The sequence below is a fragment of the Desmodus rotundus genome, chromosome 6, assembly GCF_022682495.2.
Source record: "Desmodus rotundus isolate HL8 chromosome 6, HLdesRot8A.1, whole genome shotgun sequence".
Classification (NCBI taxonomy): Eukaryota; Metazoa; Chordata; class Mammalia; order Chiroptera; family Phyllostomidae; genus Desmodus; species Desmodus rotundus.
The window spans coordinates 119,183,299-119,323,013 of NC_071392.1; the positions used below are offsets into that span (position 1 = coordinate 119,183,299).

The window sequence follows — 139,715 nt, forward strand, 5'->3', positions numbered from 1 at the left end:
AGGTTGTCTTTTTTTTTTTCTTGGTTCAGGCTGAGGTCAGGGTTGTTTATTTGAATTCTGGCAGTAACCCTGGGAATTCATTTAGGTGCCGAGAAAGACTGCACTCCAAAGCATGCAAGACAGCAGACGTGAGCCCAAAGGAAGACACCAGGTCCTTGTCTCAGACACAACAAGCACCTGGTGACTTTTGAGGGGTGGGGGGTCATGCATTGTTTGTCCCCTAATGTGGACATTATTTAATCAGTGTAGCACAGGGAGATCAGGTAGAAAGCAAAGATGCAGACTTCTAGCAGACTTTTATCATCTCTCTCTGGTATGCAGCCATTCTCCTATGAAACCTTACCCTCTCCTCCAGGTGTTGGCAGAGAGCTGAGAATGGGGTTCAGCACTCTGAACACCCCTGGCAGCCCCTTCCCAATGTCAGCAAAGGGGAAGGTTGGGCTGTGATGTTGTCACTACAGAGGCCTTAACTGATCCCACCCGGAGCTCTGGCACTGGGGTGGCCCTTCCGAGTTGTCTTGAATTGATGCAATCAGTCTTTGGACACAGGCTACCCCTGGGAAGAGCATGGAGTCTTGGTAAGGAGAGCCACCAGAGGCCAACAGTCCTGGTAGCTGAGGGGATGAGTGTCTTGGTCCTGAAGAGGGGATCCTGGCAAGGCACCAGAGCATCCGTTTCAGGCTGCATTACTGCCCCCCACTCCTGGTTTCCCTAAGGCACCGATTCCCCCCGCCCCCTGCATCATCCTCATCTTTGGTAACCTTCAGCCTTCCCTGGAAATAGGAAGCATTGCTTTTGCACTACAGATACTAGAGTTTCTTTCTTGGGCATTATGGGCTGAACCTTTAAGGCAAAAACACTGACTTAAAAACTCTTAATTAAGAAGTTCATATATGAATATTCTGTATGAGTCTGGTATGAGGTCTGGTGATTATGTCAACCTGTGTGTCCCTAAGAAATAGTTGTGTTAGACCAGCTGCACTGAAAAGCCATCTTTGTAATGTCTGTGGGTCCCACTTTTGCAGCCACCATAGACACCCGCAGGTTTGTTGCCAGAGTCCCCAACCTCACGCATCTTTTTAACCCACTGCTTCAGATCCCGGCATGCCCCACCAGCGGGAGGAAGTTGTAGAGCAGGCAGGGAATGGGAGAGACCCCTTTGCTAGTGTGAATGCTTAAGGGGGAAACTGGGAGCAGGAAGCTGAAAAACAGGGGGAAGAAGGTGATGGTGAGGAAGAGGTTGGAGATGAAGGTGAGGAGTTTGAGGCAGCTATGGGCAAAAAGGATGATGAATTTTTCCATTGATGAGGATGTTTGGGCAGCAGAAAAAGAAAAGTCAAGCATGAGAGAGAGAGAGAGGGAGAGAGAGAGGAAGAGGAGAGAAAGAGAGAGGGAGGGAGAGAGAAAGGCCACTTTGACCTATTTACCTATTCACCTTCCACTTGCCTCTCAGAATCCAAATGTAGTCACCTTGGATTAGATTCCCTCCTACCTGCCTAATGTGGGCAGGGCCACCCACAGTTGACACACACTCTCCACCACCCAGCCAAAACTGCAAGGTCAATTTGCAACAGGGGAAGTAAAAAGAACTAAAAATTTCAAGGCTCTGCTCTTTTTCCTTAAAAGTACTTTGAAAAATATTGAGGTTTGGGTGTATTTTTTACACTTTATGTTTTTGTTAGTCTTGCTTAATGATCTTGGATGATCAAACATGACTTCAGAGCACTCTCTGTCCAACTTGACATGTAATGTGATTTTTTAAAAGATTTTATTTATTTATTTTTAGAGAGAGGGGAAGGGAGGGAGAAAGAGAGAGAGAAGAACATCGATGTGTGAGAGAAACATGATTGACTGTGTCTTGCACACCCTCAACCAGAGACCTGACCCGCAATGCAGGCATGTGCCCTGCCTGGGAATCGAACCGGCAACCTTTGGGTTTGCAGGCCAGTGCTCAATCCACTGAGCCACACCAGACAGAGCAACAACAACAAAAATCTTAATTCTGAACCTTCATTAACTTTGTGTGTGTGTTTATGTGTGTATGATGTGGGGACCCAGTGGGAACCCCAGAGTTAGCATAAAGATTATTTTAAGCTGAAGACATTTGAGATTCAATAGATACAGAAAACAATAGCCTCCCCAATCTTCCCTTATCTGACCAATAGCAGTAACTTCTGAGAAATGAGGCTGCCATAAATTCCTCAGGATGGGTGATGTTGGGGCCCTGAGGAAGACAGAAAGATAGACGAACATTGTGGCAAACTTGTCTCTTGAAAACCCACTGGTCTTTTTAAAAGAAACCTATTTGCTCTTCCCACAGAAGCCTCCTCCTCTTCCCTTTTCCCTCTCCAAGTTAGGTATGTACACCTTTAACTTTAACTATAAACCTTTTCTCCTATAATCTGATTATTTATTTATTTGTTTGACCTGTTTGGTGTGAAACCATCCCTTCTAACAATTAGCTGGAATTTTAGTTTGCTGAATTGTTCTAACAGCAACAATAAAAAGCTGGAATAATGAATAATAATTATAATATAATTCTACGCACCAGGCATCATTCTAGGTCTCTTACAGATATTGATTCCGAAGAACGAGGGAAGAAAACAAGGGGAAGCCAGTAGAGCTAAGCTGACTTAAGATGGAGTCTGCACAGTCAAGCTGACAAAACCAGTTCAAACCAGATGGGCTGAAGCACAAGGAGGAGATGTTTACTTTAGCACAAGGACGTAAACTTTTGAACTTTGTAGTTGTGCATCAATATTGGAAGATATATATACATATAAATTCTAAGATATCGGTTTGAAGAACATAGGAATGAATGTTCACGTATCCAGACCACCTGACATTTATTATTCAGATCGCCCAGCATCCATTATGTGGACAACTGGACATCTAGAAGATTACCATCCTGGACCAATCCAGAGGCTAAGACTGCAGGGCTGATGCATCTCAAGAATATTCTTTTTACTATAAGAACTGTCAACTTTTCTCTTTTCATTGGAGCACTCCGGGTGTTATCAGGTAGTGTTTCAGATTTGCAAATCCTAAGACCTTGAATAAAACTTTGCCACTTTAAATTTTAGTGAAGCCTCCTGATTCATTTATGCTCAGTCGACAATTCATTCATCCTCACAACTCCATGATGTATACAGATGCAAAAATGGAGTCATAGAGAGGTAAGTCAACTCACCCAAGGTCACCCAACCAGGAGGCATCTGTATGGCCAGTTGAGAAATCATGACGTTCTCTAGAAGCATCTCAGAAGTAGCCCCAGTGATATCAGAGAGCCCTGGATTCCGAAACTCAAGAAGCCTTTTTTCTTTTCATTGTGATCTTCCCAAATCACAGACTGACAATACTGTCTGTAGTCTGGGTTTTAAAAAACATTTTCTAACTCTGGGTTTAAGGAAAAAACACGCATCCTCTTCCTCCTTTCAATTCTAGGTTAATCCCTTGCTCTGTAAGATTTTCTCACTTTCGGATGTCTTCATTCCATTGTTTTGTTCTCCTGTCTTTGTTTCTTTGTTATGCCTTTATTTCTTGTTCTAAGACAGTTTTAGATAGCATTTTTTTACCTGTTTTGAGCGTGGTTTGCTGGTGAAGGCAGGCTGCCTGGAGTGGGCCAGGACACAGCCGTAATGCCATGTGGTTGCTGGAGTTGCACTATTTTGCACAGGTTGTAAACTGAAGTGCATAAAGGTGTGGGTATTGCTACACTTTTCTTCAGCACCTTCAAGGAAGCACAAGAAATAAATCTGTTGAGTTGTGCTGCAATGACTAAGCATGTAGGGAGTGAAGTCATCAGAGTGGGCTGGCTATGGAGAGGCCCCGGGAAGAGGAGTAGCAGGTGTTAAGGCTCAGGTAGGGCAAGGCTCAGGTTTCACAGCTTTACCCACATTGACATTCGATCACTGAGTTCACTCAGGCTCTGCGCTGGGCATTCAACTACAAGCTGGAATGATTCAACAATGATAAAGCAGGAACTTTATTTACTCAGGTATGAATGTACAAAGTCAGCTGACTTGTCATTCTGGTCACTAAGCACTAAGTGTCTTCTTTGTATCTGGAAGCACCTGGGATTTGGAGAAACGAAAATTAATAAAGTGGGGGCTTTATAGCCAAACAAAGAAGACAGCTAAAGTAACAGGTAGGAAGCTGATGCAATAATCCACATGAGAAATGTTAAGAGTCTGAATCTTTTACAAGACCTGAGAAGATTTGAAGTTAAATAAGCCTTTGTTCCCTTTTTGACTGTTGATAATCTGTACCAGAAGTCTTGGCTAAGTCACTGTGGGTGAGTGGATCGCCTTCACAAGACAGAGTGAAAAGGCAAAGGGAGGGAGATATTGTCCCAACACTGTTGAGGAAGCTCTGGGGAACTGGGGAGAATTCTACCCCCTTATGTGGCTGAGCTACAAGAGTAACTCACTCCTTTCTTTATAGCAGTTACTTCCAGTCAGGTGATATTTTCCTGGAATCAACTCAGTAAGTTGAAAAAAGGAAATAAGCAGTTATTTTTAACTACAGCACATGTAAATTTGGGGGGCACAGGCATCTGTGGTGCATTGGTTGGGTTGTAGTTGCGTTTCCTGAAGACAGGAGTCTCTTCAGCTTTTCCTCCAGATGCTGTAGGTATCCTTTTGACAGTCTGCCCCATTGATGGAGCAGATAAATCAGTAGGCCTGCTGTGAGCAAACCATTACTGTATTTGATTCCGTATGAGCAAAAGAACTCAAGTCATTCAAGGTTAGCTTAAAAATAGAACACCCCAGTAATGTGATCAGCATGGAACAAAGACTCTGCATCAGAGAGGGGGGGACAGAGAGAAAAAGATACCTCTGGCTGGCAATCCTGCAGAGACTTCCAGGAATAAGCAGGCAGCAGGCTCAGAATGCCACTGATGTCTGGTGTCAGCTCTGCCCAAAGGGCCAGCATGGCCTTGTGACTTCTCTCCAGCATTCCACAGTCATCCCGTTTGCGATTTGTTTATGGAATTAGTGGAGGTGACAACAAATAATGTTTTCAGCTGCTTGAATGTCATGGTCCTCCTCTCTTCTAGAGACATATGGGTATACTATCTTTTATGAAGCCTAGCAAATTAGCTGTGGACCCAATGCAGAAATAAAAATACAGCAACACTGTAGCAGAATGCATGGCTCTTCGCTGTCTCTAATTCCATCTTTTCTGAGAGTACACAGGGATAACTTAGGTTAGCTCACAAACGTAGCTACTAGGTAGTGTGTACTACTCCCCACTAGCTCCACCTTCATTGTGGCTTCCTGGACTTTAATCTTTTCCAAAGCTTTTGATGCTTTGAAACTACTGCTGCTTCTGCTGCTGCTGCTATTGTTACAATGGCTAACACTAAGATCAAGTGATACCTGGACTACATTATACTCAAGGGAATTTCCTTCCTGCCCCAGCTAGGCCAAAGAAACTACAACCTTTGAGGTTGCTGGTGCATCCATGCCCTTGGCAAAGAATTGATGTATGAGCCAAGATTGCCAGTGAAGCAGGAAAACTCCTCCCACCCTTACCTTTGTCTCACAGTCTACTGTACTTATTAAAATTTACAAATGAAAATCAGGAGACCCTCTGTTCTACCTATGAGGCTGCCAAAATCAAGACGTCTGATAAACTGTGTCAGAAAGGTCACAGAAAAACAGATATTGCAGGTGGAATGTAAATTGATATAATCCTTTGGGAGAATAACTTAGTCATATCTATCACAACTTACAATGCCAATACGATTCGATGGAACAAATTTATCCCTAGCTGGTTCTTCAACATGAACAAGATGGCATGTGTATGAGCATAGTCCATACAGGAGTGTCGTTTGTAAGATGCGAAACAAAAGAGTAGCAGACACTGTGGGAACTTATCAGATTCCCTTTGCTCACCTCTGAGTTCACCTACAGGCAAGGTGAACTTCTGTCTTCACTGACACAACTTCTCACCTCCAGCCTCCTGCAATTCCCTCGAGGGCGAAACCCTCAACCATTGAGAAGATAAGATGGTGTGTAACTTAGTCTGCTTGGGCTGTCATAACAAAACACCACAGACTGTGTAGCTTAAAAAAACCAAACAAACAGAAATAAGTTTTCTCGCAGCTCTGGATGCTGAAGTCCAAGATCAAAGTTCTAAACAATTCAGTTTCTGATTAGGGCGCTCTTTCTGACTTGCACATAGCTGCCTTTTTGATATTTCCCCACATGGCCTTTTCTCAGCAGCCTGCACAGAGAAGGAGGGCAAGAGTGCGAGAGCAAGCTCTGATATCTTTGCTTATAATGACACTAATCAAATCAGGGCCCTGCCCTCATGACCTCATTTAACTTTAATTACTTCCTTAAAGGTCCCATCTTCAAATACAGCCACACTCAGGGTTACGGCTTCAGCATATGAATTGGGGGGTGGAGGTGGGGGAGGGCACACAGATATTTAGTCCATAACAGTGAATAAGCCCCCAGCTTCCCCACCCCTCAGAGTGATGTTTCTGAGGCATGTTCTACACAATTTTTCAGAGGGTACCCAGTGGGATTGAGCCCAAGTTGCCCTAAATTGTAACTTGCTCGTCAATTTATTTTATCATGGCTTTTCTCCCTCCCTTCTTGCTGAGCTTCCCGGAGCCACCTCCCAAATTAATGACCTGCACCCAAGACTTTGTTTCAGGGTCTGCTTTAGGAGAACTCAGACTGAAACAGTATTTTGAATAATCAGTTTTTGGAATCTAAAGAGGCAGTTGTTATGTTCTGGTTCCTGGTTGGTGCCAATTCACACTGCAGCATGGGGTAGACTGGAGTTGGGGAGACCCTGGCAATGGGTCTGCCCTGGAGAAAAGGTGAGGCAACGAAGAGAGGACAGACCCGCATCCACAATACCAGCCGTCCCAGAGGGAACACCACCTTCACCGAGCACATCAGAGACAACAAGCAGGACTCCAGGTCCTGTGGACCCAAAGTATACACACAGAGGGGCTGAATACAGTTACTAAACAGCCTCTGAAACAAGGCAGAGTTTGAAATTTCGAAGTATGTTCTCCCTGGCAAATTCCTGTTGGAAAGTTAGTTTTTGAGAGTTACAACTGAGGCTATTTTAATTTTTATCACCATTGATTACTTGTCCTCTTCTTAAAGTTTGTAAAAAGATTTTATTTATTTATTTATTTTCAGAGAGAGGGGAAGGGAGAGAGAAAGAGAGGGAGAGAAACATCAATGTGAGAGAGAAACATCAGTTGGCTGCCTCTTGTGCACCCCCAACCAGGGACCTGGCCTGCAGCCCAGGCATGTGCCCAGACTGGGAATTGAACCAGTGACCTTTTGGATCACAGGCCCATGCTCAATCCACTGAGTCACACCAGCCAGGGCTTAAATTTTATATAAATGAAATAATTCTGTATGTCATCATTTCGTGACTGGCTTCTTTTGCTAATGTGATACTTGTAAGATTTATCCATGTTGTTCCAGATATACTGACCATATATTAAGTAGCCTACTAAAAACAATACAAAATTGATTACAAAGGCACATCCTAGATGATTTTTTCCTTTCAGTTCTTACATCAAAAAAAAAAAAAGAAATGTAAGTAATTCAGATAGGATATACCATGTAAGAAAATGCAATTTTCCACATATTTAGCATCATCAGAAACTCACATTTTCATGGGAAATGAATGCAGGCACAGCTCCTCAAGTCTCCTCCCCAGGTGTTCTGATCCCTCTCTCAGGGAGAGAAAGAATTTCTGTGTCAGTGACTCCACAAACTGTAAAACCTGTTTCTATGTTACCTTTATGTTTCAATTTCTCAGATTCTTCTCACCTCTTATAATCATGGATAACTGTCTGTATTAATACTATCACCTTTGGAAAATTCTCACAGTGTGTGTGTGTCTGGCCCTCTGGGGTGAGAAGCAGTTCAGCATTACCTGTTGATTAAATCTGCTATAGGCTTCTATCCTGGCAATCAATCTTGCCATTCAGAAATTTCTATCCTTCAGTCATAAAGAAGCTTCCAGAAAACTAAAAAAACTCCTGCACAGCAAGGAAATCATCAATAAAATTCAAAGGCAACCTATCAAATGGGAGAAAATATTTGCAAATCATATATTTGATAAGGGGTTAATATCCAAAAAGTATAAAAAACTAATACAACTGAATAACAACAGCAGCAAAAAAACCAAACAAACAATCTGATTAAAAAATGGGCAGAGGATCTGAATAGCGTTATCCCAAAGAAGACTTACGGATGGCCAACAGATACATAAAAAAGGTGCTGAACATCACTAATCAGGGATGCAAATCAAAACCATGATGGGATACCACCTCGCAGCTCGTAGAATGGCTGTTATAAATAAGACAAGCAATAACAAATGTTAATGAGGATATGGAGAAAGGGAACCCTCATGCACTTGCTGTGGGATTGTAAATCGGTACAGCCACTACAAACAACAGTATTGAGGTTCTTCAAAAAAATTAAAATTAGAACTTCCATGATCCAGCAATTTCACATCGAGGTATTTATCCAAAGGAAATGAAAACACTAACTCAAAAATGTATTTGTACCCCCATGTTCATTGCAGCATCATTTACAATAGTTAAGACATAGAAACAACCTAAGTGTCCATCAATGGAAGAATGGATGTAAAAAAATATGATAAACACACACCCACACAGGAGAATATTATTTAGTCATAAAAAGAAGGAAATCCTGCCATTTTCAACAACATGAATGGAACTTGAGGGCATTATGCTCAGTGAAATAGGTCAGACAGAGAAAGAGAAATACCCTATGATATCACTTATAGGTGGAAACTGCCCGCCCTCTCCCCGCCCCCAAAGAACTCATAGATGCAGAGAGGCTGGTTCATAAAAGGACATGCAGTTTCGGCCTTGTTTGCTGAAACATTCACTCTTAGAGCCCTGGGCTACCATGTAAGAAGTCTGACAATTCCGGCCCCAGCTCTTAAGGCATCACCAGCCTTCAAGTCTCCCCAAGCAAGACTCCAGACATCATAGAACAGAAACAAATTATTTCTGCTCCACCTCAAATCCTGACCTATTTGCAAAACAGAATAAAATGGTTGTTTCAAACTGCTAAATTTTGAGATAATTTTTCCTACCATAATTGCTAAAGCAAGATATGACACGTAGTTAGAGAAATTAGCTATTTTTTCTTGTCTTTCTTAAATTACTCTGAATAACGTATCAAGATGCCAGAGAAAGCATCTGGTAATGTTGGGGATCTACAAGGACAACACATTTGAAAGTAAGTATAACAAATATTACATCATTTATATGCTGCAGACTGAGGCAGGGGAGCAGGGGCCAGACAGACAGTCATCCCTGGCAAAGCTGCAGCAGATTTTGTTCCAACAGTCAGGTGCCCTTTTCAGAACTAGTCAAAGGGTTAGGAAAGGATGGGTCATTCTGTGCCAACTGTCACAACTCAGCAGGGAACCGGTCCCTATTGTTTGCCAGCTTCAGTAGCGTGATGCACTTGGGTAAAAGAAGGACCACGTGTTGCTTAATCCTGGGACACGGAGTGCTGAGATGCAATAGTGGGTGGTTAAGGAAAGGAAGGGGGATTGACTGTAGGGTTCAATTCAAGATGGAGTAACACCATAAACTATTCATTATTCAAAGGCACGTGGTGCAGTCAGCTTACTTAGGGTTGTTGTTGGTATTCAAGATGATCAGAACCAATGCATAAGACAAGGCAACAGATCTTTATAGATGTCAAGTGTTCCTTGAAGTAAAGCATAAGGCAGTCTTGTAATTTCCAGAGTGTTTCCCAGAAAGTAGCTGATGATGCCTGCTATTGGGGTTACTAAGGAGAAGTTCATAGACTATTCGCAAAGATGTGGGCAGGTTAAGGAAAACCAAATGGATGGTGCAGTGAAATGAAGCTAGCAAGAGTAGGAAGCCACTCATACCCCTAGGCCTGAAGGGTCCACAGGCAGTAGCAGTTACAGTTATAGAGGGCGGCAGCCTCATGGTATGACTTATGAATTCCAGCAGAAGGATGCAGCACATCTCCAGCAACCAGCAGAGAGGACTGCAGGAAAATACATTCTTCAGCCTTACTCTCCTTCTGCCATCACCCTTCTTGGCTAAATCCAAAGGGAGGCCAGAAGGAAGGGGTCCACTGAAGCAGTCCACAAAGGCCAGCCTTCTAGGGCACAGAACAGAATGAAGAAATGTCAAGACTGGACTTGGAGGGGCAAATGGCAGATACCCAGTACACCATGTATCTGCATATCCAATTTAGAATAACACTCTGAGGCTGGAGCAGAAGGAGAGCTGGTAAGGGGTAGGCATGGGCTTCTAGTCCTGGCTTCTCTCCCACTGTGGAACCAATGTTATGGGCTAGAAACCAGGAGTAATCAGCTAGGATAACACACACAAGATTGGGAAATCTATGGCTTTTTAGACTCCCAATAGACTAGGCTATGGCAACACAATCAGTGTCACATTCTATTCATTCATTTATTCATTCATTCAGGGTTTCTTAAACCTAGCACTATTGACATTTTGGGCCAGATAATTCTTTGTTGTGAAGGGCCGTCTTATGCATTGTAGGATGTTGAGTAGCGCTCTTGGCCTCTACCTTCAAGATGATAGTAGCAACACCCCATCCACTCGTGACAACCAAAAATGTCTCCAGATTTCCAGACTGGTCCAACTGTCCTCTGGGGGTAAAATCTCCTCTGGTTAAGAACCACTGTATTCATTTATTTAAGAAGTATTTAAGGAGCATTCATCATGTGCAGATACTATGCCTTGGGGCATATGAAACACTGTGTGCCAATGGGATATGGTATTTACTTTCTCAAACTTCCTAGTCTAGTGACAAAAGCCAACATTAAGCATGTAATTATACAAATAACTCACTTTTGGGGGAAAATTATATTTAACAGAAGATCTGAATGGCCTTTTGAAGCAACTGCCAGTGCTAGAATAACACCCATTGGCAAGGAAATACCAGGCTATCAAGAGAATTGTTTTTATTGTTTACTTTAACATTTTTTAAGGTTTAAATTTTCTTATTCTTTTAATCTCCAAATATGACACACCTAGAAACTGAAAGTTATACTTGTAGGTTAAAATGAATGTATTTTCTTTGCCACTCTTATCATGAAGAAGTTGAGCCTCATGCTGTGTCCTATAAACTGGAATGACCTTGTGTCTGGCTTGACCAATAGAATGCAGAGGAAGTAATATGGTGTGGCTTCCAAGCCTGGGTCATAAGGACATTTAATGTCTGAGAACAAGTCAGGGGAGCCTTGAGCCACCATATAAGCTATTGTACTAGAAAGAGAGAAACTATGGACAGGCCCTGGGTGATAAGCTGCCTTGTGGAGATAAAGGCCATGTGGAGGGGTCCTGAGATGCCAGACATGTTACTAAAGAAGCCATTTTGGATGTTCCAGCTAATGGAGCCTTCAGATGACTCCTCCTAGTCACCATCTGACTACAGTAACATGAGAGTCCCCAAATGAAACCAGCAGAAGAACTACTCAGCTTATACAAGTCAATGAACAGATCCATGAGATGTAATAAAATGGTTGTTTTCAGCAGCTAATTTTGGGATGATTTGTTTTATAACAATAGATAACCAAAATAGATAATGTCCAACTGAACATAAGGATGGAAATAATTATTGATCTGTTTATTGCATAAATAATAGTTATGTATGCAAATAAATAGGATATATTAATCAACATTCTTTTGGGAGCTAGTGATAGAAATGTAACTCAAACTGCTTAGAGAAAAGGTGGACATTTTTGGCTCATGAAACCCTAGGAAGAGTTAACTCACCCAACTGTGGGAGTAGCAGGGATGAGGTTTAAGTATTTAAATGCTACATAGGCACTTTCTTTCTATCTTTCATTTCTACTTTCTTCTCTGTGCTGACTTCATTCCAGTTAACTACAGATTAGCTTGTCTACTTAGTAGGAAACATGGCTATGAACAAATCCCCAATTTTACATCTTGCAAATTCTACTATTGGAAGGAGACTAGGACTTCTTTTTCTCAGCTACAGTTTGAAAAATCCCAGGAATGGAATCTAATTGGCAGAGCTTGTGTCAATCACTACCCCTAAGCCAATGAACAGTAACTAAATGAGGAAAGGGCTGGAAGGAGGAAAGGAGAATCATTTAAGAAAAAGTGGATTCCCAAATAGCCATGTGCATAGATAAGGATGGGCATCAGTTAAATTTTGTGATATTATAAACCATCCCAAACAGAAACCATTTCATTTGCTCACAATTCTGCTGGTAAAATGGGTATTTTGTCTGCCTGGTCTGCTAAATTGGGCTGGATGATCAAGAATGGTCTCACTCAATGCCTGATGGTTGGTAGGCTGATTGGTTTGGGGTCTGGGGGAAACAGGAGACAGTTCACTCACACGTCTGGCACTTGGTTTGATATCAACTGGGGTGACAGTATGACTTGGCCACATATCCTTCATCATCCAGCAGGCTAGCCTGCGCTTGTTCTCATCATGGCAGAAGAGATTTCATCACCATAGGTAACCCCCAACACAATGTATTTTTCAAGCTGTTTACATCCCATTTGTTAATGTCCCATTGTACAGAGCAAGTTACATAGCCCAGCTCAGATTCAAGTTACCAAAAAAATTAACTCCATCTCTTGATGGGAGAAGCTGCAATACATTGAAATCATGCCACCCCCCAATTTATCACCATGTGTATTTGTAGGGTAAGGAGGATAGTGACGTGATGGTGGAGATTTTCAAGAGAAATGCTATAGACATGCCAACTAACATTGACAATGTAAGTGAAGTGAATTTCTTATAATTATCTTGAACCTCCCCCTTGGCCTTTACAACCACGAAGATGATGGTATGTAAAGTTAGAGAGCTATGATGGGATGGTACAATGCATGTTAGTAAGTAGTTAGGCCCTCCCAGTGTGCCTCAGATGATTGCAAGAAGTTAGCCATTTCCCACCCTCTGCATATTTCTGGTGTAAACATTGACCCAGGTTTTGTTTTAGAAGCCTTGGCAGCTTCTGAAAACCAAATGTTTCACTGGAAAATGTTGTGCAAACCATATCCTGCTATTAGTCATAAACATATCTTTTCCAAGTATGGGTTCTCTAGAACAATATGTCCTAATGCTCTTTGGGTCAAAATTAACAACAAAAGATTAGAATTATTGCTTTTAATTGCCCATTAATGGATATGTGAGTCTAGAATGTGCCAGCAATTTGCCCTCTTAGAATTTTTGTTTTGGGTAATTTTTTTTTTAATTAAAGAAGGATAGAAACAATAGCATCACTGTATAATGGCTAAACGCACAGAGAGAGTTGAGGGTTCAAATCCCGACTTTCCCACTCACTGTGACCTTGAACAAGGTACTTAACCTGTCTGTTCCTCAGTTTCTTTGCCTTTCAAATGGGGATGTAAAGCAGTATCTACCCCTAATAACACTTACAAGGACTAAGTGAGTTCATAATTCTGACGTTCTGCCCCCTGCTTTGGATAGAACCAATGAGACCCAATCTGAAGCATTGTTAGAGATGTCAGTGTGTTATGGGAGTTTATTTCTGTCCCTAGTCATCAAACAAGCCGTCACCTTTTTCCCTGCTGATTAATAGCAGCAGCAGCAGCAGCTCAGGTAGTGAAACAATACTCAATTTATTTGTGAACTGCTGTCTGCCGTATAAGGCTGGGGGAAGGGGTAAACAGTATGAATATTGTGGTTTAGAGAAGGTCAGAGGATTTCAACCGTCTATGCTTTCTCAGTTTCCTCTTTCCATTAGTCATGCTTTTAAATAAAGTCAAGTATTGATAAAGTGTTATGAAAATCACGGCCTGTATCTATGCATCCACACATGTAAGCCAGCCTTGGTTTTCTTGAACTATCCATCAGAAACCAGTGACATTCAAAAGAATAAGTAGCTGACATTTTAAAAGATAAGTATCTGATATAATTATTCAGAGGTATTATAAAATAAGTCAATCCTCTATTTCTTATTTTTTTATTAAAAAAACTGAATTTATTGGGGAGACATTGGTTAACAAAATCATACAGGTTTTATTTATTTATTTTATTTTTTAATTTTTGTAAAAATTTTTATTGTTATTCAATTACACTTATATGCCTTTTCTCCCCATCCCTCCACCCCAGGTTTTAAGTGTACAACTCAACAAAATATCATCTGAACACTGCATCATGAGATCATTGCCTGAAGTCAAGTCTCTTTCTGTCCCCATTTACCCCACTTTGTCCACTTCCACCTCTCCCCACCACCCTTTCCCTCTGGCTATCATGATACTGATTTTTTTTTTTTTTTGCTTAATCCCTTCACCTTTTTTCACTCAGCCTCCCAACTACCCACCTCTGACAGCTGTCAGTTTATTCTATGTATCTAGCCTTCTGTTTCTATTTTGTTTGTTAAATTATTTTGTTCATTAGATTCCACATACAAGTGAGATCATACAGTAGATGCCTTTCTCTGACTGGCTTATTTCACTTTGCATAATGTTCTTCATGCCCATCCATGCAGTCACAAAAGGTAAAATTTTCGTCTTCTTCTTTTTTTTAGATTTTATTTATTTACTTTTAGAAAGAGGGGAGGGAGGGAGAAAGAGAGGGAGAGAACCAGCAATGTGCAAGAGCTACATGGATTGGTTGCCTCTCACACTCCTCCAACCAGGGACCTGGCCTGCAACCCAGGCATGTGCCCCGACTGGGAATCAAACCAGCAACTTGTTGGTTCACAGGCTGGCACTCAATCCACTGAGCCACACCAGCCAGGGCAGATTCTTTCATTTTATGGCCAAGTATTATTCCATTCTGTAAATGTACCATAGCTTTTTTATTCACTAATCTACTGATGGGCACTTGGGCTATTTCCAGATCTTGGCTATTGTAAATAATGTTGCAGTGAACACAGGGGTGCATATATTGTTTTGAATTAGTGTTTCATACTTCCTATTCTTTAAATGACTATACAGAGGAATGAGCAAATCCCTTGGCGCCAGCACTGGATACTTAATTAAATCACACAGGCTTTATTTTTATGTTATTAAATAATCTGTCTGCCCCCCTCTCAGTGCCCATCTCAACCATCATCTCTACTCATTGTTCCTCCAGCTCACACAAATAGTTGAATGAGATAATGAACAATATCCTCCATATTACTAACCACACAAAACACTTTTTCAGGAAACAATTATTCCCTGAACTCAGAGTCTACAGTCATTTTTGAAGTGTGGGCAGAGTTGAAGGTGGATTTAACCTAAAAAAATAGATCAGAAAACAATCTCAGAAAAGGGGTCCATTTTAACTGATCTATCATCACCAATATTCTAAGGATGGCAAAAACTCAGAGAAGTAAGGTTTTATGGGGTTTGGGTTTTTTCTGTTTTTTTGTTTTTGTATTGAATGAGTATTATCATTTGCAACCTCTCTGTCAACCTTGTTCATCTGGTTCTGCCCCTATCCTCCCACTCCAACACCCCCCAGAAAGGGGTTTTCCTTTTGCTTTGTTTCTTCATTGACCACATTTTAAGATTTTTATTTATTTACCTTCAGAGAAAGAAGCAGGGAGGAAGAAAGAGAAGGAGAGCCCTGTGCGATTCCCTCCTGCTCGTCTGTTCTGCGGAACAGAAGTTGTGTATCTCCCTCCACCTTCTCTCTCACCTAAGTGCTACCACCCCATGGAAGATTCCATGGACATGGATATGAGCCCTCTGAGGCCCCAGAACTACCTTTTCTGTTGTGAACTCAAAGCCGACAAAAATTATTTTAAGGTGGATAATGATGAAAATGAGCACCTATTATCTTTACGAACAGTCAGTTTAGGGGATGGTGCAAAGGATGGGCTGCACATTGTTGAAGCAGAGGCAATGAATTACGAAGGCAGTCCGATTAAAGTAACACTGGCAACTTTGAAAATGTCCGTACAGCCAAGGGTTTCCCTTGGTGGCTTTGAAATAACACCACCTGTGGTCTCGCAGTTGAAGTGTGGTTCAGGGCCCGTGCATATTAGCAGACAGCACTTAGTAGTGGTGGAGGAAGACGCAGAGTCAGAAGACGAAGACGAGGAGGATGTGAAAACTCCTAAGTATGTCTGGGAAATGTTCCGTCCCTGGAAGCGGAAGCAAGTTTCCACAGAAAAAAGTAAAACTTGATGCTGATGAAGATGATGAAAATGACGATGAGCACAATGATGATGATGAAGATGATGATGATGATGATTTTGAGGATGAGGACGCTGAAGAAAAAGCTCCAGTAAAGATATCTATATGAGATACTCCAGCCAAAAATGCACAGAAATCAAACCAGAATGGGAAAGACTCAAAACCATCAACACCAAGATCAAAAGGTTAAGAATCCTTCAAAAAACAGGAAAAAAACTCCTAAAACACTTAAAGGACCTAGTTCTGTAGAAGACATTAAAGCAAAAACTCAAGCAAGTATAGAAAAAGGTGGTTCACTTCCCAAAGTGGAAGCCAAGTTCATCACGTATGTGAAGAATTGCTTCTGGATGACTGACCAGGAGGCTATTCAAGATCTGTAGCAGTGGAGGAAGTCTCTTTAAGAAAATAGTTTAAACAGTTTGTTAAAATTTTCCATCTTGTTTCATTTCTGTTACAGTTGATATCTGGCTGTCCTTTTTATAATGGAGAGTGAGACTTTCCCTACCATGTCTGATAAATGTTGTCCAGGTTCCATTGCCAAGAATGTGTAGTCCAAAATGCTTGTTTAGTTTTTAAAGATGGAACTCCACCCTTTGCTTGGTTTTAAGTATGTATGGAATGTTATGATAGGACATAGTAGTAGTGGTGGTCAGACAGATGGAAATGGTCGGGAGACAGAAATACACATGTGAAATAAACTCAGTATTCTAATAAAGTAAAAAAAAAAAGAAAGAGAAGGAGAGAAACATTGGTATGTGAGAGATACATTGATCAGCTGCCTCTCTCATGCCCCCAACTGGGGATGTGGCCAGCAACCTAGGCATGTGCCATGACTGGGAATTGAATGGGTGATCCCTTGGTTTACAGGCCAGCATTCAATCCACTGAATCACACCAGCCAGGGCTTGATCACATTTTACAAAAACAAATTTTAAGAAAAAACTAAGTCTATCCTTTTTTAAAATTTCAAATAGTTTAAATAACAGTGAATATGTATTGGTTTTTAGAAGTATCTTTTTAAATGGGACTTGCTTCCAGGTTCTATGAGGTTTCATTAAATCTTCAGATCATTGAGCTCTGGCCACATGAATTGATTAGAAAAGATGAATTATATTGGAGGAGAAAGGAAAGACCAGCTCTGGGTTGGATTCATGGGGTTGAGACAGTCTGAAGAAACAAGCTGGGGGGAAATAGTGAGATTTGGACATCTTGTGTTTACTGGCAAGAATGCTGTGTCCTTCCACATTTACATTGACCTGAGGGTCCCAGTTACTAGTGTAGCAACACAGACTGTGCCAAGCTCAGTCACATAAAACAACAACCATTTTATTATTATCATTACAGACCCTGTGGGTCAGGAATTTAGAAAGGGCACTGTAAAGATATCTTGTTTCTGCTCCACAATGCCTAGGGCCTCATTTGGAAGACTGAAAGAGCAAGGAGTGACTTGACAACTTGGGGTTGACATGATCTGAAGTTGCTTACTCACAGGTCTGACAGAGCTTGCTGGCTGTCGGCTGGAACACCAACACATGGCCTCTTCACCACTCTGCTTGGGCTTCTCACAGCAAGGTGGCTGGGTTCAAACAGTGAGTATCCCAAGAGAACCTGGAGAAAGGGGCCACAAGCCAAGAAATGCAAGCAGCTCCTTCAAGCTGATTAAGGCCAAGGAAACAGATTCTTCCCTAGAGCTTTCAGAAAGAATACAATCCTGCTGACCCATTTCAAGTTGCTGACATCCAAAACTATAAAAAATATAAATTTCTGTTGTTTCAAGCCACTGAGTTTGTGGTAATTTGTTACAGCAGTAACAAGAAACTAATACAAACAACTTATTTTTGTTGTTGTTGCTTCAGAAAATACATAAGGCTTTCAGTGAAAGCTGGTTGGAGAAGGATTTACAAATATTTATGGATTCTAATTGGATCAATGTGACAGGAGTTTAAATAAAGCCTGGACAGTGACTTCCAAAACAATACGTAAAACTATGGAGAAGCTACCGGTCAGGATGGCGGCACGGGTAAACATGGTATTTGTAACTTCCCATAACCACATCAAAATTACAACTAAACTACAGAACAACTACCATTCAGAAAGGCCTTAAATATAGCTGAATGGAAGTCCTACAACTAGGGATTTAAAGAAGAAACCACACGAGACTGGTAGGAGGGGCAAAGCCACACAGAACAGGCTGGTCCCACACCTACCTGTGGCAGATAAAAATCTAAAGGGATATCTTGGCTGCAGAGGCTCCCCGCTGAGGAGCAAGGGGTCCTAGCTCCAAACCAGGCCCCCTAGCCAATCCCAGGATTTCAGTGCTTGGAATAGAAGTCCCCATAACTTCTAGATATAAAAACCAGCAGGGATTGTGGCTGAGGGAGACAGAAGGCTTCTGGAGTCCCAGGCAGTCCCTCTTCAGGGGCCCTCACATAGACTTACTTGGGTATTCCCTCTGAGCTCAGATTTACTCCCTCTGAGGGGAAGCAGCTCAAAAAGCACCAGAGGCAGGAAGGAGCTAAATGGTCTGGCATTAGGGTGAGAGCTGGGGGTGGGGCAGCTTTCTCCCAGACAGAAGTGTTGGTAGAGGCCATTGTTTCTTTCCTGAGACACCCCTGCCCCCCGCTCCCGCCAACCCCAACACACACACATGCAAAGCCAGCAGGCAGGTACTATATATGAATCTCCATCAACATGGCTAATATTGTTAACTCCACCTTGGTGATTCCCTGAGACCTTGCCCCGCCCAATTTGTAGCCCCTCCCAAGCTGTTTCCAGTGGCTTTTCCATGCAAATGGCCTGTCTTGACTCATGCTTTAGCCTTTCCTAAAATCTCTCAAGCAAGCAGCATCTGGCCTCACTACATCCTCTAAGTGGCCCTAGGCCCAGCACTAGCAACAGTCAGCTTTGGTTCCCAGATTGGCCTCATCTTGGAACCTCAAAGCCCAGCACAAGTATCAGCTATCTGCAGATCACTTTGTAACTCATCATGCGTAGTCTCTTGCAGAACACAGGTGGTGGCTGATTTTGGCCTGTACCTCCCAGGAGTTCTCAGAGCCAGTGCACCCAGTGGGCAACTTCAGACCATGTTGAAGCCCCACCAGTCACTTCCACTAGCTACACACTCAAGGGGTGGACTCAGCAGGCACCAGAGACCTGCTGAAGTAAGTACTGCTTTAGGGGTGAGTCCCTGCACAGCTGATTCTCTATGGTAGTTGGTGGTTGAAGCCAGTCCTTGCAGCTGATTGTCTTGCAGTAAATCTCTCCTACTGATTTGTCAGCAGGAATCAAGGCTCAACAACAAGAGAGTGTACACAGCCCACACGCGGGGCAGGGAGGCTGTGCCACTGAACCCTACAGAACATTCACTACACAAGGCCACTCTACCAAGACCTGGAGACATAGCAATTCTACCTAATCCACAGAAACAAACATAGGCACACAGCCAAAATGAGGAGACAAAGAAATATATCCCAAATGAAAGAACAGAATAAAACTCCAGAAAAACAAGTAAACAAAATGTAGTCAAGCCATCTACCAGATGGAGAGTTCAAAACACTGGTTATAAGAATGCTCCATAAACTTAGAGGAAGAGTAGATGAACTTAAAGAGAATTTCAACAGCATAAAAAAGGACATGGAAACTATAAAAATGAACAAGTCAGAAATGAAGGATACACTAACTGAAATGAAAAACACATTACAGGGAATCAACAATAGAGTAGATGAAACCAAGAATCAAAACAGCAATTTGGAATATAAGGAAGAACAACAAGAATAAAAAAAATGAGGATAAGTGTAAAGAGCCTTTGGGGACAATTTCAAGCATGACAACATTCACATGATGAGGGTGCTGGGCAGGGAAGAGAGAGACCCAGACATTGAAAGCATATTTGAAAAAATAATGACAGAAAACTTCCTTAACTTAGTGAAGGAAATAGACATACAAGTCCAATAAGCACAGAGAGTCCCAAACAAGATGAACCCAAAGAGGCCAACACCAAAACACATCATAATTAAAATGCAGAAGGTTAAAGACAAGGAGAGAATTTTTAAAAGCAGCAAGAGAATAACAGTTAGTTACGTGCAAGGGAGCTCCCATAAGACTGTTGGCTGATTTCTCAAAAGAAACTTTGCAGGCCAGAAGAGATAGGCAAGAAATATTCAAATTGATGAAAAAGCAAGGACCTCAGATCAAGATTACTCTACCCAGCAAAGTTACCATTTAGAATCAAAAGGCATATAAAGAGCTTCCCATACAAGGTGGTGGGGTTGACTAGGGGATTTAAGACAGACTGGGGGAGAGATGGGTCATACCTATGTGACGGGAAATGTAGAAATAATTTTTCTGGTGTTCTTTCAGCTCCCTTCACTTGAGGTGAATTTCTGGGGAAGAGAGACTGTGATCATTGATGCACTTAGGGTAGTTATAACGTCCACTTTACAGATCTAATCTGTATGTGTTAGAAAGATTTTGACTTATTTCTTGAATACTTCTTTTCTTTTCATCATTTTTTAAAATTGATTTCATAGAGAGAGAGAAAGGGTGGAGAGAGAGAGTGGGAGAGAGAGAAACATCAATTTGTGGTTCCACTTATTTATGCATTCATTGGTTGATTTTTGTATGTGCCCTGACCAGAGATTGAACCTGCAACCTCAGCCTATCAGAATGATGCTCTAACTAAACTACCAACCAGGGCCAGCCAGGGCTGGTCAGGGCTCTTTCATCACTGTTTACAAGCTTGTAATTTGCAGATTTTCTTATGGGGTTTGTTTCATTTTTAAAAGGAAAGGAAGGGATCAACTGCCCTATTGTATTGTATATATTGTATATAAAAGTGTATTTAAAAAGAAAAAAGCTAAAGGAGCTCATCACCATCAAACCAGTATTACATGAAATGTTAAAATGTCTTCTTTAAGAAGAAGAAGAAAAAAAAGTATATGAACAACAAAATGACAATAAACACATATCTATCAACAATTGAATCTAAACAACAAAGTAAACAAAAAAAGCAGAACAAAAATACACTCATAGATACAGAGAACATTTTGACAGTTGTCAGATGTGATGGGGTTGGGAGAATGGATGAAAAAAGTGAAGGGACTAAGGAGTACACATTGGTTGTTACAGAATAGTCACGGGGATGTAAAGTACAGCATAGGGAATATAGTCAATATTATTCCAATAACTATACACAGTGTTAGATGAGTACAAGATTTATCAGGATGATCATTTAGTAACTTACACAATGTCTAATCACTAGGTTATACACATGAAGCTGATATAATATTGTATGTCAGCTGAAATTGAAAAATAAAAAATGATCTAAATAAAACTTTTTTTAAATAAGGAAAGAAACTATGGAAAGAACAACATCTGAGGTCACTGTTCTAAAGTCAAATGTCCTTCTGCTTAGGATCTAACTACTCACATGGAGTATAACACAAACATATTGCATTTGAGAGTTGAACTGTTTAAGTTCGTTATGATAGGCTTGGATCATATTTATGTCAATCAAAATATGCTTAATATTTGTCCAGGATTTATTGACATTTCTGACCCCAGGCTGTATGAAATAGTGATGAATGCCACATGTCGCTAGATTATTCAAATCTCATGTGTAATACTGTTGGGCATGCCTAAATGCTGTAATTACTTATAACTAAAAAAATGGAATAGTTTATTTTCTCATATCTGCATTAGTGTTTGTAAATAACAATTCTCTTGAGAAATGTCTGAATCAAGTCTTCATTTACCCCTTCAGATTGACTTCCTGCCCTTCTGCTCTGTGCCCTAGGAGGCTGAGCTGATGTGGCTTTTTCAATAGGTTCCAGAAGCTTCCTGGCCTTCTGGCTTGAGAGTGTGGCAGAGAGCCCCAGCAGGTGAACGAAGGGAGTAATAAAAGTGAAGTGGGATCTATGTCCTTCCAGCTTCTTCCCAAATAAGCTAGTACTTGAATCCTTGATTCAGGGTCTGCTTCTGGGAGAATCCAAGCATGGTATTTGTGAACTGCTACCATCTTCAGGTTGGTCCTCCAGTCTTGCTGGTATTAGCCATAGCTGCCTGGACCCAAGCTGCACCCATCAGATTCTCTTTCTCTGGAATCTTGTATTGGGGCAGAGAAGATGTTGACCAGGGTGGTCATAGTATATCAGTTGTGTAGAAGAAGCACAGAAAGCCAATCTGCAGGATGGGGAGGGAGGGTAGGGACTGAGGCAGGGGATACACATACATAGGCAGAGGGAAGGAGGATGGGCCAGAGAATCGGAAAAGAAAGATGACTTCCCATTCCAGGCTCCCTCCCTTCCTAAAGCCCTCCTACATCCAGCTCCTGGTCTGCGAGTTATGTCAATATAGGTATAATATAAGTATACATTCTCCCTTATTTATAGAGCTAACTCAAGTAAGTTCTCTTTTTATATATTTTTATTGTATATTTTTCCATTACCATTTATCCCCCTTATACCCACCTCCCCCCATAATTACCCCACTGTTGTCCATGTCCATGAGTCCTTTTCCTTTTTGCTTGATCCCTCTACTGCCTAACCCAACCATCCTGCTCTCCATCTATGAGTTTGTCTCTATTTTTCTTGTTAGTTTAGTTTGCTCACTAGATTCCACACATGAGTGAAATCATATGGTATTTGTTTTTCTCCGGCTTATTTCACTTAGCATAATGTTCTCTCAAGTAACTTCTATAACATACTATTAAAGAGTCAATTAATCCAGAAAGCATTATAAAATTACACTCACACTCTCAGTGAACCAGAAAGTTCCGTGCCACTACACTCCCTGTGAGAATTTCCTCCTCACAGTCCTGAAAACACCGTGGTGACTAATTTCCCCACAGGTGAATGAGCAAGTCTTCAACTGCCCTCCGGTATTCAGAAAACCTGGCTGAAGACTTGGCTGCCACACAGATCAATGTGTTTGTGGTCCAAGATAACCTGAAATGGAACAATTTATTCCCTAATTACTCTAGCTGTTGTAGTGCAAGCTCACCAAGCTGCCCCAGATTGGCAGCAGGAGGGAGTCGGAAGAAGTCAAATATGCATGAGCAGGAACAGACTGTGACACCAATTCTGCAAGCTCCACAACTCCTACTTGCTGCCTGCCAGCATTCTGAATTCTCATATTCCCTGTCTCTGCTGTTGGGCCACCCTAATGTGTGGGTGGTCATAGGCAGCTTCTCATGTGATGCTGTTACTGGGGAGCAGCAGTACCCTGACCAAAAGCATCCCCTTTCTACCAGCCTGTTTTAATTCATAAAATTCTCATTATAGAGTTGTGCTTTTGGTTAAGACATAATTTCCAGAATGTCACTGCTAAAGCACAGATGTACTACAAAAGTACAGAAAAAAGACTGGAAACATAGTCATTACTGATTGGCTTCTCCTATTGTTCTGTGTCTGAACAAGCCCCCCAGGCGGTTCTGATATAGACTAATGTTTGAGAACCACTAAATGAAGGAATGAAGGAACCTCTCATTATGATGCGAGGCAAATGCTCTGAAGAAAAAGAACTCTACCAATGCTATTCAAAGGCTAGTTTTGCCCACTATTGTTAGCACCAGAATCATGAGACACCTTGTTAGAAATACACATTCCTGGGTCCCACCTAGACCTACTGAATCATGGGGAGGAATTAAGGGCCAGATCAAGAAACCATCAGAGTCCATTCTAAGTAATTAAAACTTCCCTTGATAGGAAATTGAGGATCTCTGAATGACTCAAAGTTAGACAATAAACAGAATTAGGTCAGAGAAAAGATTAGATTATAGAAATTATATTTTAACAAAAAGCATAACTCAATAATGAGAATTTTAAATTGAAGTAGGCTGTAGAAGGAGGATCCTTTTCATCAGGGTACTGCCGCTCCCCAATAACAAAGGCAGCAGGAATAGAATGAAGGAAGTGCAGGTGAGAAAACCTCAGGAGAAACGGTGTATAGGATGTGATGACTGATTGGATTAGAGAGTAAATGTGTGTCAGAAATTCTTTTGACTGAAGTAACCAAAAAAATCACAATTTAGAATGGCTTAAAAAAAGGACTTATTTTTTTCTTTGATAACAAGAAATCTAGACTGAAACAACTGCTACCTTTGTTTGGTTCAGTGATTCAACAATATCAGGGTTGGTGTTTCTGTGATTCTCTTGGCCTTTACTTAAAATTTGTTACCTCATGCTCACAGGTTAGCTGCTGTCTATCCAGACATCTTGTCAGTGTTCATGGCAGAAGGAAAAAACAAGAAAGACAGGGCCTGTTCCTTTTAATAAGAAATCAGAAGACTTTTCAAGACAACTCATAGACTTCTACTTATTGGCTAGAACTGTGTTGCATGACTACTTATAAAGTAGTGTGAGAAAGTGTTTGTCACCAACATCTCCATAGTAGAAAAAGAGGTTGGGAATTGGTATGAAGCCCTCCAACTTACAGTATCTGCAAGGGAGGAAGGAGCAGACTAGAATGATTCTGGCTTGAGTGTGGAGGTGACACTGGCACCATTCCCTAAGATAGGAAGGAAATGAGAAGAAATGAGTATGGAAAGGAAAGAACATTGGGGTAGATTGTCTGCTTGCAATAATACCATCCATTGTTGTATATATGACTCTTTGCTGTGTGATTCTGCTGTTCCTACCATCAAGAAATAGAATTTATTTCTCCACCCTTTGAATTGGACTTGGCTGTGTAATTTCCTTTGGTCAATGAGACATTAGCAAAAATGACCTAAGCAGAGCCCTGAAACACACTTGCACACTGAGGCTTGCTCTTGTTTGGCCACAGTTGGAACACTGAGACAATGATATGCGTAAGTCTGGCGAGCTATATAAAGGAGAATGGTAGTGCCCCAGCCAAGAGCCAGCACCACCCATCAGATATGAGTGAGTGAGGCGATATTAAACCATTGAGCACCAGATGAGCTAGCAGGTGACTGTAGCTGCATGCGTGAACTCTAGTGAGATCCGCAGAGCTGCTTAGTTGAGTTCAGCCCAAATTGCTTGTCACAGAATTGTGAGCAAATCAATATCCTGATGGAAACGTCCAGGAGGTAACGGAACTTTTTGATCTGAAGCTAGAGATTGAGATTTGGGAGTTATTAGCACAAAAGGAGTATTTGAAGTTGTGAAAAGGGACCAGATCGCCTTGGGACAACTTCAGGTACACTGGTGAGAGGCTGAAAATAAAATGGAAAAGGAATAGGCATACTGCTCATAAGAGGCCATAAGAGGAATTTCCAGAAGAAAGAGAGTATCAACAGAGTCATGTGTTAAGGAAGTGTTAGGAAAGATGAAGATGAAAAAGAGAACATTGGATTTGGCAATTAGTAGGTCATGAGGGATCTCCACCAGATGGTTTCAGTAGACAATAGGGGCCAGAAGTCAGGTTGCAATAGGATTGTCATGGGTTGCAGAGTAAGTGGGAGGTAGGGAAGTAAATCATTTTACCTAGAAGTTAGGGCTGTGTAGGCAAATAGAGAGAGGGGAGTGGTAGCCTACTGACAAGGGGGGCTGAAACTTATTTTTTTCTTTTAGATAGGGGAAGCTTGAAATGTTTAGAAAGTGTTGGGATAGAGAAGATAGAGAAGTCATAATAATCATTGGGTCTTGGTTCCTCAGAAGCAGGATTTATCTTAACCAGGGGAAAGGGGACAATAAAAAAACCCCAAAAATAAAAGAAAAACAAACAATAACAACAAAAAACCCCAAGAAGATAGGTGTTTGGCTGGGGAGATGATGGAAAAAAGCTGTAGATATGGGGATGAGAAGTTGAGGTACCCCTGCTTGAAAGTGTCCGTTTCCTATAGGGTGTCAGAGGTCAGGGAGACAGGAGGACAGTGGCTATAGAAGAGTGATGAAGGTTTGGAACAGCCTGCACAGGAATGGAGGACGGAGCTGCCCACGCACCAGGGCAGATTAACTGGGGTGCTGAGGTCCACCTGAGGTTTGATAATCACTCATTTTTCCACTACCTGTGCAGTTGTGTAGTGCTCAGCCGTCTGTGTGTAGAGACTAGAAATGTAAAGACTGGCTCAACCCACAGACTTTCTCCAAATTTCATTCCCTATGACACACACTCCTGTTCAATTCTAAGTGGTAGGACAAAAATGGTTATTTGACCCCCATTATTCATTCTCCCTAACTTTTAAATTTCATTTCTTGATTTTTTTTGAGAAAGAATGAGAGAGAAACATCAATTTGTTGTTCCAGTTATTTATGCATTCACCGGTTACTTCTTGTATGTGCCCTGACTGGAGATCAAACCCATGACCTTGGTGTATTAGGACAATATGCTAATCAACCGAGCTACGCTGCTAGGGCCCATTCTCCCTAACTTTTAACTGGACATGTGTCTTCCCTAAGCAAAGATTACATTTCCAAGCTTCCCTCGCAGTTAGATATGGCAATGTGACTAAGTTCTGACAAATGAAATATGAGTGCCAGTGAATATCCTTGTAACACTGAGTGTGACCATCTTTTTCTCTTCCTGTTTCTTACTGACTGGAATGCAGATACAATAGCTTAAGCCCCAGCAACTCTTACGGATCATGAGGGAAAAGCCACATGTATAAATGTCAAAGCAACAAGATAAAAGGTATTTTGGTCCCAGATGATCAGAGAGCCAATATATCAACACTAGACCAGCTGCCTCTGGACTTTATTTGCATAAAGAAAAATCTTCTATCATGTTTAAGTAAATTGTCTGTTATAGATAACTGAAGCTAATTCTAAATTTTCTGTGTTCACTGACATTTTAGAGAGCCTCACTTGCATTGATATTCTGTCAATTCCAGATGCCTATGTCTTCCTTAAGCCTGTTGAAGCATCCTCTAACCTCTTTTTGAATACCTGCATCATGGTTTGACCTGACATCAGTTCTCCTTGTTTAAATCTCTGACTGAAGGCTTATCATATTTGGGGCACTTCTGCTTATATTATACTTCTGATTAAATTGCTGTAAAAAGGTTCTGGTCAAGATGCAGCACAGGTAAACACAGTTGGCCTCCTCACACAACCACATCAAAATTACAACTAAACTGTGGAACAACTATCATTCAGAACCACCAGAAATCAAGCTGAAAGGAAGTTCTACAACTGTGGAATTAAAGAAGAAACCACATTGAGACTACTAGGAAGGGCAGAGATGTGGAATGGGCTGGTCCCATACCCATGTGTGGTGGATAAAAATTGGGATATCTCAGGAGCAAGGGGTCCCAGCCTGCCACCAGGCCCTCTACCTAGGGTTCTAGTGCCAGGAAATAAGTCTCTATAACTTCTGGCTATAAAAACCAGTGGGGATTGAGGCTGTGAAAGACAGAAACTTCTGGGGTCCCAGGCAATGATATATATATATCTATTAACAATTGAATCTAAAAAACAAACAAAAAGCAGAACAGAAAGAGAATCATAGATACAGAGAATGTTTTGGTGGTTGCCAGATGGGGAGGGGTCAAGGGGATGGGCAAAAAGGCAGAAGGGATTAAGAAGTGCAAATTGGTAGTTATAGAATAGTCATGGGGCCCTGGCTGGTGTGGCTCAGTGGATTGAGTGCCAGCCTGTGAACCAAAGGGTCACTAGATGGATTCCCAGTCAGGGCACATGCCTGGGTTGCAGGCCAGATCCTCAGTTGGGCACTCAAGAGTCAAGCACACATTGATGTTTCTCTGCCTCTCTTTCTCTTTCCCTTTCCCTCTCTCTAAAAATAAATAAACAAAATCTTTGGGGAAAAAAAAAGAATAGTCATGGGGATGTAAAATACAGCATAAGGAATAGAGTAGGCAAAGAACTTATATGCATGACCCATGGACATGGACAATGATGTGAGGATTGCCTGAAGGAATTGGGGGAGCTGGGTGGAAGATGGCAAAGAGGGAAAATTTGGGAACAACTATAATAGTACCAACAATAAAATATAATTTAAAATATTTTTTAAATGCAGTAAAAATCTCCTCAATTTTCCCTCGACTACTTTTAGTATTTTATTATTTTCACAGTGCTGTTAGTAACCATATCATCATATGTTACACATTTATGAATTCATTTATTTGACATTGATAAAACACCTTCTATGTGCTTTGAAATGATGGGCACCGTGGAGACACAGAAATCAGTAAAGCATAGGGTATTCCATAAAGAATTTGACAACCCTGTGAAAGAGGAATATGAAAGCAACTAAGATCCTGAAAATAGAAGTGAGACATCCATATTTTGCATACTTGGGGCAAATATACAATATTTAAAATCTTTTTCTGAATTCATCACTGTAGTTTACATGGCTGGAATTAGAACGAGAATTTCCTGATTCTCAATATTCTAGTCAGGATATCAGATTCCGTATTTGGCTGCCATCCTATGTTTCATAATCACATCTTCTTGAAAAACAAAATCTTATTTATTTGAAAATTTAAAGTGAAAATTTAAAGTGAAAATTTAAAGTTTTAGAAAATTAGGACTTTGAAAGAAGAAGGAGGTGGTTTAAGTTTATTCATTTATTTACCAGGCCCAGAGGTACATGTTGGGATAAATGGAAACAAGTAACTGATGTGGTCCTCTCCTCATGTATATTAAAAATAAATCTCCCCCTCTGGCCAGGAGGCTCAACTGGATAAAGCATTGTACCAATACTCCAAGGTTGTGGGTTTGATCCCCCGTCAGAATACATATAAGAATCAACCCCTGAATGCATTCATGAGTAGGACAAAAAATTGATGTTTCTCTCTCTCTCTTTCTCATCAACAAATAAAAAAAAATTTTAAAGTATTTTCTTCAAAAAATAAAACAAAAAATAAAAATAAATTTGCCATGTAAATGCTAAGTAAAATGCTAACTAAGATTTAAAATTATCCAAGGAGAGGTACATGGTACCCAGAGAAGATATATTGGGAGCATTTTTACTCATTAGAGAGAGAATGGTGAGACTGGGCTAGGGAAGGGAGGCAGAATGTGGCCTAGTAAATGGGGGGCTCCTCAATAGGGGTGAGTACCAGGGTCACTGAAAGTCGGTTTGGTCAGTGGATCTCAGAGAACAAATGGAAAGGAGTATGATGTTAGAAGAAATGGGGGAGCCCTGACTGGTGTGACTTAGTGGGTTGGGCATCATCCCACAAATCAAAAGGTTGCTGGTTCGATTCCCAGTCAGGGCACATGGCTGGGTTGCAGGCCAGGTCCCCATCTGAGGGTGTGCAAGAGGCGATCGGTGTTCCTCTCACACATCAATGTTTCTTTCCCTCACATTCTCCCTCCATAAATAAATAAAATAAAAAATCTTTTTAAAAAAATGACAGGGGAGGTAAGTAGGGGCTAGACCATGATACTATTTTGGCTTACCTTCAGAGTAATGGAAAGCAAGTGAAGTGGTTTGATTTCAAATAGATTCCTCTGGCTCCTGAGTGAAGAGGGGAAACAAAAGGAGAGGTAAGAGTGGGAAGCACGGAGACCAGTTTGGTGGCTACAGCAGGAATTCAGCTATGAGGCAAGGATTAGGGTGTGCTGTAAGGAGAATGACTGATGGCGGTAGTTTTTAGGAGGACTTGGCAATGGTTCAGATGTGGGATGTGGGGAAAGAGATGTCAATGATGACACTTGGGTTTCTGGGTTTCTTCACCTGATGGATGGCGACATTATTTAGTGATATAAGAACACAAACCAGATTTGGGAATGAGAGTAACATATAATGGGTCTTTCTAGAGTTCAGTTTTGACCGTGCTGACTTGAGATGCTTTTGAAATATCCAAGTGAAAATGTCATAAAAGGCATTAAAAACTTGGATCTAGATTCACTTAGAAGTTAGTGGGACAGAAGTGGCTGTGAATGATCTGTCAGTTGTTTAGAACTGAAGCTGTAGGCAGGAATGAGATCACCTAGAGGGAGTGAGGAGAGATGGATAAATAGTGAGCCTTAGAATCACCAATACTGAATGTCTGGGTAGGGTAGCATGAGTCTGTCTGCATAGGAAACTGGCTAGACTTGCTAAGGAAGAAGAAAGAAATCCAGAAAATGGTAGAAACCAGAAAGCCAATCGGGAGAGCATTTCAAAAAAAAGTGTTCAATAACACTCTTTTTGTCAAAACCTACTGAGGGAAGCCATATATGTGGACTGACCCCATGGAATTCAGTGCCATGGCAATGACTTGAACTCAGAATGTTATGATGGAATAATCAGGGTGAAAGCCAGATTGAAGGAAATTGAAGAGTAAATGGTAAGATCATGGAAGCAGAGTATGGAAAACTCTTTGTGAAAAGTTTGTGTAGGAGAGGGGGGAGTGACAGTAAATGCTAGAGAAACATGTAGAATTCCAATGAAAAGTGTTTTTTTAATTGCAGACACATTAATAGAAAGAGGAAACAGGAAGCCCATAAATACATTCAAATACACATGGGAATTTAGAATATAATATAGGTGACATCTCAAATCTCTGGGGCTAAGACTTTAAAAAAATTATTTATTGATTGATTGATTTGAGAGAGAGAGAGAGAGAGAGAGATCAACTTGTTTTTCTAACTTATTTATGCATTATAATGGGGAGATGAAACCGACAACCTCGGCATCCAGGGGACGATGCTCTAACCAACTGAACTACACTGCCAAAGCTTTTCTAAAGATTGATTTTAGAGAGAGAGAGGAGCAGAGAAAGAGAGAGAGATTTATTGTTCCACTTATTTATGCATTCACTAGTTGATTCTATTTTATTGATTAATTTTATTTTATTTAAATTATATTTTATTGTTTATGCTATTACAGTTGTCCCAGATTTTCCCCCTTTGCCCCCCCTCTACCAAGCCCCCACCACTCCCTCAGGCAATCTCCACATCATTGTCCATGTCCTTGAGTCATGTGTACACATTCTTTGGCTACTCTATTCTCTATGCTGTACTTTACATCCCTATGACTATTCTGTAACTACCATCTTGCACTTCTTTTTTAAAATTTATTTTTAGAGAACGGGGAATAAGGAAAGAGAAATAGAGAAACATGAATTGGTTACCCTCTCACACACCCCCAACTAGGGACCTGGCCCACAACCCAGGTATGTACTATGACTGGGAATTGAACCTGAAACCTTTCAGTCTGCAGGCCAGTGCTTAATCTACTGAGCCACACCAAACACTGCCAATTTGTACTTCTTAACCCCTTCACCTTTTTCACCCATTTCCCTGAACCCTTTCTCTCTGGCAACCATCAAAATACTCTCTGTATCTATGATTCTGTTTTTGTTCTGCATGTTTGTTTATTTTGTTTTTTAGATGAAATTGACAAATATGTAAGTACTGCCATTTTATTTTTCATATTTTTGATCATTTGCTTAAAGAAGACCCTTTAACATTTCATATAATACTGGTTTGGTGATGGTGAGTTCCTTTAGCATTTCCTTGTCTGGGAAGCACTTTATTAGTCTTTTGATTTGAAATGATAGCTTTGCTGGGTAGAGCAATCTTAGTTGTAGGTCCTTGCTTTTCATCACTTTGAATATTTTTTGCCAATCCTTTCTAGCCTGCAAAGTTTCTTTTGAGAAATCAGCTGACAGTTTTATGGGAGCCCTCTTATAGGTAAATAACTGCTTTTCTCTTGCTGCTTTTAAGATTCTCTCTTTGTCTTTTACCTTTGGTATTTTAATTATGATGTGTCTCGGTGTGGGCCTCTTTGGGTTCATTTTGTTTCAGACTCTCTGCACTTCCTTGACTTGTATGTCTATTTCCTTCACTGAGTTAGGGAAGTTTTCTGATATTATTTTTTCAAATAGGTTTCCTATTTCTTGCTTTCTCTCTTCTCCTGGAACTCCCATGATGTGGACGTTGATATGCTTGAAGTAGTCCCAGAGGCTGCTAACACTATTCCCACTTTTTTTTTTATTCTTTTTTCTTTTTGTTGTTCTAATTGATTGTTTTTTGCTTCCTTATATTCCCAGTCATTGATTTGATTCTCAGCTTCATCCACTCTACTGTTGTTCCCTGGAAATTGTACTTTATTTCAATTGGTGTATCTTTCATTTCTGACTGGATTCTTTTATCTTTTGAGGTCCTCACTAAGTTCCTTGAGCATCTTTATAGCCAGTGTTTTGAACTCTGCATCTAGTAGATTGCTTATCTACATTTTGTTTCATTCTTCTTCTGGAGTTTTGTTCTGTTCTTTCATTTGGACCATGTCTCTTTGTTTCCTCATTTTGGCAGCCTCCCTGTGCTTGTTTATATGCCTTAGGTAGAGCTGATATGATTCCTTGTCTTGGTAGCATGGCATAATGTAGTAGGTGTCCTGTAGGTTCCAGTGGGATCGCCTCTCTAAATACCCACACTGAGCACTCCAGGTGTGCCCACTATGTGGGCTGTGTATACCCTACTGTTGTCATTGAGCCTTGATTGCTGTTGGCATGTCCACTGTTAACCACCAACTGTATTCTGTCCAGGTTTACACGGCATAACCTATAAAGCATTCTGCAGATATCTGCTACTTGTGCTGGGCTTGGCTTGGACCAAGCTGTGAACCAAGGCTGGCTGATGCTAGTGTTGGGCCTGGGTCTACTTGGTGAGAGGTAAAGTGTTCACTGAAGCCAGATGCTGCTTGTTTGAGAGGATTTAGGAAAATCTGAAGCCTGGGCCAAGACAAGCCATTCATGTGGAAAATCCCTGGAAACAGCTTGGGTGGGTCTGAAAGTTGGGTGGGGCAGGACCTACAAGATTACCTGGGTGAGGCAAACAATGTGAGCCAGGTTGATGGAGTCTCAGATATGGTACCCACCTGCTGGTTTGTGGTTCTGTTGGGGGACGGCTCAGAAAAGTAACAATGGCGTCTGCCAGCACTTCTGTCTGGGAGAAAGCTGTGCCTCAACTCTCGCCCTGATGCCAGACAATTCAGTTCCTCCCCTTATGTCTCTGCTGCCTTTCAATGTGCTGCCCCCATACTGGAGCTCAGAGGGAGTGAATTCAAATAAGTCTGTGCGTGGGCTTTTTAAGAGGAACTGCCTGAGGCTTCAGCAGATTCTGTCTTCCACAGCTTCAATCCCTGCTGGGTTTTACAGCCAGAAATCATGGGGACATCTTCCTGGCACTGGAACCCTGGGCTGGGGAATGTAGTATGGGGCTGGGACCCCTCTCTCCTGAGATATCCCTCCTGATTTTTATCTCCCACACATGGGTGTAGGACCAGCCCATTCTGCATCTCCACCCCTCCTATGGGTCTCAATGTGGTTTCTTCTTTAATGTTGGTGTCTTCTTTAGTTTTATAATTGTAGGGCTTTCATTCAGCATGATTTCTGACAGTTTTGAATAATGGTTGTTTTATAGTTTAGTTGTAATTTTGATGTGGTTGTGCGAGGAGCTGAGCTGTGTTTACCTGTACCACCATGTTGACTGGAAGATACTGATTGATTTGGGAGGGGGTGGACATTGATTTGTTGTTCTACTTTATTTATGCATTCATTTATTGATTCTTGTATGTGCCCTGACTAGGCATCAAACCCTCAACCTTGGCATATCTGTCAATGCTCTTACCAACTGAGCTACCTGGCCAGGGAAGACTTTTAAATAAATGGTGTTGAGATGCCTAAATAGCCATGCGGAAATTATAAAATTGGATCTGTGTCTCACATTACATAAAAGAATAAATTCAAAGTGGATTGGATATCTAAATGTGAAAATTAAACCATGCAAGTTCTAGTGAATTCTTTTTATTTCTTGAGGATAGGAAAAGGTATTGTAACTGAAAATCTAGATGCAGTAAAAGATTGATAAATGTATCTTTGGAAAAGAAGAAACTTTTGCATAGCTAAAAACACAAGCAAACAAACAAAAACTTTATAAACAAAGTCAAATGACATGACAAACTTGGAAATATTTGCAACGTATATTTTATATATAAAATATATATGTATGTATATATATAATGTGTATAACATATATACACACACATAGTGTATAACAGGTAAGGGAATGGATATATGGATGTAGATATGAAGAACTAGTTGAGAGGTAACAATTAGCTGGATAAGTGAAGGGAAGATCAGTAAATAGTGTGAGTGTTCTGTAAACATGCTGGGACTGAGGACAGAAAATAGAAAGACAGATAGGAACTTTTAGCAACTTCTGTGTTAAATGGGAAGAAAGAGGAGGTCTGGGTGGGGTTGGGTGTTTGATAGCATCTGGAAGCAAGTTAGCAGCCAAGAGGGAGTGGAGGGAAATTTGAAATAATCATGATGGAGAAGAGGCTGCACTGACCAGAGAATTGCTACTGAAAAATCACACCCTGTTAATTGAGTGCAGTTGGTGAGGGTGAATTGACAAAGAGGCCATTGTGGCTCCATGAGTGGCTTTTCCCTGGCAGTCCTTGAAAACTGAGTTGACTTTCTCTTTTCTCAGGGAAAGAGGGGGGAGAAGTTCCTTCTAATTTGACTTAGAAGTGGGAACATTTTTTTCTACAGATCTAAGGGAGGAGAGAGGAAATGAAGGAATGGTCAGCAAGGAGCAGTTGAATTTATATTAAAAATATTATCTCCAACTCATTAAGTTTGTCAAGTGAAATGGTGGGAAATGTTAGACACAGAGAGAGGCAGAGAAACTCAGAAGATTTTGAGGAATTTTAGGGGCATCAGTTAGAAGGCTAGTGATACATTTTTCTCATCACCTTAATTTACAGCATACTCTCACTGCCTTTTGCAACCAGGTTAGGTGAGGAAACCCTTATTCAGAGCTCAAAGTCCTGATGCCATTAATCTCTGAGTGATTCTCTGAAGGAGTGATACATGGGTGAGTGTGTCTCTCAGCAGACTGATTGTGAGTGTGGTAGACAGCTAACCATTTGCAATTTTCTGGCTCCTTTCTTGTTCTCTATCCCTTACCCCAGGCCCATGCAGTTTGTAGGTTAATATACATTAACAGTTTTCTGTATAAAAACCTGTTCATGTCCAGGGCTGATGGGAATGGCCCTTAGTTAAGTGTTGGAGCTCAGGGTATTGCAGGTGGTATGTTAAGAGAAAGAACATGGACAGAGTGAGTTCTTTTTTCAAAGGGAAAAAGGCATTCTTGTTTAGTATGTTGGGATCTTTAATCAGAGCAGAATACTGATTCATTCTCCACTGAAAAGATTAGATAATCTTTAATGACAATATAATTTCAAAGAAAAAGCAAAAATCCAGTCTTCTGAGATTCAGAGGAAGAAGAACTCTCCCAGGTGTCCCGCCTGGAAAGGTCACACCTGCCTCTAGGCACTGCCAGAGCACAGCTCTGTGGGTCCACAGGGCCTCAAACCAGAAGGAAGTTTGCCAGTGTGTCCCTGGTCTGCTTTGCTTGTTGGCTGTTAGGAAACTGATGTTCCCAGGTCAGGAGGGAGGTGTCTTCAGAGTGTTGACATAAGAACTATTGAGAATTTTAATGAGTTTATTTAAGCCAAACAAGATATGCCTGGAAGCAAGATCTCAACTGACTAAGAAAAATACTTCCAAGAGATGATATTTTGTAGTTTCTTTTATGCATTGGGAATTAAGGAAGATTACATGAAGGTGGGGATTGGATTACAGGATGGTAAACAAGATTATGTGCTTTCCTGAGGTTGGTCAGCTTTAGAAGAAGGGGTCTGAAGAGAGTCTTTCGAAGGCACATTAAACTACATGCAGAAAAATGGTGGATGGGGCTTACTTAAGGCAAAGATAAGCCTTTTACTAAATAAGTTATATGCCCCAGAAGTGGCTATCCACCATCACCTGCCCAATTAGGAATTTATTGCCCGTTTCCTCCACAAGAGGAAACCTAGCCAAAGCCTGAGGTTTCTCTGCAGTTGGAAAGTAGATTGTCAGCCTGGTCCTGTTTATGTGCCACTTATTCACCAGGAAGGTGTACAGCCCTCAAAGTCCAAGGGAAGGTGGTCTGTGTCTCTCCTGGGCAAAACACTCACACCCCCTGACTCAAGGTGGGGGTGGGGGACTGGGGAGGATGTGCAGGCCATGCTGCCAGGCATTATTCCCAATGACCAACTTTGATCTCATTGTCCATTTTGAGAGAGAGCTGACATGAAGGTATTTTCGTTCTAAAAGAGGACTCCAGTGATTCAAAAGAATGCATCTCTAATGGTAGAACTTCAAGTACAAAGCTTGACAAAGATATTTGGGGAGGGATGTTCTTCTACCTTGTATTGTTCAAATGACCTAATAGGTAGCCTCCCACTTCATCATCTTGAGAGTTGGCTCTGCCCTTTGGATCTTGAGAAACATCTGGCTCATTGTCTTCCTTGGGTTTCCCATGGATTTCAGTCAGCTTCAAGGACTTACTGATAATGGGTATTTATAACTTGATTTTATCAGCAGACAGTAGGTAATTGCTTCTCTCAGAGAACAGGGAGTGAGCCATGACAGTCACTTCAATAGCAAAGGGAGAATATGTTCACACACCCTCAGGTGCTTAGGGGAGATAGGTTTTATTACCTCCCTTGTGTAAAACAAGAACAGCAGGAACTGGGAAGCTGGGGACTCCAGGACTGTCACTGCAGACATACAGTGAGCACTCTACCCTTTTGATGAGTCTGTCTGGCCATCCACAACAAAGGACAGAACCAGCTTAAGACAATAAGCCCAATGAAAGTGATGTCTTCACATTTTATTTTCTACAGCAATTAGTTTGGAGAATTTGAGCTTTGTAGTTAAACATTTCTCCTCAATTAAGCTTTTGCTAAAGATTTTCCCTCTTTAGGCTTCTAAACAAGCCACTTTAGCAATGAGGCACTCTGACATGGAGTTTTTATAGCACACAAGAGAGATGCTTCTGAGACACACAAAAGATTTCGGTCACACATATCCGGTAGGGGACTCTGTATGTTCTGTTTTAATAAGGTTTTTTGTGACACCAATATTTTAAAATTAAAACTTATTTTCAATTTTTTAAATCAAAACTTACTTTCAAATGATTTTCAAATGCTAGAAATGTTACCATACAGGGACTGGGCCCACAGTAGGTCTGCCTTGAGTGGGCTGGTAGTGTGATAGTGTGTGGGTTCTTGATTTCATGCAAGAAGGATTTCAAAATATGCATCCAGGTGGTTTTGAGAGTACATTTATTACAGCTGGACACAGTGAAATGATGGGAGGGTTTAGGATAGATGAAGCAACAGGAAAGAGCCTTGGCAGGGCTACTTTGGGTTATTTATTTTTTTTAAAGAGAGGAAGAGAAACATTGATGTGTGAGAGATACATTGCTTGGTTGTCTCTCGCACACCCCCAGCTGGGGACCTGGCCCACAACCCAGGCATGTGCCCTGACCATGCAGACCAGCACTCAATCCATTGAACCACACCAGCCAGGCTGCTTTGGAGTCTTAGAAACATTATAGGAAAGAAGTGGGCCATGCTGGACTGCAAGACTCACTGAGAAGTCACAGTGACAGAAGTGAGCCAAGGCAAGGCTGCTGTTAGCTCACTGGAAATTCAGAGAAAATGGAGGTAGTGGGGTTTGGAGACAGGTTCAGGAGGTTAACCTGGGATGAGCTGATGCTGCCCACTGCTCCTCTGGTTGCAAGTCTCATGGGGACCCCAAGAGTTTAGGAGAAAGAGAGCAAAAATACACACTTCAGGGAGAAAGGCATGGGTGTGCTCTAGAAAGAACATGCTTTGGTCTTTTGCCTTGAAGCTTCTTATGTTTCTTTAGACAATGGGAGTCCTAGGTCTCAGGGGAGGCCTCAGGGGAGGATCTTACCAGAATATTCATTAGCTTTCTAGGTGTGTCCTTCAATATGTTGATTACAAAAATGTGGGTATAAAAGGTTATTTTCTGGTTAGTTTCATTTATAAAAAATGTCCTGGCCTGCCCTGGGACAGCCTGGAATGTGTAAACCACTTGTTCCTGTGTCCTTAGGGAAGATAAAAACCTGTGATTCATTAGCTGGCTATAAATAGCTCAAATTTTCTGGCCTTGTTTGATCTTTGTTTGATTATTTTGTCTGAGTTTCCCTTATTCCATTTTTCAAGGAATTTCCCTAGCTTCTTACTATCCTGCCCCAGGAATAATAACTGTGATTCCTTTTAGAATAACAGCATACTTTGTAGTTTACATATTTTAATATATTTTTGCCAGCCACTTAAGAACTCTGTCACAAGTTACCTACACTCTCTGTGCCTCCGGCTCCTCATCTGTAAAATTGGCATGATAATAATGCCTTACTCACAACATTGTTATAAAGGCTAAGTGAGGAAATCCATGTCTTTAATGCCCTTTGCACAGTCTAGAGCACTCTACCAAACTTAGTTATCATTAGTATATTACAATTGTTTTTAATTACAAAAGTAATACGTGTTAGTTGTAAAAATATATTTAAAAAGATCCAAACAGTATAGATGTTTATAAAGTAAAAAATGATAGTATTCACTCTTCATCCAGCTCCTCCCAATCCTACCTCTGAGAGATAGCCACCCTATATTGACCAAATTTTTCTATGCATATTTATGAAACCATCTTAGAACTTTGGTTGTCCCCTCTAACCCTTTACCTACCCTTTCTTCTCTTTACACAAAGGTTGGCTTGAAATGATGTGCTGAGACAGTCTTTCAGGGTACATAACATGCTGTCTTGTCGGATCACCAGCTATCTGAATAAAGAGTCCATGAATATTCAATCCTTGTCTCTACTTATCAGTTCTGATAGTGACAGGCAGCAGGAATGCCGACTTTTCCTGTTTTATAAGTATTCCATGTTGGCAGCAAACAAATGCAACTTGAAGACTCTTTAGCTAAAGACACTGATAATGCTTCTCAATACTAAAAAATAATTTGATCATTACACATTTATGGGAATATGATTCCTCAAATCTTATGAGAATTACTATGAAGCTTAGAAATCAGTAGGTACATTTAGGAAAAAAAAATATATACATATATATATATATATATATAAAGAAATCAGGAGGTATAATGTGGTATGAAGATTTTTATATGCTTATATATATTTTATACGCTTATATTCTAAGAATTATTAAAACAACAATAATGATTTATTTTCTGTGGGTCAACTATTATCTCTTACACTTTCTGTAGGTTAATTATTGGTCAGTGGCTTAGCTAGAAGATTCTAGTTCAGTGTCTTTCATGAAAAGATAGGCCAATATTGGCTGAGGCTGAAATTCCCTGAAGACTAAAATGGGGGTTAGAGACAACTTTCAAAGTGGCTCACCCATAGCAAGTTTGTGTTGACTAAGGGTGTGAGGCCTCAGTTCCTCTCTATATTGGCCTCTCTATAAGGCTATGTGAGTGTCCTCACAGCAAGTTACCTGGATTCCTCAGTCCTGGGATAGCACATTTTTTTTCTGTAAAAGACCAGATGGTAAATTTTTTAAGCATCGTGGGCCATGTCAGTCTTTGTCACATATTCTTTTTTTTAATTTTAATTATTTTTCAAAATTATTTTAAGATTTTATTTATTTATTTTTAGAGAGAGGGGTAAGGAGGGAAAGAGAGAGGGAGAGAACATTGATGTGAGAGAGAAACATCAATCAGTTGCCTCTTACACATTCTCAAACAGGGACTGAACTTGGAACCCAGGCATGTGCCCTGACCAGGAATCGAAGCAACAACCTTTGACTGTGCAGGCTGGTATCCAACCAATTGAGCTACGCCAGTCAGGACTATTCTTTTTTTTAAAAAAGACATATTTAAAAAATATAAAAATCAATCTCATCTTACAGGTCATACAAAGTCTATGGATTGGATTTTGCCCATGAACCCTAATTTGCCTGTCCCTGCCCTAGAGTAAGTAATCCAAGAGACCAAGATGGAAACTACCATTTTTTAAAAAAATTGAAGCCAGAAAAGTCAGAATTCTTGCTGCCTGTCACTATCAGAACTGATAAGTAGAGACAAGGATTGAATATTCATGGGTTCTTTATTCAGATGGCTGGCCATCTGACAAGACAGCATGTTATGTACCCTGAAAGACTGTCTCAGCACATCATTTCAAGCCAACCTTTGTGTAAATAGAAGAAAGGGTAGGTAAAGGGTTTGGAAAAAAATGTTAAATGGATAGAAGGGTAAGTAAGTGGTTTGGAAAAAACGTTAATTGAATAAGAGTTGCAGTCCAGCAGCATTTTCCTAATACTTCTTTATCTGTTGGCCAACAATTCTTTATCTGCATCACAGGCTTTCCCACCCCGGAACACAATGGCTCTGATACCCTCTGCACGGCATGCACACCCCATGGGGCACAAAGGTTGAATTGCTTGTGACTTCCTGGAGTCACTGCGTTCCAGTTTCTGGAATAGCAGTTTTCCACATGATATGCATTATTCATTTTAAGCCTATCAATTATAACACAAGCTAAAATCTTTCATTCTTGAGTCCCACTACCACTTTCTTATATCAGGCATTCATATTAATTTGTGAAGAAAGTGAATTTAGAATTGCTGGCCATCACTTACTCTATCAAGCTCTTTTTCAAAAAAGTTGTCCTGGAGGGCCTCTATTGTTCCCTTTTTACAGATGAGAAAAACATGCCTCACAGAGGTTAAGGCTATTGTTATAAAATTGATTAGTAAGAGAGCTAGGATTGAAGCTCAGTCTCCTAACTCCACGCTGAAGGATTTGTTTGATCCACTGTTGAGTATAGGCAATCCAGAGTGGTTCTTCGCCACAGTGTAACAAAACCACTGGGTTTTATTGCTCTGGGTTCTATTGCCCACCACTGATAAGACCCGTGACTCCCAATGTCAAAGTCTCATGAAAAGGAAAGGAACCATTTATTCAAAAGTTGTACAGGTTTAGAATAATGGCAGAATTCTACTGTTAAATGCCACGCCCTTTAAAAACAAGGCTCCCTGCCCCCTGCCAAACACAGTCCTGACTCCCCTTACCAAACCAGGCCAATCAGAAGTCCTGTCTCTCAGGAAAAGAAATAGAAGTCTATAGCTTAGCTGAGCAGATTCCTGTCTGTATTCCAGCTTCTTCCAGTTGTCCGTGCTCGGCTAGGCTCCCGCTGTCAATCCAAAACCGCATCCTTGTGGTGGGTGTGCAAGGTCCTTTTGCATCCTTTCAAACTGCATGGCCAACACCCCACATGGCTGCTACATCCTGCTTTTCTGCTCCTTTCTAAGCTGCATGGTCAATAGAGCCATGGAGGCCCCACACTTGGCTTTTAAATCTCCGCACAGATCTTACTCTGTAACGCCATTCCTGACTCCTCCCACACTGGGTTACACCTGCCAGTATTCTGGTCTCTTCTGCTTTTCTCAGCTGCTATTGTTATTCCAGACACACTTGGTCCTAGGAGGTGGGAACGGCCTTCAAGCCGCTCGCACAAGAGCAGCAACCAAGGTACTGCCGCCCGGCTGCATCATGGGTTAGAGTCATGCCCATCTCCCTGGCTCTGAGCACAGCAGGCACAGCTACTTGACATTACTAAAGCACTGGCCACTTTTTTTAGATATGCAAAGTAACTCTCAATGGCCTTGCTCTGCTTCCCCTTCCCCCAGCCATGTAGTGGGGGAACTTCCCAATTTTTGGTGACCCCAATATTCCCTGTTAAAACAGGGCAGAAATACCTGTTCATCATATCATTAAAATAAGCATGAGGTACAGAAAATAGATGTTTTTCCCTAGTATCATAGAATGTACATCAAGCCATGTTTTTAAGGTCTTCACCATTTGCCTATAATTATGAGAGTGTTGACTTCAGAAATTAAGGTCCAAGTTTATGTTCATTATAAATATTGTGTATGAAAATGTAATAAATTTAACTAAATGTATACTCTCAAGGTGATATGCTTATAGAGACCTAACTGAGGTGTGTAGTCAGACCCAGGCCCATATAAGGATTATCTTCACCTTGAGGAAACCCCATCCTTTGTTTCTGTGCATCTAGGTTACCAAGCCTTTGAAATCTCTCTTTCAGATCCATCTGAAGCCTAACCACCCTTAAGAGAGCGCAAAACCTTGTTAACTGTCCTGTAATCCAATCCCAGCCATGCTTCTCCCACCTTCATGTAGTCTTCCTTAATTCCAAATGACACTGATAGGCTGGGAGTGAACTGACAGCATGATGTGCAGCCAGGCAATATCTTCAATATCATGAACCACCCAGGGCCATGGCAGGGAGGTTGAGTTTCCCAGCACTCCTGCAGGCAAGGCCACGTTACCAGCCAAACAAGCACATGCTCCCCTGCCCACATACAAGATGGCGGCAGGAGGAAGTCCTTACACTGAGCATGCACCAGGCTAGCAAGAAGTGGGAAAAAGCCCTCCTGACCCCTTCATATACCAAGTTGGGAGTGAGACCAGGGGAAGGCAGGCACATGTTCAACAGAAGTTAAAATGGCAGCAGGGAGATGTGCTGGACCAGAGGCCTGTCAGTTTAGCTGGGGGAAAGAAGGAATTGGTCAGAAGGGGGACCCACCCAAAGTTCATGAAAGTTTAGGAAGTTAATTGGTCATTCTGAGAAAGCACCTGGTCCATCCCACAACTGAAACTAACAAAACCCCAGGGGAACAAAGATATGTCTCTCTTGGTCATGGCTGCTGCTCAGAACCTGCACTCAGATGGTTTATTGGCCTGTCTTCACCATGGGACCTGGCCCCTGGCCCCTGGCCTCCAGAAGGGAGTCCCTCTCTCCCTGACCTGGTGGAGCATACACTGATGCTTTTGCATGCTTTCCAACCTGGGAGCACAGAACCTTGTGGTCCTAGGACCTGTATGGTCAGTGGTGGTGCCAGCTCCATACACAGCCTCCAGGAGGGAGTCTGAAGCTGGACAGCAGCTGGGAACAAGCTAAGCTACCTGGATAACTGCTTAGAACTTGGCTTGGGCTCCACAGGATGGTACTTTATGATGGAGCAGGAATTCTAAGCACTGCCTTTTGTTTAGGACTTACTGAGGACAGCTGGGTTTTGTGTGGGTTTTGCAGAGGAGATGAACTTAGAGAAACCTCTGTCCTTTTTTTAAAAAATATTTTTTATTGACTATGCTATTATAGTTGTCTCAAATTTTCCCCCTTTGCCCTCTCCACCCAGTACCCTTATTCCCTTTAGCAAATCCCCACCCCCTTAGTTCATGTCCATGGGTTGTGCATGTAATTCCTTTTGCTACTCCATTTCCTATACTGTTCTTAATATCCCATCCCCTACCCCCCACGGTCTATTTTGTACTGACCAATTTGTGCTTCTTAATCTCTGCACCTTTCCCCCCATCCTTCCCCTTGCCCATCCCAACTGATAACCTTCCAAATGATCTCCATATGTATGATTCTGTTTCTGTTCTGGTTGTTTGCTTGGTTTGTTTCTTTAGATTTAGTTGTTGATAGTTTTGAATTTTTTGCCATTTAAATGTTCATAGTTTTGATCTTCTTCTTTTCCTTAAATAAGTTCCTTTAACATTTCATGTAATAATAGCTTGGCGATGAGGAACTCCTTCAGCTTTACCTTGTCTGGAAAGCACTTTATCTGCCCTTCCATTCTAAATGATAACTTTGCTGGATAGGGTAATGTAGGTTGCAAGTCCTTGCTTTTAATCACTTTGAATACTTCTTGCCAGTTCCTTCTTGCCTGCAAAGTTTCTTTTGAGAAATCTGCTGGTAGTTTATAGAAACTCTTTTGTAGGTAACTCTGCTTTTCTCTTGCTGCTTTTAAGATTCTCTTTATCTTTAGGCTTTGGCATTTTAATTATGATGAGTCTTGGTGTGGTTCTCTTTGGGTCCATCTTGTTTGGGGCTCTCTGTATTTCTTGGACTTCTATGTCTACTTCCGTCACCAAATTAGGGATGTTTGCTTTCATTATTTTTTCAAATAAGTTTTCAATTTCTTGCTCTTCCTCTTCTACTTCTGATATCCCTATGATTCAGATGTTGGTATGTTTAAAGATGTCCCAGAGTCTCCTTAACCTATCCTCATTAAAAAAAAATTTTTTTTCTTCTTGCTTTCTGATTGAATGCTTTTTTCTTCCTTGTGTTCCAAATCATTGATTTGATTCTCAACTTCGTCACCCTTCACTGTTGGCTTCCTGTAGATTTTTCTTTATTTCACTTAATGTAACATTCATTTCTGCCTGGGTTTTTTTTTATGCCATTGAAGTACCCAATGAGTTCCTGGAGCATCCTGATAACCAGGGTTCTGAACTCTGTATTTGTTAGATTGCTTATTTCCATTTCCTTTAGTTCGTTTTCTAGATTTTTGTTCTGTTCTTTAGTGTGGGCCATTTCTTTGTCTCTTCAATGTGGCAGCCTCTCTGTGTTTGTTTCTGTGATTAGGTAGAGCTGCTTTGACTCCCTGTCTTAGTAGCATGGACTATTGTAGAAAAGCGCACCTGTAAATTTATGAGGCAGAGCCTTAGGTAATTGCCAGGGTGGGACAACCTATGTCACTGCCCAGTGGCTCTGTGTGGGGGAGGGCTGGAGGAAGGGACAATGCCATTGCCTGGCCTTCTGGGAGGAAGCTGTCTCCCAGTTGCCTTGTTGCCAGTCACTTCACTTTCTCCCCGTAAGCTCCTGGTTCCCTTCTAGTTGTTGCCCTGCTGCTGAATCCCAGAGGAGGTGGGTCTGCATGAGTTATAAGTTCATTGCAAGCCCTTTAATAGGAATCTCTCGAATCTTGTAGTTTCCTCTGCTGCCCTAACCCCCACTTGTTTTTACAGCCAGAATTATGGGGACTTATCTTCCTGGAGCTGCAACCCTGGGCTGGGTGGTCTGGTCTGGGGATGGGATCCCTCACTCCTGGGGTATCCCTTCTGATTTTTATCCACCACATGTAGATGTAGGACCATGTGTTCCACGTCTCCATGCCACTCTGCATCTCCACATCTCTCCACCTCTCAGTGCTTCTCTGCACATCTCTGTGTCTCCACCCCTCCTACCTGTCTGGATGAATGTGGCTTCTTTAAATCTTTGGTTGTCAGACTTCCATACAGCTCAGTCTTCTGACAATTCTGGTTGGTATTTGTTTTGTAGTGTAGTTGTAATTTTTGCGTTAGGTGGGCAAGGAGGTGAGTTGTGTTTACTTACACCTCCATCTTGATGGGAAGCCCCCCTCTCCTTTTTCACCAGCCTCTCCCTCTACAGTTTGCCTTTTTGTGACAGTGAGCAGCCAAACCCCACTTTGTTTCAGTAACACAAATGTATAAAAGAAACTGAAAAACTGTCATTTACCAGATCATTGGGATCTTGCTTATTGGTGTCATCAATCTGGCTCAAATAAATCCTCATAACATTTTTCCAGGTTTATACCTTTGTTATGTCAACAATATACAGAAGTTACTGAGACACTGTCTAGGTGCTGGGTATTCATTGGCAAATAACATCCACACTCCACTTTCATGGATCTTCCAGTCTGGTGAGAGCTGCTAGTCTATCTGATATTTTCCTTTTGGTTATCAACTTATTGCTTAATTATCTTTTTAAAAGCATGAATGAAAAGCTATAAGATGTCTTGAGATTCATCAATTACCTAACCCTTGAATTTTTGTAAGATTTTCTTTCTTTCTTGAAGCTAAATCCCCAGATATGAGAGCAATTAGATCAAGGTTTAGAATGACAAAGAGAGAGATAAGGTGATTGCAAACATCACCTCTACTTTAAAAGAGCTATTTCTGTCTTTCACATAAAATGACTTCTTTTTTAAATTTAATCTTTATTGTATTTTTTTCCATCACTGCTTAGTCCTTTTATATGCCCGCCCCCCAACAATCACCTCACTGTTGTCCATGTTCATGAATCCTTTTTCTTTTTTGCTCAATTTCTCCTCCTGCTAACTTCCCCACCCCCAGCTGTCATTAAAGTGATTTCTTTCTGCTAAAGGATATTTGGCTAAAGTAGATGACTTAGCTGATGGTAGAAAAATGAACCATGAAGTATAATAGTTTCATAAGATTGTGGCATAACCCAATTTTAACAGTCATTAAATAATTAATGTCAAAACAGAAGGGGATCTAAAATAACTTATACTTCACCTTTGGAATGCAATAAACTTTTTGTTTTGCTGGCTGTGTAGACTTAAGGTCCCAATTATTGATGACTTTGTTTTAATAATGACTTCAATTACTTTTCATTTCTTGTGCACTGACCAACTGAAAGTGGTAAGAAAGGATGGTCTTAAGTAAGCAATGTGGCTAAGAAAGTCACTCCAGACTCCAGAAATTTGCTCCAGGAAGCCCATCAGGGAGATAAACCTATGGAAAAGCCACAGAACAAATGAGAATAGTTTATAAGTAAACAAACTTGTTTTTCAAGGAAAGAGTGACAATGGCAAAAGACTTCAATGGATATTTCATTGATAACAGACCAAGAAGTCAGGTTTTTAGACATCTTGAAAAGTATAAAGGTTGAGAAGGGAGTTGGGGATGAGGTGTGGAGGAGACCTGGGAGGAGAAATCCATTCATTCATATAACAGCACTTTGTGAGCACTTACACTCACTGGGCTGGGCTCTGGACTATGGCTTTGAAATCCATATGGTTTGTGCTGTCAACAATCTATTGGGGGGAAACAGAAAGGAAAAAAGAATTTAGAGTACTTAGGAAGTGGAAGAATGTGAGTATTCCTGGAAGGGACAACTAACTCACACTTGAGGAGTCAGAGAAGGTTTCCTGGAATAATTCCTAAAAGCTGAGATCTTAAGAAGGATGAGATCTCAAAGAATAGGAGAGGAGGGCATTTCTAAGAGAGAACATTGTGTAGATAAAAAGCTCAGACGCAAGAGAGAGCGAGCATAGAGTATTTCAGGGAAAGAAAATAGTACATGGGCACAGAGTTGGGAAATAGTGATGGGAGATATGGGTAGGAGTCTTCTAAGTCTGGTGAACTTTGAACTTTAGCTCAAAGGCAAGGGCGTAGTGTGCTCACTCTTCATTTTGAAACGGAAACTGGCTGCAGGGAGTTGGGAAGATGTCATCGCCCAGTTGGCAGATAATGGTGGGCTCTACTCAGAAAGTTGCAGTGAGAATAGAGAGAATTAGGAGATAAATTAATAGACCTTTAAAAGAAAAAGTACAGCAAGAGAAGATTTGATTATTGATAGATAGCTACATGCTGACAAAAGAGGAGGGAAAATTTCTGGCTTTGGCAACTAAATGGGCCAAGTCATTGACACAGGAGACACAGAGGTAGGAGAAGTTGATCGGAAGATGGGGGAAAGTTGAATTAAAGGTGGCTGGAGGATATGTTCAGTTGAATGTCAGGAGGAGACTAGGCTTAGAAGTTTTGGAGTCTGCAGAGAAGGTAGAAGAGCAGAAGATTCAAGATAGAACCCTGAGACAGATTCACATGGGAAAGAAGGAAGAGCATATGAAGGAGATTTATATGGGCCTTTGAGAGTGGTAAGAGAAAAATTGCAAGAAGGTGGTATCACGGAAACCCAGGGACCAGAGCTTGCCAGAGGGAAGGAGTAGTCAACAACGTTCAATGCCATTGAGAACCACGTGGAAGCGGCAAACTCAATTGAGAGATATTCTACAAAATAAGTGATATGTACTCTTCAAGAAATATAAAGACTGAGAAACAGAGGTTAAAGGAAACCAAAGTATATAAAAACTCATTTGCAATGCATGATCCAGGATTTTCTTTTGCTACATCTTTTATCATTTTAATGGTTGCATAATAATTATTATTCATTTCATTCAATTATATTTGACTGTCATTTTTTATGAAAAAAGGGAGTAACTTAATGTCATTCTAGACTTTCTCTAATCACAAACTATTCTGTTACTTTGGAGTTTTTTTAAGATGTCACATAATAAAAGTGAAAATCAAAATTATACACTTTGATTGCTAATGTACTGTCAACAAAAGAATGTCCAGCCTATAGAAAAGATTTTTAGAGTTCATTTGAGCTAAAATTTTTCTTTATTTTTTTCTCCCACAGTGTGTCAGGCCCTCTGCTCATCATGCCTTCCAAAATATCCTCCCACCCCCAAACTCACTAGGCCCTCCCAGACAAGGGGCCCTCATCTGGATGCCCATGAGCCTGGCAGCCTCAGCCACGGGACCCCACCAGCACAGCCTTCCCCTTCTACCCCTTCTCCTTTCCCACCACCTTCCTCCATGGTTGGCCCAGACTCACCATCTGGAGACCTGGGTTCTTGCATCCTGGATGCTACTGAGCCTGCTGCATTTTTTTTTAATTTGACTGATAGATAAAATGTTCTAGATTACAGCAGTTTTGCAGCTTATTATATATGTTAAAAGCGAAAGAGAAGAGGTAAAAAGAGTGTTATGAAATCCATGATGGTAGATTGGGGGGGAGCAAAGTGGGGAGATCTCTAGAATTTGATAAAATGCAAAGTAGAGAAACACATATTTCTTTTATATTGGTGGGTACAGGATAGTTAATATTTAACATTTATAGCACATAGAGACAGTATTCAGGGAACAAGAAAACAATGAGGAGTTTCATGGTCTTGTGCTCTGGTGCTACAGGTTGTGTTTCCAAGGGGTCTAGAAAAGAGAATTACTCTCCTGTTTGAAATACCATACGTTATCTTAAATGCATAAGTACAATGGACAGAGCTCACTTCAGGTAGAGACTGACCTTTGCTAAGCAAGCTATAGGCTGTATGTGACTACCTGCCTTGGTTCTCCCAGTTAGGAATTTATAATCAGATCATTCTATGTGGTTATTCACAAACATCAAGTTTGTAAGGCCTACTATATGCCACTACCCACCCCAGCTTGTCAGGTTTAATATATGGCCCTTTTTTCATTCATAGCACAAAGCTGGAAGAGAAAATAAAATTTACAGTTGCTGTGCTAGGTTTGTATGAATGTGAAGGAAAATTAGTTTTATTTCTTATTGTAGCTTTAAATTTGCCTTCAAAAGTTCTCTACATCTCCCACGATGTCTTAGCTCATAGTATCTGGCATGTGATTTGCCAAATCTCAAGTTATACTATTTAAAATATTAGCCTCAAGTGAAGGACTCCTAACTTACGGGGTCCTATCCCAAGGTAAGCATTTATAGGAGGCTGTATAGGAAGCATCTACAGGAAGCATCTACAGGACTCTTTCAAGAACATGGCGAAACATGGGACAATAACTCTCAGGCTTTTTCTCTGGTGTCCTGCAGTTCTGGCAGTCATGTACAGCTATCTGCATGCAACCTATTAAAATATGTTCATTCTCTTCGTTAACTTCTACTTTTTCTGTTTTTTTAAATGTGGACATTCACATTTTTTAAAACTTTAAGTAGCTTTCAGGTTTCCTTTAGTGCCCACCACATGCATTTCATCAAGAAGCCTTCCCTAGAATTTGTCCAAACTAGCCATGTGCCTGCGGAAGCTTTTTTGGCTGGGTGAACGCCCTTAGTCAAACTGGCCGCAGCTTCCCTCCGTAGCCCTTGCTTGCCCTCAGCAAAGATGGTTTCAAACCTGTCTTTTCCCATAACAAACATGGCGCCTCCGCTTCCGTATTCTCGGTCGCTGCTGCTACGGGATGGTGAGTGTAACTGGCGAGTTTTTTGGCGGGTTGTCTGGGTTGATTTACAAATGGCTTGGAACCGAGAGCAGAGAAGGGGTCCCCACAGCGCTTCACATCGTTGTATCACAGTTGTGAAGTTATGGCCGCTTCTCCTGACACAGTTTCTGCCCATCCACCCCCTCCTCCACCGAACATGTGGGCTCCGCAGCTTCTGCAGCCTTGGCTTTGGGGAATCCGGAGAGTTTGCAGGCGGTGGATGAGTTTAGGTTCTTTTTTAAAAAACAGCTTTGTTGATATATCGTTTGCATAAAATAAAATTCACCTTGTTAAAAGTTTGGTGACACGGCTTGGGAAAAGCCATCCCATTTTGGGCCTGTTGTGGTTTTTTACCACAAGCTTTCTTTTTTTTTCAGGTAATGGTTTCAAAGTTTTTGCTTGTAGCATGTGTCCGAACTTCATTCCTTTATTGCTGAAAAATATCGCATGTATACATATGCCAAGTTTTATTCATCCATTCATTAGTTGGTGGACATTTGGATTGTTTTCACTTTTTGTGTATTTTGAATAAAGCTGCTATGAACATTTGTGTAAGGCTTGTGTGAACACACGTGTTTTGTTTCTTTACATGTTTTTATTTCTTACGCATACACCTACATGTGGAATTGCCTGGGCAAAGTGTAACTCTATTTAACCTTTGAAACACTGGCAAACTGTTTTCCAAAGAGCTTGCACCATTTTATTTGTTTGTATGTGGATATCCAGTTATCTCAGTGTTGAAAAGACAGTCTTTTCCCCTTAGGTTTTGGCACCCAGTGGAAAAATCAGTTGATGAATAGACATTTTTCCACAGAAGACATACAGATGGCCAACATCACTAATAATCAGGGAAATGCAAATCAAAACCACAATCAGATATCAGCTCATACCTGTCAGAATGGCTGTTATGAAAAAGACAATAAATAACAAGTGTTGGTGAGGATATAGAGAAAAGGGAACCCTCATGCACCATTGGTGAGAGTATAAAATGGTATAGCCACTATGGAAAACAGTTTGGAGGTCCCTAAAAAAATTAACAGTGCAGCAATTTCACTTATGGCTATTCATCTCAAGAAAATGAAAACACTAATTTGAAAATATAAACCCTGTGTTTATTGAGGCATTATTTATAATTGCTAAGATACAAAAGCAATCTGAGTGTCCATCAATAGATGAATGAATAAAGAACATGTGGTATGTATGAGGGGGAACCCCCCCAAGGAAACCCAGAATTTATTTATAAAAAATTGTGTATTTATTCTTACATGTTTAAATTTCAGTCACCTTCAAAGTACTCTTCATTTGATGCAATATACCTATCGAGGTATTTTTCTACTGCTCCAAACAGTTTTTGAACTTGTCAATTCCAATGCCTTTTAGTGCTTCTGCCATTTTTTGTTTCACCTCTTCCACGTCTGCAAAACATTTCCCTGTGAGGATTTTTTCATCTGGGGAAACAAAAAGTCACTAAGGGTGAGATCATGCAAGTGGAGGGTTGGGGCATGGAGGCCATTACATTTTTGGTCAACTGCTGAACACTTATTGTGGTATGGGCAGGTGCGTTCGTAAACCACCCAACATGAAATGGGCAAACGTGTTGAAAGAGTCTTCAAAAAAATTTCACTAAAGCTGAATGCAGCCTCTCACAACAACACCGCGTGGTATACAGATGGGTTCCTAGAACATTCACCTAGCAAGGGAAGCCTGTACTACAAGGAGCCCACCCTCCAGAAGATAATTCCAGTTTTGGGGGGCCCCTGCTGTATATAGAATGGAATATTAACCATAAAAAGAATGAAATCTTGCCATTTGTGACAACATGGATGGACCTAGTATGCTAAGTGAAATAAGTCAGAGTAAGACAAATACCATATGATTTTACTTATACGTGGAATCTAAAACAAAGCAGAATAAAAACAGGCTCATAGACACGGAGAACAAACATGACCGCCAAAGGTGAGGGGGTAGGGGGAATTAGAAAAATAGATGAAGGGAATTAAGAGATACAAACTTTTAGTTATGGAATAAGTAAGTCACCAGGATGTAATATAAAGAATAGGGAATATAGTCAGTAATATAATAACTTTGCATGGAAACAGATGATTACAAGACTTACTGTGGCAATCATTTCATAAGGTATATGAATGTTGAGTCACTATGTTGTACACCTGAAACTAATATAATACTGTATATCAACTACAATTTTAAAAAAAGAAAATCAGTTGACTGTAAAGTAAGATTTTACATCTGGAATCTCAATTCTGTTCCATTGATCTATATGTCTAATCTTTTGCCAGTACTACACAGTTTTGATTATTGTGGCTTTGCAGTAAGTTTTGAAATTGGAAAGTATGAGTCTTCAACTTAGTTCTTTTTCAAGATTGTTTTGGCTATTCAGGGTCTCTTGCATTTCCATATAAATTTTTGAAACCATTTTGTCAAATGTCTGCCAAAAAAACAAACAGGCCACTGAGATTTTGAAAAGAATTGCATTAATCTGTAGATCAATTTGGGCAATAAAATATTGTCTTTCATTCCATTAACATAGGATGTATTTCCATTCATTTATTTTCAGTTTCTTTCAACATTTATTTTGTAGTGTTCAGTGTATATGTCTTACACATTTTTATTAAATATATTCCTAAATATTTTATTTTTTGATGCTATTGTAAATGGAATTTTGTTCTTTTAATTTCAATTAATTATTTATTACTAGTGTATACACATATATGAGTTTTGCAGCTCAACTTCCATCTCCAATTGTTCTTCCTTGAGGCTTAGCCCAAGACTCTTTCCTCTTCTTTATTGATGTGTGTGTGTGTGTGTGTGTGTGTATACATGGTTAGAACCATTTGAGAATATATTGTAGACATCATGTTCCCCCACCAATGTATATTTGAGTGACATTTCTGAAGAATAAGGACATTCCCTTGTACACCAGGTTTTGTTGAAAATAGGAGCAGTTTGGGCATGTTGGAAATCTAAGTGATGGTCCAGTGGAACAGAGGCAAGAGAAGGATTGTTGTCGCTGAAGGTATAGACAGATCCAAAGAGTGGGAGCTAAGGTCCAGGTGGGCCCCTGTTATGGAGAAGTGAAGAGAGGTGACCCAGAGTGCAGGCGTGGCAGCTTTGTTTTGTTTGATAGGAGAGTTGAGGAAGTTCCTCTCTGATGGACTCTGTTTTGCCACTTAGGAAGTGAGATGTTCTGCAGAGAAGAGGAAGAAGGTTGTGAGTGATGGGGAGGGTCTGCTTCGAAGAAGCCTGGAGAGAACATAAAAGAGTCAAGGAGATGAAACTAATACAAAATAATATTAAACCTAAACTGATTGAAAATAAAAGAAATTAAAAAGAAAGAAAAAATCATGGAAAAAAGAAGAGTCAAGGATAGCAGGAGAGGGAGTTATGAGATAAATGTCTCAGGATTTATTTGACCAGATGGACCATCCCAGATTGGTGCTTATTCTTTTAGAGTGAGCCAGTTCTGCCCTGTTCCGTGACTCTGATGATCAGCACACGGGGAGTTGGGTAGATAGTTGAATTCGTGTAGGCTGGAGTTTTGCCAGAAGGGTATGATGAAAAGACAGAATGATCAGGGAAGGGAAGTTTGGGGTATTAACCAGACTGTGGACCATAGAAGATCTGAATAAGGATGAAAGAAGCAGGGTGGCTACTAGATGGGCAGATGGACTGGAGTAGGCTGGAAAGTAGGAGCCTGTAATTTGTCCTTTAATTATTACTATTTCACTTTTTGGAGTTAGACATTAGAGCACATTACTATAGTAAATATTTTGCAGGCCTTAATATCATATAATTTTTACAACAATCCTATAAGGTAAGCAAGCATAATCATTAAGCCATTTTTATAGATAAGGAAAATGAGGTTGAGTGACTTGCCCAAGGTGACACAGCTAAAAAGCGACAGCAGGGGCTCAAACCTGAGTCTCTCCAACTCCAGAGGCCCTGCGCATGTCTAGACCTCTCTGCAGAGCTTCGTGTTGTGTTCCCGCTTCTTTCAGCTAACAGGATCGGAAAGTGCAAACTGCTCATATCACCCACCAACTCAGAAGCTTTCGTTATATTGAAATTTAAATGGAAATAGCGTAAAAATAAGATAAATTGACAGATTAATAGAGAGTTGGGTAGATGGATAGTTATGTGGTAAGAAAAAGCATAGTAAAATGTTAGTTGTGAAATCTAAGCAGTAGCTATAATTCTTTCCGCTTTATGCTGAAAACTTTCATGTAAAATACTGGGAGAGAAAAGCCTTAACTGAGGGAAAGGAAATGAAGTTAAACCACTTCTCTGTGGGCCCTGATTGACTTGTATTTTAGGCGTGTAAGACTCTGTAGAGTAACAAAGCATGGTTGCCTTCTCTTGGTGAGCAGTTTTCCTGTGCTGAGAGACTTCTGTGCCTGCAGTCCCAGGCATCTCTTGCATTGGAAAAGAATATTTAGGTTGTGTAATTCAAGCACTTTTAAAAGAGGAAAATATGCATTTCTAGAGAAGGAAGTTGAACAACAAAAGTTCTGGGGCAAAAGATAATCATTGTATTCTACTTGCCAGCCTACATAGTTTCAGACCATAATAAGTGTTTCATCTCTACCCTGTTATTGCCTTCTGCAGTACAAATTCACTGAGTCCCAAATAATGTGTTTTATATACACAGATACTTATTTTATAATAAAAGGATTCAGCCTTTCAGTAGGCATTTGTTTGTTTATTTGTTCAAATTCCTAGTTTGGAATGTTTTGACATTTAATATAAGTGATTCTAAAAGAAAAGATACATATTATACCATTGTGCTGTTAGTTTTCAAAAAGGATTCCCCTTGTTTTCATGTCGCTGATGACACCTTGAGTTGATGGTTCATTTCAAGGCCCTTTGGCCGGCAGGCAGAATATGCCGATGTCATTCATTGACCTGTTTGTTCCCTTCCAGAAGGCTCCAGAGCAGTGTTTGGTAACAGGAGGAGAGGGGGAGGAGCCACCGAGAGCCTGCAGCAGAGGTGTTCACTGAAACTTCAGGTTTGGTTGGCTAATGTAACACGTGTGAAAAGACAGGACTTACTTGATCACTCAACTCCTTTCAGAAGCAATCAGCTGATGTCTTGGCTCACTCTCTGCCAGGGCAAATGTCTCTGCCAGAACAAATGTCGCAACAGCATGTGACTCGATGTGCCCGAACAAGAAGGATCTTGCCAGGCCTCTCTGTTGATTTGTTTTCATCCACCTCCTGTCTGTGCCTGGTTAGATCACAGTGTGGAGGCTGTGCAGGCATAGGAGGTTGGGAGGTCTTGGTGCTGAGTTCATCCTAGCTTGACACTTTCTAGAGGGGTTCCCTTGGGCAAGTAATTCTACTTGTCTCTGTGTCTGGGTCTGACTGTCTGACTGACTGAGAGTAATAATTGGATGACCTGCTTCACAGAGCTGTTGTAGGTAAAGCTCCTGGGACAGTGCATGGCTTCCAGCTAGCACCTGATAGGTGTTAACTACTGTTATTACTATGCTGCCCATGTTATTCTGAAATTGCGTCTTTCATTCGACGTAACAAGTTATGACTGTCATTTTAACAGTGGCGTAATATTCCATAACTTGGAATACTGCCTCCTCCCAACCCCATCTCTTTTCCTATCTTCTCTAACTCAGTTGATAATACAACCCAGGTGCCACCCTCGGTGACCCTCTGTTTCTCTTTGGCTCCTTTATCCATTCAGTTATTAAGTTCTACTCTCATTTTCCTTCCTAAACATGTTCTTAATCTGCCCCCTGCTCTTGGCTGATAGTGCCATGCTCTTGTTCACATGCTCTTTTTCTCTCAACAGGACCAGTGCAGGGGAATGAATTCCTGTTGCTTTTGAGATTGCCTGCCGGCAAGTGTAGGCCCTGCAAATCCATCTGCAGATCTGACCATGTTCAGGGGTGTCAAACTCATTTTCACCAGGGTCCACAGCCTTGTGGTTGCCTTCAAAGGGCCAAATGCAATTTTAGGGCTGTGTAAATGTAACTACTCCTTAACTAGGGGTGAGGAGCTCTACATTCGGCCCTTTGACAGAAACCACGAGGCTGATGTGGCTCCCAGTGAAAATGATTGTAACCCCTGATTGTAACTCCTCTGCATGGTGCATGGTGGTCCGTGGCAGTCATGATGCATGGTGTTGTCTATGACAAGATTTATTGATGACAACAACTTGCGATGCAGAGAGTAGCAGAGGACCCTGGGACTCACAGTTATTTTACAGAGAGGTGGGCAAGGTTGGATGCACCGCAAAGAGCTCCCCATTAGAGAACCCAGCCCACAGGTGGGTATAGACCCAGCAGGTTGTAGACTCATTTTTCATAAGAAATGTCCAAACACTGAACCTAATAAGCCACTTCCATGGTCTCCAGAGTTCAGCTAAAGAGTTTGTATATCCAAGGACTTGCTGTCCTTCCCAGATCTGGCACAGGAAGAGGAGAGGGTCTCAGCTGAGACCACACAGTTTGTCCCTCCCAGGTTACATCGTGTGTCACTGTTCCTTGTCTCTCACTTTAAACTCCTGACACCCCATGCCATTTGTGGTTGCTCAAGCTGGTTCTTCTGGTGTTCATGCTGCCCTCTGGCCAGGGCCTGGCCTGCCTTATGCTTGGGGATAACCCCCTCCAGAAAGCCTGCTGCCTCTTCCTGGGTTCTGCTCTATTTCGTCATTTTGTGAACAGGGTGTGTTTCTGTGTTGGGATCACCTCAAACTGTAAGCAACTCGAAGGAAAGGTCTACCACATTGACCTTTGTATCCCCAGGGCTGGGCACCTGGCATGTTAAATAATGGCTAAATGCATGTTTGAGTAGACCACAAAGGAAAATGCAAATCACCTATAATCTCACTAGCCAGAAATCAAACCACTGAATTAGTTACCAGTGAAATTAATTTGGGATATACTCTTCCAGATTTGATTTTTCTAGCTATAGAGCTGTATTTTTTTTCTCTCTCTCTCTCTCTCTCTTTCTCACACACACACACACACACACACACACACACACACACACACACATCCCACAAGTGATATTTTATTTCACAGAGTCTGGATCAAACCCTACCTCTTGTTTTAAAATCTTTTCCCATTGAATAATCTCATGAACAGTTTCCCTTCTCATTAAATATTCTTATAGTCCTTGGGTAATAGTGCTGCACAGTATTTCACCCTCACCACACATGCAGCTTATTTTCCAGCTGGAGTTATTAATGATTTCTTTATGTAATGAGAATATTTGTTTCTCATGCTGAAGAAATACGGTAAGCAAATACTAGATTCAAAGTAAAGACGAGGAAGTAAAGACACATTATTCTGGTTGTACTGTGCCTTGGCCTTTAAGATTCTGGGGTTTTAGTCCATCCAGTCGTGACTGTCTGTAATGGGGGTTCCTCTTTGCAATGCCTTTTGTGTTGATTGTTTCATTTTTTTTTCATGGCAGGACTATGGCAACTCAGGAAGCCACTCCAGGCAGCCAGTCAGAGAACAGTGCTTTGGAACTGCCATCTACTTGTGACATAAGAGATTACATGCTGCAAGAACCCAGCCAGGAGGCCCCCAGTGAAGCTGTTAGTTCTGCAGAAGCCCTTTCTATTCCTTCCTCTTCTGAGGTGGACCCAGGTATGAAGCAGAGTTTAAAATAAACTAACATTAACAAAAACCCCAAACCCTAATGTATATAGGTATGCCATAGTTTGTTTCTCTTTCTCTCTGTAGACTCATTCATTGGCTCAGGTAGAAAAACATCTTATCTAAACAAAACTGGGGAGAGACTTCAAAGGACAGCCTGCCTGGTCTAACCATCACAAAAAAACTGTTTCCTGCAAGCCTTTTTTGGGGGGTGCGAGTCAAGTCCTTTTCTGATCTCCATCCAAATGCATTCAGAAGCAGGGGAACACTTGGTTCAACAGGGAGAGTGGAATTGTTTTTTCGGTTTTGTTCTTTTAAGACTTCAGAAAATAGCTGTGTGGGCCAATTCTGTGTTATAGGTAATAGTAATAAGGACTTTAATATTCCTCATGTGAAGGATCCTCTGGATTTAGGTAGCAACATTTCTACAAGTTTCTCAAAAGTGTGTTGTTTAAGTTTAATGATAATTTCTGGACTTAGTGACCATCTCTGGTTGTAAAGCTCACATCTTCCCGTTCACTGCCCAGATCAGACCTGATGGTCCTCAGACCTGGATTCAGAGCCTGGCTCTATTCTTCCAGAGCATTCGGTGTGGACTCAGTTTTTATTTTTTATTGACTAGTGGATGAATAATCCATAAGAAAGCAACTGTCATGATTTCAAATTTGGCTGACAGTTCTAAAAACAAGAAGCATGTTGAAATCTTTATAATGGAGTATTTGTTATGTTAATAGTGTAGACATTTCATGCAAAAAAAACGTTCTTTTAGAAACTCTTAGAAAGATCTAAACGTGGGAAGGCGCAGTCGAGCACGAAGACAACCATTTTGTGTGGTTGTATCGGTGGCGGTGCTGGGTCAGATTATCTGGCTTGAATCTGGTCCTTCTGCTTCCTGTGGGAAGGTCACTTGGCAGGTCACTTGGCCTCTTCTGTTTTGGTTTCCTCGTTTGTAAAATAGAGATAGTAACACATGTCTCATTGTGGGGAGGGATAATGAATATGTATGAGGCAGGTGGTAGAGTTTTAGAAATGCAACTCTTCATAACCTCGTAGCATCTGGGCCACCCAACACACAACCACGCTGACCAGGCTCTTCGCATTTGTGACCTCCCACCTCCAGGGGACCCTTCATGCTGACCCTCCATCACACACCATTTTCCTAGTGTATTCATGCTTCCGTCCTCCTGGATGACTATTTTGTACCTTCTCCTCTCCTTGCAAACCTCCATGGCCTCCTCCTACAGCCTCTCTCTGACGACCTTACTAACAGGTAACCTGATGATCTGATTTTCTGTTTCATCGAGAAACCAGAAGCCATCAGAAAAGAATGACTACACATGCTCCACATCCGCCAGCTTCCTCCCCTCTTGTATCTGTGGAAGACCAATCCCTGTTTTATCTTTCACTTATGCACTAGGTCCTGTCTTCTCTCACCTGCTCGGGGTTGCTACTCTGGTAGTCTACTGTATCATCAGACCCCCAGTCCCCATTGTTAAGTCCAGGAGATACTCCTCAAAACTCGTCCTGCTTGCTCTATCAGCAGCATTTATACAGTTGACTTTATCGTTCTTGAATTCTTTCCTCACTGGGCTTTCTGAGAAGTAGCCTCTCATGGTTCTTTTCTTACTTTACCGTCAATTTGCTGTCAGTCTCCTTTGGTGGTGTCTTCTTGTCTCCCCAGTCTTTTAATGTAGGAGAGCCCTGGGGCTGAGTCTTCAGATCTCTTCTCCATTGTCACTCACTTCCCGAATCTTATCCAGTCTGGGGGCCTTTCGCCCTCAGTACCTTGCTCAGTCTCACATTTTTCTCTCCAGCTTGGATCTCTAGCTTGACACCTAGACCAATGTATACGTGACATCACCACTTAGATTACCGTTAGAGTTCTTATTTAAACAATACATTTTATTCTTTTTAGTTACTCTAATTCTTACATTTGACACATCCTAACCCAAATTCCCAATACTCCTACCCACCTAACCCTTTTGCAGTCCCTTCTCCCTTCTACACACATACATACCCTTGTTATTTGAGAATTTCTCATCTCAGAAAAAGCACTTCCATCCTTCTGTTCACTTAGACAAAATCTAGGAGTCATGCTCAACTTCCCTCTTGCTCTTAAACCTCACATCCAGTCCATTGGCAAATCCTGTGAATTCTACCTTCAGAATAAATCTAGATCTAAACAGTTTTTGTCATTTCCACTGCCACCACCCTGCTTCAAGCCAGTATCATCTGTCTTCTGGATTACTGTTACAGTCTCCTAAATGGATTTTTCCACACCTCCTTATCTTCCTACACTCCCTTCTCAACACAGCAGCCAGAAGGAGCCTTTTAAAATGTAAATCAGATCATGTTAGTCCTCCTTACAAAACCCCCTTGGCTTCCCTTCTGACTCAGGGCAAGAGCCCAAGCCCTTCCCCATGCCCTCTCTGATCTCACCTCCTCTACCCACATCACAGGGCTAGGCCTCTGCCCCACCAAGCGTCTCTCTGCCCTGTGTGCTCACCCTTCTGGGAGGCCCACCCCTGCCTCCTGTGTCCAAGAGCCAGCTCCTGCTGATGATCCCTTATTGTACCCTTTCCAGCTTTATGCTTTGCCACAGATCTAGTGCCATCCAACATCCTATGTATTTAATTGCGGCAGCCCGGTTATAAGGCTGTGGGCCTGGGCTTAAACCTAACTTTTGTAAAGGATTCCCCATTTCACCTTGCAGTTGCCTCTGGCTGTGGGCCTATCACTGACCTGCTCTCCCCAAGCAGGCTTTTAGAAAGGGTTGCCTACACTCCTTCATTCTATTTTCTCTCACATTTTTTCCTCTTTCCTGGGTATGTGACCTCTGACCCCACCACTCACTAGGCTAAGACTTCTCTTGTCGATGCCAGTGACCTTCACCAGGAGCTACACCTAATGGACACTTCTCTGCCCTTCTCTGTGTGCTCATGCCCTGCAGGAGGACACTAACGATAAGGGACATGAGACTTAAGAGTACTTTCTAAGAAACAAATGAGTTGATAACAATCTGAGAGTATTAGAAAAAACTCAGAAGCCTTAGTCATTAGGCACTTCAGTCTGGGTACCCAAAGGTAAGTGAGGCTGAGTTATATTTGTCTAAATAAACAGCTCAGCTGTCCTTAAACGACCAACCAGCCACTTCTCGTGACATAGTGGCAGAGTAAACAACTTGTCACTTAAGCCAGGCACAGGATTATGAAACTCCCTCCCTCTGCCCATCCTGCTGAGATAAGGCAGAAGGCCCACACCCCAAGAAGGTCTTCCTGAAACACTGTTTCCATCCTGTTCCTCTAAGTAAGTGCTTCTGAGATTTCATTGTATACTTCTGCTTTCCTGCCAACTCCGGTCAAAGCCCCAGTGCCTCATTTTCAGGACTCCGTGTCATCTGGTGTCTCGGGTATTTGTTCAGAATATTTAATAGCCAGTTCAGCAGCATGGTGATATTTTAACATCACCAGCTTTTAACATCAACAGGCAAGGCTGTAAGGTGCATGCCAAGTAAACAGAGGACCCTGCTCATGTCTGACTGCTCAAGACGCAGGCCTGACACACCTGTTGGGCCTGTTTTTATGCTGAGGCAGATCTTAATGCCACAGCTGGGCTGCATCATCCTCCGACTTGAAATGTGCCTCTTTCCCCCTGGTCAACTCCAGCCTACTCTGGAGACTGCTGAACTGAATCCATCAATTTAGTCCTGAGTACATAATTGTTGATGGACATGAATTCCCTGCCTCGAAGATACTTGTTTCCTTTTTTTTTTTCTTATGGGCTCAAGGAAAGCATAGAGTAAACAGAATGGGAGCCCTGAGTGAAGTAGCAGATGGTTTGGATAAACCTCTCAAAAGCCAGGTCACACAGGATTCCTGGAGGCCCAGTCCTGTGTCTATTACCATAGCTTGATAAACCCTGGGTAGCTCACGTGGCATACGTCATCAGCACCTCCTGAAGCCTTTGTCCTGGACTGCACCCAACATATATTCCAGTACGGAACAGAGTGTCTTGGAGTTGTGTTTAGACATCATGATAAGGAGGTGGAACGTCTCAGGCCTTTCCTCAGACTTGAGCTTCTGAGGTCAGTTGTGGGACGAATGGGTTGAATGTATACAGTAAGTTGAATGTTAAACACTCACCATTCTTTGATGATTAAAGGCCCTGGCTGATAGACAGCTATTGTCTGAAGTGCATTGTGCTTTCATGCCCTCTTATTTTTCTTTTGGTACCGGTCAACATCCCAGTCTTCAGAGGCCGTTTTATAACCTGTGTATTGAGGCATTTCATCCAAGACATTTGATATTTAAGAGTAGATGAATATATCTTTTTTCTTTTAATGGTCATGAGAAATTATAAGCTCTTAAATCCAAAGTTTCAAAATAGAATTTATATAATTATGGATGTGTTGTTGTCATTTTTAATAGGAGTCAGGATATAGTTTAGACATAGAAATAATATTAAAGATTTTTTTTAAAGAAAAAGAAAATTGTTTAATAAAAATATATTTCTATGAGCATTCAAAATCCAAGTGGTTACAATAAGAAACTTTTAAAATAAAGGTTTCAAAATATGATGTGGTAAACAGGAATTAATACATATAGTAATTAAAAATTTGGATAATGAAAGTACAACAAACATACTTAACAATATAGAAAATGTCCTAAGTTATATCTTAAATGATAATTACATTTAATTCTCCTTATATTTTTTAGCATTAGAAATATATTTTAAGATAAGAAGGGAAAAATGACGGAGAGGAAAGAAAAGAAAGTGAAATAAAATAGGTAGAAAATTGTTTATTTTAATAATATGTGGGAGTGATTCTTTGAAGATACAGAATAAATGTGTGAATGTACACACCAGGCAAGCCCTTCAAAAAGATGCTTTCTCACTTTAATGAAAATTCTTTAATGAAAAGAGTAATGCTAAGTTTCAGGTACAAAGATTAACTTTTTCTCCTTAAGTTTTAGTGACTTTTTAAAATATGGACACATTTAAAAGTGAAATAAAATGAAAAAAAACTCACAAAATAGACAATCTTCATGTTAAAGTATCTTTTTACATTGAATTAAAAGACACTTTTTAAATACCTGCATTAAAATGATGTGCAACCTAGTGGCTCAGCACCCAGCGCCCTGTGCGCTGACCTACAGTCCTGAGGAAGAGGCAGGAGATTGATGAGCCAAGTCTCTGAGAAATCACACAGCAAACCTGGTGCTTCCTATCACGTATCAGGTTGATGGTTTGGGGGGGATTTTTTTGGAAAGTCTGAATGTTTGTGTGACACCGCATCTCTGCATTTGTTACCACGTTCTGGATTAGATTGAGCTATGCAGATGCAGCCATGTAGACTTGATTGCAGGTCCAGAATGGGGTTTTGAGTTCTGTGCTTGCTACTGTTGGAAGGCAGCAGTGTGTGCTGACTGTGTGGCCCAAGTAGTGAAGGAGAAGCCCTCAGTGTGTATGATGAAGGCCCCTAGAGTTAGTGAATGGCGTAACTTCTGGGCCAGTGGCTTTCAGAGCGTACTTCAGACAGCCCCGTAGGGGCTCCGTGGTCGGGAGAGGGAGGCAGTAGTTAACCTACTGGGGCCCTGGACTCTACTCCTGCTCATCCATGTTAGCTTATCTACTGTGTGGGTTTCTAGATAAGCATTCACTGGAAGAAAGAATGTCAGGGCCAAAAAGAGTTTGAAACCCACCAAGTTCACCTAGTAGTCTCACCTTCTACAGGGGGAAATTAAACCCCAGGATAATGAAGAAAATCAGCAAGGTCACAGAATAACCTGGCAAGTCCTATTTCCTAGGAGACCCTCTGTACAGACTACTTCTAACTGTGACTTTTCTGTCCCTTTAAAAAAAAAATTAAAAAATAATATAGTTCTCTATTTTAGGCTGCTAAATTGTAGATAACAGCCAATAGTCATTAGAGATGATAATAGTTTAAGAGTAGAATTATTTTTAAAGGCTCAAGCATGCTATTTGCCATCTGGGACATTTCTCATCACTCCTCACTTTTGAGTCTCAGGGACACGTGCTGTGGGAGAACAGACTTGTTTACTTCTGTGTACTTTGCCTGCAGTCACAGTTTTAAAAAGAAATCCCAACCGAGTTGAAAAACAGGCTGTGTTCCTATTGACAGCCACACCTACGGCCATTTATCTTTCCAGTCCAGTGCACGCAAACAGCAGTGCACACGTGGGCTGACCGGATAGTGCTCCTCAAGGGCTTCCCTGAGTGAACATTCATTCATGGCTTGTTACTCAGCTGTGTCTTCTTAAAATATGAGAAAACAGCTTGATTGAAATTAGTTGAAATGCAGGGTCTGGCAGAAGTAACTCCACTGAGTGTGGTGGGTAGGGTCCGTGAATGTCTCGCATGAGATGGGCAGCAATTTGAACATTTCACCTAAAAATGTCAATGGTGTGCTTGAGTGTGATATTGTTAAGTTACAGAATTACATGCTTATGGGGTGGGGTGGAGGGATGGGGAGAAAAGGCATACAACTGTAATTGAATAACAATAAAAATTTAAAAAAAAAAGCCAGAATTACATGCTTATGATTTTGTAATAAAAAAGGGACCCTGTATCTAGTATCTAGTCACTAGTAACATTCATTGTTACATGTTTATAGGATAAAGAAGACTATACACAATTAAGGGAAGACGGAAAGATTAATAGTTTGTCATTTATTGTACACTCACATTCCAGGCGTCGTGCTCATGTATTTTATGTGCACTGTTCCTTCTGATTCTCACATCTACCCCCAAGAAATAAATACTATTATAATCACCATGTTACCTATAAGGAGATAGAGCCTTAGAGAGAGGTTACATATGAATATGTCACCCAAAGCATGGTGGAAAGTTGACACTCAAATCTGGGTCAGGCTGACCTCAAAGGCAGAACTTGAAAGAAATGCAAACACGCTGGTACGAGTAAGTACTAAGTCTTCAGTACAGTTACCTCCTTCAGTCCCTGCTGGCTTCTTCCTGCGAAGTCAGAACACCGTGGACATCAGCCCCTCCTAGGGGTTGTTCACTGCCCACTGTGTTCCCCTTTCCACCTCTCATCTTCCCATTGTTGAGGAAGCTCTGAATACCTGCAGACTAATTGGAGAGAAGGCATTGCTTTCTCGGTTAAATTTCTCATACCAGGTAGGATTCAGCTTCTTATGTTAAAACCAAGGGAAGAAAATAAAAGTCAGGAATTTTAACTCTGTTTGCTGGAATGAATGAAACCCTTGGTAATTTTTTCTATCCAGAAGAAATGTTCTCATCCGGCCTGGAAACTCTTCTTATTCTTGACTCTTTGCCCTTTGAAGTTGTAAATCATGTTTTTTGTCTGCTGAATGGCTGTGCTTTACAGACCTGAAGCTCCCTGAAATTTCTGATAGAGTTGGGTTTTGCTAACATGTGTGATGTTAGAAAAACCCAGCTTATTGAAGCATAACTTTTAAGGGTGTTTTTAAATTCATGCCTGTTTGCCTGTAATGGTTAATGTTTTGCTCTCTGCTTCATTTAATCAGAGTCCCCTCAGCTGCTGCCTTCTAAACCTAGTCCCTCACATGTGAGTAGAGAATAAGGGTACAGTACCTGGCACATAGTAGGTGCTCAGTAAAGGCTGGTTGAATGGCTAAATGAAAAACACATATAAGTGAAATTCAGTGTAATTTTAAAATAGATATAAAGTATCACAGTACCTTTTTTTTTTTTTTAAATATATTTATTGATTATGCTATTACAGTTGTCCCATTTTCCCCCCCCCACTCCACTCCATCCTGCCCACCCCCCTCCCTCCCACATTCCCCCCCCATAGTTCATGTCCGTGGGTCATACTTATAAGTTCTTTGGCTTCTACATTTCCTACACTATTTTTACCCTCCCCCTGTCTATTTTCCACCTATCATCTATGCTACTTATTCTCTGTACCTTTACCCCCCTCTCCCCCTCCCACTCCCTTATTGACAACCCTCATGTTCTAGTTGTTTGCCTAGTTTGCTCTCGTTTTTGTTTTATGTGTGGTCATTAATAACTGTGAGTTTGCTGTCATTTTTACTGTTCCTATTTTTGATCTTTTTCTTAGGTAACTCCCTTTAACATTTCATATAATAAGGGCTTGGTGATGATGAGCCTCTTCAACTTGACCTTATCTGAGAAGCACTTTATCCTCCCTTCCATTCTAAATGATAGCTTTGCTGGATACAGTAATCTTGGACGTAGGTCCTTGCGTTTAATCTTGGGTAATGTAATTATGATGTGTCTTGTTGTGTTCCTCCTTGGGTCCAGCTTCTTTGGGGCTCTCTGAGCTTCCTGGACTTCCCGGAAGTCTATTTCCTTTGCCAGATCGGGGAAGTTCTCCATTATTTGTTCAAATAAGTTTTCAATTTTTTGTTCTTCCTCTTCTCCTTCTGGCACCCCTATAATTCGGATGTTGGAACGTTTCAAGGTGTCCTGGAGGTTCCTAAGCCTCTCCTCATTTTTCCAAGTTCTTGTTTCTTCATTCTTTTCTGGTTGAATGTTTGTTTCTTCCTTCTGGTCCATACCATTGATTTGAGTCCCAGTTTCCTTCTCATCACTATTGGTTCCCTGTACATTTTCCTTTGTTTCTCTTAGCATAGGCTTCATTTTTTCATCTGTTTTTCGAATAGATTCAACCAAGTCTGTGAGCATATTGATAACCAGTGCTTTGAACTGTGCATCCGATAGGTTGGCTATCTCTTCGTCGCTTAGTTGTATTTTTTCTGGAGCTTTGAAGTGTTCTGTCATTTGGGCCATTTTTTTTTTTTTTTTTGTCTTGGCGCGTCTGTTACTTTAAGGGGCGGAGCCTTAGGTGTTCACCGGGGCGGGGTAATGCTGGTCGCTGCGCTGTGATGCTGTACGTTGGGGCGGGGCCGAGAGGGAGCAATGGCGCCCACTTCACTCTCCTCCGGATTTCAGTCTTTCACTCCGCTACCCACAATCAAACTGGGCCCCTCTGGTGCTGGTTCCCGAGTAAGTGGGCCTGTGCACACTCTAGGCCCCTGTGGGTCTCTCCAACAACCTCTCCTGTGAGGCTGGGAGTCTCTCCTGCCGCCCCAACCCCCAGGGGCGCTTTCAATCAGAGGTTTGAGGCTTTATTTCCCCGAGCTGGAGCCCTGGGTTGCGCAGCGGTCTGCTTCTCTGCCCGCCGTTCGTCCGGTTTATCAGTCTGGATGAATGATTATTTTCTGTTTCCTTGGTGTTGGTCCCCCTTGCTGTTCGATTCTCTGTCAGTTCTGGTTGTGCGAGGAGGCGCAGTGTGTCTACCTACGCCGCCATCTTGGTTCTCCCTTTCTGTTGCAATTTTTCGTATCACAGTACCTTGATTACCAATTTATAACTTTCTCATTTAAGCTGAAATTGATCTTGTATATTATAGGACAAGGAAGTTTCTAAGTTAAATAGAATATACTCTTACATAAGCTCTGCAGGTTGGTTTAACTCACTGGGAAAGTCTTTAGCCTAAACTGGTCTTCCTAGAGCCCCTGGATTTTTTCCTTAATAATAAAAACAGCAGAGAAATGAACATCTGTGAGGAGTAAAATGCCACTAACAGCAGAAAATTACCATTACATTTCTCCGTCGTGAAGAAAGCACGTTCCCAGTGGAGATGCTTCTTTAAGTTATTTATTCAGCAGGTGTTTCTCAAATCACAGTGTGAGGGCTTATGGCGGTAAGAATACCCCTGAAGACTTTCTTTTAAACAATATTGTTAAGAAAACTATTCCTATCACATTTTATAGTATATGAGGGTTTTTTGGGGGGTTTTTTTGCTTACAAAATAATGCAGTTGAGTGGAAAATTTGAATACAGTTTGAAAACAACCAAGTAAAGAGACTTAGTACCATTTCTATACAATATATAATATTTAGTAATTATATCCAGATTTTCTTTTACAAAGAACTCTTGGAAAACATTGGGGAATGTTAGTCATAGTATAAATTTAAAAACTAGGAAATTACCCACAGGCCAATGACATTTTAGAAGTAGAGTTTGGGGGAGAAAGAGTTAAAATAACATCCCATGTTTTCAGACAGTGATACCTACACTGCTGCTCTGGGTCTAGAACTTGAGAAGTGCCTGGCAAACTCTTGATATGGGGCATAGTTTGAATCTACTGCCCTCTAGTGGCTACTCTTTTAACATAGTCTTAACCTTACTAAGAAAAAGAATTTAAATGTACCAGATGTCTAAAGCTTTTGTCATTCATTCTTTGCACTTTTTTGCCTACTAGGTATCAGTCTTAAAGTTGTTAGAGATTATTTACTCTTGAAATCTGAGAAGCTTCCTGGCTGGTGTGGCTCAGTAGACTAAGCACTGGCCTGCGAACCAAAGGGTGGCAGGTTCAATTCCCAGTCTAGTGCACCTGCCTGGGTTGCAGGTCAAGTCCCCAGTAGGGGGTGCTCGAAAGGCAACCACACATTGATGTTTCTCTCCCTCTTTTTCTCCTGCCCTTCCCCTCTCTCTAAAAATAAATAAATAAAATCTTAAAAAAGAATTAAAATAAAAAAGAAGTCTGAGAAACTAACTTGTCTTAAAGTCAGCAATGTTAGGTCTACTTACTGTACACGCATTCTGTAAATTGAGGGCCCCTTTTCATTTACCTTGCTAGATTGATTGCAGGCTGGAATGCAGACATAAAGAACGATGTCTGTTTTTTCTCTGCACATTTGCCAAGTACAAGTTGTGCTTTAAAAAAAAAACAAAAACAAAGATAAGACCAAAGGGTTTTAATTTCCTTTATTTGATACAATTATAGTAGTCTTAAAGGGTAAATGAAATTTTAAAAATCTTTTGGGATTTCTAATCTGACAAGATGGCATAGACCTGTTTCTCCCTGCTAAGTACAACTGTAAACCCTGGGAACCAAGAGGCAACCAAAGGAGAACATTGGCAGGGGTAAGAAGAACACAAATTAGTTTGGAGCCCCAAACCAACTGACTGAAGGACCAACACAGAGGTAGGGGTGGGTGTCTTATATCCTACCAACAGAATCAAGTGACCAGGACCAGTGCCCTGACCTGAAACCTAGCAACAAGAAAGGGCCCAGGTAGACTCCTTTCTCCCCAGGATTGACCTGTTGTCTATCCAATATCATCAGGCTAACCCAGCACCCAGAAAGAGGGAATTGTTAGGAGACCCATAACAGTAAGTGGCCATGGGAAATGGCCTGAGACTCCCATCCCCTGCTAAGCCAGACTTTGGTGGCCAGGAGGCACAAGCAAGGGGATTCTGCCAATACATGTACAGCGACCTGGCTTGGGAAGTGCCTTTGTCCCCATAGGCCTGAGACCGTCCTCCCCTACCTACATTCTCTGGGACACCTGGAAAAGGGGATTCCCACCTAAATAAGCAGTCCAGCCTGGGAAGCCTCCACCTCCCACGGGGTATGGGATCTCTCACCCCCACCAAGAGACTCCCATGGGCCAGGCAGGTCCTCAGGCAGCCCCAGCAGGACCTGTGGGAGCCTCAACTGTAGCATACAAACCAGGCAGACCAAAATAAACAGCACAGGCTCTGAACATTACACTGTCCCTGGAACCACGGCCCACCAAAGTAGGCCATGGCCTGCGTGCCAAACCTAAAGAGGGTGTTTGTGGGCTAGAGTAAAGGACCCAAACTCTCTCAATGTAATATTCTCTAAACACAGTAGACAAAATGCTCAGGATACAACCAAAGATCCCCTATCTTGGCACCAAGAACTAAAAACCACAACTTGAATGAAAAAGCGGTCACAGACACCAACGTGATGAATTAAATGTTGGCATTACCTGACAAGGATTTTAAAGCAACCACCACGAAAATGATTCAACAGTCAATTACCAATTCTCATGAAGCAAATGAAAAAATGGAAAACCTCAGTGAAGAAATAAATACAAGTTATAACAAGAAGCAAATGGAATTGATAGAATTGAAAACTGATAAATTTTAAATACTTCAAGCTAAATTCCTTATAAGAAAAATTGCCATGCCACATTAAAATTTTTTGATACATATTCTAGTTTGTCCTCAAGAAAAGGGATGAATGTCACTTTTTTCAAGACCCTTAATCAACACTAGTATGATTTTTAAGAATTTTTCTAATAATATAGGCAGAAAAAGTAGTTTCTCGTTTCAGTACGCATTTCTCTGATTTTTAGTGAAAAGAAACACTGTTTTCTTGGACATGATTTTTCTACACCTGCTAGCCTCTGACCTTGGGCAAGTTGCTCCATTTCAGTTTGCTCGGTTCCCTGATCTGTAGAAAGAGAATGGTCATCTTGCCTGTTCCCAGGTAGTCATGAGGCTTGAGGGAGGCGCCAGGGTTTAGTACACTTGGTGAGGGCTAGCTGCCATCGCTGCTGCTGCTGTTACAACGAGTACTGCCACCGGGGTTGTTTCTGGACTTCCATCCACTTCTTGACTGAATTCCTTTCAGGAAGACATCAAGCTTATGAAAGAAAATTGTTAGGCAATTCTGTCAGAGAAGGTTTCTGTAGGAGAATCTAGTTGTGACTATAGCTAATGCAGTAGTTCTCAACTGAAGGCGATTTTGTCCCCCAGGGGATAATGGGTATTGTTGGGAGTCGCCACACGGTGGAGGGCAGTGCTTCTGGTGTCCAGTGTGTAGACGGCAAAGGTAACGCCAAACATGCTACAGTGTGCAGGACACAAGAATATTCCGGCCCCAAATGTCACTAGTTCTAGTCTTCCCATACCATCTCATTCGTTCATTACTTTTCATACTTCAAGACATCATTTCTGCCTTTTATCTTACAGATTAAAAAAAAAATTAATCACTATATTTCCAAATTCAAATTCCAAGATTTCTCTAAGGGCTCTTAAGACTGAAAAGTAAATTTCTATTTACTTTTATATTTAAGTCATTTATATATATGGATTGTCAGGGTGGCTGGTAGGGCATACATCCCGGCCTCTTCCACCTCAAACTCAAAGAAATGACCAGGCAAATTATATCTTGTGTCTATATCTGTATGTTTATTTCTCTACCTTCTCTGTCTCCCTCTCCCTCTCCATCTCTATCCTTGTCTCTCTACCTGTCTCTGTCTCCATCTGTCTCTATCTCTATCTCTATCTATCTCTATCTCTATCTCTATATCTACATCTCCGTGTATCTATATCTCCCTGTGTCTCCTGGAAAAGAAGAAGGGGTTATCACTATGAACCAGAAATTCAGAGTCTCATTGAAAGGCCGTGTCTGTCAGAAGAGGCTAAGTTATACTGTGGTAAAAAAACAAACCCCAAATCTAAGGGATTTATTTGTTTATTTATTTATTTAATCCTCACCTGAGGACATGCTTATTGATTTTAGAGAGAGGGGAAGGGAGACGGAAAGAAAGGGAGAGAAACATCAATCAGTTGCCCCTTGTAGGTACCCTGACCAGGGAGTGAACCCACAATCTAGGCACATGCCCTTCCCAGGAACTGAACCCATGACCCTTCCATTTATAGGATGATGTTCCAACCAACTGAGCCACATTGGCTGGGACATTTGAGCAATTTAAAAGTGTACAGTTTATTTCTCACTCATCCTGCATGTTCGTTTTGGGCTGTCAGGATGGCCAGTAACCCAGGGACCATCTCAAATGTTGCCATTGCCATGGAGAGGTGAAAAGAGAACTCCAGAGGGTTTCGCATCAGCAGTTAAATGATCCCTCCTGGAAGTGACAGGCATCAGACGTCACTTCTACTCAGAGCCCATTGCTCAGAACTGTTTACCTGGCCCCGCTTCCACCGTGCAGCCGGGAGGTGCAATGTTGTCAGTGGCCTGAAGAGGAGACACTTGGAAATAGTTGTCATATAGCTTTCCTGACTCCCTCAAAGGCCCAGGTATAGGCATCTGATGAAAGGAAAAAACCACAGCTGGAAGTGAGGGAAGAACCACGGAAGGTGGGAGCTGCTCCTGGAGATATGAGGAGCAGAAGGGACCCTGCACAAAACACTAATTTATTGGAGCGCCGTGATAGGAATAGCCTGGGGGAACTGATATCCACTCACATCCCAGAGATAGAAGAACTAGAAGTGCTATATTTTAAGATTTAGATATTTTTGATGTTTAAAAAATATTTAATGGGCTGTGGAAATTACATGAAGTCTTCTTTATAAGGTCCCGTGTTCAAAACCATGGTGCCTAGTACAGCGCCTGTTACATATTATGTGCTCAGGAAATACTGAATTGAATAATAGCTCTAACTTTACCACAGGAAAAAGCAAACACTGGTTTTTAAAATATCATCATCACCATCACCACCATCATCATCCTATTATCCTATCTCATGGTTAAGGTTGGCTTTGGAAATAAGTTAGTGTCCTGACCCCTGGTGAAGTCACTTTAAGGAAGTTTTCCTGCCCAGCAAGTGGCCAAGATCCAAAAAAAAGGCCTGAGAATTTAGACCCTGACTTCCTTGTTTTTTAGCAGAGTCCTCATTTTTCTTTGCAACTTCCTTGATCCACACCCCATGCCAGCCCCTCTCACCCTCTCCGCTTTGTGAAAAGATGTCCTTGGTCCGTCCTCCAGACCCAGCTTTCCTGTTAGTGGCTTCTGTCTGCACTGGGTCTCTGGAGATGCTAGAAGTGCGGAGTGGGCTCTGGACCCAGACCTGCCTGGGTCAAAATCTGCCACGTACTGTATGACTTTGGGGAAGCCTCATTTGCAAAATTTGAATAATGCTTGTCCCTACATCCTAAGGCACCGTGGTGAGTATTAAGTGAGGTGATGCTTAGAATGTTCTCCGGAGGGTGCCTGGCAGTGTGTGAGTACCTGATTGCCCTGCCATTAGCACCGTCCCCCTCCAGTCTCCACCCACATTCAGCTCCAGGACTTCTCCCAGGAGGAGCCTCCATGTCTCTACCCAGCTTTGCCAACAAGGATGTGGTCTCCTTGACATTAGTTTGTTTTGTTTCAAGCCAATCCCCCAACACTCCAGAGTCCCAGGATATCATTTTTAGGGCTGGCTCAGTCTCAGGTTATTTCTAGCTTTTAACCCACATAGCTTCAAAAAGCATTTGCTAGCTCTGTCTCCTTCTGGTTTTCTTCTCTGTAAAACAGGAAAGATACTTTTTTGTCCCTAATTCCCAGGGATTTGGAGGTTTTCTCTTCCTTGATTCTATATTTTGTGCCATCTCATCAGCTTGTGTGTGTCCTTAAAGTCACCCTCAGTCCTTGTTGGGGAAAGATAAAGGTATAAATAAATACAGAAATACATAAATAAAATAAAGAGTAGTTATGAAAGCAATGGAAAAAATTCAAAACCATACATATACAAGATATTTTTAGCTGGTAGGTGTTATCAGGGGCAGATGTTGGAAAACCCACCTTGTGATTATGTCTGTTGACCTTAGAAATGTTCAAATTGTAGACTTTGTGTGATATCTCCAGAAAACAGGATACAAGAAAAATGTGGAGGAGGTAAACTTGCTTTGATCCTTTAAAGATAGAAGTTCTGAAATAGTTAAGTAACAAAGCTAAGAATATACTTTAAAAAATATTTTCTTATTTTTAAAGAGAGGAAAGGGAGGGAGGAAAGGAGGGAGAGAAACATTGATGTGACAGAGAGACATAGATCGGTTGCCTCTCCTACATGCCCTGACCCAGGACCGAGCCCACAACCCAGGCATGTGCCCTGACTGGGAATTGAACCTGTGACCTTTCACTCTGCTGGATGCCCAACCAACTGAGCCACACTGGTCAGGACTAAGAATATACTTTCAACACATGTGGCCACAAGTTGTTAAATGGAAGAATTAACATAGAGATCACACTAAATCTCTCAGCCTCAGGAAGTGGTCACTGCAAAGGGCACACACAGAAATGATTACAAAAGGAGTTTAAGTCACCTACAAATAGTAAGCGTGATAGTGCGTTTGCTCCCTGGTCAGGGTGCGGGTGGGAGGCAATCGAACAATGTTTTTCTCTCACATCGATGTTTCTCCCTCCCTTTCCCTCTAAAGTCTATAAACATATCTTCAGGCGAGGATTTTTAAAAAATCGAGGGTAAGAAAGTTTTCATTTCAGCTCCCTCCTGCAAGATGGCAGCAGCCGAAGGAGAAGAGTGTCTGCCGCCGGGCCTCCCCGAGCTGTTCGATACCTGCCAGCGGCTTCTGGACGAAGTGGACGTAGCGGCAGAACCCCCCGGTTCCCGGGTAGTGCAAGAGAAGGTGTCTAAAGGACTACACCTCCTGAAGCAGTCTGCCGAGATGTTATTGCAGCTTGACTTGTTCAGCCACAATGAAGACTTGGAAGAGATTGCTTCCTCTGACCTGAAGTACCTGATGGTGCCAGCACTTCAAGGAGCGCTCGCTCTGAAACAAGTCAGCCCCAGCAAGCGGCTAGATGATTTGCAGTGGGCTCGAGAACACTTTCTAATCTACTTAACTCAGTGCCAACACTATCATGTGGCAGAGTTTGAGTTGCCTAAAACCAAGAACAACTCAGCTGAAAATAACACAGCTGGTTCTCCCATGGCCCATCCTAACCTCATTGCTGTGGCATCTCAAAGACAGGCTAAAATAGAGAGATACAAGCAGAAGAAGGAGATGGAGCATAGGTTGTCTGCAACAAAAGCTGCCATGGAGAGTGGGGAAGCAGACGACGAGCATATTCGTGAGTATTACCTCCTGCACCTGTGGAGGTGGATTGCCATCAGCTTAGAAGAGATCGACAGCATTGACCAGGAGATCAAGATCCTGAGGGAAAAAGATGCCTCCAAAGAGACATCAGCTTCTGGCTCAACTCCTTAGGCTAGGCCTCCAATGAAACCCTTTATTCTCACTCGGAATGCCGCCCAAGCCAAAGTATTTGGAGCTGGTTATCCAAGTCTGGCGTCTATGACAGTGAATGACTGGTATGATCAGCATCGGAAGGTGGGAGCTTTACCAGATCAGGGAATACCCAAGACAACCTCAGAGGTCAGGAGAGGAGCTCAGCAACACAAAGAGCAAGAACAAAAGGAGGAAGAGGATGATGAGGAAGCACTCCAGCGAGCTTGGGAGTGGGATGACTGGAAGGATACCCATCCTAGGGGCTATGGCAACCGACAGAACATGGGTTAGTCTTCCCACAAGACTAAGGGATGACGGGGTGCACCTCTTCCCCCCGAAGAAAAGCTGTGCTGTCTTCCCAGTACCTGGGTTCGGGTTTTAGCTCTGTACCACGTGGCAAAGACGCTTAATCTTGCTTTGCATTCAAATAAAGTGGCAAGCAATGAAGTGTGTATTTGTAGCCTAGATGATGAACCAGTGAGTCTTGTTTTGGCATTCTCCCAATCATGTATTTCAGTTTCTTCGGTGGAAAGAAAAGAGTACTGAGAAGTGGGCTCCGTACAAGCAATGGCTGTACGAATTCGCCTTCAAAAGTAAAGTCCTTTGTACTACAGGAGCCTGTGCAGGAAAAAAGAAAGTTTTAATTTCAGACCATCCTATGTGGTTACTTTGGTCTCTGAGTTTGTAAGGCCACCACACAGGCCTTCCCTGAGCTTGTCAGGTTTAGTATGTACTCCCCTTTCTCGTCCACACCTGTTTGGTTGCAGATCCCTTTGAGAATCTGACGAAGGAGTGAAGGCTTTCCTCCAAAAAAAGGGGGACTTTAAATGTGGTGTGTGGTTTCAGGGGACCCCCCCCCAAATCCTAGACCTAGAATTTAACATTTAAAGGAAAAAAAGAAGCATGACAGGAAGAGGTGGTTGCTCCTTGGGGGTTGGGCACCTGTGCCCTCCCTCCTTTAATCAAAAGAGGAAGCTGCCTGCTCCTACAGCTGGATCAATTAAATTCTTGCCAAACAATATAGAGTGAGAAAAAAAAGAATCTAGCATCTCTTGCTGGGGGAAATTGTGCTCTTTCACGGGATCACAAGGAAAGTATTCCAGGAACCCTCACGTGGGAGGTTGTGCCATGGTAAGGTTTATTTGGGGTAGAAGTAGAAGGCTGCCCCCAGATTCCCAATGTCTCGTCTCCATTTTTCCTATCATGGGAAAAGCCCAACTTTGTCTTCATCAGGCCCAGAAATAGGGCCAATGTCCAGAGATTCTGTGCCATGACAAAGTTTAGTCCATATCAAAGCTCATTAGTCCAGTTCCCACTGTCCTCCAGCTGGCTGGCACTGCTGCATTCGGTACCCAGGCTTGGCCTGGAGCCTGCTTGATGTTCGCGTAGCTCCTGGCCATGCAGCTGTGAGGGCCACATGGTCACTGAGGAGAGAAAACACGTGAACAAGTGGGGCAAGAGCTTGTTACGGAGAGAAAGGGAGAGCGCGAGAGAGCGCTTCTTTGTTAGGCGGATTACATTATCTTCTACTTGGGAAGGACCAGGTGCTTCTTCAAACTAACCAATCAACCTTTCAAGCTTTCATGGGCTTTTGATGGGTCCACCCCCTAACCAATCTATTTCCTAGATCTTCCAGGGTTCTGTGTCTCTCATCCAATCCGATTCTTTCCCCGGGCTACACAGACAGGCCTTTATGGTCACCGTCTTGACTTCTGTGCATGTACTTACCACCCCCTGCTTCCCCCTACAATCCGAGACCAGAGGCCAGGCTGTTCCCTCCATGGGGGAAGGGAGGGGTGTTAATCCCCTTGGTGGGGCAATGCTGTGATTCCCCTGGAGTGTGTGAAGCTGTAGCTTTCTGATTAATAAGCAGGCATATGCTCCCTCGTTGATTATGCTTAATAAAGTCTGATTCCCTTTGCTTCCTTCCTTTATTAATGTTCAGCTACTTACGCTAACACTTCCACTCAGTCTCCTGTATGTCTTCGCATGACTTTAACCTGCAGGCCAGTTTTGTTTGCTCAGTGTCTGCCACATCCTGTACTCTCACTGTCTTAGAGTGATTTGTGATTGTACAAGAACATTGCAGTTGTGGCCTGACACAGGTGTACCCCAAGAATTCCACCACAGAAGCTGCACTTGCTGCAGGTGTCCATCTGCTGTTTCTGTCACCTAATTGTGCATACCAGTGCCAGTTTACATTTTGTGACTGGCATAGAAAGATGTGCTGGTATATCAGACAAGAACCGGCATTCAGAAGCAGGATCTTGTTCAATTTTGCATGAGATGTTGCCTGTTGACTTGGAAAACTTGAAGTGTTTGAAAGCAGGGATGGAAAAAACAACCCCAGGGATTCTATATATTCAGACTCCTTGGCAGTTTGTTTGCTGAAAAGCGGGCTGTGTGCTGCGGTGAAATAAAGCTTTTGCCCTGCCCAGGAAATTTTGGTGGAGTCCAGGCAGCAGGAAGCCTGGCAACATTCCACAGTGATCAGCTAAGGGAAAAACAAAAATCCTAACCCCAAATGCCCTTTCCCTCTCCCAGGAGATAGTATTGCCTTCACGGAGGAAAGCTGTACCTTAATGCCCAACGCTCGGTCTCATAAACCACAGTACTGTGATTGTGTTTCTATTTCTTACTCTCCTTTATCAGTCGGTTCTCTAATCTCCCCTTTGATTCCTCAAAATTAAGAAATTAGGCTTTTATACAAGTGGCACATTTTTCAATTTCTTAGAAAGGGTAAAAAGATTATATGGGGCCGACAGCAACATAGGAATGTAAGTGCTTGAACTCTACCAAGTTTGTGATCAGACAGAAGTGGGCCCAGCATGGTAGGGCTGACGGCTCGGCCTGGTGACCTTCGTTTCTCTGTTGAGTGGGCAGAAAGTACAGCCTTTGGGGCTTGAGGGGCTTTATCATTTTTTATGTAGTGTCCACAGACATGTTAAAGAACTCTGAGCCTCAGTTTTTCCCTCTGTTTTATGGGGATAACAATACCTGCCCCATGGAACTGGATACACACCAGGTGTCACAAATGACAGTCCCCACCTCCACACTGTGTGTCAGGTGTAGTGGTCCATAATGTGTTGGGTTATGAATTGTGCCGTCTTCCTCCCTGTTGAAAAGTAGAACATTTGCTTGTCTCTTTTCTTTTATCATATATCAAATAGTTGTGAAGCTTAAGAAGCACTTACCACTTTTCTGTATTACTGTTGAGGAAGCAGATTATCTGCAATAAATGCCCTCTGTCCATTTCCACACTTCCCAGTCAGGCACGTGGTTTTGATAAACGACTTCCTAAGTCCTGAAGGGATTAGGTCTAAGCCTAAAAGAAACCAAACAATTGAATGTTGATGGATGTAGAACAGAGGCCCACAGTGTTGTCCCAGGAGTTGGAGAGGTTCCTGGCATCTGCTTCTGGCCCTGGACAAATTCAACATCACCGTTTCACTGCAGAAGGATGGGAAGGTTGGCTTTCCTGGCCATCTTGCCTGCCCATGATTTGCTGATCAGTTAAGACAGCAATATTCCTCCTTTACATGCCCTATTTTTGTTTCTGTGCGTCCAGGGCATGTGAATGGAGCATCCCGGAGGTGGGGAAGGTGCAGAGTGGAGGCAGTGATGGCTGCCAGCCCTCTGTCACCACCTTGTCTACTAGAGTGACATGTATTGTATCTTTCCACTAAAAAAACTTGCTTTTAGCACCTGAGAGTGAGCGGCCTTGTAACCTTTGCCTGTAGTTTTCTACCTTAAGTTCTCATCGTGTTCTTGAACACACTGGCTTAGAAATCAATTGTCGGGCTGCCATGGGTCAGGACAGTGCCCACTGCTCCACTTGGAGCCCCTCAGAGCTCCGCCTCTTCTCAGTCGGCCTTGGCCTGGGTCCCTTTCCTGTGCTGAGCTGAGGGCAACTCTTGCCCAGATTCAGTTGTGTTTGAATTTTGATTCAAACTTGGTACAGTGATGTTACTTTTTTTTTAACCCAGAAATATGGTATAAACTTGTAACTTCTGAAAATAGTACCCATCCCAGTTATTCAAAGCAGTTTCATAAGTTACAGAATCCTGTTTTTTGGGATGTTCCTGATTTGGCAAGTTGCAAACCCTAGAGTTAATTTAACATTGCTGAAAAAGAGGTGCTCCTTAGATTTCCTTTTTGAGGACATAGCCCTTCTTTGCTAGACTTCAGGATTCATGCTTCCTAGAATTCATCGGTGATTTCAGGCAATGAGCTATAGAGAATAACCCAAAGTATGTCTTGGTTCTTTTTATAGTCTAAGTGCAACTAGTCTTCGGGCGAGGTCCCCACTTTGGTATGTGTATGACAGTTATGCTACTTGTGATAAAGACATGAGTCACCTTTTTCTTTCAAAAATAGCTAGAAGGGTGTGAAGTGAACAGTAAAAGTTCTGGGTCTCCATAGTACTCCTTCCTAGATGTAATCAGCATAAATAACTTTTGTGTATCTTTCTAGGTATTTTTCCACACAATTATAAACATATACATACATACTACACACACAAATAGCACATATATCTACGTTTTATTTTTAAAAAGATTTTATTGATTTATTTTTAGAGATGGGAAGGAAGGGAGAAAGAGAGGGAGAGAAGCATCGATGTGCAAGGGAAACGTCAGTCTGTTGCCTCTTGTGCGCCCCCAATTGGGGACCCAGCCTGCAACCACGTGCTCCGACTGAGAATCAAACCTGCGGTTTTTCAGTTGGCGGGACGACGCCCCACTTACTGCGCCGCACCAGTCAGGGCTCTATCTGTTTTCTAGAAATACAAATAGAATTTTACCATATATACCATTTTTTATCTTGCGCTCTTCGCTTTATGCTATACCCAGGCATCTTGCCGAGTTGGTAGGTGTAGCCCTCGTGGTGTTAGTGTTTGCACGGTATTGCATGTCATCATTGAACCGTCATGTACTTAGCATGATGTCTGTTCGTGAACGTTTAGGTTGGTACCACTTTTTTACTCCTTTGGTCTTATAGTAGCTCTCCTTGTACGTATCTCAGCCAGTGCATTTGGTGAGTGAATATTCTCATTAATTGAATTATGTCTTCAAAACTATATTGCTGTATTTTAAATATTAGTTCACATTTATGGTGAGGTAACTAATGACTAAGTAACAAAAGACTTCCCTAAAAATGTGCAAAAAGTATTTATAAGTGATGGCATTGTTATAGAAATCAGTTTAAGTTAGGTTAATCTTATTATTTGCTGAGAATTAATTCATGGTAAAATATGTGTTTTAGAATGTCCAACTTATACACCATGAAGGAATTTAAGGGGGTGGTGTTTTTAATGAGTTGCCATAGTGGCACATAAATCATTGGGGTATACTTCCAGAGGTGGAACAAAGAAGAAGAATTTTTCCTAAGAGGAGGTGAGAAATGTCGGGGGTGGATTTTTCTTTCTAAAACTGTGTTCATAAGTGATTAAATAACGGCTTTAAAAAAAAAATCTCTAAAGAACTAGATGCCTGACTAAACAGTAGAGAGGATGTGGATGTACATGTTTGCACAAAATAGACGACCCATTTTAATTCCATGAAAGGAAAAGCTAAATCTCTTATTTCTCTTTGTGGGCACATCCTTATGGGCAGGTATCTGATTAGCAGCGTCCATGCAAGAAAAAGCTGTCTGTCTTACACGAGATGACCTCCAGTGGCACAGCCCAGCTTACTCCTGAGCGGGCTCCCACTCTGCTACCAACAGTGGCCCAGTGCAGTTGGCCCTTGGTAGCTCCTGCTCCAGGACACGTTTCTCTAACTACGGTTATCCTACACCTTATAACACTCACCTCTGTCCTTCCTCACTGTTGCAGAAAACTCGGGTATTTACTCTTCACCAGCAGTTCTCAACCGGGGCAAATTTGCCCCCAGGGGACATCTGGCAATGTTTGGAGACATTTGGTTGTCACAGCTGTGGATGTACGGGCACTGAGGAGGCAGAGGCAAGCATGTCACTAAACATCCCACACTGCACAGAACAGCTCCTCCCTTCCCGTATGTCGATTTCTGGAGCGCTTTCTCTGTGTAGCTCCCTCCTTCTTCTCCAGGATTCTGCTTCGCAAATTCTAAGCACCTCAAACTCCACTCTCTGTCTCCTCAATGAGGAGACAGCCGTCCCCTGCTTGGATTCCCCCTCCTTCGCTGTGGACCAGAAAGTACCTCTAGGCAGATAGCTGGGGCAATCATAGACATCTCACTGTTTCTGTTTTCTCAGGCATCAAAATCCTTACACTGCCCGTGTTCAATATCGGAGAGCAGTTGTGTCATACATTTGTCTGGTTTTCTAGTTGGTCACAGCAGAAGGGCAAGTCTGGCACCAGTTACTTTATCATTGCTAGAGGCTATTTACCTGGATTTTTTTTTTCTCTCAGTATTTTTCTGTAGTAAGTAAAGACGGGGGCCCTGTCCCCATTTTATAGATTAGATGTCACAGAGTTGCCAAGAGTGAGTAAGAGACTTGAAATCACAAAGCATGTTGGTAGGATGGCAGGAACCATGGATCACATGATCTGACCCTTGCCTCATTAAACTAAATCCCACCTGCAGACATAAGCATACCAGTGTGTGTTACTGGGACCACTGGCAGAGGCCAAAGCAGTGGAACAAGAAAGAAGACAGAAAAAAACTGGTAAAGAAAATGAGGTAGAGGAAAGCTCTACAGCCGTATATTAGGGGAGAAACTTGGGGTAGCTATAATAACCCCAAGAGTTGCCTCAGATACCACTCCATGGTGCCTAATAAGATATTGAACTAATAACCACTATTCACTACCCCCTACCACTGTGCCGAGAGCCTTCCACGTATTATCTCATTTACTCTTCTTTCTCCACCTAAAGGAGAAACTATTATCCTTATTTTACAGATCAAGAAACTGAGGCTCAGGGAGGCAAAGTCGTCTGCCCAGAGAAACAGCTAATACGCTGCAGTGTGGAGACTTGACCTAGATCGGCACAAAGCTCATGCTCTTTCATGATGGTTTCCCATCGGGCCTTGCCACTTCCTGACTCATTTTTGTTGACTTGCCTAATGTTTCGCACCTCATTCCACTCCTTCAGGGGTACCGCTTATTTTCTTCTGACTTTAAAACCAGTACTGCTCCTCGAAGGAGAACCAGAAAATACAGAACATTAGAAGGAAGAAAAATCATCTATACTCTTACTCTTATCTGTCGTTTCCAGTCCCAAACTCAACTTATGAACTGTAATGCTCACCTTTATAACTGCCTAGCCTTCATCACATACAGTAAGTTCTCAATGAACTTCAGGCACCGCAGGAACTACATAAAACATTTAAAACATCACGTAACTGGCTGAGAAGTTACACATTTGGGTGTATGCCTGAAGAACTACTGGATTTCAGTGGATACACAATGAGGACTTGATAGTCTTTCTAAGTGCAGCGGGCATGTGCCAAGTTACGTTTCGTGGTCCTTTCAGCTCTGCTCCATGCTATACCCATAGGCACCCAACAGATACCCTTTGATTGAATGAAAGACCTTCAGAGATGGAAAGTAAATTCAGTGCATTTATTCATCAAATCTTCCCTGAGCACCTACTGTGTGCCAGGCACTATGCTAGCTCCTGGGGTGAGGCATGAGCGAGATGCAGTCTCTGCCCTCTTGGAATTTACCATCCAGTGATAGAAAACCCTAGAAACCGGCCTCTGAAATGTTCCAATTAGAAGACATTCTCCCGCACTGAGATTTTTATGAGGCAAACTCAGAGCTGTTTGTCATGAGGAGGCTTAAAAAGAGCAGTTGTGAGAGACCAGGTGAAGTTCCTAAAATGAAGAAGGGGAAATCTTCCTGCAGCTGTTTGTGCATTGCCCCCTAGCCAGCTGCCTTGCTGTCTCACAGCAGGGAGGTTTCGTCTCTGTCTCCTTTGCTCTCGTTTTCTTTTCATCTCCGGGTTTGATGTCTAAGCTTTAGCTGGGCCTTTGATTTTTAGTGTTCTGGAGAAAGAGGCCAGGGACCACAGAGCCAGGCAGGCCGTACCTGAGAGCCTGACATGTTGTCCTAGATTCGGAGCTGACTGAGAGCTCACGGAGGATTTCAGCAGACTGCACAGGGAGCCTGCTGGGAAGGCAGCTCGCCTGTAGCCCCGTGAAATAAAGAGTTTTCCAATTCTTTGAAATACACAGTTTGCTTGGGTATTGAACGTTATGACAGCAATTTGTAGTCCTTTCAAAAATCTTTTACTATCTAAGTTTTTTCCTTTTTCTTTTATGTATTGATTTGAGAGAGAGGCAGAGAGAGAGAAATACCAACTTGTTTTTTCACTTATTTATTCATTCATTGGTTGATTCTTGTACGTGCCCTGACCAGGAATCAAACCCACAACCTTGGTTTACCAAGATGATACTCTAAGCAACTGAGCCACCCAGCCAGGGCTTTTACTGTCGAAGTTTAGTCAACTGAGAAAATGAAAAGTTACAGGTCCATCAATCACAAATACATTAAATAAGGGGCTTTAAAATTATGTGGAAGTCTGTGACCAACATTTTTTTAACCTCTAAAATATAGTTTGGTAAACACTTTGTTATAACATACTGGATATTGAGGGATAGTGGGTTTAGTTATCTTTTGGAAATAACAACAAATTACCCCCAAACCTAGTGGCTTAAAACAACAAGCACTCATGATCTTACAGTTTCTGGGGATCAGAAATCTAGGGATGGCTTAGCTGGGGCGTTCTGGGCTCAGGGTCTCTCATGAGGTTGCAATCAAGTTGAAGCCTTGGCTAGAGCTAGCGGAGCTGCTCGCAAGAAGGTTCGCTCAAGGGATTCTTGGCTGGAGCCCTCTGTTTTCACACAGGTCTCTCCACAGGCCCACTGGGTGTCATCACACATGGCAGGTGACTTTCCTCAGAGTGAGTCGTGGGGCTGGTAACATTCACTCATCCCACAAGGATTAATGTCCACGTGTGTCCTCACTGAGGATACAGTGCGGGTACCAAGTGTCGTCTCATTGTTTTAATTTGCATTTCTTTGCCAATACAATGCATAAAATTTAGCATTTTAACCACTTTAAAGTACACCGTTCAGTGGCATTAAGTACATTCACATTGTTGTATAGCCATCACCATTATTCATCTCTAGAACTCTCTAGAACTTTTTTTATCCTCCCAAACTGAAACAGTACCCCTTAAAGACTCACTCCCCACTCCCCTCTTCACCAGTCTACTTTCTGCCTCTATGGATAAAGTGCACTGTGCATATATATACATATATGGGCATTTATATACACATATATACATACACACACATAATATATTTATAGGTATTCACCATTCATATTTCTTTACCTATGAATTCTTTGAAAATGTCCTTAGCCTATTCTCCCTATTGGGACATTAGTATTTTTATCATTGAGTAGGAAGAGTACACAGGAAAACAGAGTGAACAGATCAAGGATTTTTAGTTTTTTATTTTTTTAAAGATCTTATTTATTTATTTTTAGAGAGACAGGAAAGGAGGGAGAAAGAGAGAGAGAGAAATATTTATGTGTGAGAAAAACATCAATTCATTGCCTCTCGCATGTGCTCTGACCAGCAATTGAACCAGCAGCCTTTTGGTTTGCAGGCCAACACTCAATCCACTGAGCCATACCAGTCAGGACAAATTTTTAGCTTTTTAAGCATTATTAATAGATCAGTGGTTTTTCTCAGCCTAATCTTGATTCCTGAAAAACTTGCCACCTTTTGCCCCCTCCTGGCTGCTAAATCAGATTCTGTCCTTAGAAATGGGCATGGCAAAAAAAAAAAAAAAAGAAAGAAAAAGAAATGGGCATGGCACTTATTTTCAGCCTTATTGAGGAATAAGTGACATAAAATATTGTAGATATTTAAAGTGTACAACCTGATGATTTGATATACATATATATCGTGAGATAAGTACCAAGATCAAAATAAATAACACACCTATTACTCACATGGTTAATTTTTGTGTGTGTGTGGTAAGAATGGTTAAAGATCAAAAAGTGCCTTTGGCTTACAGTGCTTCTGCAACGATGAAACCAAAACTAGAATAACAAAACTAATAAATCAACAGCATTGATTTGATGTTATGCAGTGTATTGTTTTGGTGAAAGTAACTGGCAACTTACAACATGGATATGACCCTGCAGTGGCAATCAGTCAGTCAATCACCCAAAAAAAAGGAGAAAGAAAGAAAAAGAATGGGCTTGATTGGCAGTTGTAAGGCACTTAGTTTCTGCCTTTTCTATGGATCACCCAAGAGCCTATGTAACCTTGCTTCCTGTTTCTGATTTTAGAAAACAACAGAAAAAGAACTTTCTCATCCCTCTACCACCTGCCTCTGTGCCCCAATACCCCCATCTGTTACGGTGGATGAGTTGTCTTTGCTTCTATTTAGGGCCGTTCCCTCTACTTGTGTGCAATCCCCTCTCTTCTCTCCTCCATCATGGACATCACACCTCCAATTATCTCCTCTCTCCTTATTTCTTCCTTCCTTTTGACAGGCTCATTCTTAGCAACATAAAACATGCTATAATGTCTCCCATCTTAAAAAAAAAAAAGAGAGAAATCCTCCTTTGATTCTATATTGCTCTTCAGCTACTGCCCTACTTCTCTGTTGCTTTCATTTCGTTTCTTTTTATAGCAAAGGGCTGTGAAAGATGAACCCAATTCATTGACACACACTTTCTCCATTCTTCCTACTTTCTCTCCAACCCACTCCAGCCTTTCTCTGAGACTCCCACCCACCTACCCCTCCTGCACCCCCTCCGCACTTACACTCTCCACCACTGCTTTGTTTTGGACTTAGTCAAAGGCCACACTTGGCAGCCAGGGAGGCTGGCAAATGCTGCCCAACGGTGAGTGCATGGAAGGGGAAATCAGATTTGGGGACAGATAGGGAGATGCAAAGGAGAAAAGGGGAACTCCTTCAGAGCTATTGCTTGTAGTAGAATGGAGCAGGAAGTAATGTACCCTCTCCTCTGTGTCACCCAGAACTGAACAATTTCCAGAGAGCCACAGGCCCCTTTGAATAGTCGGAGCCTGGAGGAATAGACCAGAATGCTTGCTTCCTGTAGGCAGCTGGCCCCCAACCTTGACTTTAGAAGATGAAGGTTGCTTTTTAAAAAATTTATTTCATGTAAAGGATCCAATTCTTTATTGGTGATATTCATAAATCTTGCTATTATGTATTTCTGTCCAGGAAGGTAATTTTCTTCTACATCATTGGTCCATTTGTTTTTTTATAAATAAGAACTTGAATTCTACTGCATGAAAATGGTAGAAATACACATTTGTTAGCATATATATATATATATATATATATATATATATGTATTTGTTAACAGATATTTTGCTTTACAACTTGCACCTAAGATACTGGTATATGTAGCTGGTTCATTAGTTGTCATGAGGTTGAATTTTTAAGGGAAAAATATATCCAAGGAACAAATTTATGGCAAAATCTCTAATTTTCTACAATGTGGATTGAAGTTTGAGCCTAACCAATTTTATGTGAAGATACTAAAATTTATATTACCTTTCCAAATCCTAATGTTCAGATTGCATTGTTCAAATCCAAAGGTGTGGGTTAACTACATACTCTAGTCCATATACATACCTTGGCCTCTATGGTCATCAGAGGCCTTAGCTTCCTTTTAGAAACCCCTGGATGGCTTAGTGTGTTGCAAATGGGAATTAAGGCCCTCTTCCCCTGTGGGGTCATTAAGGATGATTTCAATATGGCTGCAGAAATTATACTCGGAGAGGCACGTGAAGTGAAATGATTTATTATGCTCGCAGATCCTAGGCACATGGGAGGACCACCCAGGGAACAGACTCAACCAAGCAGGGGGCTGAGCGGAGAGAGGGAGTACCTGTGGGCAGGTGCCTCTCTTGGGGTCAGGTCCAATTCCCACACAAGCAAAGGCATGAGGAGATTTTATGGTGAATTTGAATGGCCACTTGGTCAGAGGGGTGGGTGAGAAGAGAAACGAGCCATAGCAGGGACCAGCCTACGACACTGGTGCACCTGGTCCCCTGGCAGGTGTTCACGGCCTATTGATGGGGATGTTGAGGCATCAGGAAAATATGAAGTTTTCAAAATAGACAGTACACTTAGCTAAACCATGTGTCTTCCAAAATATTTTATGGGATGTCTCCTGTTATACCCAAAGAGAGGGTGTACTCTTTTTAAAACAAATTAGCAGTTTGAACCTGAAAGAATATTCAGGTAGTGTCAGCTTTTCTTGGCTCCTGTTAATATAAATGTATGGAACCTCACTGACTGATGAGTGTCACCTATCAGCTGCCCTGTGTTGCCCGGAAAAGCAGCGTGTACATACGATCATGGCAACCTGCCTTCGATGTGGAGTGAACTACTGCAGAAATGGGCCATTTTCTGTAGTCGCATCTTTAACTGTGCGTGGGACCCAGCTTGAGGACATGAACAGAATAAAGCAGGTCAATACCACCAGTAGCTATTATTGAACACCCACGGTGTGGCTGCAGGCCCCCAGCCGACATGTCTGGAGCTCGTTACTGGATTCCTCGTTACAACCTCGGCTGGGCTGGTGCGCTTGGCAGCCCACAGTGCAAATGAAAAATACATGAGTCTGACTAGGGAGCGTTTTCCCTTTCTCTCATTCTCCTTAAGGAAAGAAAGTGATTGCTGTGGAGGTTATTTCTGATGTTAATAGGAACACGTTGGCATGGCTCTGCCGGCCAAAGGAGGACAGCCTGGGTTAATATAGTGAGAGGTGATTTAAAATAAGGAACAGTAATGGGAGGCGCTGTGCTGTTACACGCCTCTGGCACTCCTAATTTTCCAGAGCACTGTTGTTTTCATGGTCTTAGCTGCTGCAAGGGACCCGGTTATTATGCATCTGACTACGTGGGAAGCACCATTTGCATTTTCTGGGCCACTGGGGTTTGTGATGTGAGCATCATCGGAGGGATCCCTGAGCCTGGCGGAAGGACGAGGCTGCCTGCAGAGGCCAGCTGGTGCCAAGTGCTTTTCTTTACCATCAGTGGATATGAACTTGGCTGCAGGTTATATTTCTGTACTGTTTAGGTTTTGCTTTTGCTTTAACCTTTGTTGGTCTGGGATCAAGCCATTTAGTATCTTTTGATGATAAAAAATATATAATTAAACTCTTTTAGATGGTAACAAAATATAATGTCTAAGTTCCTGCAGGAGAAAAATCACCTAGTTTTATAAACTTTCTGTAACCACACTCCTCCTTTTCCCATATTAAAATAACTATATGCTATGTTTTTGATAATAGGAAGTTTCATAGGAACATAATTATGGTTTTAGAGCAGAACTAATTTATTTGGACAGTCATTTTTTAAATTTTTATTTATTTATTTTTAGAGAGAGGGGAGGGGAGGGAGAAAGAGAGGACAAGAAACATCAGTGTGTGGTTTCTTCTTGCTCGCCCCCTACTGGACACCTGCCCTGCAACCCAGGCATATGTCCTGACTGGGAATTGAACTGAGGACCTTTTGGTTCACAGGCCGCACTCAATCCACTGAGTCACACCATCCAGGGCTGGACAGTCATTTTTTAAAAGGATTTTTGCCGCCTTGATACCTGTACAAAATTCTGCATTGTCATTGAGGCAGAGTTTGTATAAGGCTGTCCCAAGAGGTGTCATCACCAGTGCCTTGCCACCTTCAAGATCTTGAATTCTGAAGGCCCCTTTTCTTCCCCAGCCAGAGGGTCAGTCTAGCACAGAAGCTGAGAACATGACTCTGGAACCAGACTTCCCTGGGTCTGAATCTGAGCTTCACCACTTACTAGCTTGGGGTCTTGAGCAAGTCGCTTGATCTCTCTGTGCCTCAGTTTCCTCATCTGTAAAATGGGCTGCCTTGTAAGGCAGCTGAAGGAGTTAAATGATTTATGTTAAAGCCTGTGGACAATGCCTAGCACCTAGTAGGTTTCACATAAATGCTGTGGCCTGTGGTGAGTCCATCATTCCACCTCCCCCATCACCCTACTCCTCACCTACATCATGATCTTCCACCCCCTAGTCCCTTCCTTCTCCCACACACCTCTCCCTCTCTTCATTTGCCTCTAATGCCTTCATCAGCCCCCTGATTTCCTTCCTGCATGATCGTGTTAGTTCAGGTCCTGTTAGGGAACAGATAACACAGTCCAACCAGGTAATTTGAGGAAAGCTTAATGAAGAGAATATGTACAAATGTGAGCAGCTGGGGGGAAACTACAAGGGGAGGCACAGTACTGGGCCTAGAAACCCCACAGGAGCACGCTCACAGGAGCTGTGTGGAGTGGGCTGCCTGACTGGAGCCATGAGCTCGTCAGGGGTTGCATCCACCATATGGCAGCCTCCCAGGAAGGGAGCCAGGGAAGTGAATAGTCCAACCGCATCTTTCTCTCTCCTTGCATCTCCTGCCAGGTCTCTTTGTGGTTTCCAGATCCAAAAGAGAGGGCCAGGGCACCCGTCCTTACAGGCCTTCCGGTCTCTGCCCTCATAACCACCCTTCTGGTCTCCGCCCCTGCCACTCAGCTAGTCTGCAGGCTGCTCATCCAACCCAATGACAAAAGCCATGACCTTTGTGCCTCTTTTCAACTATTTGTGACCATTCTCTTTTCTAAGAGTTTCCTTTCCTCCTTCTCTGCTTAGAGAGGTGCTACATAATCATATGATCCAGCCCAAATACCCTTGTTCTCTGCAGTCTTCTCTGCCTCCTGCTAGGGACCCTTACAGCTGACTCTATCTGTGCTTCATTGGGCTACATTTCTTGTTGGGTCTGGGAGCTTATTTGTGGGACTGCTTCCTCTGTAGAGTAGAGCATTCTCTCTTTGAGGACACCCCATACTCATATTGTTAATCTTTTTTTTTTAAGATTTTATTTATTTGTTTTTAGAGAGAGGGAAGGGAGAAAAAGAGGGAGGGAAACATCAGTGTGCGAGAGAAACATCTATCGGGTTGCCTCTCGAATGCCCCTAAGTGGGGACCTGGCCCACAACCCAGGCATGTGCCTGACTGGGAATTGAACCAGCGACCTTTCTGTTCTCAGGCTGGCACTCAATCCATTGAGCCACACCAGCCAGGGCCTGGCATTCTTTTTTATTTTTTTAAGAAAAAAGAGATGGTTTATTGTACCCGGTACATTCAGCCATCACAGTCATCTCAGCATTCTTTGGTGGCACCTCTAAGTGGCTGAAATAAAAACAAGTGCTCCAAAAAAATTAGTTGTACTGAAATGATTAATGGAAAGACATGATAAATATCACTTACCTGGCTAAAGATGGCATTAATTATAATGGGTTCAGCATATTTAACACCAGTTAACTATATCGCACGTTGCGCATAACTAAGTCCCTCTGACACCCTCCCCTCACAGGCAGATTGACTTGCTGTCATATTCTCTGGGGGGTACCCTATTTGTGGCTTATTAGAATTTATCTGGGTAGTTATTCCTTGTTTTACCTTCTAAATCTTTGGTTCCATGAGAACAGGGACCGTATTTGTGATGTCACAGTCTCTGACCTTAGAACAGTGGATATATGGTGTATAATAGACCCTTCAGAAATATTTGTTGACTGAATAAACATACTGGTCACAATGCTGTGTGACATGTCATAACCTCAGGAGGCCAGCAGAGTGGGGATTCTAGGGGCCTTGGAAGGACCCATGGGGTTCTTTTCCAGGCCCCCCATGTCACTCTTTACTGCTAGGAGGAGTCATTTCTGTAGGGCTCCACTCTCCCGTCATCAGCGCGGCCACCCTTCCCCCTCCCATGGGAGCAGGAGCAAACTCCCTTTCCTTTCAGTCACCATGGGGAATATAATATTTGGGGAATTGTTTTTCTGAAATGATTCTATTTCTCCTTTCTCTTTCACAGATGGTGCCAAGCAAAATATATTTAATTGTTATTTGGACCATTTTGAACCTATTCAATAATTTTGAAAATGAGTAGTAGGCTTTGTCAGATCTTATGTTTAAAAATTGGCATCATTTTATATTATTCACTATTGTGATAGTCTAATCAGATTTTATTATGAATAAATGACTTCAGGGAGTTCTTTTTAAAGGTCACAAATGATGTTTAATATCTTCAAAAAAGATTTTACTTTTTAGAAACAGGATGTGGCAACACAGCCTGGAAGCCTCAATTTATCTAAGCCCTACCATTGCTCAATCATCTTGTCATGTGCCATTTTTCTGAGGCTTAATATTCTGAAAAAAGTGTTCTAGAAAGGAAATTAAACTTGGGGTTTGAGATAACAGGGCTCTTATGAAACTTATATATACTGAAGATACTAGAAAAAGATCCTGACCAAAAACCAAAACAAAATGAAATAGAACAAAACATTAGATACTCCCCCACCCTGACCCTGAACAACAAAAAGCAATTAATTTGGTTAATTTGGAGGGACTAAGTAGGATTGTCTAAACTGAAAACATGAAAAATGGGACAGATGGACTTCATAAACTTGGCGAACATTAACGCCGGGTCCGCGTTGTAATAATAGGTTTTCACTGATGCATCTGCTGCAGACTAATTGCCTCTTTGCTGCTTGATAACTGAGGCTTAAGTTTGGGGGGTTTGCAACAGAAGCAATTAAAAGCTCAACACTGTCATATTTTTCATTAATTTACCAGTGAGTGGTTGGATTTATATGGATGATTTGATTTATTTTGAAGATAATTATAATTATAAGTGTGTTTTACTAGACAGCTTGTCCTTTGTAATATGATTTGCCTTTAACTACAGTATAATTTCTTCTGCCCTTCTGGTTTACGGCCTGTTCTTTAGGAAAGATAAAAGAAGCAGAGGCAATATCTATGAAGATAATATGTTTAAGGTAGATGAGAATAGAATGGTGTGGGGGCTCTCAATCTTGGGTGACAGAAGATCAGGTTTGGGCCAGGTGTGATACAGGACACTATCAGTAGAACTAGGAACAGGCAAAAGCAGAAAGGGGCCCTAATTCTCAGATAAGCTGTCATATCGATACCTACTTAGAGTATCTGTAAAAGCCGGACATTTGTATGCCCTGTAACCCAGCAGTTCCATTGCCGGGTACACACCTAAGAGAAAGGCATCCATATTTTCACAGAAAGGCACACACCGAAATAGTCCTAGCAGCACCAATGAAAGCAGCCATAACTAGAAACTACCCAAATGCCCATAACTAGTAGAATGGACAAATAAGTGATTGTGTGTCATACACTGGAATTCTGTATATCATTGAACGTGAAACTGCTCCTTACACAGCGAAGTGGAAGAGTCTCACAAGGCTGTGTGAAAGAAGCCAGATACCACAGAGTGCCCACCGTGCAATTCTCTCTGTGTTCAGTATGAAACAACAAAGCAGCCTAGGTGCTAGAAGTCACAATAATAATAACCCTCAGAAGGGTAGTGGTGGTGACTTCAGGCAGGCCCCGGAAGGGCCTAGGGTTCTCTGGTGCTGTTGATCTGGGTGGTGGTTATATTGAGTATGTTTAGTTTGTGAAAATTAGTAGACCTATGATTTAGGCACTTTCATATACATATATTATAATTTTTGAAGTTTAAAATATATCGATTTGAAAACAGACATTGTTACAATTTTCAAGCTGACTCGTTAGAAAAGGCAGAAGTTTACAATGACACCTTGACCGAAGGTTAAAGGGCACGCGGGGCTGCATCTTTTAGCAGACCCTATTACTCACCAGAAGAGAACAGTGAGACTCTGACTTAGCCGTGATCTTTTTGTGAAGAACCATGGGAGCTCATCCGAATCCCCATTTCTCTTAGGGGTCAGCTCTGGTTTCCGGTTCAGTGAAATCTTTATGGTGCTCTGACCTCTGTTCTCCACAAGCTCTGACTGTAGCCACTGTGAAAACCAAAACCAGAACGTGGTCTAGCGGTTAATAGTACTGTAGGGGCTTTATTGCTTTTGATTCTTTCTTGACTGCAAGTTTATCAAGACCAACAGCCCCACCTCTTATTTCTCCATCCGGGGTCAGGCATTGGGTGGGCATTTAATAAATATTGGACAAATGCCTATTGCCCTTGAGGAAATTGGAATGAACAGAGGCTCTGCCTGAGGCAGAACAAGCGTTTGCTTTTAAGTGGCAATCTTGTGGCTGCCTTTGAGTCATCTCAATTTGATTTCTCCAATTCCTTTGATCTCTCTCCACTTCTCTCTAAAATTTTCTTGTTTACGTGTTTATTGTAGAAGGATGGGAAATAGGAAAAGGCACAAAGAAGTAGAAGATAAATATCCATAATCCTTCCACTCAGAGAAACTTTTGCTATTTTCTTATATTTTCTTTTAATTTTCCTATAATGGCATTGCTTTCCCTGTCCTCCTTTCCCCATCACCCTCTTTTTTTGATTTCTTAAGAATAATGGAAATGAGTCTAGGAGAGAAACTTCTCCAAGTTTTTAAAGACTTTTGGGTAGAAGAGAAGTCTTATATGCTACTACTTCGGTTTTCTTTACTCTCCAGATATGAAGATGTAACTTAGATTAAGAGCTGGGCTTGCTTCTTTTTAAATTTTTTATTTATTGGTTGATTTGTTGTTCCACTTATTTATGCAATGATTGGTTGATTCTTGTATGTGCCCTGACTGGGGATCAAACCCACAACCTTGGTGTATCATGACGACACTCTAACCAGCCAAGCCACCCAACCAGGGCCACAACTGGACTTTCATGCCTTGCTAATGAATAGTGTAACTGATGTGTAACTCAGTCTTCTCTTATCCACTGCTTGAATTTTTTAGATTAGATTGACTGGTGTATGCATTATATTCCAAATCACTAAAAAAGACTTAGAGTTCTTCCAGGACAGAATCAAGAGCTGCTCTAGGATAGAATCATTCTATTGACTACTATTCTTGTCCTCAGTGTCACCTTGAAAGCAGGATGAGATCGTTCGGGTCTCTTAAACATTCCCATGTTTTAGACCTGAAAATCCTGTTAATCCCATGTCTCTGCCTGAGAATTTTTTAACAGAAAATTTGTCTCTCTGGGCAGAGATTTCTGGGTGGTTGTCCAATGCTGCGCTGCTCTTGAAGTTTCTGGAACCATACAGCAGTCACCTTCTGTATACCAGGGCTGTGGGGCTGGTGTGCATGTCTTCCATGTCACCACCTGGGGCTCCAGACCTGTCGTGCTCCTGGGTGCTCACACCCTACAGTGTTTAACTCTCGCTTTCTTCCTAAAATACTCTTAAAATAGACTCCTATGCTTCTCTCCTTGACATTTTTCCGTTTTTTCCCCAGACTACTGTGAGCTTTGTCCCTAGTTTTTCTTTAGACTCCTGAAATATTTAAATGATATTTATTTAAGTGAGATTGTTCATTGGTAAGAATAAAAATCAGACAGACTATGTCTCTTGACCTTTAAAATACCTTAATGGGTGCATTATTTTGCTTGTTTGCCTCTGCTCTGGGTGGGAGCCGAGTGACCTTTGCATTATCTCTAAGCCTCTGCCTGACCGTGTTGCTACAAATGATTATCTATCCTGAACAGAGTCCGTCTAGAGTGAGTACCTTTCTCTCTGTGCATGTGTGACATACAGAGAGAGAGAGAGAGAGAAAGAGAATATGAATATGAATATGAATATGAGTATAGTTGCCCAGAAAAGAGAAAAGAGATACAGTTTGGATTCTCATCATCATCATTTCCATTTCATCTAACACCTGGCCTGTGTTTGGTCATCTGAAGTGGCCCTATGCTCCTCTCTCCTGGAGCCACATTCACCTAAGATGCACCTGCTGCTTTTGGCATTGAAGAGACGAAACTTCATATGTGTTTCCATTTGGTTCCCTTCAACGCTCTGACCTTTAGAATACAGAATCCACTTAAGGGTGAGTTTATAGATGTGGTGTTTATGTCATCATTATCAGGAAGGCCGTGCTCGGTCTGGGGAAAGCCTCCATTCACGTCTGAGCCTTCTCCTGGGGGCCGGGAACAGAGCTGCCCGCCGGGAAGGTTTATGGTGGAGCCTTTCTGCCTCCAGTTGAATAGTTCTCTTATCCTCTGAGTCCTTTTCTTCAAATACAACTTTCCAAAGTTAAAAATGTTTTTTATTGGAGAAATTAATAGTGTGTGGCTTTTATGCAGAGGAAGAACTAGGAAAGGGATTATTTCTATAATAATACAGGAACATGAATATTGTAAACTCATCCAGCTGGATTGCATTCTAATTTGACTAATTCTTTTAGTAAAATACGGTAGCTTTACATTTTTTTAGGTAAAAGTAATGTACAGTGTGTGAAATCTATGGAAATCCGAGAAAAACTTGCAGAGTCTAAATGGATGAGAAGAGCAACAATAATGAAACAGCAGTCAGCATTTCTCAGGCACTCAGTAAGTCTTAGTACTTCACCTGCATCACTTCCTTCCATCCTCCTCCAGTTCTGTGGGTCGATGGCAACACGCCGAGTTAGTGTTTAACCCTGCCATCTTGAACTTGCTGGAAAATCAATTCCCTTTCAATGGAACACCTGCTACCTCCTGCAGGACACAGGTGGTATTCTGCAGACACAGTTTGGAAAATGAGGGAGGTTTAGTCATCTTGCAGCCATGGAGGGCCTGAGCTGGAACCAGACACAGTTGCCTCCCTCAACCCACCACCAGCTTTCCAGATTCTTCCTGCTAATTGTGTTGATGGTGACTTGGGATTGTCCCTCAGCGTTAAAAGCTGGACCAGTACATTAATTCAGTCTATCTCATTCACTAAAACCAGTGACTTCAGTGCTGTGGTAGGCTCTGGTGTCCCCCTATAGGTAGGACAGGGCTCTGGCCTCGTGGAAGCCACAGATGGATAAGAAAACAGCCACATGCAAACTTTCAGCAGGATGGGAATGTTGCTGAGTACCATATACTGAGTGCAAGGGCTGCAGGACCTGGGGTAGGCAACAGCCAGCTCTACTTGGGCAAGTGAAGAGGCCTCACAGAGAAGGGGCACGGGTACAGGGTCCCCAAGGAGCAGTGGAGTCTCCAGGTGGAGAACGCTGGGGAGGAGAGAGTCAAGAACGTGTTTGGCAGCGTGCGAATGACATGGCTGTTAGCAGGGTGGCTGGGGAAGGAGCACAGATGGTGTTTTAAAGTCAGCTCTGAGTCACTCTGTGAAATTACAGAAATTCAAGGAGAGGGATCTGGAAACTGTCCAGCACGCTATTTGACCTTCTAATCTGTCAGTAACCGTTTCCTGGCTAGCTCATAAATGGAAGTTCTCTGTAAAACTGTGTCACACAGGAAAAGTTGCAGAATAATTTCAATTAAAGAAACATGGCTCTGACGCCTCAGCCTGTGAACCAGAGGGCTTCCTTTCTCACCCTCTTAATGGGTTCTTTACTAGCAAGTTGCCCCACTGCCCGGCTTTGACAAAGGCCCCTGTGCTGCGGATTCTTGATTCTTGCCCCATCTCCTCAAGTGACTGAATGAAGGTTAAATATAACTTCCCAAGTAGGGCCAGAAGACACTCAGCTTCTGATGTGCTGGTGCTTGAGACGGAAACTCTATTTTCTGCCTAGTTTTTTTCTTGTTGCCTTGACAACTGTTTTTTTTAACTTTTGATTTTTTGTCAACAACGTGAGCTGCTTCCTTTTGATTTAGCTCAGAAGTGTGTACAGATCTATACCTTATTCAGAGAGTCTCTGATGTAAGTGTTTATGTTTATAGATTTTTTTTATTTTTTAGACTTCACAATGTTGAACAAGGGTAGATAATTGCACATAACTGTTAGCCAACCTGATTCACCAGACAAAGGCAAATGATAATGATTTTTTTGTCTGATGTCAAATACTGTAGGAATGATTCAGAGTCACTTTTTTTCCTAATTGTTTTATTTGGGGGAAATGCTATTACAAAAGGGCAGCTGTAAAATACAGTGACCTCTGTGCCGATGAGTTATTTTTTCTTAAAGTGAAAGAATGGGTGGGATCTAAGGAATCAGTGTAGTCGATAAACAACAGAGAAGCATCTACAAGTTATTTTCAGGAAACAGAGTGACGAAACGCAAAGCTCAAATCTCTGATCAATGAATTCTTCTAACAACTTGTCTCATGGATTTCTACCCTCGCCCCCTTTAGTGGGAAAGCAAATCGATGACTCCACTACAAGAAACACCTTAGGATTCTTTGATTTGGATTCACTTTTATAAATACATGTAAATGTTTTAACATCTGGCTCTTTAATGTCTCTGAAAAGGTCCATGTGAAAATTGTTTCCATAAATTATAAACGCACGTGCTTTCTTATGCCTTTTCCTTGCTTACTCTGCTCTGGCCGCGGTGGCCTCTTGGCTGGTCCTCATCCTTGTTGAATCTGTTCTCATCTCAGTGTATAGGTGTCGATGTAAATAAGACTGTATCTCCTTGATTTCTTTACTGTTTAAGTTTTCATGCTGTGAACACAGACTAACCTATAACTACTCCCGGCAAGCATGCCAAAGCCTTATGGTTAATGATCAGCTGTGTGCTGTAAGCTTACACAGTCGCCATAGAGATTCCTGTCAGTAACAGCCAGAATGGCACAGCAATGGAGATAAATCACAATCTAGGTGTTAGCGACAATGGTAAGCAGTCATCCATCGCAAGACCACCAGGACGTGTGGTTCATGGCTCAGACTGCGTTCTTTGTCTCTTTGTCTTGTCAATCACTTAGTACTTTACACATATTATAAAATATTCCCTGCAATACCTGTCTAGTGGTACGGATTAGCTGCATACACTCAGACTGATGCATTGTCTGTTCACTCCAATCATACTCTGTGTAAGTAACTTGCCCTACGATAAATTTGGTTATAATCTATGTAATTGCATGAACCGTTTTTCAGTCTCAAGATACCTTCACGTTTCGGTGGTCTCCATACCTTCACTCCACCCTCAGATGCTCAGGGACTCTGCATTTGCTGTTTCCTCTCTTTGGAACCTGGATGCCCCAGATACTGCATCGCTGTCTCCCTCATTGCATTCAGGGCTCCAGTTACAGGCCACCCCCTCAAACAGGACTTTCTGGACTTTCCTGTCTAAAACAACATCCTTGTCCATCATTCCCTTGCCAGTTTAGAGATGAGAGAAGCCATCGCTGGAAAACCTGAGTGATTATCAGTGACCCTATATGAAGTTGACTGGTCTATAAGCCCTACCCATGGCAAGAGCTTCCAAATTACCTTTTCGATGCCTCACCCTTCAATTCTGAACTCGCAGTCAAGGATCACCAGATATTTGTGGAAATCCTATGTCAGAAAATATAGAGACCAAGACGAATGAAAACTAAGGAACTTGAAAGAAACAGAGAGATGGAGCAGAATAAATCATAAGTAAACAAACAAACAAACAAATAACATGAAGCAGAGGAAATCATCATGAAATAATACAAAAAATTCCATACAGCAACAGAGGGGAGACCCAGGTCAACGGCTGTGAAACAGGCCTGGGGAGCAGCCTGGAGCTCTCGGAGGAAAGTGAGCAGGAGGCCGGGGAATTGAGAGACTGTCCTGTCATTGCGACGGGTAGAAAATTATACGGAGAGGCTCTTGGAGGGTGTGGATATAGTTAAAGACAGTTACAAAGCAAAGCAAGCAGAAGTAGCTCTTAATCACAGAAGCAACAGTTGTGTATCCTAAAGGAAGCATATTATGTTTCCTTTTAGTATGTGATCAACTTTATATAGTTATAATAATATAAACACTGAATATTGATTTAATAAAAAAATGATATAACCCTGGAGAATGGGGGAAGGCAAATGTGCATATATGAAGCCTAGGGATATCAATGTGTCTAAAACTGATAAATTTTTATGTGTGATTATATTAATTAGACATAGAAGATTTAAAAAACCAGAAGGAAAGGCAAGTTGAAATGTAGACTCAGAAATGGGAAGGAGGATGGGGGAGGCAGGGAACCACTGTTCATTGTAAGACTTTCAGCCCCATCTGACTTTTAAAAGCTGTGAGCATATATTACTTTGATAAACAAAATTAGTTAGGAATTAAAATTTAAGTGTTCAGCAGTCCTTCTGTGCACACGTCACTGATACAATCTGATGGACGTTTGATTAACGTGGAACTTAGTCCAGCACACAGCTGACATCCACGGCTGGCTGGCCCATTTGTTGAACCAAATCCATTTTCACTTGTACATGGAGTAATCAAGTCAGACTCTTTTCGTTGGAAGTCAGGCTGAAGAGATTTATCATTTCCTGCTGCGCCATGGAAATAGATTGGACTGTGACTCCTGATTGTTGAGGCTGTGTGCTCATTAAAAATGGAGAGGTGCATGGGGTACTAAATTGAGCGTTTTAATTACTTTAGATTTAATGACGTGCTTTTGCCATGTACTTAATCTTCAGCAAATATTTACTCTTCCTAAACTGGCAGATTTGCAATTTATGACTGGGCATGTCAAACGAAGCATTTTCTCTTTCCCTGACCCCAGAAAGATCTCTCCAAAATTACAGTCTTTGAAAAATAGCAGACACATTCTCCTTTGTGGGGAAATTTTAACATTTCCATCCTATGATTTGGAACTGACCCTTCTCATTCATGTGAACCTTGGTCTGTACTTGCTGATATATTTATTTCAGATACAGTAAATGTTTTTTATGATTTCTTTCAATAGTTAATTTATATATATATTTATTTTGCTTACCTACATTGTATTCCTTGCACATTTCAAATATTACAAAAGTGAATCTCATAAACTTTTTTATTTTTATGTTTAAATTTAATCTTTATTATATTTTTCAATGACCATTTAGTCCCCTTTTACCCTCTCTCCCCTCAGCAGTCACCACACTGTTGTCCATGTCCATGAGTCCTTTTTCCTTTTTGCTCCACCTCCCACCCCCTAACCTCCCCCACCCTAGTAACTGTCCTCCTGCTCTCCATCTATGAGTCTGTCCCCATTTTTCTTGTTAGTTCAGTTTGTTTATTAGATTCCACATATGAGCAAAATTATATGGTATTTGTCTTTCTCTGACTGGCTTATTTCACTTAACATAATATTCTCTAGGTCCATCCATACTGTTGCAGTGGGTAAAATTTTCTTCTTTTTTATAGCTGAGTAGAATTCCATTGGGTAAATGTCCCATAGTTGTTTTATCCACTCATCTACTGATGGACACTTGGGCTGCTTCCATGTCTTGCCAATTGTAAATAATGCTGCAATGAACATATGGGTGCTTATGTTCTTTCAAATTAGTGTTTTGGGTTCCTTTGGATATATTCCCAGAAGTGGGATAGCTGGATCAAAAGCAGATCCATTTTTAATTTTTTGAGGTATCTCCATATTGCTTCCACAGTGGCTGCACCAATCTGCATTCCCACTAACAGTGCAAAAGGGTTCCCCTTTCTCTACATCCTCTCCGGCACTTGTTTATTGATTAATATTGATGGTAGCCATTCTGACAGGTGTGAGATGGTATCTCATTTTGGTTTTAATTTATATTTCTCTGAACAGTGATGTTGAGCATCTTTTCATGTCTGTTGGCCATCTTTATGTCCTCTTTGGAGAAGTGTCTATTCAGGTCCTTTGCCCATTTTTTAATTGGGTTGGATACAGTAAATGTTTTTATTTTACTATTTGGATCATTCTTATAGAGAGATGGGTGGGTAGGTGCGTGGATGGATGTAGATAGATAGGCCAACTGCACAAAGAGTGCGTGGAAATATAGTGTCAAACTACACTAAGAGTGTGTGGAAATACCGTGTCAGGTAACAGAGGATACATAAAGATTTAGTCTCAAGCTTTCCAGTCCATAAGACTGTATAACGGCCAGCTTTCCAAGCGGAGGTTAAATAACCATCATTCTAATGCATCTAACATAGTTTCCCAAACTTTTTGATGAAAGTGGAATCAGGAAGATGTTCTATTAGAAAGTCCTGAAATAACTGTAAGATACTTTTAGATATTTGTACCTTGGAAGTAATGTGAGGAACTGGAGCTGGAGGTGGTTATCACAGCCTAGGTGTGGATATCTTCAATGACTGCTTAGCAATAGGAACTTTTTCAATCCCCACATCACCCAAAACACTTGCAAACACTTTCTAGACCAAGAATAAAATGATCAAATAATGATTCCTTTTTGAATTTTGAAGATGAGACAAGACTTAAAATTCTAGAGGTGATGTCGGAATTAATGAGTATAATAAATTGGAAGTTGCGCTTTGTGAGCCCAAAAACTTGTATGTGAGGACTGCAGGCCTCACACCCAGGAGCTTGCCTGTGCACTGTACTGCTATTCTCAATATGCCTTATGAGTCTTTGGGGCATGCTTCCTCAGTTTGAATTCTGGCCCCGGCACTTACTCGTGTTGTGTCTTTGACTAAGTTTCTTAATCTCTGTGTCTCAGTTTCATTACCCGTGAGTTTATCATTAGCCCACTCAGTGCCTCTGCCAGCCTCCTTCTACCATGATTTCTTGTCTTACAGAGGGTGGAAATTTCCATTTCCAGGATCTCTGTGGCTAGTGTTCTGGATGTAAGTTAGGTGTGCTAAGCAAATGTGCATTCCCATAAACCTTTGGATTTAGACCTAGACCATGTGGGAAGAGAGAAATGGGGCATGGTGCGTTCATTTTTAGCTGGCGCCTTTAATGGCAGAGGCAGCATGGCTCTGGAATGAGCAACTGTAGTGGTAGCTTCCTGATTTAGCAGGCAGCCTCCTGATCGGGAAACTTCCAGACTGTAGCAGAAACTTAGCAGCAGCTTCCTAATTCTTTGGGTTCCTAATAGTGATAGAGCCAGTAGCCCCTTTGGCTGTTCAGGTCTGCTTATTGATTTGAGTATCAGTTCCTAAAAGCTCAGCCTAGAGTCTGTTTCTGCAACTCTCTCGACAATGATGTGAACTGTGTTATACTTTTTAATACTTCTCTTTTGAGTAAAGTAGCCAAAGTGATTTATGTCGGCTGCAACTAAACACCATGAGCAGTCCCCTTACCTCACAGCGTTGTTGTGAGGGTTAGTGAGATAAGGCATTTACAGTACTTGCAACATTATCTGACATAATTAAATATGTATATTTATAGGGCTTTTTCTGGCCTTAGTCAGCAGTATACCTACAACCATGAATAACACAGATATTTATTAGTTTGTTGATTTCATCATTCATTCATTCATCCATTAATTAAAACAAGTATTTATAGAATGTCTATTCTAATCAAGACATGTTCTAGTTGCCTTAGGGTAGTGGTTACCAACCTAACTAGAACACTCTGGAATTGTTTTTTTTTAAAAAAACTTAACTTCTATGCCACATCCAAGAGTTATTGAAGACAGGAGGTGTGTATATGTGTGTAGATATTTCTTAAACTGAAACCCAATTTTTATACAAAGTACACAAATCTTACAGCTTGGTAGATTATGTTTACATACCCAATTAACCACTGGTCAGGTCAAGATACAGAAAAACAGAAATGTACATGAAAGGTTTATTGCATGCATGGGTTTTTGGGCTTCTTTTAGGAGCTAAAGTTACAAATGCATTTGACATTTTGCCACTCGGAGGTCAACAAATTTAGTTATCTGGAATAACCAGTATAATTAGGTTATCTTTCTCTCTTTTTCCTTCTTCATAGTACCCTACAAATTTGTATTCCTTTCTAAGTTTATGCAATAAAGCTATTTCATTTATATGTGAAATGAAATGAGTTTAAGGGAGACCTTATGTAACAGAAAATTCCAAAGTACCAATAAGGTAATAAATGTTGCCAATAATAACTTTGTAATAATCTTTGACTCTGTTTATCTTCTTATGATTGGCATGGCTCACTTGCTAAAGAGACTTTAACTATCTTATTAAAACTAAGCCAAATGGCTTCTTTTGTATGCTCTCTTCAAGGAGAGTGAATATCATAAAAAAAACCTATTATTTTCTCTTTTTTTCCAAAAGAGTGTTTGGAGAAGATATCTCGGTCTGTGGGCCATCGGCTGCACAATTAGCATTGCAATTCTGAGGCCACCAGAGCAGCAGGCATGACCTGAGTTAGGAAGATAAAGTTGGTGATTATTTGAAAAGTAAATAGAAATAGTTGATTACAGAGAGAGAATATGTCATCTGCAAAACATTAAGAGCATATGCATGTTTTATAAAACCAATTAGGACAATTTTGATTTTGAATGATTTTGTATAATTGGCTTATTGCATGAAACTTTCAGAAGCAAAATGCAGCGTGAACATGAACTATACTTTTAAGATGATCACGTGTGATTTGGGATCAAAGTCTAATATTGGGATACTCTTTCAAAGATAGCTGTATCATATTAGTAGCAAATTAAACCAACTCATGTCATGAAAGGGCTAGAAAACAAGAAAATTCTATGTAGCTCATTCCTCTGTCTTCAGGCAAAATCTCCAGAAATCAACCAAGGTGAGTGAATGTTGTCTGTTTTAAGAACTCTTAGAGAATGAGCTTTGGTTGTGAAGGCAGTCGGGCTAAGGCATTTATCCTTTTGTTGATGTGGCCGGTTAAGAGACTGATATCTTCATTTCCTCACCATTTCCTTCATGGCCCTAGGTTGGCCATTATTTTCAGTTAACTTCGCAGATATTATTCCACTGCCTTCTCACTTGCAGCGCTGCTATTGAGGTGGCAGGTAACTTAACCATCATTCATTTATAGGTAATCTATATTTTCTTATTGGGTGGTTTTAGGATGTTTATTCTTTGCCTTTGATGGTCTGCAGTTTTGTCTTATGCCTGGCCATACAGTTCATTTTGTTTATCCTGCTTTTAAAACATCGTGACTGCTAAACTTGAGAATCCATGCTTTCATCAGGTCTAGGACGTTCTTACCCATTAGTTCACTGTGCGTTGCTTTCCCCTAGTCTTTCTGCTGCGCTCTCTGCAATTCCAGTTCACGTGCAGTGGGCCATCTCGCTGTGACTTGCATCTCTTACTTATTTCTGCGCTGTTTTCTCCATCTCTGTCCTTCTGTGCTAAATTCTGAATAATATCTTTAAATTTGACTTCTATTTTCAATTTTTTTCCCAGTGGTGTCTAATCTTGTTTTACCCAACTATTATTACCATTTTTTATTTTTCTAGTTACTTTTGTTTCTTTTTCTAATGTACCTGTTCATTTTTTGTAGTCTCTTACTCATACTTAAAGTTTCTATCCCCTATTGGATTGTTTAACATATTAAGCACATCTGTTTCGTCTTCTGTGTCCATTAGCTACAATAGTTAATGTTTCTGTGAGTCCGGTTCCAGGGCTGGCCCTTTTTTGTTTTTTCCCTCACGATGAAGGTGTTTTGCTTCAGAGTGTACTTTGTGAGTATTGCTTTTATTGAGAGCTCATGTCCAATGGAACTTTATGTGTAGGGTTTCTGTTGAGGTTTGAATTGACAGTGTACTTCTTTAAAGGGGATTTGCACTTGGTTTCTCTAAACGTGGGAGGGCACATCAATTTGGAACCGTATGAAAATAAATACCTGGCTTTGAGGTTTTGGGGCCTCAGCTGAGGCCACGAACTGATGTGAGGTGTGGCTTACGGTTAAATCTTAGGAGAGACACTTCTTTGTTTCTCTTCATGCAGAGCCGAAGCCAAGACAAACAAGTTTTCTTCCTGTGACCCTTTGCAAGGCACCCATATTTTTCTGCTCCATCGTTTCTCAGAGGGTGCACTTCAGGGCTCACAGCTCTGTGCAGTCGTCTCCTGTCGGGCACATCATCCTGCCAGGACCCTAGACCGTGTGCCCTGACCCCTGCGTGGCCATTGAAGCCGATGTGCTGGGTCTAGATTCACTTACCTCTTGGAATGCCTGCTCTCATTTTGCTTTTGGTCTCTAGGGATTTTATTGACAATATTCTAGCTCAGTCATGGATTTTTAAAGATTTTTTCAAATGTTTTACCCAGTATTTTTAGATATTTAGTAACAGGGAGGATTTTCATAATATCCTGTATTTACACCATATTCATTTGTCAAAAATATGTAACTATCTCTGCAATCCTACTAGAAGTATCCTTGTAAAGGTGGAGGTTTAATTCCATATTTGCGCCCACTTCTAGCCTTTAAGAGTCCATGTTAGAAACACTTTCAGCATAAGTACATCCTGCACCCTTCATGTCCCATGTTTGCTGGCAGCCCCGGTTTCCACGTCTCTGCTGGTTAGAGGCCTTTTCTGCATAGGTCATATCATATTATGCTATTTTAAATTTTGTTTGTGGACTCTTCCATTTTCTCTGAGTTTTCCATGTTCTCTGAAGATTTTGGTCCAGGAGAGAAAGCTGAAAGCTTTGCCCTTTTTCAGATTCAACTGTAAATGGGGGAAGAGAGGGAGAGGGAAGGAGATTGAAACTTCTCTCCCGTATGTGTTCTCATTTTATTTCCAGTCTCATCTTACCTGTTTAACTCAGCACTTCAATCTGATTCAGCCAGCAGTCACTTTGTGAATCCTAGATCTTTCCTGCCTAATTTCCCAATCTTTTTTTAATGCAGCTTGTTTCTCCTTCTTGGATATATTTACTCACCTAAACTTTTCCCTGAAGCTCTTTGCTTGATTTATAGTTTCCATCAACTTCCAAAAACCACCACCACCATCAGGCTCCCTAGAGACTGAGTCATTTCAGTCCCTCCTACACTCTGGTGCAGTCGCCCTTGGGGAGGCGTGGTGGGGGACAGCTGCAGGACTCGGCAGCCCAGGCTTCTGTGTTTGACACTCCCACACATGGAGGCACCTGCTGTTTCCACCCACTCTGGGATCCTGTTTGCTCTGCAGAGCGTACACTTGGGACCTCTCTGTAGTCAGAGTTCTGCTGCTGCTGTGAGATGGGTAATGTTCACTGTGACTCACTGCATCCACTCTGATGCCAGGATGGGGTAGTAGCTATTGGTAAAAAGGATGTTCCTTCTAGTCAGGAATGAATGCTTGTTCATCCGGACTTCCCTTATGATGTGCGTTGTATGGTGGACATAGAGGAGCATTTATGATCCACTTTTAAAAATCCCAGATGTTAAATGACCAAGACCTTTATACTTAACATGTAACAACTCTGCTGCTGATACTGCTCTTGTCCCTATGGTAATAATTATAACGTAGCTTTTATTTATTGAGCACTTACAATGTGCTAGGCTTTATGCTAATAGATCATTTAATTCTAACAACAAGCCTATGAAGTAGGAGCTGTTATTATCCCCATTTACAGGTGAGGACACGGAGATTCAGAGATGATAAGTAACTTGCCCAAGGTCAAATAGCCAGTAAATGGCTGGCCAAGCCAGGACTCAAACCCCAGCCTTGTAAATGCAAAGCTGACACTCACAAGCATTTCATCTATCAGGATAGAAGCCTTGAGCTTTCTGATCGACAGCTATGAGCCTTTTTTACAAAGGTGAGAACTTAAATCCATGTTAGGTCTGTCCTTTAAGGTAACAAAAATGAAAGTATGCACACTGAAGCCATGCTGTCTGCCAGTGCACGGAACTGGTGTTGGAACTCCTTTGTGAGAACTGCTTTTAGAACCCACTCGTGAAACATAAGAAAACCTGTTTCCATTTGGAGAGAAACCTTGACTGTGTGTGTGTGTGTGTGTGTATAATGTTTATATATACATATGTATTTCTTTTTAAAAAATTATTTTTATTCTCAGTCACAATTGACATACAATAATTTTATCAGTTTTAGGTGTACAGCACAGTGGTTAGACATGTATGTTCCAAACCGTGCCTTTTACCCACGCCATGTTACCCTGCCTGACCACCTACATTATTTATCAGGTTTCACTCCTAATGCCTCTTGACAGTTTCCAAAAAGGTAATTCTGCCCCTGAGGATGGAGATTGCCTCCAGCGAGGATGCCCAGAAGAAGGACACTTCAGAGGGAATGAAGATGCTTCCTAAGAGACTGCAGCATGCTCTCAGCAATGGCAGCAGTTCTGAAATAAGAGTTTCCCTCCCCCCAGCCCCCACCCACAATACTTGGAAGAGGGAGCACTCACCTATATGTTTACATTCTGGGGTCTTGGCTTACAATTCAGCCTGTTATTTCATAGACGTACTTAACGTCAAGTTGATGTGGAGTGAAATCTATTTATACAAACAGGCATCTAACAAAGATTCTACTGTGTGTAGAAAAATGTCAGACTGTCCTTGTCTGTCCCAGTGTCAGAGAGTCTCACTGCCGAGGTCAGCACTGCAATGGGCTCTGTTCTGACAGGGGTTCTGTTCCATTCCTCTTCAAATCTTAAAATTGAGAAATATTGACTTGTGGATGTGGCCAGATTGTGAGTAGGCCCCCATTCCTCTTCAAGGAAACAGGATGAGGTTTCTGCTTTCCCAGCAAAGAATGATCTCCCTGCTATATGTCTTCAACAACACTCCAAGTAGCAGTTTTAAATTGCTTATTTTTTTTTATAGTGAAGGTTAAGGTTAAAGTTTCAAGCATCATCTTAATTAGCTGCTCACATTTAACTTAACTCTGCTGAAGTAAACAGCGTATCAAAAAAAAAAAATAGCAATGTTTCCATAGCAACCTCGATCTGAATCATTTGCTTTTCTTCTTTACTCACAAGCGTTCCTTACTCTCTAGGCTGGGATATGACACAAATTTGCTGAGACCTCCTATGTAAAATGAAACGTAAAAAACCGTTTCAGGGAAACATTTTAAACGATTGCTTCAAGGGTTATGGTGAAGCTCCTAATTCTAAGTGGCTGCTGAAGGGGACTGTCTCTTGAGTCCCCTTGTCTGACATCCTCACCTCATTGCCCCCTCTTAGGGCTTGGTGGGGTTAGGGGGGTCACAGTTCTTGTTCCAGCTCTAGCTGTATAAGGTTCTGGTCCAGAAAGGGAGTTAAACCAGATAATTCCGGATGGCTTTCCTAGCTGTGAAGGGTCAGGTTCTGATCCTTTAACTGGTTGCTGCTTAAAGTGCAAAAACTAAGCCGTATAAATTTGCCTCAGGCTAAGCCTCAGTCTCACAGTAAAGCAAAGGGTTGTTAAGCAATTTTAGGATCTAATAAGCCTGTGGTTCCTAAACCAATTGATTATCTGAATCATTTAGGGAGGCTCTGAACTCCTCAGCGCCAACCTGCAAATCTCTCACTGGTCCTAATTATGGCAGATGATAGCCAGATGAAGATCATTTTAATTAAGAAAACTAGCCTTGGCTGTTGTGGCTTAGTGGACTGCGCACCCGTCTGAGAGCCTGAAGATCACCAGTTTGCTTCCCAGTCACGCACGTGCTTGGGTTGCAGGCCAGGTCCCCAGTTTGGGGCCTGTGAGAGGCAACCAATCGATGTTTCTCTCCTCTTTCTCCCTCCTTTCCCCTCTCTCCAAAAATAAGTAAATAAAATCTTTTTAAAAATAGCAGCCTATTAAAAAAAGAAAGGGAATCAATGAGATTAGCCTTTTCCAGTTCTGTTTGCCAGTCCCTTCATCAAGTGATTCTGCAGACTTGGCCTTTGTCTCAGTTCCCTTGTCTGGATGTGACCGGGTGTTCTCCCGCCCCTGGACTCAGCTTGGTGCATAACTTTTTTACCAAATGGACTGGAAACACAGTATCAATCACATTTCAGAAGTGATAAACTGACACTATGTGGGTTTTTGCTTGAGAAGATTTGCCATTAAAACAAAACAAATCTTGACGCTTCTGGAGAAGTCTGTTTTTCACTTCACTCTTACATTCTTTTTAAATCCCCTTCAGACTGAGATGAAGCGAGGAAAAGACAGACAGAGGTATTATTTTCTTAGTAATTTCATAGGCCATTAAAGAGAGAAAAGGGACAAAACCCAGTAGAAAAATGGTAAAGAATATGAGTAGCCCTGGCTGGTGTAGCTTAGTGGGTTGAGCACGGGCCTGCAAACCAAAGGGTCACTGGTTTGAGTCCCAGTCAGGGCACATGCCTGGGTTGCAGGCCAGGTCCCCACTAGGGGCCTCACGAGACGTAACCACACATTGATGTTTCTCTTCCTCTCTTTCTCCCTTCCCCTCTCTCCAAAAAGAAATTAAATCTTAAAAAAAAAAAAGAATATGAGTAGGCAGTTCACAGTATAGGAAACCCAAATGGCCAATAAGTACATGAAAAGCAGCTCGGACATACTAGTAACCAGGGAAATGAGAGCCCAGATTAAAAGATGCCATTTGAAACATCTGACAGAATCAGGGTTTGGCAAAGCAGTGGAGAAACAGGAAAACCCAGCAAGAAAATGGATGAAAAATCATGTAGTATGTTCCCATATTAGAATACTATAAGGCAGGTTCATATATTTCAACAATGGCTAGAAGTCAAGTGTCGTAACGTTGAGTGAAAAAGGCAAAACTTGTATACTGAAATTAAAATTGCATCGACCACCACACACAAAGCAACACTATTGCTTACGGAGGTACATATATAGAAGGTATAAAAATGCGCTGGAAAGAATAAATTTATGTGTGTAAGTGGTCAACTTTGATTGAAATGTTTCATTCTTTAACAAGAAAAAAGAAGCAAATATATCTTTATGGCTGACTTGAAGTGTTATAAACTTGGATATTATAGTTCCCTGTATTTTCAGAACATTTTAATTTCCTAAGGAAAATATGACATGCCAAGGTAAAAGTAAAAGCGTTTATAATCACACAGTGAAGATTGGCTTGGGCACCTGATTATAGGGCTGTTCCCCGATCACACATACCTGTTTTTCTCCAGCATTCGTTTTCTTTCCCAGCAGTTGCATTTTAGAGGACCCTGTCCTCTGCCCATTGCAACTGTTAGTCATTAGGATGGAGGTGGCAGCATATGCCACCTCCCCTGGGGGTGAGTCATTCAGTTTTAGCTTCAGATGTAAACAAGGACAGATGGAGACTACAGTTTCAAAAGCACCTGACCAGACCTTACATCCTTTTGAAGTGTTAATTTGGATTACATATCTTGATAGCACTCCTTCCCCACCTCCCCCTTTGTAAATATGTGAATTTTGTCCTTTAAAGGAACAAAATGTATAAACCAGCAGGGTTACTACCAGGCAACAGGAGGCTTAAGCTTATTTGATTCTTTTTTTTTTTTTTTGCCATTAGTTTTATGGTTTTAATGAAATAAGAAGCAAGGAGTCTTAACATTTCAATGCTGGTGTTATTATGTAGCAGGGGGAAGAAGGTAGCCAGATAAGACCAGAAAGGGAATCAAGGGAGTTGCTGATGGGATGGAATGAATAGAGGCCCTTTCATCGCAGGGCAGAAACCAAAAGTTTCTCGGATGGCAAGGGGTAGGAGAAATACCATCATATGTAAAAGAGGGGAAAGGAAAGGAGGATTGTCTGGGAGTGCAGTACAACAAATCTGTGGACGTTTTAGCAAAACACAAAATAAACAAAAGACTGTGCACGCTTTGTTCAAACCTCAGACTGGGATTATTTTTGGCATTAAAACTAAGCCTTCTGCCCTGGCTGGTGTGGCTCAGTGGGTTGAGTGCCAGCCTGTGAACCAAAGGGTTGCCAGTTCTATTCCTAGTTGGGACACATGCCTGGGGTGCAGGCTGGGTCCCCAGTGGGGGATGCTCGAGAGGCAACCACACACTGATGTTTCTCTCCTTTCCTTCCCCCTTCCTTTCTCCTCTCTAAAAATAAATAATACAATCTTAAAAAAAAAGAGAGAGAAAAACTAACTAAGCCTTCTGGACTCAGGGCTATGGGGTCGGAAGTTCTCACTGTTGACCCGGGCATATCTGCCCTGCACGTCCAGCATCAGGTTACATATGTAATGTAATCATGATACATGTGTACACATAATGAAGCCTGTGCCCAGAGCCCTTATGAGAGTGAAAGAGGGTGCTATTAATATTTTTTAGAGAATTTTATAATAGTTTATGAGACAAACAGATAACATGCTGGGAATTCAAGATCTCAAATGCTCCCCGGTACTGTTAATACTTAATTGAGACAACAGGCATAAACCCAGGCTGTTCTCGACAAACCTCCCAGTCACCCTCGTGCCTACTAGGCACCCTAGTGATAGTGTAACCTTTACAGTAAGGAATAACCAAAGCTGGAGACTGTCAGAAGGGTTTGCCTGGCTTCTCTGTGAGACACCCAAGTCCTCCGCAGCCTAACCCAGCCTCTTCTCTCTTGTAAGAATTCTCTGCCCTTGGACCGCCTCCCTGCCTTCCCCTCTGGTGTAGCTTCCCCCTCTGCTTCAGTTGTCTACAGATGACTCATCTTGCCATTCCCAGCATCACCCACCATCCCAGTTTTACTCGACTTTTGCCTCCTAGACCTTGGCCATCTTGGATAGTAGATGGTTTACAATGATTTAGGCTGAAGGTAGAGACAACTGGGCCACTTTAGAAGGCTGGTTCTTGCTTCCTTGCAGGAGTGGTCCCCAGGGGCAGCAGACAAAGGCAGGACAACACACAGTAACATCTAAGCAGAGACTTGAAGGAAATGAGGGAACAAATCATGCAGATATGTGGAGAAAGCGTGTTCCGCTCAGAGAAACAGCAAGTGCAAAGGTTCCGAAGAGGGAGCTTTGTTGATGCATTCAAGGATCAGAAAGAAGCCGGATCGTTCAAGGCAATGATGCAGAGGTGTGAGCACCGGTCAGACTTTCACACAGCCTCTAGGGCTGGAAATAGGGCTTGATCTTGTTGATCTTGTTCACTCCTCTTATGGAGTGGGAAGGCAGGAGTGAGGGAAATGGAAGAGGAGATGAAGGAAAAGTGAGATCTGGAGCAGGAAGATGCTGAGTAGGAGAGCAGGACCCCAGATCCATGGGCCAGAGCCCCTCATAGGCTAAAAATGGTAGCACCACCCATGCAGAGAACATGTGAGGCCTCTGAAGTCTGACTGCTATCATAAAGGAGAGGAGTCATTGCAGCCAGAGTGCTAATGTGACCATTGGTAATCAGGACATCCCCCTCTGATTCACCTTGTCGTTCTCATGCCCATGAATTTTTCTTAGAGCAGCAGAGAACCCAGATGGACTCCAAGAGACAAGCTAAGGCAGCAGGATTTGTCTTAGAAGTGTGCTGGGCAGTGCCCAGAGAAGGGGGCAGCTTCCCCTCTGAGCAACATAGGAGAATATACAAGCCACATATTCCTTATATCTTGATAGTTCTCCATATTTTTAAATTAAGTCACAGATTTCTTTCAACTCTGTACAACCCTGAAACCACAGATCCTTCAAATTAGCAGTTGTTAGTAAAAAAAAAAAACTGGACAAATAAGGCAGAGTGGGCAGTGATTGATGCTAATGCAAGGAGGAGACAGAATTCTAAATATCAAATCCATTTAGAGAAAACTTGTTAAAGTTGAAGGCTACAGTGTTTCACAGAGATGAAATCCTGCTGTGCATTTATCAACCACAGAAGTGGCCATGAAGATTCTCTGGAAGAAACCCCCATTAAACATCTGGGTTTCCAAAGGCATTAGGCGTCTCTCACAGAACTCAACCACTTGAGTCTCAAATGCTCCATGCTAATTGACCTTCTCAGATGACTGAACTCAAATTAGCATCTATAACTCCTAAAGACAGAAGAATAGGTTTGTAAGAATCTCAAATAGCTGTATGTTTTCTCTCTTTGGTCAAAAGAAAAGTTAGCGAACGGATGCGCTGGGAGATGGTGACCTTGCAGTAACACTGCAAAAGCAGCCGCAGGAAGCCCACCCTCCTTGTCTAGTCATATAACTCCTAAAGAGATTTTATTCAGGACGGAAAGCCTATTGAAGTAAAAAAGGAGGTTCCATCCAATTTAAATAATACCAGAAGTAGGATTGATACTTGGGCCCTTGATTAGGATAAAAAAAAAAAAGACCTCAAAGTGTGAGAAGGGAGGAATGCATAGTGCAAATGGGGGCCAGCAGGAAGCCCCTTTGTGCAAGGGGGAGCTCAGGGCAAATCAGTACATCACCATGCGGTGGGATTCAGCATTGACTTCCCACTCCCTCCAGAATCCATCCTTTGAGCCAGAGTTCCTGAGAGAGAGTGGGGGACACTACTGGGATTTGGGGAAAGGATGATTCTTTGTCGTATGGAACTATCCTCTACATCTGTGATTTTCAACTTTTGTCATCTCATGACATGCACAAACTAGTTACTAAAATTCTATGGCACACCAAAAATATATTTTTTGCCTTTTGCCAATCTGACAAAAAATAGATATAATTTTGCTTCATTCACACTGGATGGCTATTGTTGTGCTAGCTGTCTTGTCATTTTTTAATTTGACATTCTAGGGGAAAAGACATCAGTGCCCCTGACTAAATAGTCAAGGGTTGCATGCTTTAAAAATTCTTGCAGCACACTGGTTGAAAAGTGCTACTCTGCCTTGTAGAATATTTACATCCTTGACCCTAGCCACTAAATGCAAGTAGCCCTTTCCAATCACTCAAACAAAAACATCCCCAGTGTCTCCCTAGAGTAGACATTACAGTCCCAAGCTGAGAGCCGTACAAGTCTGGGCTGTATTAAGAGGTGGAATAAGGTGGAGCTTGAATATACCTGTGAGGATGTACCACTGAGCAGGAGATGAGCGAGTTATCAAAGATCCATCGTTCCGTCCACATTTAGGTGCATCAGGAAAAAAGAAGCAATTAGCTTTATTTGCTCGTGAAGAGACAGTGATGTCCAAAATGCCACTCCATCCACATGATTAAAGAGATGGCTTTGTAGTTGTTCATTAAGCAAATTTTAAAAGGAAATCAAAGGCTGAAATGGACTGGAGGCAGTGTTCAAAAGAAGTGACGAATGACTCAACCCATATTGTTATTGCTCTTTGGAAAGGGGAAGAGGGGGTTTCTTTGAAGATGAGTTGCAGTCTGCTTGACATTTGCATGAAAAAATACAGAAGACAGGCTAGTTTTCTGTGTGCTTTCGGACACTGAGTTTAGGACGCCTAATTTCAAAAATTCAATACAGAAATGAAACTCAGATGGAAACTTAAAATCCTGCATATCAGAGTTATTGATCAGTTACTTAATAAGTACAGGCTATACTACGTGGAACGTCCTGTGCAAATGATTGCCTTGGGCGGACAGTGTCAGGAAATCTCCAACTTTCCCAGTGTTACTGCTGAGCGTCTCCCTTTTCTCTTCATTCTTCCCATTGAACTGGCTCAGCCCCTGTCCTCCTGCCTGACCACCCCAGGACCCCAGCAAGTGTGGGGAAGAAGATGGGACCCCTCATCCTGCCAGTGCAGGACCCCTTCTCTTCTCCCTTTGGCTCTCTAACAGCAGCGCCATTTGTTAGGCAAGAACTATTTGCCAAGGCCTGAGCTAAGGCTTTTTGGTGTGTTTGTTTTAATAATATACTAGGCCACCAAAGGAAGTTTTTACAATTATTCCTGCAGAGGCTTGTCTTAATTACTTTCTTGAAATGATTTCTAATTCATAGAAAACCTGCAAGTATAATACAAATAACTTCTTTTTCATGAATTATTTGAGAGTAAGTTGCCAACCTGATGCCCATCACCCCTGATTTTCCTACAAGCAAGGACACTCTTCTACATAAGCCTGTTGCAACCATCAAAATCAGGACATTAACGGTGATGACATTACTGCCATCTAATCCCCAGCCCCCTTTCAAGTGGCCCCCATAATGTTCTTTACAGCAAGAGATGCAGTTGAAAATCATGTGTTGCATTCCGTTGTCATGTCTCTTTAATCTACTTCAGTCATGAACAGTTGCTCAGTGTTTCCTTGGTTTTCATGACCTTGACACTTGTGAAAAGTACAGGCCATTTGATAGAATGTCCCTCAGTTTGGTTTTGTCTGACACTTTCTCTTAGTTGGGTTCAGTCCTTTGGCAGGACTATTAGAGAAGAGAGGCTGGGTCTTCCTGTTTTATCCCATTATGGTGGTGCTCACCTAGATTACATGATTGAGGTATTTGCCAGGCTTCTCAGCTTCTCCATTATTAACATTATTTTTTTTCCCCTTTGTAACTAATAAGTATTTTGTGGTGAAGTACTCTGAGACTTGTAAATATCCTGTTCTTCATCAAGCCGTTTTAATAAATGGTTATAATCTATTGCTCTCATTATTTTGATGCTGAAGTTGTTCCAGAGTTGGCCGGGAGAATCCCTGTTGAGCTAACCTCTAACCCTCTCCCCCGACATGCTGCTATCATTCTGTGAGCATTCTAGAACAGTAGGATGTTCCAGGCTCATCTTGCCCTTTTCTATTACCAGCCTGGAATGAGCCATTCTTCATGGTGGGATAAGTGCTTTGCTGTTGGGCTAATTGTGTGTTGAGTCCATGAGTGCTTGTCCGTGTGTGCCTCTGTGTGTATCTCACAGAACATGTGTCCACATTCTTTTTGGATGTTCTAATGCTTTGGATCATTTACTTTCCTGTTCCCTATATGACCACAGAAGTTCTAGAAGAGAGATCATTTGGAGATGAAAAAACAAAAGCTCATAAATGTGGTCTGGCTCATTCAAGAAGACATCTCCAGCTGGTAGCAAAGCTAGAGTCAAATCCCCAACTGAAATTCTCCTTTCTAAACCTCCAACCACTGCATTACACAACTTTCTTCATCATTAGCAAGCACAGATATTTTTATTATAACTACTAGTTGAGTTAGTGGGGCTGTGTAGAATTAAAGCTAGTAATCAATTGCAGCTTATATCAGAGCAAAACAATGAAAATATACTATTTTGATTTAAAATATGAAAGATTAAAGCTTAAAACTGGTGGCTGTAGTAGGAATTTAGCAACTTACATAAATTATTTATGTAAAATCTTTTCTAGAACACAATGATAAGGAAGTTCTTTGTTTCAAAGACTTAAGAGATTCTTACATTAAGAATTAGGGGGCCCAGAAAGGTACAGAAAGTTAGATCAGGAACTAGGATTTTGCTCCAGTTCTGGTTCCTTACTGTCTATTATTAAATCACTCACTCTATTTGTTGCCCCTCCTTTAAAAAACACAAAGGTGGTGATTTTAGTTTAGAGATAAAGAGTCTGTAGGATTATTGCAGGAAGTAGAGAAAGAAATGTCTGAACTGTGTAAACGCCCAGAACTGTCTGCATTAGGGGTCTTCGCTGTGTGTGTACGATGGATCCCTTTGGCATCTGGTGAAGCCCATCCACTCTTTCGCAGAATACAGTTGTTAACTGCATAAAGTAAAATATCTAAGATTATCAAGGGAAAAATTGAAATGTAGTTATTAAAATACTTAAAGAACAAATGTGTGATATTATAATGAATGTATGTTTTTTAAACTAACACTTAAATAGTAAGATCTAGTGTTGGGACTGATAACTTTGGTAACCTCATTGTAGTTGTCTCAGTCTACTTGGGCTGCCATAACAAAATACCATAAACTGGATGACTTAAACAAAAGTTTATTTTCTCACAATACTGGAGGCTGGAAGTCCAAGATCAGGCTGCCAGCATGGTCAGGTTCTGGTGAGGACTCTCTTCCTGGTTTGCAGAAGGCCGCCTCGCTATGTCCTCACATGGCCTTTCCTGGTTCCCACACATGGAGAGACAGAGAGAGAGGAAAGAGAAAGAGAGAGAGAGCTTCCTCTTCTTACAAGGCCGTCAATCTTATCAGATTGAGGCCCCACCTTTATCACCTCACTTAACTTAGTAACTTCCTAAAAGCCCCATCTCTTTTAAGGATTAGGGCTTTCACATGAATTTTGGAGAAACACAGTTCAGTCCGTAGCATAGTGGTGGGCATAAATGATATAGTTTATCTTCAATAAACTATAGTGTGATATGAAAATAGCTGTGATCTGTTGGTTACAAAGTCATTGGTATTCCTGCTAATGGGTTTATTGCCTACATTCATCATGGGAGGAAATGCTTGATTTTAGGTAGAGGTTAGTAAAAATAAAGATATAAAATTTTTCCCATCCAAGTTCATAGCCACCCTGAACTTCATTACAAGGACCCTAGGTTAAGAACCCTTGAAACATGCAAGTAAGATGTTCTTGTTTGGTCAAACAAGTGGCATAACCCCAGGACAGTGGGAACAGATTCTGAAATCATCTGATTCTGCCCACTGCCTATTACCCAAGAGAAGTTAGTGTGTTGAGTTAAAAAGAGACATTATCTGTTCTTGGCTGGCTTTCTGGTATTTCTGAATATGTGTTTGAGTATTGGGATATGTTTGTCTTGCAGGTACCAGTAACCTAAATACTACCCAAAGTGATTCTTGGACCTCTGAGAACTCCTGGCTTGACCCTTCTGCGAAAGGCCAACCAGAGACCAATGCAGAGGACGATGGGCTTCAGAAATCTTTGGATAGTTTCTATGAAATGTTCGGCCATCCACAGCCAGCCTCTGGAAATCCACTCTCCACATCTGTCCGCCAGTGCCTGTCTCAGAAAATCAATGAACTGAAGGGCCAGGAGAACCAAAAGTATGCTCTCCGCAGTTTTCAAATGGCCCGGGTCATTCTCAACCGGGATGGCTGCTCAGTGTTACAGAGGCATTCCAGGGACGCCCGCTTCTACCCACTGGATGAAGAAAGTGTGTCGCTGGAGGATGAAAAGCCAACCCCGGGACTTTCCAAAGATATTATTCATTTCCTCTTGCAGCAGAATGTGATGAAAGACCTGTAACTGGTGCCTCGGGGTGAGAGCAGGCCGTATGGGTGTGGGGGCAGCCCTGTGGCAATGCTGTTAGTGTACCACCCAGATCCCCTCAGGCCTCTCTGGCCAGTTCTGTGTGGCCAGCCCCGGCTGAGTGCTCTGCAGTCAACATCTGGCATCTGTGACCATGTACTGGAGGCTGTTCAGCCCATGGAAAGAGCCATCAGTGTCTGGGAATTTTATAGCCCATGTGGCCACATCCCCACCTACCATTCCCCTTGGACAGAAGCCAATGACTGGTTTGGGAGTCCAAACCCGGCTTCCTTGTCTCGAGGAAGGAAATGCTCTGAGCCATTACTGACTCCAGAGCTTTGCCCTGAATTAGGCTGTCCTCCCACTCCCTAGGAGCTTTTTCTTAATAAATCTCTTGTATCTGAATTCTTGACTTGGAGTCTATCTTGGGGAGAACCTGACATAAGAGAACAGACTTCCATCAGATGAATATTTTGAAGGGAATAAGCTCTGTGCTCAATCAAATACAAGAATTATACCACATTGTAAAACTGCAGCCACGTGATTGTATGTCCCAGAATAATACAAAGAGTTAAATGCATTTCCAAAACAGTGCATCACATCTTAGTCATATCCTTGCCTCTCTAAATCCAGAAATGCCTATTTTATAAGACTAACTGGAAGTAGAAGGAAATTTGGACCTTCTAAAATAACAGCTTCACAAATTAAAGAAAGAAGTAAAAGAAAGTCTCTTGTCTCTACCCATTAAAGTATGCATAAGCCTGATCACGATAGGTTAGGCGGAGTTTCAGGTGTACAACATAGTGATTAGACATGTTTGTACATTCTGAAGTGATGCCCCAATAAGCTTGGAACCCATCTGACATCAGACGATATTACTGACTGTATTCCTTGTGGCTATAATTCACTGGTGCAGGCTTGTGCTGGCAGATGCTCTGCTCCGCGGCCATGTCCTAAACACGTGTTGGAGATTCAGTTGGTAGATGACATCACCTGGCACCACACTCCCTGAAACTGTCATTGGAAGCCTCACACTCATCCCTACCTTGACAGTTCTCCAAACAAACTACATCAACAGAAAAGGGTTATATCCCTTGTTTTGGGGGGGAACAACAAGAGAAGCTGGCAACATAGAGCAATTAGATTTGGAGAAACTTTAGGGGAAATCTAATTGGCATAAGACCCCCTAAGCTTTCCAGATACTGGATTATGCAAGTAGATCAGTCTAAACAGGTACATTTGGAGTGAATATGCCCTCACAGACAGGACTCTTGGGGACTCTTGGATGGAGAGAGAAGCCTTTGAAGGTCAGGAATTACATACTAAGGCTTCCAATTCTGGGAAGAGCAGACGTACGAAACAGTTCCACATTGAAGTGCAGAGGCACCACTGGAAAGAGACCTAAAGAGTAGGAAACAGGAAATGAATAGGCCTCTGAGAGACACTTGAGAAACAAACCTGCAGATTTCCCTCTGACCAGCAATCTTTCTCCGTGGGCCTCGCCTGTTCAACTGGCCCCCAAACAGTTGTGAAACCAGTGGGGCTTATAATTGAAAATCTACAGATTGAATTTCAACGTCACTAGTTTTATTGTTTTTTAATGTGAAGCAAATTAATAGATGCCCTTGAAGAATGCTGTAGTTCTTAGTATCATGCAGTCACTGAAATATTGGATATTAGTTTCCATGGCTACCACCAGAAAGAAACTGGATTATTGTATACTGTTTTTAAAGGAGAAAAGATACAAGCTATTTAAATCTCCATGCCCGGAAGCAGCAGCTTCTATTTGGCAGTGATATTTTAGTATCAATAATTTTGTAAACTTTATTAACATCAGTGCTGTGGGCTCTGAGCCACTGGTTAGGCTCTGAAAGCAGAGAATTTCCAAGCCTAGAAGCCAGAATCACCTGATGGTAAAAAAGTGTGGCGTGCTCTTGTTTGTGTCTGAGGAAGTGCTTGTGACAGGTCAATACAAGACATTTGATAGCCTGCAGTCTCGTGCCTTAATCAGATATTCCTGGGATCAGGATGGTATTTTCCATTTATCTCTGTTTACCTTTAATAAAGACTAAGAGGTAAGGATATTGAGGCTCTGGCCTTTGGCATTATTGTGTAATTCTGCCCTACAGATCACCTCACTGACATTTTATCATCCTGTGAATGTTCTACTGGCCTACAATACCACCTGTGGCCCAGTCAGAGGTCTTGGGAGGATGGATTTGCTTGTAGTAACGTCAGAACTCCAGAGAAGAGAACTGCTACCATGTTTAAGTGTGTGTAACTAGTATTCACTTCATTAGTCTATTTTTTTTTGCACGACCTATGTAAGGGCCCGTGTAATATATCTTATTAGCACAAAACAATACAGTGATACTTTGAAAACTTTAAAGCTTACTTTGAAAACTTTTTAGTGGATTGTAATAATCATGCAGTTAAGTATTTATAAGTAAACATCTTGTTGATTTCCACAAACTGGACCCACCTATGCAAGCGGCAGATAGGAGCAGTCAGCCCGGGTGGCCCCCTTCTGAGTGGAGATCTTCATCTGGAAATCTGATGAGACCGGTTTGCTCAGACCAATGTTTCTCAGACTGCTGGTAGTACACAAAATAATTTATATGGGCAAACAATGTTTATTTTCATTGTTGTGTGTTCAGTTTAATATATCAGAAAAATACACTATGTCTAATCTATGCTTTTACAGATATTACATAGGATAAACCTGATACAAGGTCTGTCTGGAAAAAAGTCCAGCTATTGTTAATATAACACGAATGGCTTGTACAACATCTGTGTAACCTGGCTCCCAAGGAGAGTGGACTGGAATGCACATACGTGATCAATGACAACTTCACTGTACTAGTCAGCGGGGGCGGTAGATGCCATTCAGTGAGCATGTGTACTGTGTGGTTATCACATTCAAAATGACTGAGTGAGTAGAGCAACGAATCTGCATCACATTTTGTGTTAAGCTTGAACACTCCTCCATAGAAACTGTTTGGATGACTCAGAAGGCCGCAGCTCTGGGCAGCTGGTGATGGGCAGCTTCATCACGATAGCGCGCCTGCTCATGCAGCGCTCCTTGTGCAGTTTTTGGTGAAACATCACATCACATAGGTGACTCATCCGAGATTTGGTGCCCTGTGATTTCTGGCTTTTCCCAAAACTACAGTCACCTTTGAAAGGGAAGAGATTTCAGACTGTCAATGAAATTAGGAAAATACAGTGGGGCAGTTGATGGTGACTGGGAAAACTGTGTGAGGTCCCAAGGTGCCTACTTTTAAGGGGACTGGGGCATCATTGTCCTGTGCACAATGTTTCCTGTATCTTGTATCTTCTTCAATAACTGCCTCTATTTTTCTTTTTTTCTTTTTCTTTTTGTATTTTATTGTTGTTCAATTACAGTTGTCTGCATTTATCCCCACCACTCCCTCTCCATTTTTCATGTTATATGGCTGGATACCTTCTGGACAGACTCTTAAATTTTTATCAAGCGTTCTTCATGTTTGAAATTTTTCACAAATGTTGAAGAATTACATGTCTATGCAGGATGTTTTAAGTGCATTAAATATCTATCCACATACATTTATAACTTTGAGTTTTAAATCACCACAGACTTTCCTAACACAATCTCTTTTCTTAATAGAAAACACAATTGAATATGAAAGATTATTGGTTCTTAAGTGGTAAAATTGATTAAACAATCAACAGATCATTAATGAATACTTCCAAATTGCTCTGGATGATATGTATATGAGTGCAAATAAGACCTGTATACCCACCACTTAGATTTTATCATTAACACTACTTACTTGTTTTTCTCTTCTCTATCCATCTATCCATCCATCAATCAATCTTATCTGTTAATGTATTTCAAAGCAAGTCCCATGTATATTTTTAATGGATTTCCTGGGCATTATTGAACTTGTATGGTGAGTTCTGAGTGGCATAGTGTTGGTTGTGCGCTGGCATTGGTCCATAACTGATTTGAAATTAAATAAGGGTCATTCACTTCTGGTAACTTAAGAAGCAATGTTTTAGCACACACACAAAATGAAGCGGGGGCAGAATGATGAAAAAGAATGGTAGAAAGTTGATGGCTGTTGAAGCTGGGTGCTGGGCAGGTAGCACAATTCTCTCTACTTCTAAGAAAGTTTAAAAATATACATCCTGAGAAAGAGAAAAAAATTGGAAATCTATTTGAAAAAATAATGAAAGAAAACTTCCCTGATTTGGTGAAGGGAATAGACATGCAAGTCAAGGAAGCACAGAGTCCCAACCAAGATGGATGCAAAGAGGCCCACTCCAAAACACATCATAATTAATATGCTAAAGGTTAAAGATAAAGAGAGAATCTTAAAAGCAACAAGAGAAAAGCAGTTAGTTGACTACAGGGGAGTTCCCATAAGACTGTCTGCTGACTTCTCAAAAGAAACTTTGCAGGCTAGAAGGGATTGGCAAGAAATATTCAAAGTAATGAAAAGCGGGGACTTATAGCCAAGACTGCTCTACCAGCAAAGCTATCATTTAGAATCGAAGGGCAGATAAAGAGCTTCCCAGACAAGAAAAAACTAAAGGAGTTCATTATCACCAAGCCCTTATTATATGAAATGTTAAAGGGACTTATTTAAGAAAAAGACCAAAACCGAACAATAAAAATTACAATAAATACATATCTACCAACAATTGAATCTAAAAACCAAACTAAGCAAACAAGAAGAACAGAGACAGAATCATGGGTATGGAGAGCATTTTGATGGTTGCCAGATGGGAGGAGGGTGTGGGGGAATGAGTGAAGAGGTGAGGGGATTAAGAAGTATAAATAGGTAGTTACAGAATAGCGATAGGGATGTAAAGTACAGTATAGAAAAAAACTTATACGCACGACCAATGGACATGAACAATGGTGTGGAGATTGCCTAAGGGAGTAGGGGGGCAAAGGGAGAAAAATTGGGACAACTTAATAGCATAATTGATAAAATATAATTTTAAAAATTTATGAACAAAAAAACTATATCCTTTGGTTTATTAAATTAAAAAAAAAACAGCCTGTCAATGGAGATACTTTAAACACATACATTTTCAATGCATATATTTATATCTGAACATACAGTATATATATGTATATCTGTGTTTTTCAAATAAAATAATATAGAAATAACACATAGAAACATAGTTCACACAGGGATTTTATGTAGTGGTCCAAGTAAAACTATTTTACAGAAGTCTTAGGTAAACAAACAGAAAGTAATTTGCTGCATCATGAGCTTGGTGAGCTTTTATCATGTAATAAATTCTGATTATATAATAAACTCCTTGAGGCCAAGGATCCTTTGAGATACTGCTTCCGTGTCTCCAGAGCACTTAATCCATGGTACTGCAGAGTAAATGGTGCTTAATAAACACTGGCTGTTAGGCTAAACTCAGGAAATGAACTGTGATGAACAGTAGTTTAATTCTCCATGCAGTAACGCCACACGGCTCAATCAATTGGAAAGTCAGTTTCCTGAATCTGCCCTCATGGAGGTTTTCACAGAATGTTTGAGCCTGAGGCGGACTTGGAGCTTTGCTAATGTCCTCATTTTGTAGGAGGAAATGAGGCCCAGAGGAATTACATGAGCCTCACTGAACATCCCACTTGTTAACCGCAGTGTTGTTGCCTCTGACACCTGCAGCTGGACTCTTCCTCTTGCCATGATGTTCCTCAGAAGGTACAGACCCACTTCCACCCCCATTCCTTGTCCCTGGTTTAAAATTCATGGTTTCAGGTAGCGAAAAGAGAAAGAACTGGTCAAGCTGGCTCCACCAGGAGGCTGAATAGGAGACATGGCTACAGAACAAGTTCATGATCGTATTTACCCAGCACTGTTCTGTGCCTAGTCTGGATAAGATAAGCTCTCTGGTCTTTAAGAACTTTCCGTGTATTGTGGGAAGACAGATGGACACATGTTAATAGTTAGAGGATGGTCCTGCTGTGTAGGGTTAAAGCATAAATGAGTAGTTGGGTAGAACCATGGGTGCTGGAGAAAGGATGGGATGTTTTGGAGGCCATAGAGCTTGGTTATAAAGTTCATGGACTGAGGAGAGGGTGGAACAGCCAGGTGAGAATAGCATGACTAGGTTTGTGCTTCACCCTGTGGGTGTTAAGTTTAGGAGATTTCTGTGGAGGATGGGATGAGATCCAGTACTGACTGGATTTAGGAAGACCAATATGGTAGTAACTGTGTGAGAGAGGCTGACAGCAGGGAGAACCCTGAGGACGACTTTCAGGAGATGAAACCTCGGAGCAGGTGATGGCAGTGGAAAGAGAAAGAAAAATGCAGGTGGAAGAATGGTTTGCTCAGACCAATGCTTCTCAAAAAGCAATGAGAGAATAAGGTCAGTGGGTTGCAAACAGGCAAACACGCCTGGCTGGTCCACAAGCTTCTGGGACAAAAATAATCATTTCTTCCAAAAGGGCCTCTCGTTCAGATCACCATACATGTTCTTCCTCTGGATGTAAACTTGCTCGTGAACACTGAGTTCTCTGACACATTTTGAAATGTTACCTTTAACACACATACTCAATGTCCATGAATATCTTATTCTCTTGTTTAAAATCCAGAGAACATTTCCCATTGTCTTTAGAATAAAATTAAATTCCTCACCCTGGCTTAAAAGGCCCTAGCCTGCTTCTGAAATTCATCTACTACTATGCCCTCCGAATACTATGCTCCAAATACAGGACTTCTTCTGTCCAGTCAGTTCGAGCTCACCTCTGGCTGAGTTTCGCACCAATTTTACTCATGCTTATGACTCTTCTGGATGCTCCAGCCTTTGCACAGCTCCTTCTTGTGACTCCTGCAGCTCTCAGCTCAAATGCCACTTCTTCAGTCTTTCTCGGACCACCCCGTTGAAAGCGCCCACTCCAGTCACCACCACATCATCCTTTGTGACCCCCAAGCATCTAGAGTTTATTTTGATATCAGGAGTGAGATGAGCTTGTTTTATTCTCCTCCCCCAGTGTGGGGAGCCAGTTACTTTAAGACCATTTGCTAAATATTTCACATTTTCATTATGCGTTTGAAATGCCACCTTCATCATATACTCAATGTCCATGTGCATTCATGTCTATTTATGAACTGAACTTTTCCTTTGATTTGTCTATTTCTTTTCTATTGCTGCTTTAATTACTATAGAGTTAAAATATTTTCATATTTGATAAGACTAGACCCTTCTCTTTAATTTTCTGGCCATTCATGTATGTTTTGCTTCTTAAAAAGATTTGCAGTATGGCTGCAAGGTAAAGAGAGGCAAAAAATAGATGTGGGTTCACCTGATGGAAGTTTTTTGCAGTATTGGAGAGAGATGGTAGGAGAGTACAAGGTAGAATAGCTTATATATCCCATTGTAACCCAAATTCCAGTCATTTCCTAGTATACCAGTTTTATAATTTTTGACATATCTATATGTCACCTGAACTATTACTAATTTAATTTTTCTTTCTTTTTAAAAAATGTATTCATTTTAGAGAGAGATAAAGGAAGAGAGAGGGAAAGAGAGAGAGATTTATGTTCCACTTATTAATGCATTCATTGATTGATTCTTTTAGGTGTCCTGACCAGGGATCAAACCCACAACCTTGGTTTATCAGGACGATCCTGATAAACTGAGGAACCCAGCCAGGCCCAATATCACTTTCTCAGTAATTAAATTCACTTTTATGAGGTCTGTCCAGAAAAAGTCTAAGCATCATTAATATAGCAAGAACGGTTTGCACGACATCAATGTAACATGGCAGCCAAGGAGGGTGGACTGGAATGCACATGCATGAGCAATGATGATTTCACTGTACTAGTCAGTGGGGGCAATAGACACTGCTGAGTGAGCATGTGTACTGTGTGGCTATCACATTCAAAATGAGATAGAAGAGTAATAAATCTGCATCAAATTTTGTGTTAAGCTTGAACATTCTTCCACAGAAATTATTTGGATGATTCAGAAGGCTGAAACTATTGGTAACTGTTGACTGACAGCTTCATCAGGACAATGCACCCGTTCATGCATCATATATCATGCAGAGTTTTTTAGCAAAACATCAAATCACCCAGGTGACTCAACCTCCCTACAGCCCAGATTTGGTGCCCTGTGACTTCTGGCTTTTCCCAAAACTAAAATCACCTTTGAAAAGGAAGAGATTTCAGACTGTTAATGAGATTCAGCAAAATATGACGGGGCACATGATGGCGATTGGGAGAACTGTGTGAAGTCCCAAGGTGCCTACTTTGAAGGGGACTGAGGCATCATTGTCCTGTGTACAGTGTTTCTTGTATCTTGTATCTTCTTCAGTAAATGCCTCTATTTTTCATATTACAAGCTGGATACTTTCTGGACAGACCTCATATAGTCATGGTTCCACCTTCAAAGAAATTAAATTCAAGTTAGGAAAATTATTTCCATATTGATCTATCTAAATATCTACTTCATCAGCTATACCTAATCTATGTTATCTGCATCATTAACACCTTCAGCTTCCTCCCCAGACTATAAAACTGACATTTATACCATCTACCTTATCTGCATCAAGTATATCATCGATATCTATGTTTAGAGCTCTGTCATTTGTATCTACTTTTACATCATCCATTTGTATATTTAAATATAATTTACCTACATCTATGTGTATTTATATCCATGTCGTCCTTAGCTACATTTTCATGTTCACCATTTGCATCATCTACACCTATGCTTCTCTCTACATTAATATCTACATTGGCTACATCAGTGGTTCTCAACTGAGCCACCTTTGCACCCAAGGGACGTTGGCAACATCCAGAAACATTTTTGATTGTCACAACTTGGGGTGGAGAGAGTGCTCCAGGCATCTAGGACAATGCACAGGACAGCCTCTGACAACAAAGAATTATGCAGCCCCAATTATCAGTAGTGCTGCAGTTGAGAAACCCTGATCAACGTCATCCACATCATCTACCTCCATGTTTACAGCTATGCCATGCACATCTGCATCTATATTGACATCTACTCTACCTACATCTGTAATTAGATCTCGTTTGCGTTTCCATCTATGTCATTGACAGCCACATCTACATCATATACAGTATCTGCATCAACCACATCATTTACTTCAACATGTCTATCATCTGCATGTACATACACATCTACCTGAATATCTAAGAGGCAGCTCAGAGCATGTTCGTTACACCAGAATGGGTGGTCCATTTAATCTAAAATTAAAATTTAATTTTAATTCTCCCCTCCTCCAGCCATAAGAATTCTGATCACCCAATTCCAGTGTGTGTGTATGTGTGTGTATAGGGTTCCCCCACCACCATGAAATTCTTGGACACCAGCTGGGTGTCCTACAATTCAACTCAGTTCTGACACTATCTACCTGGAGAGAGAATTAGATCCTGCAGGTTGAAGGCTCAGTTGCATATGACTGCCCTCCACTTCAGAAATCAATCCTATATTCAGGTTGTTGCCTGTACTTCAGGCTGACTGGCTATAAATCAAAGGCTCCCACAACCCCTTCATGGGTTTGATTAATTTGCTAGGGTGACTCAGAGAAATCAGGAAACCACTTTACTCGCTAGATTACCAATTTATTACAAAGGACATGAATCAACAGCAGATGAAGATACACAGTATGAAGTTCTAAGCAAAGGAGTTTCTGTCTTCATGGAGTTTGTGACCCAGCACAGTGGCATATGGAAGCATTCTGGTTCACCAACCTGGAAGCTCTCCAAATCCCCTCCTTTTGGGGTTTTATGGGGATTCATTATATAAGCACAATTGATTAAATCATTGGCTATTAGTGAATTATTCAACCTCCAGCCCTTCTCCCCTCCCCGGGGGGGAGGTCAGGGCACCAGGATTGAAAGTTCCAGCCCTCCAATCACACAGTTGGATCTCTTGGCAACCAGCCCCCATTTTTTGGTGCTTTCCAAATGTCACCTTCTTAACCTGAACTTGGGTGTGGTTGAAAGGGGTCTGTTGTGAATAGCAAACACCTTTGTCACTTTTAAGAAATTCCAAGGGTTTTAGAAGCTCTGTGCCATAAACAGGGACAAAGAGCAAATATATATTTATTATAAATCACAACATTAGAAGCCACATACAAAAATGTTTCTTACATTAGGATGAATGGCCTGTTTAATCAAAAATTAACTTTAATTCTCCCTTTCTCTGATCACACTTCCTAAAGTGTAAGAGGATGAGGTTTTTGTGGGCTTTTTCCTGGCTTCAAAGGACATGATTGAAGTAACAAACATGTGCCTGATGGATTTCATCCATGCCCTCTCTTTGCTTCCCAGCCTTCCAGAACCAGAAGGCATCTGGTGCAGACCCAGTTATCTCCGATATGGTGATGAGGAATAATTTGTTCTCAGGAAAGCAATCACTGCACTTTGAGATCTTGATATGGGTTGATCACATCTTGTTCCATCTGAACTGGGCTTGGTTGGAAAACATGCAGTTGACGCAGGGGAAGCCACAGACTCTGCTGTTTCACCCTGGGCTCTTTGGGCCTCAGAGTAGGTCAAAAGGCCTCGGAGTCCACAACCGAACAGCAGCCCAGGCTGCCACATTTACTGAAGGCTCCATGGGCATATGAGCTGATTTGTCAGCCATGACAAAGGCACAATGATGATGCTTGATGAAATTGAGAACATGGGAGATAGAACAAAACAAGAGCAAATGTTAACCAGTGACATTTACTAGATAACTTTGCTTCCCTGTAAGAACCATGCCTCTTAGCGGCCACTCTTGTTCCTCCAGGAAAAAGACTGGCTGTAGGCAAGGTTTCAGAATGGATTCTCACTGACCTTTTTATATCCTCACTCATTTCAGTGTTTCTAACTTATTTAAAAAATATGAATCTTTGGGACTTGGAAGTGAAATATCAGACATTCTTTACTCATTATTGTGGATTTATTAAAATATTTTAATAAGAAATACACCATTTAGTAATCTTCATAAAGAACTGTGGCATATAGCAAATATCCAAACATTGTAAAAGTCCAGCGAACATGACCGAGTAGTTTTTGAATCATCTTACATTTAAATCTCACCCAGCAAGGTAAACAGCATTACACAAAAAATCACAATTCAAAAACATCAACTAATGGACTTATTTTGCTGCCAAAAGTTATTTCTTGGAAATCACATTTAGTATCTGCATAAAGTATGTCACAAAAGTATAAAGCTATTAATGCTTACTTTGTGAGAGTATCTCACAATAAATAGGACCATGAACACGTACTTACAATGTGGTGACAGCTGCAAGCAACAGACCAGTCGCATTGTGACATCTCTGTAATGTCTCCTGGGTGCTCCCAGAAATGCTTCTCTAAACCTTCATTCAGCTCTAGTGTTCTTGATCTTGCCTATCAGTGGATCTCTTCATGGGTTACTCTAAATCAGTGGTATTTCTTTGTTGATTTTTAAGCTTTACTTCTCACAGAATTGTAATCCCTTTCCCTGTTGTCCCAATTTCTCAACTAATGGGTCTTGGAATTTGAGATTCGGAAAGCATAATCTTCCAAGAAATGCTGGGAAGGGATTCCCTCAGGGAAACACTACTCAGCAGCTTCTCAGCTGGTGCTGCCTGCCCTTGCCCTCTAACTACCCAAAGCCCCTTTCCACCTGGTCCCACTAAACCTGCCCTTTCCCCTACTTAGTTTACATTTCAAAGAAACACTGTCCCCACCAGCAAAACTCTCTGGGTTGACTTTAGGCTTGAGGAAAAAAGCAATCTGATGGAACTCTTTCATTCTGAGGTGTGAAGAACTAACATGTCTCCCATGGGGATCATAAGCATAATCAGGACAATGGAATAATTTCTTCAATGGTAGTAAAAACAGTCTAAGGTGTTCCTTCCAAGAATCACAGAAGCGAATGCTCCTAAGGGCCACATTGAGGATAAACTGTGGGAACAGGGCTAGATGTTAGGACTATAAAACTGGTGGTGACTGAGTGTGGCCCAACAGGAGCGTGCAAGCCTCAACTAAGGACATTTAAATTCAAATGTTTAAAATAACCAAGTAGTACAAGCCTCACATAACCCACCGGAGAGCCAGACTTGGCCAGTTTGTAATCTTTGCATCGACGCTTCAGTGGGGCTAGTCTGCTTGTGGCCGGTGCACCCTGCATATGCATTCACACCTCCAAAGAAGATGGAGGCTAGGATCTTCCCACAGGTGAGCCTATGGAGTCAGAGAAATACAGGCATGGCTTTCTACTAGGTACGGGCCCAATGGAAACTCGTTCCAGTGGCTAGGCCCACGTCAGAGCCCCAAAGTGAAAATCACAGACTAAAAGATTCTAACCAACCACAATTAAAAATAATTTATAAAAAACAAGATAGGAAAAATATCAGCAATTTTTAACGTTGGACTTAATAAATTTAGTAAACAGATGACAAAATGATATCTCACATGTAGACTGTGTTTTTGTAAACAAGATAAATAAGGAATTCATTACAATTACCCTCCCATTGAAATATTGCACCTATGTTAGCAATATTCTCTCTTATTAGGTCATTGGTTGACTATCCTTATCAATATACAAATTCAAATGCAACCCTAATATTATGTAGCCTAGGACATTTTTAGATGACTCGACTTGGGGGACAAAGTGAGTAGCTTTTTATCAATTAAACACATTCAAGTGGAATTACAATATAACCACAATTGTTTGATGTGATTCTTCCCTCATAACTCGGAATTATTTTTATTTTTAAGTGAAAGCTTGTTTTACGTGTACAAATGTGTAGAATACTGTTTGACTATTGCCTGCTATCCTAGTAACTAGGTCTTTATTCCTTTAACTTTAGACTGTGATGCCAAATAAAAGGCACCATTTGGGGAAAGAAAAAAAAGAGAGAAACGATTCTAACCAACATAAACATCAGCTGCTCAGATCTCTTCTGAATGTGATGGTCATTTCCCTTCATACAGAGCATTTCAGTTCCCTTTTTGAATTTTTCTAAGCATGTCTGTGATTATTTGAAATTCGACTCCTTAATGATGTCTGAATCTTTCTACCAGTTCAAGGTAATCTTTGCAATGCAAAAGGTGTTGAACTCTACTCGGGTCCTAAAATCTCCTTGCCTGCTTCCTTGATGTAGATATTGGGAATTTTAATATCTTATCACCATCTCTGTTATTTGAGGCTGTTGAGATGGTTCTTGCTCATTTTGGAGAGAACATCAGAGAGGCAGAGTGACCCAGGGGAAGGAAAGTGAGTACTAAAAGCCAGACTTAAGCCAGCTTATTTCAAGTCTCAGTTCTGTCATTAACTGCTGTGTGACCTTGAGCAACTCACTTAACTTCTCTGAACTTTGGTATTTCTTGTCTTCAAAATGAGGATAATGGACCGATAATGAACTGTACCCCATTAGATTGTTTTAAGGATTAACAGAAATGATGTTTATAATATAGCAAAACACATCATAGGAATGGAGGGGGCATATAAAGACCCTCAATAAATGATGGCAGTGACTATTTTCCTGTCCCTCAGACATCCCTTACATATCCCCCCTTACTGTTCTTACTCATGCAATTCTGTATTAGTTTTCTAGGGCTGTAGTAACAAATTCCCATAACCTTGGTGGCTTAAAGCAACACACATATATTCCCTCACAGTTGTGGAGCTAGAAGTCCAAAATCAAGGTGTCAGTGGGTCCAGGCTCACTCTGGATCCTGTGTAGGGGAGTCCTTCCTCGCTTCTCTCTACTTTCCAAAGGTTGACAGCAATCCTTGAAGTTTCTTGCCTTACAGCTGCACCACTACAATTTCTGTGCTCTGAGGTCCTCTTCCCTGGGTCTCCTCTGTGTCTGTATATAAATCTCTCTCTCTTTTGTGTTATAGACACCAGTGATTGGATTTAGGGACCAGGAGAAATGGAAGAGATGGTATAGAAAAGAGAGGATTGGGGACCATTGACTGACTCGGCATTGCAATGCCTGCTTTAAGGCTTGCTTGACCTTCTGTGTGCCCCTTTACCTCAATTCAAAAAGTAGTAGCATCTGAGAATACCTGTGTGTAGATTTACCTAGAGCACAGAACAGGAACATGTATGTATGACACTCTGCTTCTTACACACTCCTCTTGTTTTCTTTCTCCCTCTACGTTTTCACTGTCAAAACAGTGTTCAGAGTATCACAATAAAGCACTGAATAACTATGCAAATAAACCATTGCTTTAGCTTTTGGAGTGTTGTCTACTCATTTCATGGAGTCCTTGGGTGAATTCAGGAATGGGACTAATTCAGGTTCACTTTTTTTGTGACTAAACCATTTTCTTGTAGCAACTCCCATCCCACCACCCCTCGTACTACTCTGAGCTTTCTTCGATCTCTCCCTGAGCTATAGATTTATTGGGAGGGGGGGCTGGATGCCCCTTTACTTCCTATTCTATCTCTAAGCTAGAATCTGTCCTTTATCCCTGTAGACTCAGCTCTGATAAACCCTGAGGCTTCTGCTTTAGTCTGTAGGACATGGGGTACCACTTTGCACTTGGGTCATATTCCTGCAAAAGTACTTTCTCCTTCCCTAAATTAGCTATGAATTCTGCCTCCACCGTACTTCTGGGAAGAAAGTACCAAATTCAATAAGTCTTTCAATATTTCTTTTCAAACCTATTAGAACATCAGGTTTGTCTTCTAAAAGACAGAAGTATTTGAGCTGAGACTGGCTCATCCATTCATAATTTACAATTTTAGGCAGTACCTTGTTTATCTGGCAGTATTATATTATTTGGTGCTCTTTTCTAAGCTTTGTGAGTGAATGTAAAAGAAAAAAAGGCAGCTAGAAGAGAAGAAATAGAGAGTGATTCCTTAATAAAACTGAGGAGGAGTGGCCCACTTACATATATACATGTCTTTGTTACCCGAATCAAAAATATGGGCACTTACGTCTTGGGAGGTTTCAGACTATGCATATTTACTTAACAATAATGGCTCCTCCAGGACCATTACGAATTATTGGGAAATCAAGTATTCATGGGGTAAAACTGAAATTAGCCTACACTGAGTTTTCCTGGAGTTTACATCTACAGAATACATTTTTGTTGAGGAGAGGCCTGCCTGGAAGCTGTTATGCTCTAATGCTCACTATAAATAATTAAAAATTCAGCAGCAGCAGCAGCAGAATGCCTCTTCTCAGAGAAAAGAGGGTTTAAAGTCCACCAGATCCCTCGGAATCACAGAGGCAGAACCAAGTTGCCTTTCATGACTCCTGAGGATGAACCCGGAGGGAAAGGCCAGAGGGAATCAGCTTCTGATTTCCAGTATCAGCCGTGTTGGCCTGACCATGTTATGATTTCAAGGTCATGACCACCATTTCTGGCATGGTGCTGGAAATTCCACAAACTGAAATAAAAATTTTGGGGATAAGACCAAATTTCAAAAATTTCTATGAAGAGTGCCATGAAGAGAAGGCTTTTTCAGGGGAAGAGGGGAAAGAGGCTGTAGGCATCACAGCATCAGATGGAAAGAAGTTACTGCTAAGAAGTGGGAAGAACCCAACAGAACAGGATGCAGGTCCAGCCATCACTGCTACTACCCACTGCTTGTCACAAGTGCTGAAGAAGGGAAGGGCCACACCGCCTGAGTGCCTCTGCCAGGTACCCCACTCAAACTCCTCAGGTTACTTCCTGCTTCTGGACTTGGAGGAATCCCAAAGCTCCTCCAGTCTGTTGCGTTAGTCCTGTTGTAGTGGCTGTGATTTTTCTCCTTCAATCCGAACAATCTGCTTTTACCTTTTGAGGATTCCTCATCACTTCTGTTCCACTCAGAGCATTCCCTGTTATACTGCAGCACTCAATGTGTAGGCATTTTCCAATCCTGTATTACACATATACCATTTGAACGTGCTGCACACTCAGGAAACAGCTTCAGTCTTCTCTCACAACTGCCTTCAAGCATGTTCTCACACATCTCCCCAATCCTTGAACAGTATCTCAGGCAGAAATGCCAGGCTTTCTTGAACTCTAGACTGTTGGGAACCGCCCTGCCTGGTTTCAGAAGCTGTAACCCCCATGGCTAAGGCTGAGTCAGAGACCTTCGGACTATAAGCCATTAAGGAGACAAAGCTTATCTCCCTGGCAGGGGTGCCATCTCTGCCCACTTTACTTTACCCTGCTTGACCAGTTAGCCAATGACGGGTAAGATTCCTCAAGGGAGGAACGACCTAAGACAGGCATGGTCACAAAAAAGGCCCACAGGGAAGGACTCAGGGGGTTATAGAAAATGGGGGTGATGGACCTTTGCCCCTCGGCTTTGACAGAGCCTGAGTCCTCATTCTGTCTGCAAGAAGTCTCCTAATCTCTTGGCTGCCTTACTTCCCCTGCCTGACTTAAGCCTGAAACAATGACAGAGGGCGGTGCAGTCCTGTGCTGGAAAGGGCGGATTCCCCAGGGAATCAGGCCTAAGAAAGAATGCATAAAATCCTATGAAACCTGCTTTGTTTTTACCCTCAGTTTAAATGATAAGGGTCCAAGCCTGAAATGAGTTTGTTTCCCGAAGTTTTATAGCCCTTTAACTAACTGACCCTAACTCAGAATAAGCCCTCAAAGTTCTTTATATGTTATCTATTGTTTGACCCTTACTGCCTGACAATGATTGATGAGCTTTACCTGTATTCCTGTGCAAAATGAACCTAATAAAGGCCCATAGAGGAAAAGGCTCTTGACCCTTCTCCTTTGAGAGATGGCCACCTCTCCTCCCCAAGGAGATCATGTCTTGGTAGATTTATTCTCATCCGTGGCAGACAGGGGGCTCTGCAGTAAAGCTCCCCCACACTGGACCACTACAACAGTTCAAACTTTTATTTTTCACCCAATTCAAAGTTCCTCCAGCTCCCAGCTACTGTCTCACCCCAAACCAGTAATGGAGAAGATGTAAGGGGTGACCCATTCTTTTGCCCCCTTGTTTCTTTCCTACTTACCCCCACACCACCCCAGCTCCTTCCAGTTTGGAACAAGGTCAAGGATCAGAGAAGAAAGAGGAGGGATCAAAGGTCACTACTGCCAGTGTCCTCTTGAATATTATATGCCCTCTGCCATGGCACACCTCTAGATGCTGGCTTGCCTTTTTGCAAGAGAACTTTGTCAATTCTTCAGAGATCTCCATGACAACCTCCTCCATCAGTCCTGACAAGGCCAATGCTGTCTGACCTCTCATAATGCCTCTCAGCTGCCATTGTTAGGATATCCCAGGGGTCCACTTGCCCCATCAAGAAGGGACCTTTTGGAATGACTAGAGACCAGTAACATTCCATGGAGCCCACTTGGCCCAGGGAAAAACTCAGAACATGCAGACACTCCAGCCACTGTCCTCTCTGCCCATTGCAGGCTGCTCCAGCCAACCATCTTCTTCACTTAACTCTTGAACTTCTGGGACTACAAATTAAACTGACCTATGCTCCCCTTACTACTCTCCTCTGGTAGCATTGCAGGGAGTCTTGGGGTTTCTGCAACTCAGTAAGTACCAAGCCAGGAAATGGGGTGTCAGTTTTCTTTCCTGCAAACTACCTCACTTTTTATGAGCTGTTCTCTTGGGGCCTCTCACTTGGCAGAGTTAGAAAGAAGTATCATGAAACAGTACAGGGTTCTCTACAAACTCCCTTCAAATAAATTCTTTCTCTGATTTGACCCTTTGCATTTGATCTTACACAGATGTTGTGAGTGAGAGCCACTTGCCTGTTCAGTCCTGGGTTAGTAAGTTGTGTGGAGACTGACTCTTCTGCTTGGAACAGGTGGGCTCTTTTTTTTTTTAAGTATATTTTATTGATTATGCTATTGCAGTTTTCCCAGTTTTCCCCACTTTATCCCTAATCTGCCTTGCACCCCCCAATCCTCCAGCATTCCCCCCCTTAGTACATGTCCATGGGTTGTATATGTAAGATCTTTGAATTCTCTGTTTCCTATACCAATTTTTACCTCTCCCCATCCATTTTATGCCTACCAATTATGCTTCTTTCCTGTACCTCTTCCCCCCATTCCTCCTCTCCCCCTCCCCACTGAAAACCCTTCGTGTGATGTCCATTTCTCTGATTCTGTTCCTGTTCTAGTTGTTTGCTTAGTTTTTGTTTCTGTTGTTTATTTTTTTTTAGGTTCGTTTGTTGATAGTTGTGAGTTTGTTGTCATTTTACTGTTCATAGTTTTTTATATTCTTTAATTTCTAAGATAAGTCCCTTTAACATTTCATATAATAAGGGCTTGGTGATGATGAACTCCTTTAACTTCACCTTTTCTGGAAAGCACTTTATCTGTCCTTCCATTCTAAATGATAGCTTTGCTGGATAGAGTAATCTTGGATGTAGGTCCTTGCCTTTCATGACTTCAAATACATCTTCCCAGCTCATTCTTGCCTGTAAGGTTTCTTTTGAGAAATCAGCTGGAAGTCTTATGGGAACTCCTTTGTAGGTAACTCTCTCCTTTCCTCTTGATGCTTTTAAGATTCTCTCTTTATCTTTAATCTTGGATAACTTGATGATGTGCCTTGGTGTGTTCCTCTTTGGGTCCAACTTCTTTGGGACTCTCTGGGCTTCTTGGACTTCCTGGAAGTCTATTTCCTTTGCCAGATTGGGGAAGTTTTCCTTCATTATTTGTTCAAATAAGTTTTCAATTTCTTTCTCTTGTTCTTCTCTTTATGGCAGCCCTATAATTCAGATATTGGAACGTTTAAAGTTGTCCTGGAGGTCCTAAGCCTCTCTTCACTTTTTTGAATTCTTGTTTCTTCATTCTGTTCTGGTTGGATGTTTCTTTCTTCCTTTTGTTCCAAATTGTTGATCTGAGTCCTGGTTTCCATCCTGTCACTGTTGGTTCCCTGAATATTTCACTTGATTTCACTTTGGGTATCTTTCATTTGCTCTTTCATTTTTCTACCAAGCTCAATCAGTTCTGTGAGCTTTTTGATTATCAGGGCTTTGAATTCTCCATCAGATAGGCGGGCTATCTCATCATTGCTTAGCTCTCTTTCTGGAGTTTTGCTCTGTTCTTTCATTTGGGCCCTATTTCTTTGTCTCAGGGCACTTGTTAAGTTGTAAGGGGGTGGGGCCTTAGGTTTTCACCAGGGCAGGGCAGCCCTCCTTGCTGCGCTGTGGTGCTGCCTGTCAGGGAGGGGCCAGAGAGGGAACAATGCAGCTCGCCTGCTCAGCTCTACCCCACTTTCCAACCAACTCTCATGTGAGACTGAGAGTTTCTTCTACCTCAGCAACCCCTGCTGTAACCATGGTTAGCTCTGAGTCTCAGTTTCCCATTCAGTCATCCCCACCCTTGTGGTCTGCCGAGTCACCTTGGGTTCTCTCTGTCCACACGTCTTACTGGTCTAGTTAGTCTGGTTGTTGTGGTTGACTGTTTCTTTAATTCCTTAATTGTCAGAGTTCCATGCAGCTTGATTTTCTGGCACTTCTGGTTATTTATTGATTTTAGATTGGTTGTTATCCTCCTTTTGGTTGTGCAAGGAAGTGAAGGGTTTCTACCTATGCTTCCATCTTGGCCGGAACTCTAAAATCAGGTGGGCTCTTAAAACCATGTTCTCTAGCTCTGGGGGCTCAGCCAAAACCAGACATAATAAGGAAAATTCTGTTTAACAGCCTGTTAGTTTGTGAATATATGTGTCATAGTTCAATTTTCCCCAGAAGCAGACCCTGAGACCAAGATTTGACTGCAAGTAATTTAATTGGACATAATTCTAAGAAATAGAACAGGGAGTAGGGAAACGAGATGAGGAAGGAAAGGCAGCCATAAAGAGTTCGCTATCAAGAAAGTTTCCTGTGGAACATTCACACAATGGAATACTATGCAGCAGAAAGAAAGAAGGAATTCCTACCTTTTGTGATAGCATGCTTGGAACTGGTGATTAGAATGCTAAGTGAAATAAGCCAGTCAATGAAAGATAGATACCATATGATCTCACTCATAAGAGAAATCTAATGAACAAGATAAACCAACAAGCAAAATAGTACCAGAGTCATGGAAACATGGAACAGGCTGACAGTGACCAGAGGGGAGGAGGAGAGGGGATAGTGGTGGAGAGAAGGGGAAGGGACTAGTCAAAGATCATGTGTGAATGACCCATGGCATGGACAACGGTGTGGAGACTGACTGTGGGAGGGGGTTGGGCTGGACCAAGGAGGGCAAAGGGGGTAAAATTGGGACAACTGTAATAGAATAACAATAAAAAAATGTTTTTTTAAGTTTCCACTGTGGATAACTAAAGCTCAGTGCTACTGGGAAACTCTCAGAGCCTACGCAGAACACACATCTCCAGCCCTGGTCAGGTAGCTCAGTTGGTTAGAGCAGCATCCCCATACACCAAGGTTGTGGGTTTGATCCCGGTCATGGCACATACAAGAATCAACCAATGAATGCATAAATAAGTGCAACAACAAACTGATGTCTGTCTGTCTCTCTCTAAAATCAATTTTAAAAAATAAACCCATGTCTCAGAGGGATCTGGGAATCTGAGGTGTTTATACACCAACTCCTGACAGTCTTTGGGTGAAGGCTGCTCCTGGGGACCTTACTTCTTCAGTATCTTTGATATAATACTATTGGCTGTGGTAACCAGAAAAAGCCATCAGGCAAAGAAATGCAGGTCTTGATAATTGAAAATCAAGCCAGTGTTCTCCAAAGTGGTAAGAATGTGGAAAATGGGCAGAAAACCAGCAGCATATACTGCTGTGTGTGTGTGTGTAGAGGAGGGGGTTGAGGGGAGAGGAACACAGGAGAGACCAGGAAGCACTCTCCTTCCATTCTAGATCCTTACCACGTGATATGTTGCTAACTAGAATAGATCTGTCAAGAGTGTTCATCAACTCATCAGACCCAACCATAGTTATCCCACATAGTCCTCAAAATCCATTCCTTGCTTTATCTCCAGTATATAAACAAACATGTGAGTATGTTTATCTGACACATCTGATTTTCTGCAAACTCTGAAATGAAGAGGAATAGTCCTGCTTTGTCACACCTGGATAGTTGTAGGTCTGGCTCTGTCTCTTGACTTCTTTTGAGAGTGTTAATTGATTTTTATCCTCACCCAAGGACATTTTTTTCCCATTGCTTCTAGAGGGAGACACACATCAATGTGAGAGAGAAATATCAATTGGTTGCCTCCCATATGTGCCTGGACTAGGGATCAAACCCGCAACCTAGGTATGTGCCCTGACCAGGGATCAAATCTGCAACCTTCCAGTTATGGGACAACATTCCAACCAACTGAGTCACACCAGCCATGGCAGAGAAATGTTAATTTTTATTAATATGTATTTACATGTAAGCTACATGGAGTTATATTACTTACAAGTTAGTGGATTAAAAAATCCTTTCTATCTTCTCTTAAAATGAGGATTTGATTTGTGATTTCTTAATTCTGTCAAAGTGTATTAGGAATCTGACCCGACATAAGAAACCAGGTGCTAAATATATTCCAGGACCAAACTACTAAGAAAATTACTTGACATGGTCCTCTGTACTAGGAAAAAAACCTTGAAGTCCCCAGTGAAAAATGTTTGTGTTATTGGCTAAGAACATGGAGAATTCAGTAGATGGACAACCGCAGGGCAGCAGTTTCCAAGGTCAGGCCGCTTTTCTGGTGCACCACGCTCTCTCACCTTCCTCCATAGACCTGGAGTCTACCCTACACCTCTCCCACTTCTATTCTCTCACTGGCTGGTGAACTGCTAGAGTAGATGCAGTATATTTCCTTTTGCTGTTAATTTGGGATTGACCATGTAGTTTGTTGTAGCCATTTACATATGCAAATGAAATTCATTTTGAGAGAAAATCTAACTTCAGTTACCTGTACTTGTAGGCAGTTTTGATTTATATGCCATTTGTTTGTTTGCTTTCTGATGATTCCTTCCTCTGTTCTGCATCACTGGTGGGACTGGCCCTTGCAAACGCTATTTCCCAGGCTTCCCTGTCAGTCATTTCCAGGTATGTTCAGCCACTAAGAGGCACTGGCACTGAAAGAAAGGAGCAGCCAGGGTGTTTCTCTCCCTTTCTCTTCTTGGGAGGATGAGATGCATCTCTAACAGTGGCTGCTTCTCTTTCATGATTCCAGCTCCCACCAGATTGGCCTTCCTCCTTGGCTGGCCCCAAATCCCACCTTCTTAGGCTGCAGGGGTTCCCACTCCTGGCAAGTGGCCCATGTTTCTGGGCTTTCAGTAAAGACACATCCTATCGTTATCTCTCCATTCCCCCGGGATACAGCAGCCTGCAGTTACTGACCTCTGGGTTTCCTCACCTTCCCCTATTTTAGCTTTTCTAATCCTGTGCCTTATTTCCTGTATTAAATTCCTTCTAGTGGTTTCACTTTCCTGGCTGGACTCTGATGAATAACCTATTTCAGGAGCCTGCACAAAATAATGGTTAATCTGAACTCTGGTTCCTGAAGCAGATATGCTTTCCTCCTTAACTCTTCTTTGAGAGCATTCCTGAGACATGCTCTTCCTATGAGATAAGATTATATCCAGAATATTATCAGCTATCAAAAAGCCAAGTTTGCTTAATCTTGTAAAGATATCATCTGTTCCTGAATTGGTCTATACATTAAAGATGTCACCTGTTTCCAAATTAATTTATAGATTTGATGCAATTCCTTTAAAAATCCTAACAGGTTTTTTTTTAATGGAAATTGACAACTGATTCTGAAATTTATATGAAAATGCAAAGGACCAAGAATGACCAATATCCTCATGAAGAAAAACAATATGGGAAGACATTTTCCATCAGATATTAAGACATTAAAAAGCCATGGTAATAGAGAAAGTGTGGCGTTGCTCCAAGGATAAACAAATAGATGAAATGGAATGAATCAATATTCTGGAAGGGTCCAGAAACATACCCATACACATGTGGAGCCCAGATTTTTTTCCAAGTGACACAACAGAGCAGGTGGGGAAGGACAGTCACTTCAATCAAATAAACATCCCAGGATAATTAGGTGGTGATATGTTTAAAGATGTAACTGTAACTACACCTCTATCTCATGCCATGTTTATTCTGAGCCATGGCTCCTAAAAAGAATATTGATTTTCCTCCATCATCCTGCTTTGAGAAAATTCCTGAGAAATGTTCCTCCCAAAGGCTTTTTTCCTCCTGGTACATGGAGAGCTAAATGTGATGGCCAAATAATAAAAGTTTATTAAATAATGAGGAAAAAAGAAAGGTGAGTAAAGGAAATGGCTATGGGCCAACTGACAATAATGAAAAGGCTTTTCTTGATGAGTAATAAACTCAGACCAAGCCGAGCCTGAGAAGCCACAGATGACGTTAACAGTTTTAACCCTG

General features: G+C 41.6%; 1 protein-coding gene and 1 pseudogene across 4 annotated transcripts; both read left to right on the forward strand.

The window, feature by feature from the left end:
• The first annotated feature begins 15,685 nt into the window (after window positions 1-15,685).
• On the forward strand, window positions 15,686-16,865 carry LOC112304190 (nucleophosmin pseudogene; annotated as a pseudogene).
• Window positions 16,866-49,433: 32,568 nt separating this feature from the next.
• On the forward strand, window positions 49,434-118,686 carry SHLD1 (shieldin complex subunit 1). Of its 4 annotated transcripts, none has more exons than XM_053926354.1 (5): window positions 49,434-49,527; window positions 54,484-54,569; window positions 55,367-55,843; window positions 56,995-57,173; window positions 96,765-97,406. In XM_053926354.1, the coding sequence occupies exons 3-5, from the start codon at window positions 55,722-55,724 to the stop codon at window positions 96,995-96,997; spliced, it is 534 nt and encodes a 177-aa protein (XP_053782329.1). In that variant the 5' UTR covers window positions 49,434-49,527; window positions 54,484-54,569; window positions 55,367-55,721; the 3' UTR covers window positions 96,998-97,406. The 4 variants fall into 4 exon arrangements, with proteins under 4 accessions (XP_053782329.1, XP_071077885.1, XP_045050526.2 ...); XM_071221784.1 differs by lacking the exon at window positions 96,765-97,406 and adding an exon at window positions 94,177-95,491; XM_045194591.2 differs by lacking the exon at window positions 96,765-97,406 and adding an exon at window positions 73,218-76,051.
• Window positions 118,687-139,715: the final 21,029 nt, after the last annotated feature.

Bases quoted from the DNA above. Each gene is read 5' to 3' on its own strand.
- SHLD1 (XM_045194591.2), top strand. From the start codon at position 55,722: ATGACAACAACTTGCGATGCAGAGAGTAGCAGAGGACCCTGGGACTCA. The intron at 55,844-56,994 runs GTGGGTATAGAC...TTTTCATGGCAG, and splicing joins TTAGAGAACCCAGCCCACAG to GACTATGGCAACTCAGGAAG. The intron at 57,174-73,217 runs GTATGAAGCAGA...TTTTCATTTCAG, and splicing joins CTCTTCTGAGGTGGACCCAG to CTCCCTCCTGCAAGATGGCA.